This window comes from Ischnura elegans, chromosome 4, assembly GCF_921293095.1.
Source record: "Ischnura elegans chromosome 4, ioIscEleg1.1, whole genome shotgun sequence".
NCBI lineage: Eukaryota > Metazoa > Arthropoda > Insecta > Odonata > Coenagrionidae > Ischnura > Ischnura elegans.
Genome location: NC_060249.1, coordinates 17304192 through 17448370, shown reverse-complemented (window position 1 = coordinate 17448370; position 144179 = coordinate 17304192). Strand labels below are relative to the sequence as shown.

The window sequence follows — 144179 nt, the reverse complement described above, 5'->3', positions numbered from 1 at the left end:
ATCTGTAAATGTTAAAACAAATGCATAAGTTCTAAACAAGTCATACGTCACAAAAAGAGACAATTCGAGCGAGAAGGATGCGCCATCTTTAACTTAAAATCCAAAAATCATCTGTGAATTGCGATCTATTATTCATCGAAGTCTCATAAATATTCATAAAAATTAACCTCAGTATCTACGTTCTTATATATTCCCCACAATGAATGGTACATAAAACTTCCTTAGGATGGAGTATTGGTGATTAAAAATCTGTTTTAACAGTTTAATATGTTTAAAAAATACACTCCTGTGACGAAGATTCTCGTTCCTTTCGAAATGGAAAGCGTGTGAGTGGCAAGGGGAGAAGTGTCTTAATGGGAATCTGCCGAGAGCCGGATGCACACATTCCTGCACTTTCCGGTGGCAGTTTTCTCGCGTTGAAATGGTGGAAACAAGAGGAACTACACAGCCCCAATCAGATACGTAGAAGTTTGATGCATGTTGGCACCCGGACACATTCAGGGGGGCAGCTAGGAATTAAGGCTGACGGGGGGGTTTTGGTGCAACTAATACCGAGGTGTGTGTAGGTATGGTATACCCACCATGATAAGCAGTAGGTGCGAGATTAATAAATTGCGAAATTTTAAGATAAATGGTTCAAAATAGTGAGTTTTACGGCTTTCTGAGGGATATTTTATTAATACTTAGACTATTCTATTAGTAACATCAATCCAATTACGTAAAATGGATTAAATTTAAAAATTTATATGAGCTCTGGGGGGGGTCTGGTTTATCCCCCAAAACCCCCCCCCCTCGCTGCGCCACTCGACACATTGCAATTGGTTTCCAAAAATGTCCGCATCGCGGCGATGTGCGCAGAGCGATGCAATTATTCCCCAATATTTGATTTGAAGTATTAGCAGGAATAGCATTGACAAGTTATCGATTGGATAGCTTTTTATTACATGATGAATAAAATTTTCTGTTTACAGCTTTAATTATAGGTTATTTTTCCGTGAAATTCGGATCGCTCTACCGTCTGTGACGCGAGTGGTGACTTTTGTAAAACCACTTAAATGCGCGGTGGGTGACGGCTTGTGCAGCGGCCGTTTTCAAAATTCAATACTGTAACATTGATGATTAGGATATTCACGCCGGTGCTATACCCACTTCATTATCTCCAGAAAGCAGAACATGTATCACAGTTTCTGAAACCAGAGCATAATCAAACAAAAATAAATATCAAATACAATGATTCTGATGTGAAATTTAGGCATGGCAACCCTCGCGGGATTTTTATCCTCTATTTTAAACGGAAGGATCATTCATAAAGATATTATTCGCAGTTGTCATAGCTATGAATGTTTACTTTTGTCTCTTTGATTGCCCGTCCCCACTATCCTAAAATATTTATCACGTTCAGTATTTGTCCTTCCTGTATTCAAGCGTTGCTTTTTGGTGCTATGACATCGTTGAATAGGGTAGACTATCGTACAGTGGCATTTTATTTATTCGTAAGATATTATAGAAGTTTTAAATACATCTTATAAGTCTTAAGTCGGAGATCTCTTGGAGTCTTTATTTCTGACAAAACAAACACATACTTACATTTTGATTAAAGGTAATTCTGTGTAGAATGACAATGGGTTCCTAAGAGATTTTACCATAAATACCTCCATTTATTGCCAATTCCAATTTATGCCTGTTAGTCTGCCGTTCAATATTTGATTGACTACTGGATATATTTAATTCTTTGATATCTATTATATATCTAATATTAGCACTACGAGAGTTACTCCCTAATTTATAAGTGTGTTGAATTCTTTGTATCGACGAATTTAGGAGAATTCATAAACAGGTTATGGTGCTTTAACAATATTGTAAACACTAGAAAGGTCCAGGAATGTAGAAAAGTTCATAATTTAATGAAATGGCCATTATTTATGACTAAAAATATTGGTTTTTCACTTTTTGACCTTTTTTAAACCTTTAATTTTGTTTTCAAAATTAGTTTGACGTTATCCTTAATGTTTTATGAACTCTTCATCGCTTGTGCTGATACGGTATAAAAAAATACATCCAAAATATTTCGCGTGCGTTGACATTTTCCATGCCCATTTTTCTCTTAATCACATTTACAGATCTGTGTGTTTTTCCATCCCTTTCTTTTAATATCCAATCACCATTTTATGTTTTTTATTTAATTACTGTAGTTATGTTTAAAAGCTGAAATCGCATTTTTTGCCTTTAAAAACATTTTTCATTGATGTTCTTCGTATCTCATGCTTTCCATGTACCTGTAAGTTTCACATGAGAGATCTTGCATTCATCTTCATAAAATCCATAGGTTACCGCGGCAGCATATTTTCTCACGAGTCTATGGTGTGAAAGAGAAAGGCTTCGAAAGAGGGAAGAGAGACATTTTCCGCAATAAATGAGATCACAATTGGGTTAATCGGAAGAGAGACTTCCAAGCGAAAGCGCTCGAGGCAATAGAAGCCGCCACTGTTGCAAACACGCCCAACTCACGCGTCAAATGGTCCATGGCAACGGTGAATACTAGGAGTTACCTCGGCCGTTCGTTCATTTGACTGAAGGATATTTTTACGTGCGTATTCAAATGAACGAATTTTTTTAATATCACGCATGAAATGTTTTAGTGAAAATATATTTTAACACTAGAACCGCGGACGGGACTTTTTTGTCCCATTTCCCTTTGCAAATGTTTGCCATTCATGTACTAGTGGTTTGATCCCTTTGAAATTTACTGACTTTAACTCATTTTTTATGCTCTTTTGAATGGTAATATTGAAAATAATGTACGATGTTTGGTTCGTGAGAAAAACGACGATTTACCTAGAACCGCGGGATGGGACTTTTTTGTGCCATATGGGGAAAACATACAATTTCAGCTTTTTGTACACTTATTTTGTATTTAGCATAATAACAGTTTATTACGAAGGGGATCGATGCACAGATACCGTTATTCTGCCAGTTAGAAGCGCAGAAGGGAATAATAATCTGTGCACTGCGCCGGCCGCCTACTCACGCAGCGCCGGCCGCGTCACCTCTGCCCGGCGCGGCGCTGCGCCCCTCTTGACAAACAACACTTTTGCTGTCAAAATAAGTTTACTGTATTCCTAGTTGTACTTAATAAAACGTTTTAAACATTACCTAAGCACGTGTTTTGTTCACACAAACCACAAAAAACCGTCAATTATACCTAAACATGGCAGGATCAACATATTTTGTCAATGGGACAAAAAAGTCCCATGCCGCGGTTTTGGTGGAGTTGGTAAGTTCAGCGGTTCTAGTGTTAAGACGTTTTTGCTCTTTCTATGCTAAAATCGTCACCAGTAAATACGAGGTGTATTCAAGTCCTAAGGCCTCTGATTTTTTTCTGACTGGGTACTCACCTGAAAACTATGGAACTGGTGTTACTTCGCGACGTAATCTCCCTGAAGAAGTGCAAATTTCTAACAATGTCGACATCATGATTGCATGGCCGCGGCGAAACCTTATTTGGAAGTCTGTTTTGAGTACTGGAAATTCGCCTGGATTTTTTTGGTTTTTTGTTAATTGATATTTTGCCTTCATTAAACTATCACCCACGTGGACGCCCTTTCGGAACATCCATGACTTTATCACCACATGTCTCCTTGATGACTGCTAATTTTCGGGTTCTCCAGCCGCGTCTGTCCTTTATGGCTGACAACAGTTTCGAAAGCCATCCTGCTTTCGTCTTCCGGTCGAAGGTGAGAAGTTTTCATTTTTTGCCGTCTTATTAGCACTGGTCGATCTCCTCCTGTGCGCTGATTGGTCAGCACTCTCTTCCAAACGTTGCCAGTTGGGTAGCCGTTGTCCCTGTTAATATTTTGTGTTTTGTGAATTTCAATTGCTTCCCTGATTTGCCTTGGGTAGTAGCAACACTCTTTTGCCACTATCTTCGCTTTTTCGAAATCAATTTTATGGCCCGCCTCACTCCAAACATGCTCTGCAATGGCTGACAAGTGCAGTTGTTTTTTATTAGTGGCTCTCACATGCTCCTTCATCCTTGTCGCCATTCCTCGGCATGTTTCACCAACATATGATTTTCCGCAGGAGCATGGCACTGTGTACACGCCTTCGCAAAGTGCCTGCGGGTTACGATCTTTTGGTCCAGGTACAATGTTTTGTATCTTGGTGACGCAATTGAACCTTGTGACCAAGCCATGCTTCCTTAGTATCCTAGCAATGCATTCTGACACTCCTGCTATGAATGGAATTGTAAGCCGTGCCGCAGGTTTGGTCAATTCCCCCTCCTCTGTGGCCTGGCGATCTTCAAATGGTGGTGAGTGCATATTCTTGACCTTAGCGGCCCTTGCGAAACTGTTGTCAACCATAAACGACAGACGCTGCTGGAGAACCCGAAAATTAGCAGTCATCGTGAACAACGCCGCGGAAACCTACGCACGAATTTCACATGTCTCCTTTACCTTTCGATCGATTTCAAATGGTTTCGCACCATAGAAATGCAGACAACGACGCGCTAAAGCGATGCAGAAAATGCATTGCACGCAGCTAGTGTAAGGAAAACGTCGTAATATCAAGTATTTAGAACATTTCTCATTCTGGATGCTGCCGACATCTGTCCTACAGTTCAGCCATCTCGGACACGTATTAACAAAGAGCGCGCGCTCATTTTAAAACAATACACATACATGTTTCTATTTGTTTCCAGTCTGGATAAAAGCAATTAGAGGCATTAGAAATTGAATGCACCTCGTAAATTCCATCCGAAGTTTAATTGCGGAAGGAAAATTTATCAGTTAATTCAAATTTTGTGGTAATTCATTTGTAATTCATTGGGAAAATTCAGTACCCTCGTTGTCAAATATTCGATGGGTTGTTATCGCGTCTTACAAATAAATAATGTAATTATTCGTTCCATGTCCTTCGTTCTTTTCTGCTGGTCTTTGCAAAAATATGTGTTAGAATTCAGCCTTTTTTACAGCTGAACAATTGAATGCAACATGATGACCCTATCACAAAATTATACGATGCATACACTTAATGCGAAAGCAGGGCCGGATCCAGGATTTCTTTCTGGGGGGTGGGGGGCACAAACAAGGCCGTATCCAGGATTTTGTTGTGGGGGGCACAAGGATGCCTCGTAATACAAAACAAACGCAATGATAATGGAACCGTATTAGAAATCTTGCATATTTTTTAAGGGTCTGGGGGGGGGGGGGGGGGGGGGAGCACGTGTCCCCGTTCCCCCCCCCTAGATCCGCCTATGTGCGAAAGTATGTATAGAAATGTATCCACACAATGGGAAAACACCTGGTTGAATTTTGGGTGGAATGAGTGATTTTATATTCTTTATTTTTATCAAAGGGTGCCAATGAATGCTTTTTTCTTTTCGTCGGGGAAATTCAAAATTTTCCAAGAAAACAAAAGTTTTCAGTCTTCCTATGATATCAATGATCACCTCGAAAGGCGATGTTTAGATGAGTAGATCACTAGATTCTCTCTATGCGTCAAATTTTTTCATGCATGGATCACCTTCATTTTACACTTTGAAAGTTAATGAGATATCTAAATCAGATTTTGTTTCATTTTCGGTTTAATTTAATGCAGCGACGACATAAAAAGATAGTATCCCTAGTCGCAGATATGAAATCTTCAAAAGACCTTCTTCCTAAGTTCATCATTCAAAGGGGTTTCCTGTAGAAATACTGTCAGACATTAATAAGGAAAGAAAAAATAAAGTTACTTGAATTCGGCTTATCCAGCGTTTCTTCTGTATATTGTTCAATTTGTTTATTAGGTTGAGTAACTCCGTTTTAACTGATTTTATCATGCTAATTTTAAGCCTGATACTGAAAGCGTAAGATTGAAATTTTGTTAACGTTTATTGAGTCACAAGGGGACTCCTTAGTTTACTGTTAGTTTTTCATCAGATATACAAACTGTCTAGTTTCAGATAAATGGCCTTCAGTAATTAAAGAGCAGAGACTTTAGTTAAAAAAAACTTCAGATTCTTTTAGCCACCAAGGGTTTGCTTTAGTAACTAAAGTAGTCCTCCTTTAGGTTTTCAAAAACTATTCTGAATTTTCAGCTTCAGATAGAGGACCTTATGCTTATAAAGGTTCAAGGCCTGTTTATACCGTTAATCAACCTGTACGAGTTAATATCTAAATGCATGAACATGTGAATGCACACGAAAATACACCGTATAACCGCCCAACTTGAACGAATGCACGTACAGAAACTGTTCTAATTTGGTTCATGCATTCGCACATGTTCCCTTCCGGTCTACAAAAATCATTCATGAAAAAAGAAATTAACTTAAACGCCTTAATGTCTAGTAAACAGTCCTTCACTCGCAAGTAGATAATGTCAATATATATTGCCTCCAATTAGTTCTACTAATAATCGTGATTAAAAGTAGTAATCGGTACATATTACTTGATACTGAAATGTACCAGTATCAATAATAATAGGTACCGGTAAGTAATCATTGAGTCAACCAAGATGAGATTCAAAGATTGCCGAGGAGACCTCGTTCCGTTTGACGGGTGCAGAAGATGGCGATGGTTCAACCGTGCCTGGAAGTCGGGGCGCGGTGGCGCCTTACGATTATTGCGGCGGAATCCAAAAGCAAAAAACGCGCGAGGGAGCAACAATATATCACGTGGAGCATTGTTGTTGGCGAGACGGAAAGAGGCAACAACGGAACTTCTTTGAAACCAGAATAGGGATCTCGGCGCACCTCGAAAGCGTGACCGTGATCCATGTTACTCTGTTTTTTTATTTCTTTTTCTCCACAGCCCATTCTTTCAGAGAGTGGCTCGGAGAGTGAAAGGAAAGCGCACGGCTAGATGAGCGTGTGCCTGAGATCGCACGAGTCTTCGGCTTGCTGAATGTTGCGTGCGGTTTGGGAATCTAGTTGCAGCAATTAGAAGTAGTTCCGCAATTCTTACCGCACCTCTTGTGAGCATCTTCCTCATAAGCGAGTGGAATGGGAATGAAAATAATGTACCCTCAGTCCACTGGCTCATTGAGCAAGCACCCACTGTTTAGGAGAGTAGTTTATTAATCCATAATGTACCCACAGTCATTACACTGAACTTCCTTCAATTTCCATTTCATTCTCGTCAGAATTTGCATTTATTCAGCTTTTTATTTTAAATATATCTATTTAATCTATTTGCGAGTTGAAATACGGAATGAAATGCTCGAAAAAAAGTACGTGTGAAATATTCCTCTCAGTAAGGTGATAAAATTATAGTCTTAGAAGAAAAACGATCGAATTCCATAAATATATAGCGGGCGGTGAAATATAAAAGTGTTGGACAATGTGTATAGGAGTAATATCATTTCATATTTCCTTCCATTTGGTATTTTGTGGAAAAATTCTCGTCAGTCGACGATGAAGAGACGAGCGGACGACTTCAGTTGTTGTAGGCGTGCGTTTATACTAAATTCCGCATTGGGGCTTTCAGGGGCTTTTGGAAGAAAAAGAGAATTTTGGAAAAATCGAATCGGAGGTTTACCCATAAACTCCTTTGTGACCACGTAGCAGTATAAAGTCTTCTATTGTTGAATAAATCGGTATCATATGAACCTTAGTATCTGACAAGGGAAGTTCCTCAAATTTCTCCACCAGATTTCGTTCAATTTTGTCTAGGTGGTAGGAAATGGATACCCATGAGGTGTAGTATTTGTTTCAGCCGCCAACGCACAATGCTTTTCGAGATATTGGTGACAAAAAGTACAAGGAAAACGCTATAATTTATGCAACCCACAGCACAACAATACGCCGTCAGTGTTTTTCGTCCTAGCAACGGAGTATAATGGCCTGTTGTTGTTCTGCAGGCTGCATAAATTTTGCTGTTTTCCTGGTACTTTCCGTCGCTAATATCTTGAAAAATATTGAGCTTTGGCGCTTGAAACAAAATCTTCACCTCATGGGTTTACATTTCCTGCCACCAAGCAAAATCTGAAACGACATCTGGTGGTGAGGCTTGAAGGACTTACCTTGTGAGCTTATAGAATCTAATCGGCGCAATCCTAAAAATTAGCTATGAATAATGTAGATTGTATGGACTTAAGGATCTAAAATAACTTCCTACCGATTCAAGCATTGACCTTTCCATTTTATTTTGTCAAGTAACTCAGAAGTAAAGCAGCAACAATGAGCATGTTATTTATTTAAACAGTTGAAGCATTAAATTTCAATCTCAAGAATTAAAAAATTAGAATAAATCGTTTTTCTCTCTTCCAACTTTCCTCCTTTCTTTTTTACAACTATTGCATTTTCTCAATTTTCGAACAGCGAGAAGAGAGCGCTCCGAAGTTTGCATTAGTAAACTACGAGTAAGCAATAATGGGTAAAACTCGCACGAAGTTTTTACTGTAGGTTTGTACTTCTGTGGATTTCACAAATCTCTGGCTTCAACAAATAATAAAACTTTAACCGATCTTTGGCTTCAAGAACCTTATCCTTCTGACAAGCATAAAGCTTCCAAACTCCCCCCACATTCTCTTCCCTTGATTTAACTTTCCTGAATCATTGTGACTAAACAGTAAAACATATTTTCCTGAAATGTAAAAGCATAAAACGCTCTGCAGACAGCCTAAAGGCTGGAAATGGCGACTGAGCAACGACGATATTTTGACGTCGCGCGCTTTTCGGTGGAAGCTTTGAACATTTAACAATGGCTGAAATCGAAAAAGGCTGGCCAAAAATTAAATGGAATGTCCACATGCCAGAAACTTCCTAAAATGCAAAATTGAAGCTTATTTTTTGAAGCCAGCCCGTCACTGATATATTAGTCGTGCTTTATTGGGTATTTGCAAAATTGCCGCAATGACTAGCGTTTTTCTTCGGTTACTGGAGGCGTATTCAGGTAGAAGACTGGCTGACCAGACAGGGTGAACTTAAGGTACCCCCTGTAACGGAGGGAATAAATTCGTTATGGACATCGACAAACACAATAGCACCGAAAAATCAGGAAGAATTTTCAGTAGCTGCTATAGAAGCCTTTGCACCAATTCTAAACGCTGTTCTGGTTTAATGAGGAGAATTATTATCAGCTAGATTACGGAACTATTCCTGTTTAGATCTACTCTATCAGTTCAAGTTCAGTATATGGTGAAAAACCATAATCCCGGACCGTATTGCTTGATTCTAGTGAGATTCCTATGATGACGAATTACCTATGATTTCCTTTTCCTATGATGAGATATTCTTTTCCCATCTCGTGGCCCACGATATGCAGGGCTCATTAGAGCTGCAAGATGTGAAACTGTGCCTTTTGCAACGCCACTGCATCGTAGAAAGTGCATATTCACATAGTGAAACGGGTATGCGGTGTAATTCCCTGGACATATAACCGGCCAAAGTCTATTATGCATTACACCAGCAGTTGCTATTTATAAGAGAAAATATCGCCATTCATATCGTGGGGACGATCAGTTATGAATTAAAAATAGAAAATATTAATTACGCAACAATGCTACTCTGCGGACGGCTTCCTAGTTGTGTTGGAGCTCAGTTGAAGCTCTTACTCTGAAGTTGAAAGTAGCTGAAATCGATAACTATTTATAACGAAAAGACCAGTAATACTGGTCGCTTTATGTGAGATCCAGTGACCGGTGAAGATGCTTATCAGGTTTCACATAAAACTTAGTGAAAGGCACGACGTGCTTTGATGTTGTAAATCTTTTTTAAGTTTTGTCCTGAACCTGTTGAAGTCGACTTAAAATGATGAACCATAATGAAATGATGACGACTTCGAAATGAGCACTTGAAGATATCTTGAATAGATTTTTAAATGAACCCTGAAAAGGTACTTTAATTCATTAAAGAAAAATATATTTAATTAACTTGACCTTTATTTATTTTATAATTGAGCTATGCTTGAATAACAATTGTTCACGGAAATTTTGCAATTGCTTAAAATAGATCCTCTAAACTAAAACCTCTATAAAATGCTAAAACCTCATTGTGGCGACGCTTCGCAAAAATCTCAACTCGTTAAGATTGTCAAATTGAGACCTTTTTCATAATAAACAAAATCAATCTTGCAATAACAATATAATATGAAATCACAGGAGTATGCCCTCTGATTCATTAAGTTAAACAGGAATAATTGGATGCAAATACACGAAGTAATTTTTTATCGAAAAAATTTATTTACGCTTGAATGATAAGGAATGCTATTTAATCGATGAGTTTAAACGTCACACGCATAACACGGGGAAGTATTTATTTAGCCTGTTATTGAAATTCACATCGGGCAGAAGAAAATATTGGAAATATTTGCATTTTGATTACATTACAGACGATTGATTTGTTTGACGAATGGGCATGGGAAATTATTTCATTTTAAACTTAATTTATTTATTTATCACGCGTATCATCCATTTTTTGTTAATGTTTTATGCAAATGAAATCACATAGGTAATGAAAGTTAAATGCACACAGGTAGCACCTGCAAATAGACATAACTGAGACTTGGTTTCCATGTTATAAGTGTCGTGCGCTATCACCCGTTAATTTCATCACCACTGGTGCTATGGCTACTACACCACGAAGCTACTTAAGAAAAAAAAATCTTTTAAACTCTTGCATCCTTCTCCAGACATTTGAGCGAGTGAGTCTATTACGAGATATTAATGTCATCGAGGACGCGTTGAATTAACTGCGGTTTGAACCATTTAAGACAGGGGTACCGTTTCGCAATAATTTCTGCTAGGACCAGTTATGTCTTCTCATCTCAATGAAACCAACATACGCTGCAATTTCCTGGTTCGCTTTCAAGGAAAATTACGTCCTTCTCCGATTAATTCATCTCGTGTTCTGGGAAGGAAGAAAAAAATAAGGAAAAAATTTCGGGTTTCCCACCGAGTGGTAATTTTATTGCACATCGACGTTAAGTGGGCTGAGGCCACTATCGTCTTCAGGGTAGCATGTATTGCATAGTTTTTTCTCCATATTTATACTCTCATTAATTCGTTTGGATTTGTCGTATTTTGCTGTTTTCAATGTTTTTTCACATTGTTCTTGATTGGCCTTTTTCCCTATCAATGGATTTTTCTTTTAGCTAATTACTATTCTTCTTTTACGAGTGGCTTCCAATAATTATAAGTGAGGTAGAGAATCTTTGTGTGTTCGAAATTCATCCTACGACCGCGATTCGGCCAATGTTCTGCAACCCACTGATTTCTGGGGATATAGTAATTGGATATGACGCTTGTTTGATGCCTGAATCTCAGTTCACCAAGAGTTTGAGGCCTGATTCCTCAATAACCTGAATGTTATTAGAGCGCGGAAAAAGCGCGCGGAGAATTCTTGGGATCTTTTGGTTTCTTAGCAATAGCAATATACCATTTCACGAGAAATGAATTTATCGGCGATTACCTAAACTGAGTACCTTGACCATAAAGGCAATAGACTTGCTTTTACCAATGCATGCTGAAAGATATGGCAAAAGATTGAGGGTCACCTGGTTGTACAAAGCATTCGTGGTTAATAGCACTTCCGAATTTGCTTTACATCGAAGAACATGGCAATTTTTGCCACCTTTGCCATACGCCTCACCGTATAGACTTGCTTTTACCAATAGATACATACTGAAAATTTTCTGATATTTTTTCCGGGTAAATTTTGTTTTCTGCTAGGTACCCATAACGGCAAACGCATTCGTAATACCACAGAGTAACATGTAATGCATGCAAGTACTCTTTGGTAATAAATACCAAAGTTTTGTCATTGTAACATAAGAAAAATATTAAATAAATAACATGGTTTGATAAGTATTTTGCCTATTATACCTATGATTTTTGTGTTGCAATGCGCATAATGAATTATGCTGTTAGTATACAGAATATTGTTTTATATGACCCTTAGAAATATCAACGAGGGGTGATAGGGATCAGAATAGATCGCACAATTTGAGCTTTAATTAACGACGGTAATCAATATCATCCTTGAACTTATGTATCACAAAAGCGGAAAGTGATACGTAAATTCTGCAAAACGATGTCTGACGACTATTTTTTTAGCTCTCCAGTCCAGGTGGTAGCGAAAAAAATAAAACAAGGCAATGAATTTGAGAAATACTTCACGATACGTGCAAAATTTCACTGATAAAATAACTTTCAGTGTAGAGCTCAAAAAAAGGCTCATAGCAAGGTTCTTGGCATTATTGACTTGCGGTTCAACATACAAATTCCCATGGACTTCGTCCATAATCGTGTATCGTGCGTCATTTTTTTCAATACCAATGTGTAGAAACAAATTCTTTTTCGTTACTCAGCATATGTTGCTAGCATTAAAACGTGTTCTCATTTCAAATGTTTCGTAATTTTAGATCATAAGGTTTCGTTAAAAAATGTGATAAACAATATAAACATTCATATTAAAAGAAAACTCTCTCCGAAGTTACCTTCTGCCTCAGCCGAACCAGCGCTGCCCATTGGTTGTCGGTTTTAATTTCAAGATACTCAAAATCGTTGATAGCACCAAAGTTGAATTAGTAGGGACAAGGGCGTACGCAGGATTATAACTAGGAGGGGGCAAGCCATGATCTAGGGGGGGGGGGGGGCAAACCAAGTTGTGACATTAGTTTATGAGATTATTTCCTTGAAAAATAGTTTTATTTTATTTACATATCTTGTACTAATTCATACAATTTCTCGTGGGTTTAAAGAAAATTTGTTGAATGCTTTCGTTTCAATTCAGTACTGATTTTGCTTATAGACTTTTGCGATTTTTGCTTCTAGGGGGGGCAGCTGCCCTCCCCCCTGCTCCTCTCTGGATACGCCCATGAGTAGGGATTATCTCAATACTCTACATCCGTCAAACTGTTCGGAAATTAAGTGTACTGGTGGGTTAATGCCTTATTTTCGGTGTCTCTAAACTACTGCGCCGTTCACGTGGCAGGCTTGAAAACACTGCTCAGATTTATGAATGGTCTGAAATCTTGTAACTACGAAGTATCCATGCTGTTTTGTTACTAACGCTGAAGATTTGGTAGAGATTGACTCGCTCTGACTTCGCGTTCATCTTTACTTCTTTTTACCTCACTTCGACATAAGAAAAGACTTCCCTCCACCCACCAGGATGGCAACCTGACGATTTTGACGACACGGAATTCATTGAACAGTTTTAGATCTTAAGAGGTCACGCTTCACTTCCTACGCAAGTTCCCGGAAAGTTTTTTTTTCTTGCTATCCCAAATCATCAGTTTCGTCGTGGGAGTGAACACTGGTTCATCGGCTTCTCTAAAGCCTTAAGAGGATTCTAACCTCCCACTAGACCGGTCTTTTTTGGTGACGTATAACAGGATTTTCTTGAGAATTTGAAATTATGTCACAAATCCTTTCCTAATGCTTCTTTGCAATATATAAAAAATAATACCGCATGCACTAATTGACAGACCTCGAAAAATATACAGGTATACATCAATATTTCGACAAAAATATACCTGCCGCCTTCACCGACAAATTTTGCTAATCCATCCCTTGGTCATTGCACCGAAATATTTCTTGAGAATTTCCTCAATGGGCCTATTCGATAATTTTCATTCAAGAACATTGAAGAAGGACATTATCAAGTACATCTATGGTTCGAAACATGTCGTACGAACGAAATAAATCAGTGGAAATCAACGAAGTCTCCTTTTCATTTTCGAGTATTAACTTCCACTTAGTGGAGCCTCATATCATTGAACGAATTTTCATTCATTTTCAATCGTGAAAGAGCTTAAAAGATAGGGAGGCCATAGTTATTTTTTGCATTAATTCGATCCGAAGAGACGGCAAAAAGTCTACACCCTTGTTCACAACGACTTAACTTGTTTTAACCCTGAGTAACCATAGAGCGCCTGTTGGCACACAACTTTGGCGTAACTCATCTTTAGGTAGTCATTGGTTGAGAAAACATCGCATATTAATCGGTAGTAAGAAATGTAAGTTATGTCAATCGGGAGACATGAAAACTCTCGTAAGACCTCTAAAATCGTTTCATGAACTATGCGCAGTTTTTACTTTGATTGGAGGAATATAAATTAATCGTTATAATCCATGATGCGAGGTCAGGTAGCGCCAAGCTAAGCTGTTGCAAACGGGGCTTTAGCCCTTACGTAGATAAGTTGATGATGTAATGAAATCCTGCCCACCTGGTCGCCGCTTCTTCGCTACTCCTTTGCCTCGTGCATGGACATCGTGTGTTTCATTGTTGTTAACACTTTTTTGAGCGATCATTGCGTTCAATAAAAGGTTCTCCTGAATAATTAAATGATCCATTACTCTAATGACGTCACCAACTCATGAATATCGGGCTGCAAATTTCGCGTTATTCTTATGTTAAACTTATGATATTATATTCTGTCCTTCGGTTTCCACGCAGTGATGAATACTTTTTCTTTTTTTTCGGTTACAATGTTTGAAGGTATTTTTTTGCGAAAATCAATAAAAGGTCAAGGAGTGGGGAATGTGAGGTAACAACGTTGTCATTAGTAATGGGCGGATTATGTTAAACGGCCGATACAATGTATTTTTATTTCAAAATGTCCATCCTGATCCTCCTATAATGGAATTTCACAAACTATCGCCAGGCTGATACAAGGAGCAATCGAGATGAAACAGCTTGAACTGAGAGGATATCTTCTCCAGCAATCATGGAAAAAAACATTCAGAGAGGCAACCAATCACCGCACAGCTAAACAAGGAAAGTGCTAAGGAAGTTCATGGTGTTTCAGGAGGAGTCTGCAATACTTCAGCAAGTGATAGGGGAGGAAAATTAGGCGTTGTTTTGTCCATACATATGGGGTTGCAGCTCCTTAGTTACTGAGCTATGGCAAAGCAAGTATTTTTATGCACTGTGCAGTAATCATGAAAACGATTTATCTTGGGTATATAGGCTTTTAGACATTTTATTTAATGCTATGAATTTTTGAGAACATTAAATAATTGAAGTTGGACGTAAATTTGGGATTGTAGTGTCTGAAACGAATAATCTTTGATCTAAAATAAATGAAAGCTTTGAGCGAGTATTAGCAATATGATTGTCCCATCTCACCCATTTTGTGATAAGTTGTTTCAGGCAATTATAATAGCAAATTTTCGTCCAACCTTAATCATTCAATCTCCTTAAAAATCCAGAGTATTAAACAAAATGTTGTAAAGTCAGGATACCCAAGAAAAATCGTTTTCATGTTAACTGAAGAGAGAATGAGAGAATCCATTAAAATGTTTGCGTTGCCATACCTCAGTAACTAAGGAGCTGCGATCCCACGGATCAAATATGCTTAAAATTACCTTCCTACCACCTTCTGAAGTATTACAGATTCCCACTGAATCACCCGGTAAAAGGCAGAAAAAAAATCGCAGTGCAGTGAAGAAGGTTTACGGCGAAACTGTGGTCAACAGCAATACTGGACATGATGTGACCGAAAAAAATGGAAAATTATGATAGTAATACTGAATAGGGAAGACTTTCTTTCGTGGTAACTAGTACTTCCCTTAGATATATCGAAATCTATTAATAAAATGCCCTTAAGGGTGCGAATAATCGCATCAAGTCAAATGGGACGGTCTGTGAGTGGATTCAGGTTTAAGGGAGACTGTGGGAAGATCCGCTATCTATGGAGACGCGACGTCTTCGTACAGTGGCCAAGGAAACGGTAACGGATGAACCCGTGAAAAGATCAGCGAACCAGGAAGAGGGATGAAAATCCTTCTTCAGCGATATTGTGGGGGAATTGCAGGAGAGAAAGACATTTCTCCCGTATCTGCAAAAATATACACTTGTTATCTCTAATCTCTTTTCATTATACCGACCGGACAGAGCTGCTATCAACGCATCTCGCCCGCAGAGAATTGTGGGATGGAACTGAGTGCAAGGGCTTGTTTTACAATTCACAGCAGGGGTTGCATTGCATTGTTTCCGCCAAGGGCTGCGAACTCTGTACGAACGAACATTCGTCCAATGATCGCATTAATTAGATTTTTGAGACGTATTGGTCAGGAATTACCGCTGCACTTCGTCCGGTCTCCGACCCCATTGAATGGGGTCTTTCACTCTGAAATTGCCTTTCATTTAAATATTTCAGCCGCTGGAAGGGCAGGATAATTTACGACGAAAAAACATATCTTCCTGATTGAACCGCTCTCATCTAAGAGGTTCCTCGGGATTTCCCGATGGATTATGCTCATAAAGTCCATTCAAATCCTGATATCCATTTAACCTTTTCTTGATTACTTACGAAGTATATACTTTATAAGCTGTCAGCATTACCTACTTGTAAAGTCTAATTAAATTTAATTATAAATGAAAATGATGGTAGCGACCGATAGTTTGTGGAACTCCATTACAGGAGGACCAGGATGAACATTTTGATTTAAAAATTTATTTTATCGGCCGTTAAAAAAAATTTCCTACTCATTACCATTGAACACATTTTTCCATAATATTCCCTACTCCTTGACCTTCCACGGATTTTTGAAAGCAAATCCTTCCAACCACGTTCGTTTAACCTTCCTCTTTCATCCCCTTAACAGCCTTAAAATAATACTGTTTACACTAGCTTATAGACCTCGAAAAATATACCGGATTTACGGATATATGCCGTACATCAGTACATTTCACATGTACCAAGATTAGCATCGGGCTATTTTTCGAATGCTATACTGTTCTAATCTCAGGTGAAGCTTTCGGACACCCAAAACAGGAATACTCGAAGTACTAGGTGGCCCAGGGAGGGGAACTGGCCCTTCTATCCTGAGTGTGTGAAATTCAGACGTCTGACGCCTACTCTGGGGTGTGTAAAACCTTCACCTATTCCAACCATCTTGGGTTAAATCAGTGTGTGAGTGAGAATGTCACAACAAGAATATATTCTAAATTATATCCTATGCCTGGATTTTTTTGTTTACAATTACCAGAATGAGACCCTTAGGGGCTTCGATGACTGCGGGATAAAGTCATCGCCTGCCAAACTGAAGTTCGTGGGTTCGAGTCCCTTCTGAGTAGGTTGCTCCTATCCAGGGCATGGGTATACGTGATCGTCCTACGTTTTTATTCGTCAGATTTTTCCCCGCCTAAAAGGCCTTAAATATGCTGTTTTCGGCGCGGTAAAGATAAAGAATAATATAATATTAAAAATACTGAGATATCACAAAAATTTACCTCCTATTCAATCAGCTTATACTTATTACCTACTTATGGGATGGAACCCATCTCTCTCGACCGGTAGTATGCCGTAATTTTTGATGATATATTACTCCTTTAAAACGAACTCTATCATCTTAAAGTTTACAGAGCATTTAGAGTGGATTTTTGTTAGCATTCACTTGCTTCTCAAAGTTGCAAAATGTTTAACTTTTTCATGCATGCAAGTGTTGACGGTCTTTACCGAATATGCCCTGAAAATTTCAAGGTGATAGTCGAACAAAAAGTATTAGGTTAGCAATCCGTCACCAAGAGAGCGAGCGTGGAAGGTTGATCGGGAGGGATGCGTTCTCCTAACCCGGTAACGTCAGAGTAAAAAAATTCTTCAAATAAGTGACTTCCGAACATTTTAACATTCTTTAGATTTATGAGTCTTAAGGTCCAAATTTTGTCCTAATACACCTTTAGTTTTAGCAATACGGCTGGTTATCCAATGGTAACCCCAGGCGCTTGAGGGGTATACTCGGAAGTCTTATGTTTTTATGTTTTGGTTTAAAAAATTTCACTCTTCAAATACCGATTTTTTGCGCGAACTATAAAGTTGAATAGATATTTTTCTTTGAATAACCATTCACGCATTCATTATAGCTGTAAAATAAACAAACATTTGATACCTTTAATGAAATATCTGACACCACGATTATCTCCTAAGAGAGACTTAGTTATTTAAATTATCTTATTATCTAAATTAGATATATTATCTCAAGAAAAAGGTCCAAAGTATAAATTGTACTCGGTATATGAGATAGTTAAAATATGGATGAGTATTATCTAAGTATTGAGTATTAACTGAGATGAGTATTATGATACCTGCGCTACCTCGGAAGGCCATTCCCTGCCACCTCGTGATTATGCACAATGTGCACCTGACCTTCATCAACGCCTTAGAATTCATTTGATGAACTCTTCTTTGCACAGTCTCTCCGTTTTCCAGTCAATATCTCATGGCAGTAGTCTCCAAAATCTTTAGCCCGGGGGTACCATTGACTGTCAAACAGTACGTATAGCAAGTAAATTTGTACACAGTCACGCGCTCGGGTGCAAATTTAAATCTTGATATATGCCATGGTAAAATTATTTGATGGAAACAATTCACCAGATGCTACACATGGAGCATATTTCTCTTTGGAAGCGAGGCTTGGACGTTGACAGCAGCAGAGAAGGCAAGAGTGGAAGCTTCAGAAATGTGGTACTACCGTGGAATGATGAAGATAAAATGGATTGAACGTGTAAGTATCGATATAGCGCTAGTAAGAGTGGGGGAATAGAGAAGGCTTAAAAAATGTTAGGGAGGAGACGGGGCAACTTAGTTGGCCACATTATGAGGAATGATGGCATGATGAAAAGATCGTAGAAGGACAGGTTTAAGGGAAAAAGGGCAAGGAACGGCACCGAATGAGTTACACGAGACAGCTGTCCCGTGATAGAGTTCGGTTCACAGGAGTAATATATCACCAAAAATTACGGCACACTGCCGGTCGAGAGAGATGGGTGCCATCTCATTAAGTAGGTTATAGAGGATGAAAGAGAATAAACACGTCGCTATGAAAAGCTAGCAGATTGGAGAGAGGAATGCAGAGCTACGTCAAACCAATATTAGGATTGTTGACTAATAATGATGATGAAAATCATTACATTAGCCAAGATTAGAAGTAAGATCTCCAAAATGCCGGTCAGATATGCTAGCAGTTAACCGCGAAACCATATTATTCCCGCTACCTCCAGCCAGTAATGCGGAATAGTGACTCGTAAGTAAGAGTTTCCTTGCGACTGGCGTAGTAAAAATGACTTTCATGTCTTGTGCAACAATGAAGACGTCAACATCTCTTTCGATAAATCCAGTCCGAAATTCACCTTGGAAGAAGATGCCTCGGTAATGTAACTTGTAGCATACCTGAAAGGCAATCGGGAGATCTGGGTTCGAATCGCTGCTTAGCCAAAATTTTCACCATGGTATATTTCATCCTAAGTGTAAAACAGTATTTTAGGGTCCAACTACACACTCGAGGTCCAAATAAAGAAGAATCAATGCAATGATGTTATTATATTATGTGAGTAAAATAATAAAGTCAAAAACATGCAACAAAACATTTAAAAAATTTGCTTCTTATGACGGCATATCATTCAATTGTTTCTGAGCAACGCTCTATTAGGCGTATTCGGTAAAAACGTTACGTCAACATACGCGGTGGCTGGTATTGGCAGAATACACGTTTGTTTCTGCAGAAAAAAGGTCTCCTTGGGAAGGGTCTTGTGGGTCGCTTATGGCTCGCGGACCGTAGTTAATAGACTCCTGCCTTCGGCAAAAAATTCCACGTTCGTTGAAGTCTCTAGCTGATAAAGATATTTTTACTAAAGGCATATTTATTAGTCTGAAGATAAATACCCGTTTATGGTAATATTTTAATGGATCATAAGGTAGTAATGCTAGTAAATTAGGAACTTAGGATGCCTTGAAAACTCCGATAGTTAACACATTACAGTATTTATGCCTAAATAATTAGCGTTGTGTGTTTTTTTAGCGTACATACGCGTTTATTTAGGTTCTGATAAGCGGTTACTAGCTGAAATGTGTGAAAAATAAGCTTGATGCACGATTTTTGTATTTTCTTCTAATAGCTAGCTAACATTAGCTATATATCTAACCCTTAGCGGCAAAAGAACTGGAGTAAACGCCTCCGAAGAAATAGTTCAGGAAAATATCACTTACGAAACTTGTTTCAAGTAATTCTTGTATCAAGGCCTACGGAAGAGTCTACGATCCTCTTTTAATTCTATGCTCATCAATCAATTATAGACAAAATTGAATCAAAATGTATGTAGCTGTTGATAATATTATTTGGTCGTTATTGATTGTTCAACTGAAGGCTGGACGGCGATATTTGGTGGAACTTGGTGACAGGAAGCATAATAAAGATACACTGTTGTATGTTGCACAGAAGTTTTAATAACCGACCCAGGTTTCGACAATACACTATGTCATTATCAAGGTATCACCTTGAAAATGACATAGTGACAACAAGGTATCACGAGGTCGGTTATTAAAACTTCTGTGCAACATACAACAGTGTACCATGTTTCCTGTTATTGATTGTGTCTTAATGGCGATTCAAACATTGAGCAATCAACCAAAAAAATAATTCTGGAGCATTTCTTGAAAAGAACCCCTTGGCACTCTTTCTTACAACTTTTAACTCTTCCATCACTTTCATTATCAGCTTCTCTTATTATTTTCATCCACATTCCGTACCAAGAGAGAAATCGAGCGAACGAAGGAAGCTTGCGATCCATTCGTGAGACAAGTATCTTCCAAAAGCACGCTAGGGATATCCGTCGGTTTCCCAAAACCGGACGACTGGCCCCGAGATCAACATTTTATATCTTCCTGCGTTTACTGTCGTCACTCCAATTTCACCGCACCCTAGATGCAGGAAAATCGAGGAAGTATGCTTACTGTAGTGCGTCCCGTTTTGCCCCTTTACTCGAAGTGAATATTAGTAACTTGGCCAATGTCGCTGCCCTTTATCGATTTTACATATTTGATTCCAAATATATAGATATTTGGTGTCAGAATTTGTATCTAAAATGTTGCTGGAAAGCAAAAAAATTCCTACCTTTTTCTTGGATTAAGAATATTTTTGGAAGTGAAAATAAATCAGTCAACTTGAAATTCGGAAATTATGCCCCAAAATATACGGAAAAAGAACATAAATTCCATTTTAACATTTCAAAAACCATCTTTTGTAAAAATTATAATTTATCTGAGATACTGATGGGTCATTATCTTCGATTTATTTGGTTATTGTGCATATTATGAAGCTCTATTTATTGATTTATGTGTTTTCCGTTTGTGTAATACATGAGAGATATAGGACGGCCGCTAGGACTTGATCCAAATTAATTCAAAGAGAATTTTCTTGCTGTGATTATTTTAAATCTCAGGCCAAGATGTAAAACGCATTGTAGGGAATAATCAGTTATTTATTTCCAGCCGCACCATCTTACTGAGTATTAACATATTTTATTGCTTAAGCTCCTATAAATTTTATATATATATATAGTATAAAATGAGCAGTAGAATTTTGCGGAACATTGGCAATCATGTCACAACACACTTTAAACTGATGCATGTTACATTTCAATGACTTAATCTTCCTCAGATAAGAGACCATAAATTTAAACACAATCACTCATTTGGTGATTCAACCCTACATCTACATTTACAGACTACATACGCAAGCCGCCTAAAAAGGCGTGTGACAGGGGGTTTTAGGACACCAACCGTTTACACATAAAAAGGAAATGCATGTTGGTTTGTTATATCATAATTAATATATTTTAAATATCAGTTTTGTTTCGTAATCGTTCAAAATATAACCATTGAAGGTAAAATAAATTTTCTGTCACGTTATTTCAATCATTTTCGCTGTGTATGTGAGAGAAAATGGATTTTTTTCAGTCATTGTCCATGATTTCATGAAGATGATTCCGCATTTCACGTTTTTCGTCATAAAGCGATTTTCAGATAGTTGTACCATAATTAATTAACTGTAATTTATTCATAGCAGCTAAAAGAATAAAAACGTAACTTTAATCGAATCAATATACTCGACAATTATCAGTGGTGAAAATATCATTTGATGGTGTCATTGACATATACAGCCTGAAATCTTGCATTCTATTAACCTAATATGCCTGCGTTGAAATTTAATTTTTCTTTTTGTCGAGGAAGTCACATTTAGCAGAGTTAGTTTTTAAAGGACATTAACTCAACTGTGGAATTTAATATTTGTTTTGGTCGGCTTACATCTCGCTATTCAAATTCAGAGGTAAGGGAACGCATACTTACAACTAAAACGGTCTTATTTGGTAACGAATTACTCGATGCAAATTGTTTATATTTTAGAAATAGGTAATATTTGATAAAGGTTTACTCTACGTATTTTGAAAATTTCAAGAGGATAGCATGGTTTGATATAATTCTTTCCCGGCGATTACTTTTCGTGAATTACTATCGGAATATCCTCCAGTTTAAATTATTGTGTGCCACAAAAGTTTCACGGGACGATTCCTACGTCATCATCAGAGTAAATCAAAAAGTTTCAGTGAATTAATTAGCTTGTGTTAATGAATTAATTCGAGTTATTTCTCCGAAACTAATTCATTCACGCTGATTTCAATGGACCGTTAATGTCCGTTGAAACGTAGGTGATATGCAGCGGTTTAAACAAGTGGAAATCCCGAGAAGATTTTTCGATAGAGGTGAGCAAAGTTTTTAAAGTAGTAGTACGCCACTGCAAAAAAGACAAAATAAAGCAAAATAAAAAAAATGCCAAAAAATAAAAAAAGGTCGAGCAGTAGGGATGCATCTTATTTAGTCTTTGTTTTGAACCACGTCGTCAAGATGGAAAGTCCTTCAAATTAGGGAGTAGCTGCTCCGGTAACTCGCTTGCTTTCAACACAATAATTAGAAAATATGATGACCTCAGATGGTTCCGCCGGATTCTATCTTCCTCAGTGATCAGTGACGAAATTTTGGAGTGGAAACGGATTCTTTTTCACGGGCCTTGAGCCTGAAACTGATGAAACGACAAGAGAATTGAAGTGACGAACCGGTTAATGTCTCCATCGCCTATCATTCAGGTCGGTTATTCACCGAGCTGAAATAATCCGAAGATTGCGAATGTGTATATGAGACAGCGCTTGTTTTCTGCTCTGTGAAATTTTAATGCATCACAGAGTGAATGCCTCAAAATCGGTTCTAATGATGATTCTCATTTTCACTCGAAATATCACATAGATCATGAATGGGATTGCGTAAATATATTACGCGAAAAAACATAAATACCTACACTAGCATAAAATAAGACAGGTAATATATATTGTCCATAAATAAATTAATTATCGGAGTATTAATTTTTTCTCCAGGGGCTCCCAGAATGGTTTCGCTCTTAAGGCTTTGGTTTATGATGATGTTGACTTTAAAATGGACGTCCTTAGTAATGGACCACCTAATGTCTATATTGCCCATCTTCCAGTCCGGTTATTCTTCGCCTCACAAAATTTCGAAGATTGCGTATAGCTTTTGTGGTAGTTTAATGAAACTCGCTACCTGTGATATCTTTTGTCTAGCATTAATCACATTCCTATTGCAGAGTGGATGCTTACATAACTGTTGTCCTGATAGCTTTTAATTTCTCTCGAAATATCATATGAATCAAGCTCAACTTCACTCAAAGAAATCACAAGACGTAGTATAGGCATGTACGATGAAAAAGTGAACAAATATAAAATATTTTGTCCATAAATAGTTTAAAAACCTTTAAATTAATATATAACTTGCTTTATGCTAAGGTAGACCAGTATTATTTCCAATCAGCTAACCCTCTTTCCAGCGATTTCATTGCTTTTGAAATCTTCGATGGTAAGAGTTCAAGCTAATAGTTCGAAAAGTTCAGTGGTGTTATTTTTTTTTTTTAATATTCTCAAGCCCCAAATGTGCAAAAATGAAGTTTACGAAATGTCGGCTGATATTTTTAACATTCTGACCCATCTCTAAAAATAAAGAAATATATTAAGCGTCGTTAGGCATTCAAGATCTGGGGATGGAGAATAGAGAAGCCGAAGCGGATGGAAAAGAAGAGTATAACGACGAAGTGCTTGATATGGTGGGTGAGGTGGGAAAGCTTCTAGGTGAGACACGGAGGAGACAGAAGGTTTGTCTTGTGTGAGTACTGAGTGGAGAGGGGATGCTGAAAGCAATTGCAGAGGGAAGAATGTATGGTAATCGGGGGAGGGTAAGGGACAGAATAGGGTTCATCATTATTATTATTAAAATACAGTTACAAGTCGACCATTTGGCCGGGTTTTGAACATAGATACAATTAAGTAAAAATTCACTAAAAACTGATAAAATAAAAACGTTAATCCAAACGTAGTGAAACATACAAAATGAAAAGACCCTTAAAATACAACCTTATTTAACTTTCTCATGAAGAACTTAAGATTTCGTGGGAAGGGTTCTTTATAGATGGAATAAAATGGAGTGTGCCTTTTTGCGAATTGAAGAGGAAAAACAAAGTTGGGAGGGCAGACGGGTAATCTGCTATATGCTCCATGTGCACCTATCTTAACCAGTCGAATTCTTCAATAACTATGTTGCCAATAAAATAGCGATAAAACGAAATAATAATAATAATACATTTTTGGTCCCTGCGCTAACCATGGTAACTAGAGGAGGCGACCGACGACTATTGTCATTGGTGCCTTAGGAAAGGGTCGGGTAAGGAGGGTGGAAAGTAACCTGTCGTCGGTATTAATCTACACCTAACTAAAGGCGCCAAGGGGTCCACGGCTTAACACTCCATCTGACGGACGGAATTGAATACACTTGAGGTGCCCTCCATAATACACTCAAGTGTAACTGGGTAGCCTCTGAAAAAGCTCTGCCACCGCCTGGATTTAAACCCGGACCGACCGAGTGGTAAGCCAGCACTTTAGCCACCGCACTATCCCAACCCTCTATCCGTCCCCAGGATAACCACCGAAATGAAGAACGATTTCCCTCTAGATGCTCTATTTTTTGATCGTATTAATTTCCATATGGGCATCTCTGAGTTATCGCAGCCTTACCGGGATAGTGAGCGAGACAAATGCGTAACATCAAATTACGTTTAACCATCGAATGGCATTTTAAATATTTAAAATAAAATACACTTTAATTTTGATTATTTCTCGAGGCCATGATATATTCATGACATAGGAGAAATAATTTTTTTGTTCAATTATCCGCCACCAAGTCATTGTAAAAAATAAACAAGGGAATTTGACAGGAGTCTCTTTGTGTGTATCGTTTACCGATTAAAGAAAATTCAGCGTAGGTAGTATATAATGTAATAATAATATTCTGTTTAAATAAAGACCGAACTATAGAATGTCTGTTACCAGAAAAAAACTGAAAAATTTTAGTGGCATTTTTCCTCTTCCTTTCATTCAGTCCAGTAATATAATTATATTTCTTGAAGATTTGGGTTATAAAACCCAATGGATAAGTGTTCAAATTAATCACGAAATGTATGAGTAATGAGTTCCTGCTGCAGCATATGAAGTTCTACATTAATAATTAATTGTGCATGCTGTGGTGGCTTAGGGCAACGTACTGAGGGAATGTATAGGTAAAACATGGTAGTAAAAAACTGGTAGGGAAAGAAACAATCTCAGCTGGATGAGCGAATTTTCGACGGAGAAAAAACCAGACCCTTGACTGAGACTCCAACCCCATTCCCCACATTGGGAAGAGGATTTTTAAAGCGTTTATCGGAATTTTTATAAATTATTCTGTGTCAAATATTCGTATTAAAACAAAGCTTTTAATTCAAATTTTAATCGTTAAATTTGGACCCAGATCAATGGAATCCGCAGGGTGAAATTTCCGATCCTGGTTCAGGAAAATTATTCATACTTGTATGAGGAATTGTCACACATTGTGTTGGTACATTGGTGGGTAACTCATTAAAGGTACACTGCTGATTATTTTCTCAAAGAATCATATCCTGGGTGCTTTTTTCTGATTATTTTTTTTAAACATAAAAACGTTTTAGAAAAGTAGACGTTTTAAATACATATCAACCTTCTAAATTCGAAGATGATACTCAAAAGATCGTACGACACACAGTTATAGCGAAATTTATTTACGCCGCAAATAGAGATATCACGAATGTTGGTAAAAAGTACCTTAATGGCAGACGAATCACGTTGATGCAGAAGATAAGTTAAAACCATAAGAAATGGAAATAAGCGCTCTGCAAGAAGTAATAATGCAAGAAGATGCATTTAGGTAAGGGGGAATCAACTTTCATTAGCATCTTTAACCTCATACTTTCTTAGTTATAGTGTCAAGGTCCATGGTAATCCCCTCTTGGGATATTTCTGTATGCTCATGGTGAAGCAACTAGAAGTAGTCCCCCATCATACGAATATTCCAAATTTTCTGATATCCCTGGCACTACAGAAGAACACTCTTTTGTAGGGTTACCAACTGATACAAATGGCAGCACATACATGCAAAAATATCTAAGCATCAATGCAATGTTATCCATAGAAAAGTGCATATTAGTACAAAAATATCAAAACCAGTGCACAATGACAACAATATAGAAATCATTATAGTAAAACATTTTATGAATTGCCTATTGCTTATTTGAAGCGTAAAAATCTCCTTTGGATTCCATAGATATGGGTTCTAATGACAGTAGCAGAGTGAGCTGCCGAAAAGTTGGAGATGGAGCCATACACCCGGTTGAAAACCCGCGAAGAATTCGCTTTTTGAGCTTACCTTGAGGGAGCTCGCCAGGTCGATGGTGTACGCTGCTGAGCCCTTGCAGGGCCCTCCTCGGGCCTTCTTTATCCGCCCCTTCACTCGCTAGATCCTCAGAGGGCGACACTCTTGAGGCTCAACCCTTCAACACCACCGCCACTGCACGAACCAAGTTCCCGGCCAAGTCGGCACTGATCCCCGGGGGAGAAGGTTCGCCAGATCGGGCCCGCTTATACCTTCCGGCGAGGAAGGGCTGCCGGCGCACTCGTACACAAAGGGGACGCGGAGGCTCTCTCTCAGAGGCGAGCAGTGACTGCGGATAGCGACTGGGCTGAATCCCCTCCCACTCACTCCCCCACCACTCCCGAACAATGGGTGGGAAAAGGCACTTCATCAGATCAGCTGGCAGGGGGGCGTGGGAGGGGGGTTAGAGGGGAAGGCCGAGGCAGGAATGGGGGAGGGTTAGAATTTAGGGGAAGGGGGCAGATGTAAGTATTAATAAAAAAAAAGCATTTTCAGCTTCTGCCCATGTAAGATTATATTAGCCCATGTTAGATTAAGTTTTCCTGGATATCAGACAATTACTTATACCACTTATTTTTTATCAGAGCGCGACCCGGGTTTCAATGAATTATCATCATCTTCTGGCGCAAATTATGATTTGTTTATCTTATTATTGTAACATAGTTACTTGAAGAATTTAAAACGGACGCCAGAATAGGGGAAAAGGATGGGTAGAGATATTCATTTATAAGAGTACTGTCTTGACTTTCAATAATTTTTGAAATTTCTAACTGCTCCCTAGAGTCCAGTTCACGGTGGTCATTGCAAAGTTTTAAATATTCATTTTAAATCGCTCCTATGGCAGTTGCATATTAAGTGTTTAGCAAAATTATTTTTTTCATCTTTGTTATATTTGTAAGCACTTAAATGTTCTTTCTTCCTGATTTCAAAACTTCTTCCTGTCTGTCCCACGTATTGCAATCTTATTGCACTGTATTGCAATCGCTGCATTTCAATGAATATGCTCCACATCTTTCCAATTGGTCTATATGATCCTTACATTTAACGATTAGTCTCCTTAAAATAAACAAATAAGTCTCCTTAATAATAAGATAAACAAATCATAATTTGCGCCAGAAGATGATGATAATTCATTGAAACCCGGGTCGCGCTCTTATATAAAAAATAAGTGGTATAAGTAATTGTCTGATATCCAGGAAAACTTATAATGGAATACCACAAGATTAATCAAGAGTTAGTGAAGTTTGTTCATGTTAGATTATGCAATATATACCATGTTTTATGTTTAGGTAGACCAGTATTATTTCCAATAAGCCAACCCTCTTTCGAGCGATTTCGTTGCTTTTAAGACCTCCGATGGTAAAAGTTCAAGTTAAGAGTTCGAAAAGTTGAGTGGTTTTTTTAGTTTCAAGTTCAAGTTTGAGTAATTATTTTTAATATTCTCAAGCCCAAAATATGCAAAAATAAAGTTAAGATAAAAATTAGATGAGATAGAAATTTTCTGAAGACATATCGTTTACGCAAGAGTTCTGGTGAAGCCACTGTTATCTTCCCGAAACAATGCGTATAAAATTTCAGAGGACAAATTTTACCTAAAGAAAAATATAATGCGAAACATTCTCATTGGACTTTCTTACTCCAGTATAACTACGTTGAAGGTACAGGATTTAAGCATGAGTATTTCGAGAAATGTTACTAACATTGTTTTGTCATACAGTTGATAAAAATGGTTGGTCTTTCGATCATAAGTTTATGACGCCACTGACACTCTCCGAGCGGCTCATCGCTTCTTCGCAAAAGGGTAGTTTCCTTCATCACGAAACGAAATGCATTGATTGCGATTCGTTACCCACCATTAGTGTAATCATAATATACAAATTATTTGGTTTTAGAAATCCCAATTTAGACGAATGGCAACGGTCAATTTTATCCTCATTTGAAAAAGGCCAGATTGGCGCCCATGCGATGCCACTCTACGTGACGTCACAGGGGCCTAGTTTCTACACGAGATGATAGGAGTTTTACATCGTCTGAGGATAACAATGCATGCATGAGGCACAGAGCTCAGGGAAACACATCTTAATAATCACCTATTAAAACTGCCTATGCTCGGAAAGTTTCCTTCGTTTGATAAGGTATTAATAATCCTTATTTAAGCCAAGCGCTACCAGCTAGCATGGTACTCAGCTAGCATCCTGCGTCGTATCAGCGCTCAGAGCCTCGCCCCAAGGTCACATCACTTGCGGCAGTGGGAAGCAGAACGACGTCACGCGGAGTTTTACCCGGCATTCATACTTACCCGTCGCGTTTTCGCGCGCTTGAAAATTTTCACTTTTCATTAAATCGCGAAAAATAGATATCGTCATATAAAAATCGAAAAATGTGAAATACGTACTCCAGGAGTAATAATCTTTCGATTTAGGCAATAGAAAAATAATAGGAAACCACCCCATTCCAAGACCTCGAGCATTCGTCTCACGTGGTTCGTCGTAATTAATACTCAAATGAGCGAGCAAATACCGCCAAGGGCTTGAAAATTACCCTGTCTTATTTTGAGGAAATAAAAAAATTCTTGATCATTTGCATGTATAGTAAGTGCTACATCTCGAGCTGACTTTTTTTCATATAGATATGTTTTTTTATAATCAATAACACTGTGCATAAAATTGTAATATTTAACAAAATTTTATGAATAAGAAAAATTTTAAAACTTTATTTCCATAATTGCCTTGGGTCCCTCTGAACGACTTAAACGACCTGAACTTTAATGAGACGGTAAAACACGAAAAATAGGCGTCAAAATCGGCATTTTTGTCATTTTGAACTTATGAGAGAAATAATTTGAATGAGGAAGACCTGTTTTTCTCTTTTTAACGGCGCTTTCCATCCATCTAATGAAGTATCTTTTCAAATTGCGATTTCAGGTTTGTGCGAACGATTCCATTTGGGGATGGATGGGCAGTGGACCATTATTTACTATTTGCTTGGCACAGTGCCCGTGCCAAGTGACACAGTGTCTGTGTGACTCGCTATTGACAGCATTGCGGCTCCTCCCGAGCGGTTGATAGGGACGCTGTCGAAAGGAAAATGCCGGAAAACAGAAGTGTAGAATATCGAGTCGTGTGGGGGCGTGAAGGGCATGCGAATATTCGTCCCATCCTCATAAATACTTAAAAGTCTTTAACCCGTTATTCCCCAGACTGTATTCGGGGCTTTTAACTTAGGTTGTTTAGAATTTTCTTATTTATTTTGGCCTAATTAAGATGAATTTTTGGAAAAAAAATATTTTCATCATATTATATGATTTTCATAATGCTGCGTATATGTGCAACGCCGGGAAAACTCCGGTAAATAAATACAAAAAAAGTAATTTTTGAAACTTGGGTCACATTTTTATTTTTTATCTTGATTTGCACACTCGACATCTTCGGCGGGAGTTATCAGTATTCCTTTGGAGGAGATGCCCCATTCTGCCTTGACGGGGTATGGAATGGTATGATGGGGTATGCTATTTTTCCCGGGGTGTCTCGTATGTGCGCATCGATTTTTATGCCAAATGCCATCAGTCATAAAAATGCAATTACATAAATGAAAATGTTGGTGAAAATGAAAAAATTAGAACAAGAGATACTTAAAAGAATTCAGTAAATCGAAGAAAAAAATATTCTGAAGTAGAAACTTTTTCTGAGTATTAGGATTCAATAATGTTGCGTTAACGCAACGCTGGGGATTAATGGGTTAAGTCCAGTAAACGAACGTCTGAAAAGGCCGAATAGCCGAATAATACACATCATTTCTTCATCAGCTATAAATCCTAAGAATGGTTTGACACAGCCCTGTGTTCAAGTCTCTTCTCTGCTAGTCTTTAAATGAGTACATAATTTTTCTATTTTCCATCCTACATTACCTGCTCTATTTTTCTCATCCGAGGTCCTCCTCTATCGTTCTTCCCTTCAACCCGTCCTTCCCCTGTTTTTTTTAACAAAAATAACACAGACCAACAATGAAAAAACTTTTTTACTGAAAATACCTTATTCTTATGTTATTAAAGTTGCTGAATCCAAATATGATGGTTTTAAAGTTGTATCACCCAACATTTATTCACATTTTACAGTTAAATTTATGAAATCAAGCAATATTTTTAGAATTTAACAGCTTTTTATAGTTATGATAAAATTGAAAAAGTAGGTCTAATGAACGAAGATAATGGGGGATTACTGTTGGTACTTCACCGAGAAGTCCAGCAAGCGATTCATCGCAGAAAAAGCTACAAAAGAAGCTTCAAGGAAAAGAGGGAAAGAAAATGTAGACCAATTCCAGTTGACAAGTGAACCTTGTATTATCACGCCGTAGTAAATACAAACAATTTTATGATGTAACACAGTGTTACATTGATTTCCCTATGCACCGTATTGGAGTATCAGGCTAAATATTAAAATACATATTGCTTGGAAACTATGGGTGATACAAAAAAACTAAGGCCAGGTTTGGATTCGGCACATACAAATCTATAAAGATCAGCTATTAAAATAAAAAGTTTTGGAACGAATTTTTTTGTTGGCCTGTGTAATCGTTTGGGCGTCCCAGGTGTCAAAAAAATGCCACTTTACGTGTTATTAATCAACCTGTTCTCTCATTCACTCAGTAATACGACCTGAAGGTTGATTTGGATAACTGAGGGTAAGGCTCACCCCAAAAGTAGCCATCTGCGTGAGAATTTTGCACATTAAGAGTAGGGAGCCAGTCCATTTCCCCGGGCTCCACCGCAATTAGAGGATTTTATTTTGGGTTGTCCGAATGCTTCACCCGGGATTGGAAATCGGGACCTTCCGATTCGCAACCGATTGTTATAATCACCACTATATCACGCTACCCCTTAAAAAATAATATCTAGTCGCAAATTTTTGCACATTGGTGGGGCCCAGGCTCGTGAGAAACTCATTGAAATCCCTGATCCGTGAGGGGTGTGCGGATGCAGATGCGATGTTAGAACGGGGTTCGAAGGTCATTTATTATGATTTTTTCGAATAGCTGGGAAAGCTTGAAGAAAGAAGTACTACAGAAAAGGAATTTAGCATTTTTCCTGCAGGATTAATCGTTTTTATGTCACATAGGACGTTAAATTCGTATTTAAAAAGCGTCTTTAATCGGTATAAAACAGTATAAGAATACTAAATATACAGATAGATAACTGCTAAATGCATTAGGGTACGTTAGGTGAATATATTCCATCAAAATCAAAAAACGCTTGTACTTGAGGACCTCAGATTTCGTTGAAAATGTCTGCATGGGTCTCGATTTCCCTCGAAATGAATATCTCGAAACTTTTGCGAAAAAAAATTCATGCGAATTTTAATTTTTTCGCATTTTTTCCTATTTTATATGCCTTTAATCACATAATACCCTCCATTTCTCCACCAAATGATAGACATGTCATTTATGCCTTATTTTAAATAAAAAACTTTGCTTAAGACATTAGTTGGGAATAAATTTATAAAGCGCCCTAATATTGTTGGATATAAATGTTTAAAAATTATTGATGGACTTTTCTCAAATACTTCCGTCTCAGAATGTACGAAAACTTATATAGTTTAACGCAGGTATATTCACATTTGATAGTTTATAATTGAATCTATAGGCTTTGTTACTATAGTCCAAAGCAGTTATCACATCCGTAGGCTTCTATTATTAGCCCACCGTATGCTTTTCTATGGACCGGAACGCCACGCAGGATAAAGATTTCAATGATTAAATATATTTTAAAAATCCATTTATGAGTCATGAATTATTGTAATGGTAAAGAGAATATGCCAAGGTTTTAAAATAAAAGTTTTGCCAAATTTTGAGATGAGGTATTGAGAAATTTTAATCAACAGTTAGTAAATATTTCAGTATAACAATGGTAGGAAAGGAAGTTTAATAAATTTATTTTATAAATTAGATGTGTTACGCAACTTCTTAGATTTAACCTAAGCCATAAATCGTTGCTCTAAGACATTTTATAGGAGAAATAAAAGGCATTACGTTTGGGAAATCTGTGGGAAAAAATGCGAAAAAATTAAAATGTTTATGAAACAAGCAAATTTGTCTTTCACAAAACGGTCCCGGAGTAAATGGTTTGCATTAATGGTTTGCAGAAATTCATCAAAATCTGAGACTAAAGAATTTACGTCAGTTGATTTGAGGTGGAATGACCCATAAGCAATTTATGTATACTAGGTGATTGTTCCTTTATTAATATATACTTATTTAAATAGTTTTTTCCATTATTCTCGTGTATAGCTATAAGATGCTCCAAGAAATGACATACAAATACGAATTCTAATAACAATCGCACTACAGTATGGGACATTTGTTGACCACTACAGGGCCTGGCACAGTGCCCTGGATGCGTGGCCCGCTATTGACAGCATTTTGGCTCCACCCGACCGATTGAAAGGGACTCCATCGAAAGGGAAATATCGGAAAACAAAAGTGTAGAATATCGAGTAGTGTGACGTGCAGGGCGTACACGGAAGGCGAGTGTTCGGCACACGCCCATCGCAGGCCAAATGGGGCAGTTGGACGGACGACGAACTCGGTCATTATCGGCTGAAGTTTCCGAAGCAGACCCCACGGAAGGGCCTTTCGCTAAGGTCGCAATTCATTTAAATAATTCGGCAGGTGGAAGGGAAAGATAAGTTAAGACGAAAAAATATTTACCCCTTAAAGGCAGACCCTGGTAAATTTAAATGTAGAAAAATGCGAAATTTTCCATCCACTTCTCCTGAGTTGATGACGTCCCTTTAGTTGATTTAATTATTTAATGCAGTCCAAAAGCAGCAAAGACCAATCACAAAGGATTCATAATGGTACTGAAAACATTTTGTTAATAGTAAATTAACTTATGTTAGACAACAATGAACAAAATATGAATAACACTACATTCCATCGAAATCTTATACGTCTGAGTAAGCGGTTTAGAGCTACAGTAAATAAATTTGAATGAAGAATGCGTCGGAGAATTAAACGCCTAGAACATAATACTTAGATTCGGTTATAGATATAGAAAAGTGTTTTATAGAGGCTTGAGTGTTATAAAATAAATTTGTATAAAAATTCATGGGACAGTAAGTCACATCAATTATGACGAATTCGGAAGATAATATGCAAAGAGAATTGGTTTATTTTGCCCAATTTGCATGAGTTAGTGACGTCATCACATTTTTGGCTCATCTAAACGTTTACATGTTATGAATTTTATATATGAGCATCGATTAAGAAGCCAATGTTCCTTATCAAGCGAAATATCTTCAATAAAAACCTTTTCAATATTGCAAGTAATAAGACAGTGCGTGCAAATTAATATTTTTAACTGATAGTAGATGGAGCTACTGCATTTAACATGACTTTTAGTCATGGGGTACCCCTATTTCGTAGCCATAGACGAAGGATTTTTGCCGTGTAAGTGATTTAAATTGACGTTAACGCAGAGTAACATGTTAGTATCTGGTAAAATCCAGCACAATGATACAGAAGTAGAAGCTTATGAAATTAACTACGAAATTTTATCACATATCTTTGTACATAACAAGTTTTAAGTGTTAGCTCGACCAAATAACGATGATTATAGTCTTTTTTGATACGATCACATTGCATTATGATATTGAGGTACGTACTAAGCTCATAGTACAAGAAATATGTCGTTGATTCCACAGTTTTAACAAAGGGTGTTTAATAGTGATGGGCAAAGTCGATCATTTTAGTGATTCAATCATTTTGACTCGAGTCACATAAGTGATTCAATCAATTGATTCAATCACTATGATCGAAAAGACTCAAATGAATCAAGATCGAAAAGACTCAAAGGAATCAAGATCGAAAAGACTCAAAGGAGTCATGATTGAAAAGACTCAAAAGGAATCATGATCGAAAAGACTCAAAAGGAATCAAGATCGAAAAGACTCAATCAATGGATGTAATAAATCACTTTGAATAATCGAATAAATACTGCCTCATCTGCGAAGGGCATTGGTAACGCTGATTGCTATCCATATTATCATTTCATATACTATTTTTATTGTGAATTCCTAGATGAGTAAATTAGATTTCAAAAATGAAGGAAGTAGTGTCATGAAAATATTTGGGAAGGCAAAACTGCCAGTTTCTTAACACTAATAAAATAATTTCTAACTACATATCTCAAAATATAACACAAAATACACCACACACTATGCATGAATCTGATCTGCAGGATAATTTTATGAACGGCACAATAAAATGTAACCAACTTTAACTTCTACTTCTTAACGTTCTCCTACAGGAGTCATCTTAATATTTTCCTTTTACGTGTATTGGTGTTATTCATACTGATAACTGCTGGAAAACATTTAAGAAAAAGATTACACAAGTATTCAGTTCTTGATAACATAGTATTTAATTTTCTCACAACTATTTCTGCCCTGAGGAAAAGAGATCAAGCATCTATCGTTCCAAATTTTGAAACAAACCGGAAACCGAGATGATTGATATGAAACCGGAAGTCGGAGTGATTGATGATCGACTTGTTTAACGAAATGAATCATGAGTCATTTGATTCACCTAGTGATTCAATCTTTTTGATCGAATCGTTCATGATCGACCCATCACTAGTGTTTAAAGAATGACCTCGACTTGGGTAATGATTAGGGATTAACTAAATGCTATTCGCCAGTACCTAACTTACTCAGATGAGCGTAGCGATTACTTTCCATTTTTGAGATGATGATACATTTCAGTATCGTGTTCCAAGTAACGACTACTTTGTAATCAACGATGTTATAAAACTCAAAATATTTTCATTATAATTGATTTTATAACACTGAAAAGCTGCTCTAACAACAAGTGTAAAAGACTTACGGTTTTATCATTCTGGACCTGTTTTATTATCCAAATTTGATTTGAACGACATTTAATATCGTTCATGTGTGTGAGTGTGAGTGAATTATAAATCTCAGATTTAACAATTAACCCTCAGAATAAACGCTCATTTCCGATACATCGATCCATTTTATCCGATTTTATAGTCTAAAACTACTTTACCATCTTAATAATCTTCCGATCTTGACATTTTCAAGATGATTTTCTGTTCAGAAATGTTTCATCCTAATCGATTTCTGAACATTCTGGAACACTTTTTCATATCTTGAGTTATCAACTTTTAATCGTTAGCTCTACGAAGCAGGGGCGGTCTGGGGTGAATGGGGGCCCTCGGCCGGAGCTCATGACGGGGGCCCCCTCACAAAGGGGGTTTTGGGGCTCCCCCCTCCCCCGGGAAATTTTTACGAAATTGACTGCCCGGAAACGGATTTTGATGCTATTCTGGCACTTAAAAGCCAGATAATAGTTAATAAAAATATAACAATTTCTTAAGAAAAAAATATGATGAAATAGAGAACTTCACAGCTTATAAAATTTAATAATACATTATGTTTCTATTATCTATTATTTAGCGTATTTTTTACTTGAAACCGAAATGAAATTAATAAAAACTCTAAAATAACCTTTTCGAATAACCTTTTCAAAAAAGCATAAAGTTTTCTTTTATCTTCTGAAATCTTTATCTTATCTTTTTAAAAAATTCTCATTACACAGCGTGTGTTGTAAATAAAGCAACCAATGAAAATGTAGAATTTTATCACATCAAAAAAACTTTGGTTCAAGTACTCTTGAGTCTTTAAATTACACCTTTCATATACGCTTCACGGTAGACGCGAGCGTTATGGGGGCCCTCTAAGCTCGGGGCCCTTGGCGATCGCCGACATGGCCAGACCGCCCCTGCCACAGAGTAATTATTTGTAAGGCCTACTTTCATTCAACCGCGTTGCATTAGTTTTTTTCAAGAAACAGCTCATTTTATCCTTTGAAGATGTCCCTAGCTTCTCAATTGTTCGTATTTTTTCAATAACCTTCCATTTTTTTCATTTTTAACGTGTTGAATCATCTCCAAACTGTGTGATCCGAATGGATTTTTAACGCTATGGACTAATTTCCTTTCCCTTGGGCTATATAACCTTGCCGCAGTGGAAAGGCTTGCGCGCTCCTATGACCCCTAGAGCTGCACTAGCAAGATTCTCAATTACCCCCGATAGGGGCACCCAAGCCAGATAGGTCGAAAGGAAGGAGCCAGACGAATGGTGAAGCCACGTCAAAAACACTGTTGGAATGGAAGCGAGAAACCCTAACAACTATCTCTTCCCTGAAAACGTGGAGTACAATCAAATGAGCCTCGGAAACTCGTCGAACGGGACCCGTCCGCAAAGGTAGGTTGTCGTTCAACCGCCTTATGCGGACGTGTTTTCCATTCAACCAATATCCTCATTAATGAGGTGTTTCAAGAACCCTAGAAAAGTTTGGAATGATTGCCTGACACCAAGAACACTTTTTCCAGCAGGTAACCTTCCTATTCTATCATTTCCGTGGCAACACGCCATACACTTAGAAAAGTGGATGGAATACACAATTTAGCGGAAAAATATTACGGATAGTATAACATCTAAAAAATAAATTAATATGAATCTCGAAGACTCGGAAGAGAAATCTCAGTGTTATAATATTTATCCGGATGAAAAATAATTGGGAAAAGAAAGACTTCGAAAATGACACAACCGTAATCTTGTACGCCCGAGTAAGCGGTTCAGAGTTTTAGAAAATACATTTGGTTGAAGATCTTCGATTCGAATCGATTGGAACTGAAGATTCGAATATGTCGGACAATGAAATGCCTAGAACATGACACTTTCATCTGAAAGGTGATAGATACAGTAGTGTGTTTTAGAGGGGCTGGAGTATAATAAAATAAATTTGGGACAGTGAGTCATATCAAAAATGACGAAATCGGAATAGAATATGCTAAGTCCATTAATTACGTGAGGTGATTTTGGACCCCCTATCCCTTCTTAGTGAGATACCGTGACATTTGGCTCGATCGTCCATAATCTCAGGTGAGATTGTTCAAAATACGTATTTTCAGTGTAAATACAAATGCCAGTGGCGCGCCATGGAGTAGCGAAGGGGGAAGGTCCGGACCCTCACCCGAAATAAAAAAGCGCACTTACTTTGCATCACAAAAGAAAACCAAATATTGAAAAATCATGAATTTACAAAAGATTTGACAAATGAAGTTTTTTCGATTGTGAAAGGTGTTAAAATTAGTTGAAAACCATCTACTTTGAACCCTGTTATTCAAAAATTTTCTCCCCTGGTTTTGACCTCCCCTCCCCCGAACAAAATTCCTGGCTACGCCACTGATCTATGCTTGATTGGGTGGGACTTATTAGAGAAACGATTTTTTGAATTATTTTTAGTTAAGATTAGTTAAGACTAGTATTTAAGGTTACTGAGGTCACAATTTTACACCGCTTCTTGCTGAAAAAAATTTCAAGATACTTGCCAGGACGTTCTCTTCCCCGCGTGATATTGGGTGAGGATCGGCTTGACCCCCACCACTAAACATAAACGCATCACGCAATAGGGTGGTTTCCTATTATTTTTTTATTGCCTAAATCGAAAGATTATTACTCCTGGAGTACGTATTTCACGCTTTTAGATTTTTAAATGACGATATCTATTTTTCGCGATTAAATGAAAAGTGAAAATTTTCTAGCGCGCGAAAACGCGACGGCTAAGTATGAATGCCGGGAAATCTCTCCGTGTGACGTTTTTCTGTTTCCCACTGCCGCCATGTGAGGTGACCTTGAGGCGAGGCTTAGCGCTGATACGACGCAGGCTGCTAGCGGGTAGCTGAGTACCATGCTGGCTGGTAGCGCTTGGCTTAAATAAGGATTATTAATACCTTATCAAATGAAGAAAACTTTCCGACCTTAGCCAGTTTTAATAGGTGATTATTAAGATGTGTTTCCCTGAGCTCTGTGCCTCATGCATGCATTGGTAACCTCAGACTATGTAAAACTCCTATCTTCTCGTATAGAAACTAGGTCCCTGTGACGTCACGTGGAGTGGCATCGCATGGGCGCCAATCTGGCCCTTTTCAAATAAGGATAAAAATGGACCATTGCCTTTCGTCTAAACCGGTATTTCTAAAACCAAATAATTTGTATATTATGAATACACTTAAGGTGGGTAACGAATCGCAATCAATGCCTTTCATTTTCTTTGATGAAGGAAACTACCCTATTATTGAATACCCCCTTAGAGAATTGGTTTAAAGTTTTAAAAAATCAATTTAGAGAATAAATTCATGTGATGATGAAATAACTCCAAAGTGACAAAAGCAGATTCTTACGAACTTGAAAAAATTGCCCAGAGTTTTAGAGAATGAAATGTATATTTGGGGTTATAAAACAAGTCGAAATGGCAGGTCGGATGAAACACGCTTTCAGAATATAAAAAATTCTATTTTGGAGTAGACTAGAAGGGTAATACATAAAGGAGGAACCGGTCTGTCCCGTTGAAGCTTTATTTTTGTTGCCAGTGAGAGCACATTGTAATCCGTTTCCAAAAATGTCCACAGTGCGGAGACAGGTGCAGAGCGATCCATTACTTCTCAACATTTACCCATATGAGGTTATTCCACCTCCAATCAACAAACGTGCGTTCCTTAGGGTCTCAGATTTCGATGAAAATTTTCTTCATGCACCTCTTTCTTTTTTCTCTGAGACCGTTTGGAGAAAATATGTAATTTTTTCTGTGACTCAATGGTATTTCAATTTTTTCTCATTTAATTTTGAGAGAATTAAAAAAAATGGGGCACATATGTCCCTTGGACGTTAAATGGTTAGTAAGATGCTGAGCATATAAAACATAATTGATAGGCATTTATATTAGTGTTATGTTTAAATGTTTAAAAAATTGTTGGTAAAATTTTCTCAAATACTTAATCTCAGAATTGACCCAAAATTTATCTTGTAATTTAGGCACACCTTTATTTTTACTTAAAAATTCAGTTACAATTTATAAATGGTCTTTTAGAGACTTTTTAATACCTAATCTACATATTTCTACTGCATGGTGTTTCAACATCTCTATAGGAATTATATACTCTTGGCTAAAAATTCACATCTGCGGATAACTGCTCCAGATCATTGTAATATGACCTCCAGCTTCAAATAAAAACAATTGATGCCATTAATATTTTCTATCAATATACTTGCTTGTAATGGAGCTAATGTGAGAGCCGTACTGAAGATTTAGATCAGGCATGCACCTAGTATGACTTAATGGCTTCTTATTGCTAGTATGAATTACTTCTGGAGTACTGTGTGCTATTAGGGAACTTTGGTACAAAAGTTTATCTTGATTTGTTCTTACTTAATACTATGTATTGATACTACTGATTCCCAAAGTAAGGAACTGGAGGTAATTTCTGATGTATTGCTGTACTCATTTATGAAATTAGGTAAGTATATTTAGGTGAGTTCTTACTTTGGTAAAAATGCAGTGAGTATCAGCAAAAAAAATGTGATGCATGGGAATAATGTGTGCTTAGACAGAAACATGGCATTTTCGAAGATCAGGATATTTTAGAGAGATGTGAGTAACATCAGTGATGGATCCAAGGGGGGCCTCGGTGGGCGGTCTGGGGGGTAACCTCCCTGCAGTGGTGGGGGTTCAAACAAACTTACCATTTAATTTTATGTAAGTTGGATACCCAAGGAATAAAAATAAGGTTACCATAGGTGGGAAAGTACTATGCTAAGTTGTATTTTTGAAGCGTAAGGTTATAGAACTTTGGGATTTTTCATGGGAAGTGAGCGTTAATATCTTCTCAAGTATTGTGTGCTCAGCAATGATTTTTTTTCTAAACCACACTTCAGTGAGTGCCAACTGGTGCAAATTTATACATCTTTGACGAGAAATAATGATGTATAATGGCAATAAGTTTCCGTTATTCTGAGTAGGACATTTTGGAAAAGATTTGGATTTCTACTGAATGAAAGTGTGTATAACTTCTCAAGTATGGTAATTTTGTAGAATTATAATTTGGATAATATTTTATGTAATCTCAAGGCAGCACACTTAAGTATCTGTAGTGAAAGTATTGAAAAAAAGAAAGTACCGGTAGTGAATGTAAGATACATACTAAGTACCAAGTATCTTCTGTACGCATTTCGGAATAGTTTTGTTACATAAAATAATTTACTGGTACTACTTTGTAAGTTAGAAGCATTAGAGTAAAATAAATGTTGGCAGATAGGAAGCCCAAAAGTGCATAATTTTGAATGTGATTGAAATATTAATAGCAAAAATGATACACTTCTGAAACGAGACCAAATAAAATACCAATTTGTGCGAAAAGTATTGGATGGAGGAATGAGCCGAAAATACAAAATTTGAACAAATAAGATTCCAAATTTGTGGATGTGAACAATGTGATCAAAAATGCATGTGTGGGAATGTGGAAAATTCCAAATCAAAAGACTTGCAACATTTGTGGATGTAAAACTTAGAAAACTGGTGCAGAGAGGTGGTATAGCAGGATGGCAGTGGTGTAACTACGGGGGGGCATGAGGCGATAGATCCCCCCCCAAAGAGAAAGAAAAAAAATAATTTAGAACTATCGTCTATTTAAGATATATAATAACTTCATTCACGTAAGGTAAAAATTTTAAGTGCAAAAACGTATTTCCAGGCATGTCATTTTTCAAAAATTTTCCTGGTTGCCACAGGGGTCCCCCCCCAGGCCTTCTTATCTTATTCTTAAATCATGAGAAATATAAGAAAAGAATTTAAATTAAAATCATGCCAAATAGGAGAAGATTTGGAAAAATTTTAACTCATTAGCAAAGTAAAAACATTTATTTCTTTACTAGACAGATAAAACAATATGAGAAGACAGAATATAAAAATAAAAATATTTTACAAAATTATTTCATTGTCACCTTCCATTTTAACATCACTTTCCCTACTTTGAAATGATATCACTTGTCTACTATTATTTTGTCTCAGCCTAGCCTGCCGAAACCATTCTCCAATGCTCCTAGCCAACAGGATGGTGTTAATTTCAGGGCCATTCACTTGTTTTGCTCTCACTACATCTGAAATAATAAATATAATAGGCTCACTCAATTAATTTACTATTATATACAAAGCACACCCAATTCATTAATACTAATCCCCAACAAAATGTAAATTCATACTACTAACCATGAATCAAACTTATCAGCTGTGGAAAATTCAACTCAAAAGACACTTTATTCAACGATTTGCCCTTCCTGCAGAGCATCATACCAACTCTATTGGTCATAATTGTTGCAAGACAACTATATACAGTGCGGTTCAATGAATGAAAAACAGCTTTCATCCTAAGTCCTTTGAACACCAATGAAGCTGAATGGTCCTTCAGTTTTTTCATCTGAAATAAGAAGAAAAAAATTACTTCGGAAGAAGCTCATACGAGTATTGAAAACATAAAGTACTGGTAGTGAATGGATGATATACTACGTACCATGAATCTTTTATATTTTGGAGAGGTAGAAATTTCTTCTTGCAAAAAAAATAAGTCTTCTAAGGAATCTACAGGAAGGACGAGCAATTCTTCACAGTCACTAAAATCCTCAGGAGGTTCTGAAGAAAACTTCCTTCCGTCAATTTTATCAGAAAGTGACATCATGCCTTCTTCTAATAAACTTATCTTATCCAAAATTGATGCCATCTGCTTAGTAACTTTCCGTTCAAAGTTCTTAATTAAATCTGTAATAAAAAGAAGATTAAGGTACCTATTAAGAAGTACATATATATAGGGTGACCAGACATCCAAATTAATCCGTACATGTCCTCCTTTTAAGATTTTCGTCTGGTATCCAAGCAGATTTTTTAAGTATTAGAAAACATCCTCCTTTCTGGACATTATGATTATACATATCGATGACTAAGTTATATCAACACGTATCTCAATATTTAGCCAGTCTGAGTTAAAATGTACTGCTAATACTGTTAATAAAAAATAAAATTCAAGCAAAAACTCTTTGCTTGCAAATGTAAGCTTCTTTTCCAGTTTTATGTATTTTTGGTTTTTATTTCAATTAAAATTATATATTAGGTGCACAACTAAGTTCTCGCTGTTTTTTGAATGAAAATACAACTTAATTGTGAGAAAATGGTAATAAATGAATCGTTCCAAGTATTGTCCATCGCTAGCTACAATTTTTGCCTATCATTGTGGCAGAATTTGAATACCGTAAGCACTATAATAGGGGTGTTAACCTCAAACGAAATTACCCATTTAAGTAGATGCTAACGGTGAGTTTTGGCTAACAATTCACATTGGTGAAAATTTTTCTGCAATAGGTGCATTACATTTTCTTTGGTGCTCCGTTGAAATTTGTGCGTCTTTGAAACGGCCAGTTTCGGCAGGAAGCCAGGCTCGAATGGCTGTGACGTCACACACAGCTACTTCGCTGACTGCACGCTTTCGGTGAACGCCGTTATCCGTGCCGTGCTTGAATTTGTGGATGCCGTGGTGAGAAATGCCTTCGGATTGTGGCTTTGTGAGGGCTAATTCTACTACCCCACCTAAAATGAGTGCTCTGATGCTCATTTTTTATCATGAATAAGAAGAGGTCAAGACAAGAAAAAAATCTAAATACGCAGTAATGACATTTTTAGCGCTCCGGAAATTCAAGGAGTCAAGCAGGCAAGTTAGGAGTCAATGCATATTAATTATGATAGCACTGTTAAATATGTTAATCGTACTTATGAGTATATTTTCCATCAAATATTTAATTTTGTTACGATTTACACAGCCCAGGCTTCCATTTTTATTCGAATTATCCCCTAGTAAACGCTGAAATGGTTCTCGAGGGGTACATTTCATATTATATCACAAATCCCTGTCACGCAATGTTCGTTTTTTAGTTTTAAAGGCTTTTGATAATTTATAGCCTATAAAAACTTAGGTGACATAAGGAAAATATTATCATAAAATAATCACTTTTGTTCGTCGCAGATTTGTCTGAATCATGATATGGAATGGCGAATTATTGTCAGTATTTATTCTTGTGAATGTTACTGTAAGGCCCCTTGCACACGCACCGATTTTCGACGGCCGGTAAAATACAGGCCGATATTTTACCGGTGAAGCACTACTGCACACACGCCGGATTTTCACAGGTCAAAAGATAAGTTGTTTGCTTGTTGAGCTGGCGCAGGGGATCCGCAGTGGCATTGGCCGGTAGCTAACAGACTTGTTACCATTGCCGGTGCGCGGTCGGTCAGTGTGCAAGCTCCCATGCCCTTCCATTGTTCACTATTGAAATGTTGCCGGCCGTCCAAAATCGGGGTGCGCTATGGGTCTATTATTATGGGCCTAATAAGGGTTGAAAACTATCTCAGCGCTGCCAGAAAAGAATACGGCGATTCAGCAGTTTGCTATATCTAACTTAAAAGAGAATAATATATACACTATGAAAGGAAGAGTTTGTCCTGAGCACAAAATCAGATGAAACCACAGGAAAAATAATTTTTGTCACTTATTCTTCCGCCATACCCAGGGGAAACAAAATTTACAAATTCATTTGGTTCACAAGGTACAAAATACTTGATGGCATTACATTTTTTATACTCACTCCATGTCAAATCTTGATATATTGGATCAGAGGGCTTTTGAATTTGAATTTCAAAACATTCAATTATATACTGTACATTGCTGTAATTGGCTTGAAAAGACAAAGGTAGATCAAGTTTGTTATGCTTCGGAAAGAATATTAAATTTTTTAAGCAATGTGAAATAAGAGGTAAAGTTGCGTGGATAGTAGAAAAACTCTTGTCTTACTGATTTGTAATTGGTCTCCTAATCTCTCCAAGCTGTCATTTAATTGAATTTTGATGATGGTGATGAAAATGTCTCTAGTGGCAATCTTAAATATTCCAGAGGGCAAATCAATGACGTACATTGGATCATTAGGTATTCCTAAGTACCTCTAGGGGTAGCTTCATTATTAAGTCAGTTATATTACTGTTTTCACCAACTCCAAAACTCTCGGCTGAGAATGTGCTCGAGAATATTTCATCAATAAACATTATGTTTGGTTACTGTGTGTCAATCTTTGGTGTATTAAAAATCTAAGACTATGTTAGCATCAATTAACTTCGGTGATCATTGAATAGTATCATAAACATTGTTCTTAATCTTTCGTAAATTATTTCCATTCAAATAACTTAAATTAAAATTGTTTTCGTCCGTTCGACTTATTTGGGAAGACCGCAAGTAAAACAATATCACGTTAACTGACGTATTGATGCTGTCATCTAGTATAAATTTAACACTAACATTAAAAGAATCTTCACAGCAATAATAAGATGTCTTGCCGTTGATATTTTTGGTCATCTCGCATTGCTGCAGTTAACCATTTCCTTCGCACACGAGAATTAAGAGGCACAGTAATAAAACGTTTTCCCGGATTTCTTATTGTGGTAGAATTACAAAGCGGTAGAAAGCAATATATATATACGCCTTCTTCCTAATTTCCTCCATTTTCACCCTCGTTGTTTCTTCTCTGACGCAGGATCACAGGTTTTTCGACCGGGTTGACAGCTTCCGCGAGAAGTTCGCTGTGTGTGACGTCAGCATGCCTTCGGCAACCTTCGTGCGCTTTCGGAGCGTTTGAGCCGGCCCTCGGATTCCACACTTTTCGCCTAGCCTTTTTAGGATTAAATTTTTGATTAGAAAAGCGCTGAAACTGTCGCCGGTATCCCCTCGGTGTGTACTTTCATTTAAGACAGTAAAAAAAAATTGGTGAACAACTCTATTGTTCATCTTTTGCGGCCATCCACGAATCACGCCATTTTTTGATGTCTTCATATTAGCACAACTGCTAATCAGCCAGACTAAGTGCCATCGAATGGAACAAATACTAATCGCACTACACAATGTCTAGGGAATGTAGTGGGTGGGTAGGGACTTCTCATTTGAGCGTTTTGAGATAGGTTTCGTTGGACTTGGCAGCATGAGGTCGAGCATTCTCATGCTGTAAAATCACTTTTTCAAATCATAAGGAACTCAGATTTTTTGCTTTGGCATAAAATGGCTTGGTGGGTAACTCCTGATGCACAAGCAAGCTCTCCTTGAGTTTAACATGGATCTTCATCGAGTCAGTGGCGCAGCGAGGGGGGGTTCTGGAGGATAAAACTCCCCCCCCCAGAGCTCAGAGAAATTTTTAAGTAAAATCTATTTTACTTAATTGGATTAATATTGCTTATAGGATAGTGTGAGTATTAACAAAATATCCCTCAGAAGGACGTAAAACTCAACATTTTGAACCATTTATCTTAATTTTTTTTCTGGCAGAGGGCCCCTGAACCTACCGCTTATCCTGGAAGGTATACTACAACCCACGCACCCCAGTATTGGTTGCGCCTGAAACCCCCCCTAGGCTTAATTCCTAGCTGTGCCCCTGCATCGAGTAATACCTCTAATTCAGCGTCTTTGACAGTTTTTGGTCTTCCTTCACACCAACAGCCATTACCAATGAAATGACTGTCTTTGAAGCGACAGAACCAACCACAGCATGTTGTTTTACTTTGAGCAGCATGTTCGCAAACTTTTTGGAGCTCTAGATGCACTTCAGTCACTGTTTTATTCAAGTAAAAGAAGAAAATAAACACTTCCCGTAAATGATGGTTGCTTGGCACACTCAAGACATATTCCCGCAACACGAGGGTAGTTTCCTTCATTAAAGAAAACGAAAGGCATCGATTGCGATTCGTTAGCCACCATTAGTGTATTCATAATATACAAATTATTTGGTTTTAGAAATACCGGTTTAGACGAATAGCAATGGTCAATTTTACTCTCATTTGAAAAAGGCCAGATTGGCGCCCATGCGATGCCACTCCACGTAATGTCACAGGGACCTAGTTTCTATACGAGTAGATAAGAGTTTTACGTCGTCTGAGATTACTAATGCATGCATGAGGAGCAGAGCTCAGGGAAACATTCCTTAATAATCACCTATTAAAACTGGCCAAGGTCGGAAAATTTTCTTCGTTTGATAAGGTATTAATAATCAATATTTAAGCCAAGCGTTACAAGCTAGCAGTGTACTCTGCTACCTGCTAGCATCCTGCTTCGTATCAGCGCTCAAAGCCTCACCCCAAAGTCATCTCACTTGCGGCAGTGGGAACCAGAATGACGTCACACGGAGATTTCCCAGCATTCATACTTAGCCGTCGCGTTTTCGCGCGCTTGAAAATTTTCACTTTTCATTTAATCGCGAAAAATAGATATCGTCATTTAAAAATCTAAAAGCGTGAAATACGTACAGAAGGAGAAATAATCTTTCGATTTAGGCAATAAAAAATATTAGGAAATCACCCTATTAGGGTATGACACCATAACAAACTATTGCCGTATAGCGGTTTGTTTGCCAATTCTCTAAGCTTGGTTCATGACATTTCCAGTATGTCAAAATCCACAAGCAATCACTGCTATCATCATACATTAACACGTTGCGTACCGGGGTATTAAAATTCCTAGGAATGCCGATTCTGGAAATATGTGCCTATTAGGGCGTAATGCCTTTGGTTTAATCATGGTTAAAAAGCTTATGTTTAGAATATAACTTTACCCAATCAAACGCTATGATGAATCAATTCATTATGAATAACGAAAAACAACTGAAAACATACCAACGAATACGTATTGTGCACTTTAAAATTGTTTAGGTTGACGCGCCTAAATGACGAGAATATTCGTCATCCGTCCGGAACGTTAGGGAAAAAAATGACGAGAATTCTCGCCATCCGTACGCAACGTGTTAATAATAGCGGGAACTTAGTTGTGCACCTAATACAAATAAAATAATAAATCTTTTCTTTGCTCTCCTGAAAAGTTGCTGTTTTTGAGATACATTGTTAGAACTTAGCCATCGGTATTATATAAAAATTCTGTTGATAGTCATTTAGAACTTCTCTATATTTCATGTCAGTGGACTGATGAGAGAAAAATTAAATGTTGCCTCCGAAAAGGGACTCATAATGGTCAATTACAATTTAAAAAATACTCAAGTATGGAAATCTATACTTAGTTTTCTCTTAAAAATGCCAATATTGCTTAAAAAATCAGATCTACAGAAAAAAATATTAAATCATAATGCTAATAAATTTTTATTTTTCTTAATTATGAAATTGTAGTTATTTTTCAATTGTCCTACTTTTTCCCTTTTCACAGGGTGCTGTCCTCTTTTTCCTCTCTTAGCATCTGGTCACCCTAAGTACATAGTATACACAAAGACAACATTTTTTTATCCTCAAAGCATCACCTCCTGGTTCCTTACCCTTTACATCAGCATCATCGGATTTTTTTGTAACATCCTCAGTATTTGGAAGTGTAGTTGTGCTAGCTGTGACCTCATCCAGATTTTCCTTACAGGTTGATGAATCTAAAATCAAAGCAAAAGTTAACAGATTTTAGCCATTGAAAAAGCAACAATAACCAGAAGTGGCTTTATAGGATGTTAAACATAGAAAATTGGTAGTTCAGTAGAAGTCAGGTATCATCAACATGGCATTGAGCAAATTGCATCATTACAAGTGCTTGGCAGTGGTCCATCAAAAGGCCTGTGATTAAAACGGAAACAAATAAGGGTATAGAAAGGTCAAGAAGTCCCTGCTACAGTGTACTCTCCATAATACAATGTACATCTCTTCAGAGCAGAGGATACCTACACCGTGGATTAATACAGAATGAATTGATGATGGACAACCCAAAATTTTACTCCAAGATATTAGAAGTGGCAAACAAAATTAATGTCCACTAGGGATGGTCGGATCGGATACCTCGGATCCAAATATCCGCGGATATTGCCCTTCATCGGAAACATTGGATCCAAACTCGCGGAAGACATCGGATCTGGATCCAAAATTTTAAATAATAGCTTCAGAGAATGCAATGCCCGAAGGCCAAATTAAGTATTAAGGGTGGAAAGAGTTCCAATTCTCTCTTCGAATGCACTGTCGCATGCGATTCTTGTCCTACTCATGAACCGTTTTGTTTGAAAGCTCTCACAGAGGTTACGTGGCAGAATTTCAGACGTGGAAAATGAAAAAGGCAAAATATGACTGGCACATAGTGCAACTCTTCCCAAGAGATTGAACAATCATCGGGGGAATCTCAGCGTCAGGAATTTGAAAATGCATTTGGATCCGAAAATATCCAATCCGAAAGATCCGGCTCCGAAAATCAAGGATCCGAACCGAATCCGGATCCGAAAAAAATCCTGAATCCGTCCATCCCTATGTCCACGTGATGAGTTGATGTTGTGGGCATCACGGTCTGGTTAAAGAAAAGAAAAGGAATTTCTCCATTGGCCGTATAAATCTCCCTGCTCGTCCACCTTGCAAGTCGAAAAAATTTACTGCGTTGGTGTGCGGGAAGGGGGAGAAAAAGTGCACTTTCAGCCTCGTGTTGTTAGTGCATTTGGTTCTTCCTTCAGCACGCTGAAGAGGGCTACTTTGTAGCCGAAATACGTATACGTGTGTTTTCCTCGTCCCCTTGCCGAAACCCCCCTGACGACTCTCTTTTGGAGCAAAACCCTTTTTTTTTCTCCCGGAACATTGAAGCCATCCACAGGTGAGTGAATGTGTGAGTGATTGCTTATTGAGTGCAAGTGTTTCTACGGATCACTGGCTGTCTTTAACACGCCCATCCTGTGAAGATTCCCGGTTTTTTGTGGAGCAAGAATCCTTAGCGGAGGTCCCTACAGCCCCAACAAAGGATCTTGTTGTGTATGTTTGTGTGAGTGATTGTGTGAGTGTGTGTGTTTTGGGCTTTCCGGTTGAGAGGCTGGTGTTCGGTCCCTGCAGGGAATTTCTCCCCCTTCCTGCACACCAACGCAGTAAATTTTTTCGACTTGCAAGGTGGACGAGCAGGGAGTATTATATGGCCAATTGAAATATTCCTTTTCTTTTCTTTAATCTTTCGAGGCCGTAGAAGCTCAATCCCCATTTTTTCCATATCACGGTCTGGATTTAAATACTGTATAAGCGTGTGTAAGGGGCGCACACATGTAAGAGGCGCACCCCTATTTTGAGCATCGAAGCTATGAAGAAAAAAATTTTGCGGCATTTTTTTATACTATTGCGCGCTGTTGCAGACGTACACCTGGAATTTCGACAGTTATCGAACTTTCCCCTTTCAATACTGATTGAAATAGTAAATTTTGATAACTGCGGTGGTAATAGCGGCATAAGAGGGAGTAGAAAGAGTTCTGATCCTCTCTTCGCATACGCCGTTGCTCTACGATGCTTGTCCTATTCACGAACAATTTTGTTAAAAGGCTCTCGCAGGAGTATTGCAATACAATTGCGGCCGTGGAAAATTTTAAGGCAAAACACGACAGGCACATAGCACGAACCTTCCCAAGAGCTTGGACAACAATCGAGGTAATCTCAGTGCCGTAGAATAATAACCACGTCGTAGATTTAATGGAATTCGGCCCTCCATCAGCCAATGCCTCTGCCGCTTTTTTTCCTTTCCGAGACCCCACAGGAAAATAGGAAAACATCAAGTTACAGGGGCACAAAGGAAACGTGTTTCATCCCTACCCCGTCTCACCAACTGACCTTGATCGATCTCCCAGTTTATGGAGGCCAAATGCTAGGTGAGTCATCCACTGAGCCCGAAGATATCTCGATAGCTTTCAATAATTGTATGACACGCATTAGGTTCAAAAAAAGAAAGAGATCTAACGCGACGCATATCTGACAGAATTTAAGTTTTTTAAGCTCTAATTGTTTGACACAAAGATTTATAGTTACAAAAAGGCTACTAATATTCAAAATAGTCCTAACAGCACAATTTCGGAAGAAACAAGCGTAGCATAAGCGCATTCAAACAAGACGAGACTGACTGGAAACTTCAGGCAACGCAAACTGCGTATATGATATTGCTGCGCCTTCGCCCCTTCGCTTTGAAGGCAACGGCGTCACATGCAAGATCGGACGTGTTCGTCCATTGCTCCTTCACTCATAGCCTCGTTGCTTGAAATACGGAGGGGAGGGAGCGCGCTCCTTCCCTCGACCTCTCCTTCAGCGCTCTTCACTTATAAACATTTCCGATTTCTTCTGTCCACCGTTTAGTCCAACAATGAACACATTGGTTCGAATTTTTTAAAGCGCAGGTTTTAACACCAATATAATTTTCAGTTGCAATAATCCTCATATTAGCGTCTGAAGATGATTTTTGGAAAATCAGGTCCTCAGCGTAATGGAAATTACTCGGCAAGACAGATATTGACTATTAACCAGGTATGTCCTTCAAAACTACGCGTTTCTCTACGTTTGATCAGCGATTACCATATGCACTATAAATGCCGCAGGATGCCCACTTGCGGCAGTAAATTTAGCGCGCCCTCCGGAGCGCAATAACCCGCGCGATCTTCCATGTTCACCTCTGGGGTACCGACGTGACGATGCGATGCTTACAAGAAAAGCAAACAGGAGCATTTTAAAAATACGTCACTAAGGGAGAACCTAACCTAACCTACCACTTGTTTTTGACCCAGGGTTTCAGATGACTGACTCACGCTGAAAACCAAGGCCACTCAGTTCCCCTTGGACTTGCGACCGGTGAAGGGGAGGGGGGGAAGATAAGAAGTTTGTGTAAGAGGCGCACCCCCATTTTTGGCTGCAATTTCTGGGAAAAAAGGTGCGCCTCTTGCACGCGCTTATACGGTACTACAATGCTATGGAACAGGCTTTGAGCTGGTGGTGGGTGACTTAAAATAGTGCTAGAAAATGTGAGTTTATGGCAAGATCTTCACCCAGCTCCAGCACAGCATAAAACAGCACTCCTAGACAAGCCCTTGCTACCACTGAGGTATGGTACCAAACTGTCCACCACGATCTGCCTCCAATCAATCACAGCCTAGGTCTTCTACTTGCATGGAGCCACACCGGCTTTAATGCTGTGGATCTCTCGTAAAGATCATAACTAGTGCATTCGGGCTGTGCTGTTCATGTATAAATCATTCAAAATTAACAAATGCAATGGCATGAACCAAATGAATGGAATCTAATTTTGTATACCATAATATTCAGATAAATTGAAAGCATTTGAAAATCTGAAAGAGATTCATTAAAGATGTCTTTGAAATGAAAAATGATAATCACTGTTAATAACTACCCGTCATAATATTTGAAATGCAGTAAGTTGACAGATTCACATGGATTCAAGATTCCCACGGATTCGAAATTCACTCCGATACGAGATTCACATGGCTTCGAAAATCACTTAGATTCAAGATTCACAAGGTTCTGATATTCACTCAGTTCATCCTGTCCACCATGCATGATTTATTCATTGCCAAGAATCAAATCCCGTGAACCAAATCCAAAAAATGAACTGAAAACCCCACCTCTACTGTGCAGCTAGCTGGGTGCACTACAATCTGTCAAATTTTTTTTTTTTTAACTGCCCTCGCAGCTTACTAGGGACTTGCTGACCTTTTAAACAATGCTTATATTGGGCTGAATCTGTGACGTCATCCAAGTTTGAGCACAAATTTGGGAATAAAGATTAACACCCAAGGAGCCAACTCTGGCATGGAAATACATCTGCTCTTTCGCATTGGTATATGCTTGCAATTAAAATTTTTTTGAGTTTTTTTTAATATGTTAAATTAATCAAATGCATAATAATCAATCCCATCATTATTATAAATTACCTATATGATATTTTTTTTTAAATTTACTTAGTGAACACCATTTACTCTGAATAAATGGAAAAATAATAGTGAACATGCAATGACTCAACCCTAAAAATAACCACTCCCACTTTAAAAGTATGTGAAGGTAACTTACCCATCATGTCAACATCATCACATTGCTCAGGTTCAGGTATGTTACCTTCATATCTACTTGAACTAGACTCATTATCTTCAAAGTCAGGCATAGCTTCTGAAAGGAAAAGATAAGAGATTTTAGTTGCCGAAAAATGTAACAAAATATATGTACTCCCTATGATTATAACAGTAGCTTACCCTCCAAGTTATAATCATTGTATTCTTCAAGAACAGATGTATTACTTTGGGATGTCGTAGCCTGGGAATCATTCACTTCCTCTTCTGAGAAAACTTCAATTTTATCTATGAAGTAAGAATGGAGAAATAAGACAGTGAGATACTTTTAATTTATATAACAAGCTAATAATATAACCACATAATCAGGTAGTACATCATATCCTAGGTTATTTTATACTTTAAAGCATAATGTTTAGAGTTTGTATATTTTAAATGATTAGATGGATAATATTTAATACTCTTAGAAGTCAACATGATTTAAGTAATAATCTAAAAAATCTACAAAGCCTTCAGCATATGCATACATTAAGCAGAAACAACACCATACATCATGCAACCATGATTGCTGAAAACTAGCAGAAATCATTACAGCAAAAAGTCAAGATAGGAGAGTTTGGAGTTTTGTATCTCATAAATAATCAATCAGTTGTAATGAAATAAACTGGAAAGGAAAGTTATTTCTACATTACTTTTTTTATCAACAGCAAATCATACTTAAATAAATAATTTTTAAATGATGTTTCATGCAAAAAAGGTGTGTAGTTTTTTATTGAAGGAAAACCACATGATTGTTATCATATATAGCTGAAAAAAAATTGTACATACAAGGATTAGTTGCTTAGATTATTTACTCTGATAAATTACAACAGAAAATTAGCACAACTCAGATTAGGATACTAATTTTTACGTCCCATTCATTTCCTGGCAGTATTTGACCCGCCATGTTATTTTCATCACTCTTTCCAACAACAGGCATCTTCCATAGCAAACTCTAGGGGCTTCCCCTGAGGTCATCCAATTTTCAGAGATAATTTTATTGAACAATAAAAATGGAACTTACTAGAATCTGGGCATAGATGTTAATATCATTTTGAGATGTTAACATCACAAGTATGTGCACTTAGTACCTTACCCATCATGCTTTCATCACATTTTCCAACTGCGGCATTGCTTTTTAGCAAACTCCTTGAGCTTCCCTGGATGCCACTTACTGTTCGAACAGATATAATTTTTCCCAATGTACCTAAAATATGGGTTAAGAAAATTTAGCTAAAGTAGTCAATTCCTGGTCATTTTTCAAAATCAAAGTATTTTCCCCAATTTTCTTACCATTTGTGCTATTTTTCTCAGATTTTTCAGTAACGCCAACATTCCTTAGCAAACTTCTTGGGCTTCCCTGGATGTCACTTCCTCGTCTGATGGAGATTAATTTGCCTTAGAAATAAAAGAAAGTCGGGAAATTAAATGGCAATACACAATGATAAACGTTTTCGCATACTATACATTCAAACATAGCAAAATAAACTAACAAACTTATGAATTTTTTAGGTTAATTATGTCATCACATTGTATGGAAATTAGATACCATGTTGTGAACAATGAAATTGAGCTTTTTAGGAACTAATACATACACATTTTGGACTTTAAATGTGTACAAGTTCCTAAGAAGACAGAATAATAAGGTAATGCACAATGATAGGGTAGAGCAAAATTTCAATGGAATAAATTCAATTTTTCACAGGTTCATGTCAAAAGCATGAACTCACCATAGGTAGTCAATTTATTTTACATCACCTATCTAGGAAGTTCCAACGAGTGAGCTAGTCAGATCACTCTGGCACTCAAAGATTTTTTTTTAGCTTTAGTTAGCTAAGTTAATAAAACTCTGTTCAAGATTTGTTAATTTATGGATTAAAATAACTTGAATTTTACCAGTGAAATTCCTTGCATTTTACCTATGAAATTCCCTGAATTTTCACTCTCTCATTGTGATGGTTAGATAACATTTTTAGAATGAGAGGGTGAATGACATCTTAAATTATAAAAATATGTTTATAATCTTTTTTACACACACTTCTTCACTATGTTCACAGAGAAAAACAATGATTTGTACACTACATATTAGCCAAATGAAGGTAAAAATATAGAGACAAATTTAGACTTACACATCAAATGAAGTCTTTCCAAAGACCACGTAAAATAGTGACTTAATTTACTTCGCTAACTTACTTGCAGTGAGTGAAGGGAACATGAAGGGAACTTCAACATTAAAGAATTTACCACACCTTTCAGCATGAATGATTCAAACATTCACCACCCTGCGACAAAAAAATACCAGCCCACTGGGTAAGATAAGAAAGACCTTCATGATATTTTCATCAAAATTAGGCTTAGTAAGACCCAACTGCAGCATACTTTTGATCCTATGAGCTTAAAGCCACCTGAATGCATGCTCATTATTTTTAAAAATTAATATTCTCTAAAATGATTTAGAAATTTGAGCAAATTGAGCCACAGAAAACAATCATTATTGTTATCCTTTTTGCTGGTTCCTTACCATTCCAAATCAGGTCATCACAGTTTTTGGCAATGATTGGGCTACTCTGCAAACTGCTTGAGCTTGTCGGCACTTTAAGAGCTGCGCCGACATTACCTGGATCTAAAATTGAAAAATAAGTAAGAAGGGTTAACCCTTCGCCAGTGACAGGCAATTCTTGTTACACTACCAGTGACGTGCGGTCTGAGAGACTGCAATAAATCAAAAATTCATTAAAAGTTGCAACATCATTTTTATTGCTTAGTTTAATGTTTATTGAACTCACATTTGACATTAATGATCAGAAAATTTCCCTGACGGCGCCATTTGTGACAAATATTCTGCAAATGTCTTTATCATTAGATTTGAAAATCGTGGAATTAGCCAAAAGACCAAGACAGATTTTAATTCTATAAAATCAACGTTTTGTAGCTCCGGCCTGCTATCATTTTTATACTTCTTTCTTGTCGCTTGAAGCTTCGCATTTGTCCACTACAAAATCAATTACAACATTCGCTCATCAAAAATCTGAGACCAATAATCAAGACGATCAATATTCTGATCTAGTGATATAATGCAATCCTTCAAACCAAGTTTCTGAGTAAAGACGTTATGGAAGGCTGCACGTATTTTCCTCTTTGGCTCATTTGATGACCACTGCGAGCGATTTCTCCAGTAAAAAAATTTTCCTTCCCTTGGACAATTTTTACTACATCACTTCTGTCATAATCTATGCTGCCTCTTTCAGTATCAGTTGTATTTGTTGGCATGAATCAACAGATTTTTGCACTACTTCAGAAACTACCCACTCGAGGACTTTTCTGGTTGCCTTAACAAAATTTCCAATATAAATAGTCAAAATAAAAAAAAAAAATACGCTTCGAACAAGACGTAATGGCACTTGCATTCCCACATTTTACTTTCAGTGTTTCCCAGGCTCTTTTTATTTCTTATTGCGGTAAAACTCGATGGCTAGTTGTTCTATCCCCAAATACTTAGAAGGAGACCGAATTTCAAAAGATAGGCAGAAATGAATCTTACATTCCAGGCGTGGGTGCGCAAAATTTCATGGTTCAATTGGTTCGAAATTACAACATGCATTACATATATGCATACTACCTGCTTGCACGACATTTTCCACTGTTTCATTCTAATTATTGATAACATCTATAAAAATCTTAACATTTAAAGAAATAAATGGGTGATATTTCCAGAACAACGGATTTCATTTGTTTTGCGTTCGCCTTCAGCAAAGACTTGAATAATTATTTATTCTTACATGAAGTACATATGAAAAATTTAGTTCCTAATCATCCATGTTGTGTGATTACAAATATTTCCTAACAAATTATTAATTATTCTTATAGTTGAAAAAATCACCACAAATTGTTTTTAACAACTTTTTGAATCATTTCCAACAGCATTACGTTTATGGATTTTTTTCAATTTAGTGACGTGCGGTCTCTCAGACCGCTAATCGAATTCAGCTGCAAATTTACAGAAATTAATAATAGGAATGTTCAATCTAAAGAGTCAGATGTCCTTATCATACAAAAATATGAAGCTATCGAGGATTATAGATAATTTGAAATAGTAATTTTGAAAATATTCATAATTTTAGAAATGCTGCGGTCTCTCAGACCGCACGTCACCGCTTAAGGGTTAATCTGCACACAATCAATAACTACAGAATTTATTTGGCATGCATTTCCTCATTATAGCTTACCCTTTACACTAAAATCATCACTTATCCTGGAAACGGGTACATTTACCATATCCTGCAAACTATTGGGGCTCAAAACTTTCTGTACTGACACTATTTTAATGCCGCCTGAAATTAAAAAGATAATTAGGAGAGGAAAGTTATACATACATACAGTCACAGGATCGTTCAATTCAAAATCATTTTTTTACAGCAGCTTACCATTCACATTGGCATTTGTACTAAGTTTGGGCACAGGCATTTTACTTTGTATACCACTCATGTTTGCCTTCAGCTCGTCCAACTTGTGGACTGGGATTACTTTGACTGAATGAAAACATAAAAATTCATTTAAATCTGCCATCAAATGTAACTAAAACCAGCATAAATTTTTACCTTAAGTAATTTCTCATAGAAACTTACCCTTCCTATTGGCATCATTAAACATTTTGGGAAGAAGCATTGTGCCATGCAAACCACTCGAGCTGGCACGAGGCTCATCCAATTTGTGGACTGGGATTACTTTTATTAGATCTAAAAAAATAAACAATGAGCTGCATATAAAAGTATTAATAAAACCTTACTCTTTCAATACATTTTTTCATCAAATTTACCCTTCGCATTGCCAGACGGTTTGGGAATCAGCATACTACTTGACCAAGCACCTGAGCTTGCTTGGTTCTCAGTCTCTTTAACAAGTATTTTTCCTGTCTGCTGCATTACTCTAACAGTTTTCCCTCGGTCAACCAGTATCTTCACAGCTGGTGCCGACAATGAACCTCCATTAGTGATATTTTTAGGACTCGATTGACTATTAAGACTCACACTGTTTCCCTCCTTCATGGATGCTGAAAATAATACGAATACAGTCAAACTTGGATCTATATAGTACCTTTTTACTTCAAACACCTCTTGATATACAAATTATAGCAAAATCTCAGCCATTCAAATGCATTATAACTGGAAAAACCATTCAACAAAAGTACTTCTTTTATTTTTAATAATGCATAAATTCTGAAAAGGTAACCCCCAGGTGAATCATCACCTAACGTAGTAAAATGGCAATCTTATTTAGCAAGAATTTTGACCTACACAAAAGACCTAAAATAATTCATTTTCTCAGAGCTCACACAAGAGTTTGGTAAGCAGGAATAAGTAGAAATGTCTGTTTTCCCTTAATTTAATTAAATACAGAACTTTGAACCCACATTAAGTGCTCCTTGGCATAGCTGTTAGTTGAGTGCTAATCTATTGTAAAGTTAATTTTTAAATCCTCATCAACTATTACACTTGCATTCAAATGCCTTCTTCTTTGGTTGACTATGTATTGTGTAGTTCCATGGCCAGATACAAAATGACTCATTTGTTTCACGAACTTATTCAAATATTCATTATCAAATGCCACACCATATACCACCATTTAATGTGAGTCTCACAACATGGAAATTCCAAAATTTTGGTCCCTAACTTTTGATCAACTGAGTTTTTACAATATCATATTTTACAGAAATATTTTCAACAATTGCACTTGAAAAGGCTGGAGAGGCAGATAATGAAGGTAACAAGGGAAAGTAAATTTGAGTAGCTTTACAAGGGTACACAGTACCCATAGTAACTATCTAGAAAAAATTGAAAAGATCGTAATTTTTAAAGCGGTTCTTTAATAAAAAATTTATTGTACAAGATTATCTTCAAGTAATGTTAAAATTATAAATGAATTCTTAAAAGCCTCATGTATCAACCCTCAGATCTATTAATACTACGAGACATTGCATACCACCAAGCACCACTGAAAGCAACTTTTCATAATCGAAAAAATTTTCTTCACTTCATTTGTCAAAGAAATCTGTGGTACATTCATGATTTTTCAATATTTCCTTTTGTGAAAGAAGAAAGAAGTAATTTTGTTTTTATACTTCGGGAAGGGGTGTTCCCGACCCCCAGAGTACCCCACTTGCTAAGCCACTGACTGAAAGTAATGTAACCCTCCCAAGCAATGAAATTAATCCACTCTGAACATTCATGGGTGAAAATCTAACACTATACAAAAATTATTAAAGCAGATGACTAAGTATCAAGCTGATGCATACATACCAGTTGTTGAAAGAGGGTCCTTTACTTCTACAGCATCCTCATCTTCTGAGGAAACTGGCTCATTTGGATATCTGATATCCTTTGCCTTCCTTTTCCGCTTCCCTATAGTGCCTGTCTTTGCAAAAACTTCCAAGTCTATTTCACTTTGATCAGCTGCTTTACACTCAAATTCTAATGCCTCAATGACAGAGTCTGAGGAAAAAATAGACTAAACATCATTTCACATCTCACCAAAAGAGAAGATTAAAGAGTAGAAAAAATGTGTTTCAAAATTTCAATTTTAGAAGAATTTACCATTTGAGAAGATGGAAAACATTCTTCAAATAAACACCAAAATTATTTTTTCAAAAATATCAACTCAAAGTGTGTCTCACCTCCGCCAGTTCTTGATAATCAAAACTTAAATTTTCAAGGCCATATTTAGTAAATTTCTTCCTATTGCAAATTCTAATTACAAGGTAGTACTCAAAGGGACTTCAATCCCAATTAGGCAGTTTTTATTGGTATTTTACTTTATAACTTTTCACACAGCTAAATTAATTTTTCTTGAAAATAATTGGGCTATAGGGTTTTGTGGTGAAAACAAATGATTCCCATTGCAAATGAAGCCAAAAGAAACGTACATGATTAAGAGAACACTACACTCCCAAATCGCTTGAGAATATGTAAAATGGCAAAATAATGACATGAGTTTGGTACAACGAAGGGAAATATAAGTCCAACAAAAACAAAAAATCTTCAACATTCAATCAAATATGTACTTGAAATAAATAAATGCTGAAGTTTCTGCCCATTACTCATGAGTTTGTGACATCATTAGACTGAAAGCATTTTTCTTTTTTACTCTTTCATTGAGAACCTTTCACTGAGGAAAGGAATAACTCACAAGAGTAAAAAAAACAACAAGCACACAAGGCCAAGGAACAACCAAGGAGCTGAAATACTCTAAGCTAAGATGATTTTCTTTGTACCAGAAATAGGCAAAGCCTTCACTATAATACAGTGAGGACAAATAGAACTAAATTAGGTCCAAGAGAAATGGGACTCCGAACAAATAATAAACTCCCGCACCATTTAAAAAATCAATGTGAGTCATTGGCATCCTATAAAAGGAAGTTGAAGGCATTCCTACTGGAAAAGAACTATCACTCTGTTCTGGAATACCTGACAGACTCCACATTCTAGTGCTTCATTTTCATGTTTTGAAAATATATTATATGTGAAAATACATACTTGTCTATAATATTTCAACTACAGTAGAATCCTGATTGAAGGTTTTTCAGGGGGGACAAAATTTAAAACACTAAATGCGGAAAAACACTAAATGAGGAACTGCCATTTTTTTCAGGTTTTAGGGTCTGTAATGATTGGAATGGCTTTTTATGAATAAAAAATATTATTTTAAGTAACTAAAAGGTGCTGAATGCAGCAAAAAATCCTTTAATGAAATGTTCTCTGCCCTATGAAGGTTGGATAATACTTTTCAGGAATCAGCTGAAAAAATTGGTTGTAAAAATGAGTAATGAGAGGATGACAATTGTTTTAATGAAATATTTTAAGAAAATTCTAATAAACATCAACTTAAAAGCATTCCCACACAGATTATTATTATGGACATTAGTGATTCCATTTTTATGCATATTTCAGTGGTCTCGATGAAATTAAGAATTTTTTCTGTAAAAGTGACATGTAGGTGACTATAGCATTTCTAATATAATAAGAAAAGGTGTAAGTAGGAATTCTAAAAATCATGAGGAATGAGTGAAATAAAGGGACAGCAGAAGATCGCTAATCCCGAATTCTCAACTACCGAATATCTAGTAAAAGGGAGGTTTTCTGGAATTTTGCCTACTTAACGTTTTCTGTTGCCTCGGCGAAACAAGGGATTTATGAGCCTTTAAAAAGCCTCCTATGCGCACATTTTGGATTTTGAGGTCATCCAAAGAAGTAGAATCTTATTTTAGTATGCATACAAGTCGATGGTGATTCAACTCGATGATAACACCAGATTCGTTGTCATATATCCGCGGCCTTATGCAGGTCGAATGGAGCCGGGAGAAGTTGCTTACGCGGCGCGCTGATCACCTTGACTCCGACTCGCCTTGTTTCTCGGCAGCTTTTAATAAAATTTGGTTGGACCTTGAATAACGATTAGCTAAACTCTGTTAAGTGAAAAGGTTTAATCTTCAACAGAACTGGATTTCATCCGAAAAATTGTCAGTGCCTCTGGAGTTTGGCAATTTCGTCAGGGTTATGACGTCGAAGTCAACCACCAAGGGACACCTGCCGGATTTTCGTATTTTTCCGCGCTCATCTATTCTACCGTGAGTATGCGGTGATTTTTTTCCAGCATGAGCGATTAATTTAGAGTCATGGACCGTGATAGTTCGTCAAAACTCCGATTGTCATTCTCTTTTGACATTAATTAGCACCAGATAAATATTTTTGAATCGACATCGATATCAACCAGGCGCATGTCGATGAATTGGCTCCGGGATATCTAAATTACGATGTAAAATAATGTTTTTCCGTAGGGAAAGAATGCTCTCACTCACGGTCATGACAGGGGAAACACTTCCTCTGTTCTTTCGCTGTTCCTCCGTGGAAACTGACCTTGGAATGGATTATAGAAAGAATCTTCTAGTGAACTGCGCAATTGATATTGGGCCTCTTTTGAACAGAGAAAGTAGCCGACTGAAAAAATTTTGGGATAATAATCGACTGCCCATAGGGAGTAGAGTTGAAAGGGGCATAAGCCATCAATTGAAAACATAACGAGAAAACCATTATTGTAGCGGCCCTCGGAGGATAACTCGTGTCATCAGTCGTCACGTATCATCGAAGTCAAGTTCAAGAAGTGAAGGATAAGGTAGTTCGAGGTTATTAAGGGATGACTTTGCTCCATTAGATTGGATCTGATACAAAAAGTGCCTGGTGTTTGGATCAGAAGGGGAGCGAAACGTTACGAGAAGACAAATCACCCAACTTGCGAGTTGAAGGTCGCAGCGCTGCGCTCGCGGAAGACAGCAGTTGAAGAAGCGTTCCCCGGTAGATTCTATCGACTCTTGGTAAACTTTTATGAGACTGTTCTTGTTGATGAGCATAAATTCGAAGATTTGGATGAACCGTCATGAAAAAAACGTTAAATCGGGCAAAAAAATCTTGAGCGGGACAAATTTTTACGACCATAAATGCGGAAAAACGCAAAATGCGGAAACACTAAATACGGATAATTTTTACATTGTCCTAATAGGGAATGAATCGGGACCCAAAAAAATAAACGCTAAATGCGGAAAAACGTTAAATGCGAAGACCTTAAATCCGGATCCGACTGTATATGTTTCTTGTGTATTGAATGAATCTCCTTCTTCCTTTTTTTTTTATGTGTCTTATATCTCCTAGTAGATCTTTGGACAAAATAAATTATTATTATTATTTGTATGATATCTTCTCATAAGTACTATAATATAGTAGCTACTTTATAGCACAAGTAATCTGAATCTGGAAAGAATCATTTGAATCTCCCACACTGAACTCCCAGCAGTTTGTTATGAATTGCATGGCTTTCTTTTTTACTTGTACACTAAGCCTGTGGATGGAGCCTTCCTAAGGCAGAGAGAAAAAGGATGGCCTAAAGGCTGAAGTCTGGTGATTTTTCATGGCAAGAAGGTGACATAGAGAAAATGGAAAATAAAGGTCGTTGGTAGCTTTATCTTTCAAAAGCTATCACAATCTATTTGATCTAGCAATGTAATCAATCGTTTGGCAAATAAAGATATTATTATTATTACTATCTAAATACAAAGAAAATTTATGAATGAGGAGCAATGAGCCATTCTTATCTGAGTGACCATTCAATACAGAATTTTTAAGGGGACTCTTTATTTAATTCTCTCCCTTTCACTCCAGGGAAATCAAAGCTTTTTCAACTGCCTTGAAGTCTCTTCTCCCCACAAATCCCATGGCTTCTCAATAATCACTTTCACTCACTGTAAATAGGTATGTGGCATGGGTGTTCAGACATCAGCCCTTTACAAAGACAATATGAAAAAGAAAAGGAGATGCCTGTTAGATTACTCTGATAACTGAGTGTCACCTAGAATTTACTTAATTCCTTTGCTGTTTGGAAGAAAAAAGAATTCCTAAACCAATTTGTTCAGCAAAAATGACCCCTATTTCACAATTCCTATCAGACTTAGAAGGAATAGATTCGAATATGATGTTCTCTGCTTGGCTGTGTAAGATATCCACTCTTAATGGCAAAAGTAATCAAAGACTGGCAAGAAGTTTTTGAGTCTCCTGCAAATACCAGACTAAGCTCTTATAATTTTTTTATGTATTGCATGGATTCATTCTGTACTAGTACATTAAGTTTGTGAATTGCACCTTTCTGAACCGGAGAGAAAAAGTATAGGTAATGTGAAATTAAGGCATGTAGTGCCAATTATGGGCTAAACCAATGCTGTCTAGCCAGGAAAACAACAAAATACCCACCTTGCCACTTTAACTTAGTTACATGCATTAACCATGATTTTTGCTTCTCATCAGGACTTTTTCCCTTGTTTCCAGGAACACTATCTCACAAACAAATCATGACTACTTTCATGTACAAAGATATCCATATCAATATGGCACAACTTCTAGTGATGTAAAATTGAATAATTTTATTTTTAATGACCTTCTATGCGTAACATGACACCATGTGTGATAAGAGATGCTTTCACTCACCAAAAACTCCTTTAATTTCAAGCAAACTCGTTTTACTTCCATGAGAAGTAAAGAAAAATATTGACTGGCAACTGGCAGAGTCATAGATATGCATTTAATTCCTTTGCAAATACTATCTCCATAAAGAAATATTTTTTTTAATTGGAATATATCACTAAAATAGACAATGTAAATTAAATCTTTGCTCATCACGATCAGAAGCTTTGCACCCTACTTTACCAATGATGCTCAAATTAATGACACCAGCTTATTACAAATACTTACCAAAACTTGGAGTGACATACTTCAGATACAGCAGGTCCCAGTCATCATTGGGATCTTCACCCTTGTAAATCAGTCTCTTTACTTCTGACTCACTTACTTTACCAGGGGGATACAATGCATAATTTTTATTTCCCACTTTAGTAACCCATGATGAAGGGATGGTGGTGAAGGCACGGCTATCCCCATCCCGGAGAGCATGAAATTTTACAACAACCCAAGGCATGCTAAAAGAAAAAGAAGGTATGTAGTATCTAAACTACAAGTCATTTGAACTACAAGGGAATTAATAAAATATCAAACAATAATTAAAACCTTTACAAATTTCTGATACCCACTCAATCTGCACAACCGCTTACACAGTGCTGTAGTTGAAAAAAAAAATTTAGGCCGTAGGGAAGAGCGGGGAGAATGTTTTCGCATGGGGCACGTTTTCAAATTGGCTTTACCCCCTAAACTACCCGCTATAGCACATCACCAATCACACTCGAATGATGCGCTTAGGCAACAACGGCTGTTTTGTGAGTTTCCAGGACAGGGACGCACGCGTTGTGGAGGAGTGTCACCTTTTGTTGATTTTTGTTCAGGTGAGTAACTTTTTATGCCCTACTTTAAACTAAAAACAGACCTATACCATTTCAGTTGTCTTGTTTTAATAATATATTTCGATTGAGCATTATCTGCTATGTTTAACAATGTAGGTATTGTGCAAATAAATAATTATATTCACCATTTTATGTTGGTTTAAAGTAAAATAGTGGCGACAGGGCAGGTTTTCAAATACGATGCGGGGCAAGTTTTTGCCATCGAAAACGTGCCCCGTCCTTTTTCCCAAAATTGAATAATAAATATATTTGCTGATGTGTTAGATTATTTTAAAGACAATTGAGTGATTTTTCTGCCATTTCCCCCACATTGCACTGCCCCTGGCACTGTCTCCAACCTATGTTATGGCAGGTTTCAAAGTAATGGGTATATGCCCTTTGAAATATTTGGTGTTTACTGACACCGACTTCATGCTATGTTATTTCACAGATAGGCTTGACCCAACTGGGACCAATGTTGAAAATTGTTCCACTGATTGTGAGTCTAATTTGGATCAGTTGGCTGAAAACATCCCTAAAACTACAGCTGCTTCAGAGGATGTCAGGCCGTTTGAAAAAGCTCGACCCAGAAAGGAAACCAGAAAAGGGGGAAAAAAAAAGAAATTCGGCTATTTTGACGGACACCCCTGTTAAGAAGCTGCTAAAAATTGAACAGGAACAAGCTAAACAGAAAAGACAAAAGCTATAGCAAGGAAAGAAGAAACAGAAAAAGGTTAACAAAGAGATCATGAAGAACGATGGAAGAATGGCAAAGTCAGTAAATAAAAATCTATTCAAAGCCATTCCAGTGATGAAGATGAGACCAACTGTACGTGCATTTACTGCTCGGAAAAATTTAGGAATTCCAAATCTAGCGAGCAGTAGGTCGAATGCACTCGCTGCAAAAGATGGGTATATGATTCTTGCATTAAAGGGTAATCATTATTTTTTTGCCTTAACTGTGACAGCGACAATGATTCTGAGTTTTGTTAAACTTTCTTAATGTACACATTACAATACATTTGTATTAAATATACAGTTATTTCCTGTCATATGTGTTCTTATTTTCCACGTAGCTATATAGCTTATATATATCATATATTTTAGTATATGCGAAAACTTGCCCCAGAATAACTTAATGACATGCGAAAACATGCCCCTAACCCATTATGTATTATCGTTGCTTCTACCGGGTCTGAAAGATCTGTTTATAATGAATCAAGTATGGTCTGACCATATGAAAATGGTCATATCATGACATGGTAACATATTTTAATTAAAGCATCAATGTACACAAGCCATATTTAGAATTTTACCGTGGTCAGCCTGCCTAGCATCCAGTATTTCGTCTAAATGAAACTGTCATTAGATTGATGTATACATTTACAGAAACAATTCCTTGGGTTCCTTCTTCAATCGGGTTCCCAGCAAATGCATACTGATACAATGCAATAGATCAACTCGGCATCCTACGAGTGTCTTCAGGTTGACGGACATGTACAACCTCATAAATGATAGCTTTCTTTACTTCGAAAATGACTTCTTATAGCACTGCCAGACACGCTTGGTGCACTGTTTTGATATCTTAATAAAGTACACGAAAGAAATATTCCGATTCCTAATGCCATTTAAAGATAATCAAAGGACATAAATAATGAATACACTCACCTTCACCTATTTGGAGCCCAGTGTGTATACAAAACTTGAAGAGTATGATGAGAACTTATGCTACACAAAAGATGGAAATTGGCACTTCATTAACCCTATGTCCGGTTCTCGGCAACAAACGGAAAGGGAAAAATTATTTTCGAAACCTACACAATGACTTACATGAAATAACAATACGACTTTTGTATACAACAGAATGCAAGTCCAAAAGAGCTAAGATACACACTTTCTACCCACTGATCGGATTGGACATATGAAACATACACAAGCCAATCAGTGCCAGTCTAATAAATTTCGATATGAAGTTCCTTCGAGGAAAGCATTTCCGTTATCCATTCTGCATTGAACGTGATTTTTGTTCCTTTCAATAATAAACACGTTAAGGCTAGTTAATACCATGAACAATTAAGACTGTAATAGTTTTAAAATCGATAGCCATGGTCATAGATCCCGAACATTTTCATCGAGGTTTGAAAACAAAACATATGCGATATATTTATTGCGTTTCACAGGCACCACAACGTTGTAAATAGAACCATAATATAGAGAAACTTTTTATATAAAATAGAAAAAATCTCATGCGGAAAGGGAAAAGATTTCTGCATATTTTGGTGAAAAATTAGAGAAATTCTGGGGAAATCAAAGAGAAAGGGTTCCTAAACACGACAGAAATCATTTCCCTAACACAGAGTCCTCTGGATTGTTGATAATACACTACAAGACCCTATGAGGTAGTAGTGTAGAGAACTGCCATCCAGAGGACTCTGCCCTAACAACGAGAAGAGCGCCACGTAGTGGCCATACACCGAACTAATAGCGATTTTGAAGTACACTACCGACATCTGACGGCCAAAATCGGTTCTAACTATTCAATTCCCAATGCTCGCTTTTTGAATGTTATTACATTTAATGCACGATGTATATTCCACTCGGCCATTAAATCTAAGGAATGAATACGATCCATCATTCATACCACTGCCGAATGCGGGGAAATAAACAGAATTATCCAAGCTAAAAACTTAGAACCAAGGAATCTTGCGACTTGAGTTGTAAAGATAAAACGACCAGAAAATGAGCAACTATAATACATCCGCGCATGAATCAACATGCCTACAAATTGCTTTTGTCTCTATTGCCGACCTTGGTGGCGGTGGGTTGAAGTCCTCGCCTGCCAAATAGTAGGTCGCGGGTCCGAGTCCCGCCTGAATAAGTTACCCCTATTCAGGGCATGGTTGTTTGTGTACGATAAATTGATAACATGTTAACAACCCCGATGTAAAAGGCCGCATAGAGCTGTTTTCGGTGATATGGAAATATTGCTAGCCCTGACAGGATGAGTATTCCTTACATTTTTACGCAAAATAAATTCAGAAGTCTATAACAAATTATCTTCATTTAGGCACTGCATCTACACCGTCATTTAGGAATTAATTTTTTGACAGATGCCCGCGCCCTTGCAAGGCGAAAGCATTCGCCCACACTCCTCACAGTAAGGAGCTCTATTCGGGGCATAGAGTTCTCTCTGTTTTTAGCAACTCTGCAAAAAAGTATGATTCCATATGCTGCAGCTTCCGCCACCCCCTCCCCCCTCCGCCCCCCCAGAAGCAAAAATCGCAAGTGTTTTTAAGGAAAATAGTATGTTTTCAAGCATATACTTTTAAAAACCAATAAAGAGCTGTTACAGTTTCCTTAAAATGTTGATTTCATTCACCTTTTCCATGCTTAAATCTTACCCACAAGTTGAACAACCATGGCTTGCCCCACCCCTAGTTTTGATTCTGGGTATTGTCATAAAAATAAAATCACCCATGATGGGCAAAGTAAGGGTAGTATCCTACATGGCGGATAGTTACCCTTGCTAAACCCACACACTACACTACTTGGAGGGTAAGGGAAGGGGAGAACAATTCCTCCTCTACCTTTCCTGATGAAAACTCCTTCACTTACCATCCGTCAGGAGCCAATGAGGTCAGAAAGGAGTCAGTGCCGCTAAAAAGTGTTGCTGTAAAAAGTTATCGTAATACGGTGGTTTCGTATGATTTTTTATTGCCTGAATAGAAAAATTATTACTCCTGAAGTACGCATTTCACGCTTTTAGATTTTTAAACAACGACATCTATTTTTTCGCGAATAAATGAAAAGTGAAAATTTTCAAGCATGCAAAAACGCGACGGCTAAGTATGAATGTTGGGAAAGGCCCGTGTGGTGTTTTGGACTTATTGGACAATTGGATTCATTATTGGACATATTATTTATTCTCACTATCCTAACTAAATACCTCAACATGCACACCTGAAAAACGCCATAATATGGATATTCTCCTGTTCCAAATCTATACTATAGGTGGAAAAAAATACATGTTATCCTAATCTTTTTGTGTAACAATATCATACTATCATTACCAAAAATCGAGTAACAATATTAACAAATTACCTATTTACATACAATTGAATGAATTAAAACATTGTTAATAATAATATAATGTAATGTAATTGCACCTTGATGGATGCTTTCTGAATATGTTCACTTTATTTAGGTTAATTGTCAACTGACGTAAAATCTTGTCAATACATTCCATTTTACTGGATTTGTAGTACCAGCACTTTAATTTTCACAAAAATATCAAGTAAAATGTTTTATTTTGTAACATTATTCACAAAGAAATTATAATATTTTATTTTTAGACATTTATAATAGTAACATAGCCAAATAATTTCTTAATAACATAGGAAGTAGATTTATTGCCTTTACTTGCACAAAGTAGTAGGGATAAATTATATGCACACCATTAATAGCACTTAACATCACATCGAGAGACAAAATAGCCAAAACAATAATACAAATAGACCTTAGCAACGGGTAAAATTTATTCTGACCAAGGTGTAACTTATATTTTCATATTTCAATGCATAAGGACCTGCCTAGTCTGAGTCATTTCTAATCGACTAAGACGCAATTTAAAATCCCTACTCTCCTACCCAAGGTCTAAACTATAGCTGGAAAAAATACATGCATTAGTTACAAAAATAAAAAAAAATACTCTGTGCCATAATATCAAAAAATATCACAGAAACAGTAATGCAAATAGTACTAACAAGATAAGCTATATGAAATAAAGGTCACAACAACATATCATATTTTATATTCAATGGTTTCACATATTCAAATTCAATTCACTAATGCACCAACTGTTTTAGCCAGGGATAAATCATATTCACACCTCATCAAAGAAACTTTACAATTTGCAACTCATGCGGAGAAACTACAAACTTTGGAAGAAAAAATATTCCATCACATCCCAAATAAGGGTGAAATTTTGTAAGCATTTGGTGCAAATGAATGACTTATCCCTGTTACACCCCCTCCCCACGATGAGGGAACAGTTTGGATTTGAGGGGGGCATGCACTACACTACTTTCTACACTACGACCAAAATTAATAAGAATAAAAAAAACTACACAAAATATGCACATAAATAGCAATTCATTCAAATCAAGCACTATTACTACTAATATCATTCATTCATTCATAAACCACATTCCATTCACTCATTCATAAAATCACATTCATCCATTCATAAACCACATTCCATTCACTCATTTATTGAGTCACATTCATCCATTCATACAGCCCTGCCTACCTAAATACTGCTATATACGCCTGAATTAATTTAACGCCTAAATACGGAATCGTGGCCACGATATACGAAGACCTGCCTAATCTGAGTTATTTCTACTCGACGGTAGGATGCAATATAAAATCCCTACTCTCCTGCCACAAATCCTAACTATAGCTGGAAAAAATACATGCATTAATAAAAAATATGCAAACACCCTGTACAATAATTGCAACAAAAAATGAAAAAAAAACAACTATCTTCAGGCTTGGTGTCTTCTTTATTCCTATCTTCATTCTTCCTTTCTTCACGATAAAATCCTCAAGTCTCTAGTTGTTGAAGCAGTACCTAACCTTTAGGTGTCCATTTCATGGACCCCCACAGTCGTCTCCAAAAGCAATCGCTGTCGTTGTCCACAAGCTTGACCTGCAGTAATATAAAATAACAAAATTCTCATAATCCAACGAAGGGGACATCTAAAAAGTTAACTCTCAGCTCAGAAATATCATTTCGAGGAGACGTTAAGAAAATATTAAATTTTTATGTGTCTAGAAATTTTTAAAATTAAAAAATTGCAAGAGTGGGTACATAATTCCAAATTATTCAATGCCGATCTATCGGCGATATATCAATTTATTTTCATTATTCTTTAAACATTTGAAAGATGTGATTGGGAAATATTGGAAAATTTTCTGGGAAACATTACAGTGAGCTGAGTGTGTTATTTATATAACTTTTTTTTACGACTTACTCGGGCTTCATAGATATTACTAAAAATTGATAGCAAACATATACCCTTCTGCATTTAATATATTTACTATTATATGAATTGAAAAACAACAATGAAATTATAAAAACCAATACGTTGAAATTATTTAAGAAGACAAAAACAGAAGTTACAAATATGGCATCCATATTAAGGACACCACACCTATCCAGGAGGATGTATTTTAATAATTTCTTATAGGATGTAACTTAATAATTAAGCCTTCTGATACAAAAAAACAATATAAGTTAATTCTCAAGATCATGCAAAGAGCCAGAGGTCAAAGTATCACTTCAGAGACAAAACAGCCGAAAAAAATGAAAAATATATACAGATTTTTCCGACACCATTGGCTTAATAAATATTTAATAGCAAGGAAAAACGAGTCACCGGAAATTAAGTACCCAAAGTTAAACAAAAAAGAGTATCAAACATTGTAACATTATTGCTGTGACTTTTTTTTTAATATGCCACTTATACTCAATTAATTCACGAAAAAATTCGGAAAGGTAGAAAATATTACCGGAATCTCATTTTCCCTTCAGGCAGGGTGTCCGAGGAAGTAATTACTTGAGCGCGCATGACCGTTACTGAGTTACCAAAAGCAAGGCCAATATGGAAACCTCGACCTCCACATTACGATGAGAAAATTAAATAGTAAAGTAATACTTACGATATATTCACGAAAATCCCAATAACTGTCCTTCATTCGAATTATTATATATAATGGAAATGAAGTTTCAAATTGAAATATATGAAAGCAAATGCTATCGTCGTCGTCAACCAATCAATGCCTTGAGATTCAGCGTGGGATTTAAGTTTTATGAGTGTTACAAAAAAAAGCGAGAGATCTTAATTTTGGGTGTGGTTTTACATAAATATTTTTGCGTTCGAAAAGTGAAAATATTTATTTATTTCCTCACGCAATCGTTACTTCTATCATTGAGGTTCCTGAATGTAAAAATTATAGTGTACCTTTGTGATCACTAAATAATGGTTCTGAACTGAACTCAAAACTTGGAGGAGTAATGAATGAATTCTTACCGTCTGCCTGCAGCAACGAGCTGTATTCTTTCGATCTCTTTGCACGTGCTTTCGTTGAGGCCTCGAGTACAACACACACAACACGATCCGACGAACTCTGCAATTGAAAAGAAACGACCACTCATAAAGAGACAAAGCCACGTCCCAGAAATTCGGCTTCATGGCCGATTTAATAAATACATATTCTAATGGCCCATGGACGTTACAGAGTGAATAGGCTCACCTTTTAATTAGATTTAAAAAACTTCGAGGGAAAATTAAATTCCTCGTATTGCAGAGGAAATTAAAATAATATTAAATTAATTAATAATACTTGTAATAATAAAATAATTCTAATTAAATGGGGCTATCTTTGTTTAAATAGGAAAAATTAAGAATTGATTTTGAAGTGGGTAACCCTTCACAGGACAAAAAATAGTTTAATAATTCTTATTCAAAATGAGAAATCATGAAGGAAAATAAAATTTGTAATGAATAAACAGAAAATTAGAAACTAATTTACAAATAAAAGTTATTCGGACTGCTTTATAATGTGAAAATATTTTGCGGAGACTGTTAAGGGAGGTGATATTTTGACTCGAAAACATTTGTAAAGAAAATACGTTGATGTGTGATTATGAGTCATCCAGAAAAATGTTGGTAAAAAATATTTTGCTCATTCCAATATTTTTTTCACAACTTTTTAATTCAATTAAAAGTTGATAGGTCAATGAAATATCACTTCTAGTTACTAAGTACCAAGTACAATTTTCAAACTAAGTAGCCAATTACTAAATTGAGGAGGACATTAAGTTTATTTAATAATTTTGATGGCATAATGGGCAAATTAGAAATTCAGTATAAGCATGAGCAAAATTAAGTTCCGTTAATGACTGCAAAATTGAACATTCTCAAGCAATTCGTTAATTTAAAAATTTATATGGGAAAAACGAACCAAATTTGAATGAATATTATGAGATCATACCCCTCCTTATCTGCTGCGACTCATGTACAGCCGCAAGAAGCCGGCTCGGTAAGGTGCACCATCCCATCTTCTTCCAAGTGTCTTCTTTCTCCTTATCATCGTGACCAGCGATGACTCGCGCCGCTGGCGTCTAAGGAGAGAGCGGGTTAGTGCACACACAAATAAATAACCCTTCCGAGGATTTGCACCACTCCAAAGCAGCACACAAGAACGTGACAATGGCATCAATAGGAAATCATAAATTTCCTACCTAGCCACAGCCAGATTCCTGCATGACGCAATGGAACATGTAATGCAAAACCACGGCACAAAAAACTACAACTAACGCGCGAAAAAAACGCCTAGCCTTACGCAAATTTATATTCATTGGCCAGAAGGGCCCAAAACTAAGATGTCTTCTTCTGGTCCCGCGATGCCATCCTATTCTGTCTTCTCTTCTTCCGATGAATCTTCATTCTTCTCTTCACATCCAGTGATGGCTTGGGGACCTAGGGAGAGAGCGGGTTAGTGCATACACAAATAAATAACCCTTCCGAGGATCCGCACCACTCCAAAGCAGCACACAAAGAACGTGACAATGGCATCGATAGGAAATCATAAATTTCCCACCTAGCCACAGCCACATTCCTGCATGGCGCAATGGAATATGTAATGAAAAACCACGGCACAAAAAAACTACAACTAACGCGCCAAAAAAAAAACGCCTAGCCTTACGAAAATTTATATTCGTTGGCCAGAAGGGCCCAAAGCTAAGATGTCGTCTTCTTCTGGTCCCGCGATGCCATCCTATTCTGTCTTCTCTTCTTCCGATGAATCTTCAATCTTCTCTTCACATCCAGCGATGGCTTGCGGACCTAGGGAGAGAGCGGGTTAGTGCATACACAAATAAATAACCCTTCCGAGGATTTGCACCACTCCAAAGCAGCACACAAGAACGTGAAAATGGCATCAATAGGAAATCATAAATTTCCTACCTAGCCACTGCCACAATCCTGCATGACGCAATGGAATCCGTAATGCAAAACCACGGCACAAATAAACTAAAACTAACGCACGGAAAAAACGCCTAGCCTTACGCAAATTTTTATTCATTGACCAGAAGGGCCCAAAACTAAGCCGCAAATATCGCACACGTCTTCTTACGATGCTCCTCTTCTTTCTTCTGTGAATAATTGCGTCTTCAATCTCCTCTTCTCCGTGCAGTCTTCACTCTTCCTTCCCTGAAGTCCAGCGATGGCTTCAATCTGTGAAGAGTTAAGATTAGTACATGCACAAACAAATAAATAAATAACACTAACATGCAAGCCCTAGCGCGACGCAACGGAAAAATACTCGCAGCACACGCAAATATAAATAATCACACGCAGAAATATATCACACGAAATCACATGATAGATAAAAAACACACGCAATCCCATTCTTGCCGTTCTTCGAGCTCAATTTGATGTCTTCAATCTTCATGGCTGGAAGGGAAAGAGTTACAGACATGTTACAATTAAGTACAAAAAAAAACACTTGGTTCAGGTGACCAATTACCAATGTCCACTCATTCCCGGTACACTCACACGCATTATCTTCACTCTTCATTCTTCGAGGCCCCCAGCGATGTCTTCAATCTTCGGGGCCTCAGCTACATATTCTTTCTTCATTCTTCACTCCTGCAATAAATGCTGTTAGTACAAAACCTACCCAAATACCTTAAAAAAACTACACACACAAAAATACCCAGATGGATTTCCTGCCTAAGAATGCATTCTTTGTCTCTTAGGACCGGTCTTATTCGTAGTAAATACCTTTAACACATTCAGTGCGGATGACATATATATATGTCATGAGGGCTTTTCCACTCAGGCGGATGACATAAATGTATGTCTTCGGGAGTACGTTTTTCCGCTGGTCACTAGGGTGCTCCGAGCGCGCCTAGCGTTACTTTTTCACCCTCCCGCAGTTCGGGATTGACCTTACACCATTGCGGAAGTGTCCGTTTCTAGTTCTACGTGTTCCTTCATTTTTAGTGTTTTTTTGTTTACTTTACTGCTATTTTTGGAACAATTTGGCAGGTTGAGATTTTTCTTTTCATTTAATTCGTCTCTTTTTCATCATTCTTATCGTAAATATCATAATCATGTCTTATATATGGATTATTTTTTTAAATTTGTTTTTTTACCTTCATTTTTAATTTATTCATATTTTATGTGCTATCACAAAAATTATGATTAGACTAACTTTTTTATTAAAGATATTTATCCCCGTTTCATACTCACTACATTATAAAAAAATGATCTTAGTGCGGTGCTTCAGTTAATGATGTTATATTTTAATTTCTTTTGCTAGGAACATTTTTTATTAATGCAAATTACGTTTATCCTGGGTGATTTTTTTTTGGGTCTTTTTTCTACTTTTACGGCATATTTTCTCATTCGTTTCCCTAGGTCAATAACCAATCCTCTATTCATTTCGATTTTATTTCATTTTCTGAGTTATTCATACGTGTTGGGTTAGTTGCAGATTTTCTTCCTTTTCATAAAAAAATAACATATTAATGGCGTATGCAACACTGCATTACATTATCTACAGTATTGGTCTGTATTTTTTTACTCGTTTATTTGTTTCCTTAGCTTTGTAAACGAAATTGCGGAAAAATAGACTCAGAGGTATTTTAAGCATTACGGCATTTAACCATTATTTATTCCCTTGAAATAGTATTTTTATCTTATTTTTTAATTTATTCATATCATATGTGCAACCACAAAAATTATTATCAGACTTACAATAACATGTAACGACTCAGAGTTTTTGTTAATAACATGTATTCCCGTCTCAAAACTTACTATTTTATTCCAAAATGTTTCCTTGCGGTCCATAAGGTCGTATTTTATACTTTATTGATAATTTTAAAATAATTATTGCAAATTACGTTTTTTACATAATTTGGGTTTTTTTCCTAATTTTACGGCATATTTTCTCAGTCATTGCTCCGCTTCAATTACTTGTCCTCTGATCATTATGGTGTTTTCATTTTGTAGGTCATTAATACATTCTAGTGTTAGGTACAGATAGTCTTAATTTTCATAAAAACTAAGGTATTAATCATGCAACACTCCATTACACAAATTGTACTATTTTGCTGGATAATTTTTAAGGCTCAAGGTTGGAGTCCCTCCCTACCAGCGGCACTCCCAGAGATTATTTCAACTTGCAAATGATATTTTCTTTGAAATAATCCTCTCATAGAGAAAAATGCAGAAAGCATTTTCCTCCGAAATCCTTCACCAAGGGCCTTCACTAAGGGCATAATGGATTGGAAGCTGTTAGACAGGGAGAACTGGAAACTTGGCTGGGCCTTCCTCTCCACATGGGCGCAATTAGGGTTAACACGATTTCTAACGATTGGAGGTCAGAATTAGTTTGAGTACCGATATTCGGGAGAAAATGTGCTGTGATAGGTTTTTAGGAATGATGCAGGCTCTTCATTTCTCCGCTAACCGTGAAGGCATCCGTAGGACAGTGACTGCAATTTGCCCAGAATGTGAAGGTCAACCAGGGCACTATCTAAGGCCTTGCTTTCAAATATATCATAAACATTTGTGAGAATTTTTATCGAAATGTTTCAATTTTGCATTAACTCTGAGGTAACATAGATTTTAAAAAATGTTTATCCCATAAATTTATATTTTTCTTGCCGTTCATTGTGTGTTCTACTTCTGTGGCTTGAAAAAAAATTAAATCTACGGCCGTTGAAACAAAAAAAATACACGTAAAGACTAATTCCAAGATATTTCCGTCATTAACCTAAGGAATCAATGGTAGAAGAAGTATTATAAACGAAAATATGAAAAGTTCACTCCTTCATACAAGGAAAATTGCATGTGTGTAATGCGGGTTGCGTGAATTGTCAATTACTGGTGACGGGTGGCATACATGTATGTCATTAGGGTTTTTTACAAATTGCTTGAAATAGAAACAAAAAAAATTGCAAATTCTGTTGTATTACTTCCAAGACCACCGTTATGAAGGAAAATCACTCATCCGTCACTGGAGGTTTCGGTGAAAATATCATCCGCATTGAATGTGTTAAAGTGCACTTCCTGGTGCCATTATTTCAGCGCTGTTTCGAAACCTTTTTGAACCTGCTCCTTCGAGCCGTTACCTTTCGTGTACTTATGTTACCGAGAGCTCGTACTTTGATATACCAGGAGTCTCTCATTACTCCAGTTGTGTGATTCAGTTCGGCCCTAATGTACCATTCCACGTTCAAGATAACCTGATGTAAACCTGATGAAAAGATACGCCAATGTACAGCATCCGAGGATAACTGCATTCTTCTCAGCCTTCAACTCAAGTCGATGAATGGTGTTCTTATTATTCAATATTCACTCTGAAATTGAAATAGAAAAAATTTGGATTAAATTCAAGTCAAATCTCTCCGAATAACATAAAAGGAATGAGCGTTGGATGTCCCGCGAGGCCACTGTCTTCAATCTTCTTCATTCTTCCTGCTCCATCCTTCATTCTTTTCCTCGCATCCAGGGATGGCTTTCACCTAGGGAAAGAGCAAAAATGAAATGAAATTTTGGCTTAGATTATTAAATATGGGTCATTCCACCTTAATTCAACAAACGTTTGTCCCTTAGGGAATCAGAGTTTGATATCTGTATGGGTCTACATAAATCTCAAACTAAATACCCTGAGATCTTTTTTGAAAAAATGTGGTTTTAATGCGCTTTGTGATATTTTCGGATAAAAAATGCGTTAAATAATATAAATCCCACATTTTTAAATCATACAAATCGCCGTAGAGCCATTATTTATTGGTTGTTTCACAGCTAAGATCTTGCGTTAGACAGTCAGAGTAAAACATTCATAATATGCATTTACTAATTATTGTTATAACATTTTTTGAAAATATTTAAACATTTACTTTTTCTCCCGTACGGTTGTCCGACTCCTCTTAATACCAGTCTATGGACGTGATGACTGCTCCATATCATAGTAGTATGTCCTACAGCTTCAACTATAAACTATCAACCATGAATTCATCAAAATCTAAGACCCTACGGGACAAGCGTTTTGAAATTGAGGTGGAATGACCCATATGTACCCTTATACCCGTTTTTAATTAAAAATCGTGGAAATGGACGCTAAAACAAAGGCCATTTATTTAAAAAGATTGACACCCAAAAAATTCTCTAGCAATTCACATAATATGCCTTTTAGACAACAGGCTATTTTTTAGGGAGCTTGCTAGAGTGACATTAAATGGAGTAGGTATATTAAAATCTCTCGTAAACAAATAAAATTATTGTAATTTCATTTGCAGTTCTTTATATCCAGTTGATTTTAGCAGTGAAAGATTTGTATAAATATGTAAACCGAGTCACAAACATATAACTTTAATTATTAGCAAAGCAACAGCCAGAGAATTTGCAGAATAAGCAGTACCAAAGGAAATACATACAAAACAAGCATTTTGGGGTATAACACATCTTAATAACTATTTTGTTTAAAAAAGAATAGGTAGACAACAGAATTTAAATGAATAACTCAAAATATTGAAGTTATTGACCACACGATGTTAGCATGTTACAAGTTTAGAAAGCTTCTTTAATTGTATTGCATTGTAAATATTGGAATAGGGTGGATTCCTATTATTTTTTTACTGCCTAAATCAAAAGATTGTTACTCCTGGAGTACGCATTTCACGCTCTTAGATTTTCGAATGACGATATCTATTTTTCGCGATTAAACGAAAAGTGAAAAATTTCAAGCGCGCGAGAACGCGATGGCTAAGTAGGAATGCTGGGAAAAAAGTCCGTGTGACGTATTTCTGGTTCCCGCTGCTGCCGTGTGAGATGACCTTGGGGCGAGGCTTGAGCGCTGATACGACGCAGGCTGCTAGCAGGTAGCTGAGTACACTGCTAGCTGGTAGCGCTTGGCTTAAATAAGGATTATTAATATCTTATCAAACGAAGAAAACTTTCCGACCTTAGCCAGTTTCAATAGGTGATTATGAAGACATGTTCCCCCGAGCTCTGTGCCTCATGCATGCATTGGTAATCTCAGACGACGTATAACTCCTATCTACTCGTATAGAAACTAGGTCCCTGTGACGTCACGTGGAGTGGCATCGCATGGGCACCAATCTGGCCTTTTTCAAATGAGGATAAAAATTGACCATTACCATTCGTCTACACCGGTATTTCTAAAACCAAATAATTTGTATATTATGATTACACTAATGGTGGGTAAGGAATCGTAATCAATGCATTTCTTTTTCTTTGATGAAGGAAACTACCCTATTCAAAGTTGCTTCGTTCAACCGAGATCACGATTTACATTTCCATCTAGAACGCTTATTTTGGATAAATTAGTGCGGAAGCTTATTTTTAATAAATAACAGGGGGAGTTATTTTTTCCGGGAGGAAAACTTGATAAAGCCGCTGGGAACATAATTTAAGTCTTTGCCTTCGTAAAATTTTCTTCTATCTTCACAAGCATCGCATAAATTGTTACCGGAAACAAAGGGGGCAGTCAGGTGAACCTTATTTCTATATTCCACGGGTTAGCTGAATGATAAAATGAATAATCAATAATTTAAAACCAAACCCATAACCAGGCGTTATTATGGCGACAGAAATTAATGCGTATTTTCAGTGTAAATACATTAATCCATGCTTCACTCATTGGATTTATTAAAAACAAATTTTTAAATAATTTTTTATGAAAAAAATTACGTGATACTTGCCAGGACCTCCTCTACCCTCACGTGAGATTGGGTGAGAATCGGCTTGACCCCCTTGCCCCTCCTAAACGTCTCATCTAATTAACCCTTGCGCTACTAACAAAGTAAATATTCGCCGTGACGTTTTTAGACCCGGGAGACGAAAGCCGCAAATTTTCGTCGTAGTTTTTCCTAAGTAGGCGAAAGAATCCCCGTTTCCTTCCTCTCACTCTTTTATGACGGTCGCGGGCAAGGCTCTTGGGTCGCGGGTACGCGAAGTCTCATCGGGGGACAACCATCCAACAAAGCGGGGGACTTTAGGCCGTACCCTCGAAATCCGGTAACAGGTACCCCTCGTCTTCTATTACTGCTTTTTCTGGTAAGGGATCGCGGTCACACAATTGTTCACTAAGTCATTTTTTTAAATAAATATTTGTTCCTCTCTCAAAAAAATATAAACTAATATTTGAATTCTTTGTCTTTTGAGCAGCGTTTACTATATTTAAATGAAATTCTACCATAAATCATCTATATTATTTCTACTGTATAGATACCTTTTTCTCAACTCATACGCAACCAAACTCTACCAATGAGGTGCCAAAATGCACAGAATTTATCAGAGAACATGCGACGGCATATCTTACTTCCTAAATATTGCTATTGTTTCCTAAAATTGGTTTTTAAATAATAAAAAAAAAACAAAAGAAAACAAAAAAACGGTAAATATTCCTGACGTTAACGGCGCACAAACTGATACATTTGTTCATTTGCAACAATATCTCGCATTCTTTAAATAAATTTTATCAAAATGCGGCTGATTCCACATTCAAGTCTCCTGTTGATACGTAAGTACGAGTTATCATGTGCGTTTAACAGAGGATAGTGTAATTATTACCATTGTCGTGTTTAAAGAGGTCCTCTAACCTCAATTTGCACATGAACATTCCAATTAAATTTGTACATAAGACCCTGCCTTTTTTCTGCATTTTAAAATTAGAAACGCGCCTATTTCTCCGTGGACATGCATTGAAAAGAACGGAGGAAGCCCGCTGGGAGCGGGCGCAGCACGCTCGTATTAACTTATCTCAATTCTGGCATAAACATCAACATGGAAATTGTTGATGTATTAAATCTGTTAATTATGACGGTATAACTCCGTTCAAAAGTTGACAATGCACAGAAAAAAACCGAGGAATTGAATTCGAAGTCTGCAATATACATGCAAGCAACAATTATTCATGTGGCTAATTCACAAAAACAAATCATGAGGTGACCGGGGACCAATGCTGTCGTTAGGGTTATAAAACCCGAAAGGAAGAAGCCCAACATAAGCCCTTGGAGTCCGACATAATGTTTAGTCCTCGCCAGAAAAAGTCGAATAAGGTTGCTGCTGAGAGTGTGCGATTATCCGCGAGACCCTTCTTAACCAATGTCCTACAAAAATGCTCCGTACTGAGGGGACGCAAGAGTTCCCTGGGCTCAGTGGAGTAGTCATGCTGAGGAAACGACACAGCCGTATCGAAAGGGTTAATGGATACCCCCTAAGATGTAATATTCGTAAGAAAAGGGTGGTTTCCTATTGTTTTTTTATTGCCTAAATCGAAAGATTATTACTCCTGGAGTACGTATTTCACGCTTTTACATTTTTAAATGACGATATCTATTTTTCGCGATTAAATGAAAAGTGAAAATTTTCAAGCACGCGACGGCTAAGTATGAATGCTGGGAAAACTCCGTGTGACGTCGTTCTGGTTCCCGCTGCCGCAAGTGAAGTGACCTTGGGGCGAGGCTTTGAGCGCTGATACGACGCAGGCTGCTAGCAGGTAGCGGAGTACCCTGCTAGCTGGTAGAGCTTGGGTTAAATAAGGATTATTAATATCTTATCAAACGAAGAAAACTTTCCGACCTCAGCCAGTTTCAATAGGTGATTATTAAGGCATTTTTCCCTGAGCTCTGTGACTCATGCATGCATTGGTAATCTCAGACGATGTAAAACTCTTATCTACTCGCATAGAAACTAGGTCCCTGTGACGTCACGTGGAGTGGCATCGCATGGGCGCCAATCTGGCCTTTATCAAATGCAGTGGCGCAGCGAGGGGGGGTTTTGGGGGATAAACCCCCCCCCCCCCAGGGCTCAGAGAATTTTTAAAGTTGAGTCAATTTTACTTAATTGGACTAATATTACTTATAGAATTATGTAAGGATTATAAAAATATCCCTCAGAAGGCCGTAAAACTTACCATTTTGAACCATTTATCTTAATTTTTTCTGGGGGAGGGCTCCTGCACCTCCCGATTTCCCTGGTGGGTATTCCGCACCCCCTAACTCCCCAGTTTTAGTTGTGCCCAAAATCCCCCCTAGCCTCATTTCCTAGCTGCGCCCCTGGTCAAATGAGGATAAAATTGACCGTTGCCATTCGTCTAAACCGGTATTTCTAAAACCAAATAATTTGTATATTATGAATACATTAATGGTGGGTAACGAATCGCAATCAATGCCTTTCGTTTTCTCTGATGAAGGAAACTACCCTATTGGCTAGTACGATACAGAGTAAATATGTAGTTGACAGACGAAAGGGGTATTTTTTGCTTGAATTTTGAAAAGATAAGGATATAAAATACTTTCAGGAAATAAGGAAGGTGGAGTAGTAAACCAACGAAGCAATATTTTACATTAACGTCCGAAAAATATGGCTCTGTTGTGCCTACAACTCAAGGGGAAAGTGACCTTGAAGGGTCTATCAATTTATAATGAAAGGAAATTTGAGAATAATATGAAATCATTCGGTTCCCCTTTTTTCTTCTGTATAAAGGCGTTAGTATTGATTAGGGAGGCGTAAAACAATAAATGTGAATTTCATAATTTTTTGGCAGATGGAGTTTCCAAAGTATAAAACGCTAGAAATTGAATAAGTATAGAATTTTTCAAACCTATCAACTTCAGCTGTGAAGTATATTTTTAAAAATAATTTTAAAGCACGGTATTAACCTGTGACTCATATCATAAATGATGAGACTCCTTCACTGAATCGAATCACGTCTTTCCGTATGCGAGGGACTATTTCTATACTTAATCACCTTCTTTGCTCATTTATTCTTCATGTGACATTTGTTCCGATGCCCTTTGAAGGATAATTAAAATTAGCACCAATGAGAGTGAATCATGTATCCAGGGATGTCGACTTACAAAAAATATTGGGGGGCCCAAACCGGGGATTTTATAATTAGTGAGTTTTACGTTTTTCAAGAATTTTAGAAGAGTCATATGATCAACATTAGAACTGTAAGTCGTCTTCGCCGACTGCATTTTCTGCTGTTGACAATGGTGTAACAGGACATATTAAAAAAATGTTTTGTGGAAGTAATAAAGGGTCTGTTGTTGTTAATATGGTATTAACTTAAAGGCAACGGATAAAGTGAAGTACCTGGGAGTTATGATAACTTACAATCAATTTTGGGGAACACACATGAGGAATATTTCTGGCCCAAAAGAAGTTAAAATTCGTCAAGCGTATTGTGGGAAGATTTTCGGATTGAGCAGTGAAAGAAAGCTGCTATTTTATACTCACCAAAGAACAGGAGCAGGCAGACTTCACCCGTGAACTGAATGAAGTAGAAAGAAATGCTGAGCGATCCGTCAAAAATTGATACGAAAGAAAGAAAGCGTTACACAGGTGTTAAACGAACTACGCCGAGAGACGTTAGGCGGTGCGCTACTCTTAGATTGCTTAAGGAATTGAAAATGTAATCTTCCAGTGAGACACGCAGTACATAATATTAGAGCCCACAATATTTCCAGGTCCAAAAGAAGCGATAAATTTAGAGAGGTCATTAGCAGAACGGATAGATCTATGAATTCGTTTTTCCCCACGAAAGGTAAAGGACTTTAATAAATGCCATCCATCATGTCCAGCACTTCGCTGTTCCTCCTCCTCTCCGTCCACTTTACCTCCATTCTTCGCCACACCCACGTCTCGAGTGCCTCCAGTCTTTTCTAATCCTCCTTCCGAAGTGCCCATGTAAGGGAAATAGTTTTTCCCCCGAACCATAAAGGACTTTGATCCTCTATATTATTTCTACTGTAAAGATACCTTTTTCTCAACTTTTACGCCACCAAACTCTACAAATGAGGTACCAAAATGCACAGAATTTATCAGAGAACATGCGACGGCATATCTTACTTCCTAAATATTGCTATTGTTTCCTAAAATTGGTTAAAAAAAATAATCTATAAAAAAATAATCGATTCCGGCAAGATTGTCCTCATCCCAAGAATGCAGCTAACGCCGTCGGATCCCACAATGCCTTTTAATTTGACTCGCAGACAATTGCCCATTAAGGTTTCCTATGCGATGATTATTAACAAGGCTCAGGGTCAGACTTTGAAAAGAGCTGGCTTACTCCTGCCTGACCCTGTATTCTTTCATGGCCAACTTTATGTAGCATTCTCTAGGTTAAGATCTTTTCAAAATATTTTTGTAAATATTAAGGAAAACGCTAAACAAGTATTAACAGAGGATAGTGTAATTACTTCCAATGTTGTGTTTAAAGAGGTCCTCTGACCTCAATTTGTACATGGACATTCCAATTAAATTTGTACATGAGACCCTGCCTTTTTTTTCCACATTTTCAAATTAGAAACGTGCCTATCCCTCTGTGGACCTGCATTGAAAAGAGCGGGGGAAGCCCGCTGGGAGCGGGCGTATCACGCTCCTAAATACTTAATGTCGTAATTTTGTTTGAGCGTTTGCTTTTTTTTATACGGATGGTGTCTAAACACCCCCTGCCACACGCCTTTTTAAGCGGATTGCAGGGTGGCATATAGATGCAGGGACGCCGACTTACAAAAAATGTTGGGGGGGCCCGAACCGGGGATCTTGCCCCGGGAAATTTTATAAGTAGTTAGTTTTAAGTTTTTTAAAGCATTTTAGAAGAGTCATATGATAAAAATTAGAACCCTGATAACTCGAATCTCGATATCTGGACATTCCGGGGAAAATTGACGAGCCTGAAACATTTTTTCCTCACACCCGTAACGAATTTTTGAGGGGGCCCGAGCCCCCTCAAGCCCCATGGAGTCGTCGCCACTGTATAGATGTAAACTAAAGGGCAGTGAGTGCATCGACGTCCGATGCTGACAGTGGCTACATTCAGTTCGTGCTCCGCTCCCGTCGGGTATGGATGTGTTCTCACTCGGCGTGGTTGACTCAACGCTATGCATCGCCGGTTGTGAGCCATTTAGTTTCCGGCTACATGTGTGAAAGTAGTTGCCTTCATTGAGTGGAAACCTTATTAGTTTAAAGAAAAGTGTGCTACATCGAGCTTACAGGAGTTATATCCGCCAGGCCTACTACATCTTTCAGGCACGAGTTCGTGCACAAAGTGTGACACATCTACACGGAATACAACTTGCATAAAGTGTGATACCTGCCGTAAAACCGTCCATGGATTTTATCTACAAGAGTCGCTGACATCGAAAGGAATGAAGCAAGTGGACAATCCTGAAGAAAATCGAAAATAACAAAAGACATCCCGGATGCACAGAAGTAAACCGGAAGGTAAATCCCTTCAGTAAATATTTTATTTATTCGTAGAGGTTATAAAATAACTAAAGATCACGGATAAAAAAAACTTGGGGATACTATTCATAAGCCATACGATAAATTGGAAGACAGGTTTAAGTTAATTGAATCGCAGGGTAAAATATTAGAGAAATGTTTAGATCAAATTCCCAACTTGCAAAGTGAAAATGTGGTGCTTTCTGACGCTCTTTACTCATCCGATGGCCTTGAGAAACGCACGTTAGGCAATAATGTGGAAATCCCCAGCCAGCGTGACGAAAATATGAGAGTAGTAGTAAGTAAAGTTTTTGCTGCATTAGATGTAGAAATAAATAACCTAGGGCAACGAAAATGATTTCAACTACGAATGTATCTGGTTATTTATGAAGTATTGTCGATTCTATGAGTTAGGATTTTACTCCATGTAGATTTGGCAGTAATTAGCAGCTAGGGCATTAAGATACAACCACTGCCACTTCCCTTGCTTATTTCATCTCAGTCATTGAATCTATTTAGAGAGAAATGCAATGAATGTGTTAAAGTAGGTAGAGCGATTATTTTAATAAATTTAGTCGTTGAAAATAATTAAGTATTAACTCATTCTTGAGTCGACTATAATTACTGTTTTGATGTTAGGAATGACTCTTTGATAAAATGAAAAAGAGAATAATTACTTCAAATTACTTGAACCCTCTCACATTTCACCGCAATAACTTCGCATGTAATGAACCTACTAAGCTATGGAGTCATATCTTCGTAACTCAGAAACGGTGAGCCCACATTTGAATATGAAGAGAGGATGTACCTTGACGCAAAGTAAACTTTTTTCCGGGGAGATATCGCGGAACAAAATATCGGATTAATGCAAAGATATCGTATTGCCCACTAATTTTTTTCTACGTCTCACAACAAGTGTTCGATTGCTATACAGTCCAGTGGCGCAGCGAGGGGGGGGGTTTTGGGGGATAAACCCCCCCCCCCCCCCCAGAGCTCGGAGATGTTTTTAAGCTTAATCCATTTTACTTCATTGGATTGATATTACTAATAGAACAGTGTAAGGATGAATAAAACATCCCTCAGAAAGCCGTAAAATTCACCATTTTGAACCATTTATTTTTAAAATTCCGCAATTCTCGCACCTACGATTATCCTGGTGGGTATTCCATACCCCCACACACCCCTGTGTTAGTTGCACCTAAACCCCCCCAGCCTTAATTCCTAGCTGCGCCCCTGATGCAGTCATCATGAGGTACGAACGAATTACTATTTCAGACAGATTTACATATCTTCAAAAGAAGCAGTGGCGGATACATATTGGGGGCGCAGGGGACGCTCCCCCCCACTAGCGGAGCTGTCCTCATTGCCTAACATTTCAGAACCTTAATTGTAACTTTTTTATATCATAAGATAGCATTGTCTTATAAATACGTACAAACATTTTCAATAAAAGTATCTTAACCTTTGTATTAACGTGATTATTTTTCATTACGATAAAAGTATAAGTAGCTCAAAATATCTTTTGTGACCTCCCCCTTGATTTTTTTCTGTATCCGTTACTGAAAAAAAGTAGTCGGGGTGAAGGATCACAAGGAAGTAGGTAGAGGGGTTGTAGGAGGAGGCACAGGCACAAATTCAAGAAGATTACCCAAGTACATCATACAGAAAACGAAAATTCCTGACTTGCGTCATGTCACAAGGTAAAAAAAGGTTTTGGGACGGCAGTGGGGTTACATAGCAGTTATCCCCATCTAAGATAGGAAAGTGAAGAAAAAAACTCATTTTCGTTCAGTAAGTTAAATTTCTTCCTTTTCTTTTTCACCTTTTCCCACTTTTAGGCCGCATTTAATATTTGCCCTTTTTATTGGAACCGAATAATTTTAACATCGAAAATTGGATGTACGTTTTTCTGCCATTAGGACGATTGGCAAAGTTGGGTCACGGTTCTCCAAGCGCCTTTTGCGCTCGGACACACGAGTAAAGAAGTTCCTCCCAGTGTGGCCGATATACACCCCCTCACGTGAGTCACATCATAGTTAGTACTTGCCGCTGAGCCCGAAACTAGCCATGCGGCATCCGCGTCCGACCTCGTCGGCGATGCAAAGGCAAAGGAAGCAGCTTGTATTGATTGCAAAGCCTGTAAAATGTCACCGACACGGCCCCAACAATAAAATGGGACTCGTGGGTGTCTGCATATTATTGAAAACGATAATGCCCACCTGTTTACATTGATGAGACCCTCTGTGCTGGTAAGCGTAAAGTATTTAACGCTACTAAAATGACGCTGAAAGATAAGCACTGCAAGTAGTATCTTTGCATTCGTGGTGGTAAAATTTACTTGAGAAAAGTAGAAAAGGAGCCAGCAATAGGGTAGTTTCCTTCATCAAAGGAAACGAAAGACATTGATTGCGATTCGTTACCCAATATCAGTGCATTCATAATATATAAATTATTTGGTTTTATAAATCCCAGTTTAAACCAATGTTAATGGTCAATTTTAGCCTCATTTGAAAAAGACCAGTTGAAAGGATGTTCATTTGATATCTCTTTCAAAACTTAAGTTATGAGAGCATTTAATGAAAGAACGAAATTTGAGTTGCGGTTGGCTCAGCGAAATAATTTCAAGTTATAATTTCATGCAAGGGAAGGAAAATAAATCAAAAATTAATCAAAATCATATTTTATAACAAATCAAAATTTCGAGTCATTATTATTAGTCAATGTTCACCTGTAATTGTTTGAAACATGCTAAAAATAAGTGGGAGCTATTTTGCGTCGTAGCATAAATGTGGAAAAAGTGTGCTTGGTATTGTGTGACGTGACCTAGATCAATGAATCTATATTAGTATCAAGAATTTCTGATCCTTACAAACATCTTTATAGATTGCCTCCTATTCCCTTCAGCAGCAGAGATAAGAGGTCTTAAGGATTTTCACGCCTCATTTGAGGGAAGGGAACCCTACTCATGTATATGATAACAAGGAAGAAAGTTTTAGCCATGATGAGAAATACGAGAACAGGCCGTGTCGTAGTGTGCAAGTCAGTCGAAGTAAGCTAAAATCATACATTGGGAAAATAAAAATAAACGGCTCAAAAGAAAGTTATTTGACTTCAATGCCTACCGACTGAGAAATTGAAAAAAAAAATTCGCGAAGTGTGAGGAGAGCCTTAAATGCATAACAGTGAACCAAGCACTAGTCACACAAGCCGTTAAGTATTTCGCTGCAGTCCTTAGAAGGAAAAATGTCACATTAGGGTCGATTACTCAGACAAGAAACCACAATTCATTATAAGAATTCAGTAAGTAGATGGAAACGGGAAGATAAGTTACGAGGAAAAATGACATTCCTCATTCAGCCGTTCTATGTTTAAAATGAAAAGACACAAGAAGGTACCGCCCATATATCATGAGTTGGGTGACGCCATTACATCTCTGATAAATCAGAACCGATAAGAGAGAGAAAGCATTTCTAACTAGAGAACAGTCTAGTTGCTCTCATATAATGATAGCCTAGCCTTCCTAGACTAATAATTGCTGTATTTGCTTTGTAAGCAGTTATGTTTTGACTGTACGCATCTTTCTATATCTCTACTATTTCCATCCATGTAACAAAAGTGTTATCGTCGGCACAAATAAATAAAATAAGCAACAATCAACTTCGCTTGTTACACGAGCGATGCTTGGGAGTTACTCGCTCCGCATTAACTCGTGACGGTGTCAAATTTTCTGCCTAAGTGTCGACACCTTTGATTTTTCGCCGAGAATTGCTCGATAAGTGGACGAAGGATTGTAAACGGAAAAAATTTGTCAGTTTTATTATCAACATCGACGATAAAAGATAGTCCATTGCGTCAAATACAAGTATGAGCTCAAATAAAGACCTGTCGCTCGAGCTGAGAAGTAAGTTGAAGTAAAAATTTTGCATAGGAGGCAAAGGGGGAAAGCAGACTAGGTAAATCGTAGTACGCAAGTGATTAAAGGAAGCTATATTGATCATTACACATGGTTATCGATATACCTATTCATCTGAAGCTAACCGAAACTATGTAAATCCTCGCCATGGTTTAACACGACGACATTAAACTGCTATCACTGTGAGGCCGAAATATGCGTTTCATTCGCTGATGATTGAAGCGGAATTCTGAAAAGGTTTCTTGAATGTCCTCATGATAAACGACTATACCTAACGCCATCTTATTGCATAAACATTTTGTGTATATTTTGGAATTTTTTTCTTGGGAGCCTCTCTCACGGAGCAACAAAGCATGCAGAGAAAACTACGGCGAAAAAAGTTTACAATGCCCGTGAATCACCAAACGAATGGTCACTACTAGGTCATAAAATAGTTCGAATTTCCTAGTACACTGGGATAATGTGAAGTAAAAACAAAAGTTAAATGAAGCAAAGGCTTAAGGAGCGAATGAACCACCATAAGTATATACGATATAAAATTAAAATGAACGAAAATTTGACTGACTACCCTATCTTAATCAGCACACCTCTCCCATGTGATCTTGTAAGGATTTCCAGCAAAATCTTATTTCACTTCACGCAATCGACAGCGACAACGGATTTGGATTGCTGTAAAGAAAGAAAAATAGCAAATTAAATATTGCCTCGATTTAGGGCACGATTAAAACGATTACCATCCTTTTTAAACCTCTAGTTATACCATAAATATTCTCACTAGAAAGAGGATTAACATATGCGAGAATCAATGAGCGAGCTAAATTGATGTATAAGCCAAATAAAAATAAACTGCTCTAAAGAAAGTTATTAGAATTCCATCCCCACCGACTGAGAATTTTTAAAATTTTCGCCTTGACTGCCTAATAGTGAACCAAGAACTACTAGTAGTCACCCACGCTGCTATGTATTTCGCTACAGTTTTTAAGAGGCAAAATGTCACAGTAGGCAGGGGCGCATCAAGGAATTAAGTCTGGGGGGGTCTAGGTGCAACTAATACCGGGGTGTGTGGGGGTATGGAATACCCACCAGGATAAGCGGTAGTTGCGAGATTAATAAATTGCGGAATTTTAAGATGAATAGTTCAAAATAGTGGGTTTTACGGATTTCTGAGGGATATTTTATTAACCCTTACACTATTCTATTAGTAATATCAATCCAATTAAAAAAATGGATTAACCTTAAAAAATTCTCTGAGCTCTGGGGGGGGGGGGGGTTATCCCCCAATAGCCCCCCCTCGCTGCGCCACTGACAGTAGGGTACATTTCTCAGACAAGAAACCGCAATTCATTATGAGAATTCGGTAGTTGGAAGTGGGAAGAAAAGTTACGAGGATAAATAATCCTTCTAATTCAGCCATTTTCTGTTAAAAATGAAAAACACGCGAAAGCACCGCCCACATTTCACGAGTTGATGACGCCATTACAGCTCCGGTGAATTTAACCGTTCAGTTGGAACCAATCATACAGAGAAAGAATTTCTAACTTCTTGTTGTCTAATTTCTAAATCTAATTTCCAACTCCCTCAGAATTATGACCCAACCTTAGTTTCGAAGAAGCGTTTCGTATTATATATCAATGTACTCATTTCCTAGACCAATCCGTGGAATAGGTGGCTTCAAAGTGGAATATACCAATGAAGATTGACAAAAGATATGATGTTATCGATTCTGATTCTTATTGCTACATAGTTATGGATAGATATGGTTACATAGATGTACGAATACTTTGATTAACAATTTTTTACGCAACCATTATAATACACCGGTGAAAACTTGGATAGACAACGCCAGTACCTACCAGATTATGACGGTATAGAGCAACGTACTGTCCCTAGAATCGCCGATTCAAAAGCTTACATTGAAACCCCGGTCAAAAAATGTTTGAAGCACGGCTTACGGCCTTGGTTCACGCTTGCCGAGAAATAGTGAATTTAAAATTTGAGAGGCGAGAGAAATTCATCACACATAAAAATGGATATTTCATACGTGTGTACGTTTTTTTCCAACAATTTTATACGTTGCAAGTATTTTGTAAATACCAAAACTTGACCAAACGAGAACGGTTTACGTAAACTAACGTTGGAAATTCCCCCCAGAAAAATATATTCGCGATCATCACATCGATAATGATTACATTACGTGGCCTCAAACATCGAATATAGTATGAAAATTACTTGATAAGCTTGAAGACTATACGGGGTCACTGGTTCTCAGCACTTAGTTGAACACGATTTTCCGCAGAATAAACTTACTTTACGGGTTCCATAGTCACTCGCTACAACAATTATTTTCACATTCCTTAAGTCGAAATCACACACAATCAAACACTGAAGAACAATGTCGAATATGAAAAGTGAGAGTAGCTTTGTGGGAACAATCCCGTACTCACCTCTTTACTCAATGCAAGTTGCCGCCAGACTGATTAAAGTTTTGCAGGAGACGCATTGTGGGCCTCTTCGAGTGTCACGTGACAACTGGCCGCCACAATAAATAGTTCCGATAAATTAGAAAAAAAAGTACAAAGCAGGCAAAAGCATTAAAATAATAACTAATAAAATATTTAAATCTATCTATTTTAATATTTGATGTTGGTTATTAATTTTAAAATACGATTAGGTGTGATAAGAAAGTTGATTAATTGCGCGGAAGAACGAACTTAAATTTTAAGTCGACGGGGAATAACTTTAGCGGAAAACAGTATCCTTACGCGAGGGCTGCGAGACAATTTTTCCCACCGTTTTCGCGCATAGACCTTCTAGAACAATCATCCCCTTGTGGGAGGGGGAAAATGTGCTTCAAAGGTCATTCAAAGACGTCACCCGCAAGATTATCAGCATTTCACGCAAGTATTGCATTATTCCATTGCCCCTTGTAACAGTCTATTCCGCGTCGTAAAATTGGGCAGTAGTCATGGCTATTTGACGTCGCGCCTGCCCTAATTCGACGGTCTCAGTAACTGCCTTACCCCACCTCTGTGACGAACCTTGGTGTCATTTCAAGCAACTCATTTCTTGATTAGACAGCTGATAAACAAGCCAACCCTCTTTCGTCAGGATTACCTTCTACCCCGGCAGTAACGGAGTTGGTGTAAGAAGACAGCGCGAAGGAGGATACGAAAGAAACATAAAAACTCTTCGGATGGGCATTTACGTGAGTAAGAATTTTTTTTACTAGTGGCATAACAATTGATGGGATTTACTTACATTGAAAAGGCCATGCGGGTTATTGAATGATGACGTTCGTGATTTTTACTGGTTGTATCAGTAGGGTGGGAAGAACCGAAAAAAAAGTAATAGGCATTTGTAAAATCTCGCTATTTGAGATGTGATTTTTACATCAAAATAGCAGTGCAATTAAAGAACGCAAAAATCAGTCGCTAACTGCTCTCGATAACAGTGTCAAAGCTATTATTATTATTTAAACGAGTTTATTTGCTGCACCTTTAAGAGGGTGGTTGGGTTGTGCGTTAAGATTAAATCGGATTGCTGTTTTTTGTTGCTTATTAGTTCCATCTATTTATGGTTCACTAGGTCGTTAGTTCTACATAGTGCATTAAGTACTTAATGGTAAAGATATCACAACACCCGTACCTGTGGCGCAGCGAGGGGGGGTTTTGGGGGATAAAATCCCCCCCAGAGCTCAGAGAAATTTTTAAGTTTAATCCAATTTACTTAATTAGATTAATATTACTTATAGAATAATGTACGGATTATAAAATATCCCTCAGAAGGCCGTAAAACTCACCATTTTGAACCATTAATCTTAAAAATTTTCTGGGGGAGGGCCCCGCACCTCCAGCTTCCCCTGGCGGGTATTCCATACCCGCTAACTCCCCTGTATTAGTTTGCCTAAAACCCCCTCTAACCTTAATTCCTAGCTGCGCCCCTGACCCGCACATGCGAGAATGTATTTAGTAATGGATTTTCAATGAAATAATGGTAATAGCTTGAGGTCATTGTCGTGTTAGCGGTAGGGAAGTCAGGGGGGTCTCAAATCCTCTTCCTTTCAAAATGATAGAGTGAATGATCATATGCGAAATCCCTCATAATGTACCCCTCCTCCACGGACATTTTCTGTATATGGCAGGAGTAGTCGTACATCGTTGTTCAGTGGGTTCATTAATTTCCATGCCGCCTTGGTGGTGTGCCATACTTATTACGTCTGTAGCCTGATATCCGTTGACGAGTGACTTTGTGGTTTTCATAAATTATTTTTAAACATTGTTCGTTAATCTGTTCAAACGAAAACTTTCATTGGTAAGCCACCTAAAATATTGCATTATTTTCAATTTTCCTAGAAATTACGTGGGTGGTTCCATCCCCACTACGTTACGACTGCGGCCCTGATTTTAAAAACCATAAATATGGTAAAGTAAGCAGTGGCGCAGCGAGGGGGGGGAGGTTTGGGGGATAAAACCCCCTCCCCCCAGAGCGCAGAGAAATTTTTAAGTTAAATCTATTTTACTTAATTGGATTAATATTGCGTATAGAATAGTGTGAGGGTTTACAAAATATCCCACAGAAGGGCGTAAAAATCACCATTTTGCACCATTTATCTTAATTTTTTCTGGTGGAAGGCCTCCGCAACTCCCGCTTACCCTGGCGGGTATGCAATACCCCCATGCCCCCCAGTATTAGTTGCGCCTGAAATTCCCCTTGCCTTAATTCCTGGCTACGCCCCTGAAAGTAAGGGGCGCAACGAGGAGGGGTTTTGGGTGATAAACCCTAAACCCCACAGAGCTCAGAGAATTTTTTTAGTTTAATCCATTTTACTTAATAGATTAGTATTACTTACGGAGTAGTGTTATGATTAATCAAATATCCCTCAGAAAGCCGTAAAACTCGCCATTTTCAACCATTAATCTTTAAATTTTTCTGGAGGAGGACCCCCGCAACTCCCAATTACCCTGGCGGGTATGCCATACCCCCCTCGCCTCTTCTGTCGGCGTCAAAATGATGTGCCCTGTACTTTGCTAATTTATATCTGGACTTCAGTAAATGCCATAGTAATGAACAATACGTTATTTTAAAGGAGCCTTTATTTTCAATTCAAATTTATTTTTTGTTTTATGAAAAACTCAAAAATGTAGACACGCCAGTGCAATAAATGACTCCGCGCACCGGAAAATTAGCCGTTTTGTCAACTTCATAAACTTTGTAACTCAACCTAAAGAAAACTAGTACTACGTCTACACCATTCATCTTTCACAATAAGTTACAAACATAAATGTAAATTAATGAAATGGCTTTTTCGTATTTTTAAAACGCATATTTTGTCGTTAAATAACGAAAATGTTTAAACATTATCTAGTCCTATAGTTTACCCCGAAAGAAAAAGTAAAATTAATAGAAACACTTCTTAATTTATTTGCAATTTTTCTATGATCCGAAAATACATTATTTTTGTGCAGTATAGATTATATTCCAGATGTCATATTTTCATTTAAATATCAGTGGAATGACTGGGCCCAAAAATCACTAGCCAGCTACTTTTCTTAGCTGGGTTGAAATCATCAAAATAAATATTACACATACATTTATGATTCAATTTGCTGTTCCAGTGAGTGGTTGAGTTGTACGTTGAGGTTCAATTGCATTACTATTTTTGTGTCACTAATTACTTTCCACCAATTTGCGGCTCACATCACATTTCTCCATTGTTCATGAATCACTTTAGGGTAAAGCTTACACCACCTGCATATACAAGCATATGTTTTCTTAGTGATTTTTCAATGAAGTTTGAGTCCATAGTCGAAGTAGTGGTGGGAAAGTCAGAGGGGTTAAACCCCCACCCTACCGAAATGCTGGAGAAAATGGCCATATGTATGCGAAATCCCTCATAACGAAACCCACCTCCCTCCCCAGGAATTTGTTTTGGCTACAGCTATGGCAGTTTAAGATCCTTATTTTAGCGAGTTCATTTATATCCGCGGAGAATGGTGGAGTACAATACCTCTCAGTGATATTACCTCTGAGGCCTTATATGCGCAGTGGAGTGGCTTTATTTATTCATCAATTATTTTTAAACATACTTTATTAAGCTGATTTACCTCAGTAATACCTCCAATTTACATATTTGTCACATATATCCCCTTTAATTTCAACTATTAAGGTGTTAGACCTATTTGCTATTCTGTTACCAGCTTCGTTCCACGCGTTGATATCACCAAACCCACTTCCCATTCCCCTTTTCTTGGATTCGATGTATCACGGCCTCTTCTTCCTCCCCCATTTCAAGGGCAAATTCCTCGAAGTTCGGCACAGCTGAGTGAATACCGAGACTCTCGAGCCGCCAAAACCCTGAGTTTCAATCTTAAAATTTTAGGCGTTCATATATGTATTCATATATATTTATGCATGAGAATTTTCTCGTAAAAAATGTGGCTATGGCGAAATGATATTGATTTGCATACCATAATTTTACACAGCTTTTAATCTGATCAGTAATTTTTGCCGTTTTATGCTCAAAAACTTAATTTCCAAACAAAATATTGGCAAAACAATTAGTGAAGCATTTCCTTTACCTAATTTAGTGAAGAGAATTTACACTTGTTACATGAAGGATGACCTTTTTTTCACTATTTCTCTGTTTTAGCTGCATTTAAAATTTTCTCTGTTCCATGAAGAGGCACAATAAAGTTTCATGAGTAGCCCACAAAGAGTGTTCAGTCGAATCTTGCCATAGTCTTTGCAAAAATATCTATCCAGTAAGGCGCTGAATGTATACTCAGTGACGTATCTATTGGGAGGGGCAGGGAGGGCTAATGGGGTTTTATCCTCCCCATTGGATCAAAACATAGGTACACAAGATAAAATCGAAATTTTTGGAGGTTACCACTTTGCAGTAAAATACTTGGTTATATTCTATGGTAAATTTACCACCATTAACAAATTGAATTACAAATTAGTTTTATAATTAGGGTATATTTTTGTTTTTTTTTTTGTCAAAGAATTGGACAAAAACAGCTGTTTTTGAGCTTTGAAAATCCCAAATTTCCGAAATCCCCAAACCCCCCCAATTGGCCTCGGAGTGGATCAGTGAGGGAGGGTAAAAAGGGGGTTTTGGGGAATAAGACTCTTTGAGCTCAGAGAAATTTTTAAGTTAAATCCATTTTACTTAATTTACTTTAATCCACTTTACATGTGAGTTTTACAGCTTTCTGAGGGATTTTTATAAATCCTTACACTATTCTATAAGTAACATTAATGCAATTAAGTAAAATGGATTTATCCTAAAATTTTTCTGGGGAGGACCCCCCCACTTACCCTGGCGAGTATGCCATACCCCCAGACACCCCTGTATTAGTTGCGCCTGAAACCCCTCCTAGCCTTAATTCCTAGCTGCATCCCTGAGGAGGGATTCCCCAGACTCTCCCCCTCCCCCTATGGTCCAAACCCAGATATGCCACTATGTGTATTCTAAAAGATTTGTATCAGGTAAAGCATATGTTTCTTCTCTCCCTTTTGAGTCATTCACTTTTGTGATTGGTGCTTATCTGAAATGTCCATTGAAGATTAACTGGCAGAGCAGACTACTTTGAAAGAAAATAAAAGAAAAAATTCAGATTGCACAAGAGGAAATTGATTCAAAAGTCAGTGGATAATGACTAACATTTATAAAGAAAATGCTCTAGTCCATGAGTTCTACCAAAGCCAATCCTCTATATTATTTCTACTGCATAGATAGCTATTTCTCAACTTATACGCAACCAAACTCTACAAATGAGGTACCAAAATGCACAAAATTTATCAGAGAACATGCGACGGCATATATTACTTCCTAAATATTGGTATTGTTTCCTAAAATTGGTTTTTAAAAATAAAAAATAATCATAAAAAAATAATAATCGATTCCGGCATGGTTGCCCTCATCCCAAGAGTACAGTTAATGCCGTCAGATCCCACCATGCCTTTTAATTTGACTCTCAGATAATTTCCCATTAAGGTTTCCTATGCGATGACTATTAACAAGGCTCAGGGTCAGAATTTGCAAAGAGCTGGCTTATTCCTGCCTGACCCTGTATTCTCTCATGGCCAACTTTATGTAGCATTCTCTAGGGTAAGATCTTTTCAAAATATTTTTGTAAATATTAAGGAAAACACTAAACAAGTATTAACAGGGGATAGTGTAATTACTTCCAATGTTGTGTTTAAAGAGGTTCTCTGACCTCAATTTGTACATGAACATTCCAATTAAATTTGTACATGAGACCCTGCCTTTTTTTTCTACATTTTAAAATTAGAAACGCGCCTATCCCTCTGTGGACCTGCTTTGAAAAAAGCGGGGGAAGCCCGCTGGGAGCGGGTGCATCACGCTCGTCTAACCAAATTTTAATTAAATTTTCAAAAAAACAGAAAAAAAATCCTGAAATAAATTTAATCCTTTCCTATTTTCTCAATCATGGGGTTGATCTCCACCAAGTTACTGTGCACCTTGTTACTGTATTTATCTGAATATAGTCCCCCCTTTTTTTACCAAAAATTCCCAGTGGAAGAAGTAAAAGCTATATTATGTAAGGAACTATATTCCTTTGCATTTTTCTAATTTTTCCCAAAACTGAAACCTCAAAATTAGGGGGGGGGGGGGCTATATTTGGAGGAATACAGTAAATTTCTGTGAGCGAAGAGAAAAAAAGTGAGCTGACAGGGTATGCAGCATTAAACAACATAATTTTAACATATCGATTGATACTTCACTTATTGATTCTGCTCAGGGCAGGTTCTAGATATTTGTTGGGTGTAAGTGCAAGAATATAATCTCACACCATCCAAAACAACCTGAGAGGTTGTAGGCATTCTCTCTGGATACATTTTAAAATAAATACAAATAGTGGTGTACATAATAAATATGAGTAGTGGGGCTACGGGTATCCACTTTACGATAGATCCTTTCCTTTAACAATAATTTTGTGGAGTAATTCAGCCCTTAACCTTAAATCTCATTGATTGATTAGTACTAAACATTAGGGATGGTCGGATCGGATACCTCGGATCCAAATATCCATGGATATTGGCCTTCATCGGATACATCGGATCCAAAGTCACGGAAGACATCGGATCTGGATCCAAAATTTTAAATAATAGCTTCAGTGAATGCAAAACCCCATAAGGGTGGAAAGAGTTCCGATTCTATCTTCAAATTGCAGTCACATGCGATTCCTGTCCTACTCATGAACTGTTTTATTTGAAAGCTCTCGCAGAGGTTACGTGGGAGAATTTCTGCTGTGGTAAATAAAAAAGGCGAAATACGACTGGCATATAGAGTGACTCTTTCCAAGAGATTGAACAATCATCGGGGGAATCTCAGCGTCAGGAATTTGAAAATGCATTTGGATCTGAAAATATCCGATCCGAAAGATCCGGCTCAGAAAATCAAGGATCCGAACCGAATCCGAGAAAAATCCTGGATCCGTCCATCCCTACTAAACATTGGACTGAGCACTTATGCAACCCCTTTTGCTTGTTGCCCTATGCGGCTTACTGCTTAGTCTGGCCCTGATTCTGCTGTCCATCTGCTTGCCTACCTCCCGTATGTTTAAATTCCCCACTTTATCTCTCCATCATATTTAGTTAATCTAATTTCATATTATGGAAATAGAGATGATAGCATTAATGTTTTACCATGATTTGTAGCTAGGCACTGTTGATGGCTAATTTTCACCAACATCGTAAGTACCAGAGAATCCAAGAAAAAGGGAACACAGAGATGCTTTGCTATTACTAATTAATTTGCTCAATCAATTTCAATGAAATAGAAGATCAATCGTGTGTTCTTTTTTCAAGTATAATGTGGAAACGCAAAACAAAGTCAAGAGTGGTAATTGGTGAGAAGTTATTTTTGCTAGCCATTTCAGTGAAAATGATTAGGTAAGTAATTCTCTAATGATTAAAGTCACCTTGGAACATTTTTGCCTCATTTTAGAGCCAAAACTAGGTGCCATTGACAATGGCACCCTAATAGTGCCTTTTGAGAAAAAAAGTGGTCATTGGAAGACGATGAAAGTGAGTCTTGGGACAGAATCAGATCTGTATAATTAAGAAAAACCTAGAGAAATTTCTTAAGAAACAATTTTTGTATTAATTTTTCAAACAAAACTATAATTCACAAGAGTGAAACCTGTTTCCAATATGAAATCTCACAAAGTCCTAGGAAACCGCTGGATACAATATGATTGAACCCTTTTAGTGCTCTCCATTTGAGGTACCAGCGAGCAATGTGGAGGATAATTAAAAAAAATGTTGCACCTCAAATAAAATTATTATGAATTTGTGATGTTTGTCATGCAATGGTGATATTTTCAATTTTCTATAGAATAAATTAAGTAGTTAAAAATGGTACGGGGTAACTTTGGCCCAACTTTTCATGATTTATTGTAAACAAACAAATTTATCTAATTTTAAAATTATTATCGATGTATGTAGAGTGATTAAAATTATTGACAGATCATGTAGGTACCTTCAATTTAAGGCTGTTCCTGAAACTCTAAAAATTTAAACAACCAGGATTTTTAAAAAAATTTTGTCTCAAGTTATCTTGAATAGGGTAGTTTCTTTCATCAAAGGAAACGAAAGGCAGTGATTGCGATTCGTTACCCATCATTAGTGTATTCATAATGTACAAATTATTTGGTTTTAGACATCCAAGGTTAGACAAATGTTAATGGTCAATTATATCCTCATAAAAGGCCAGATTAGGGGCGATGCCACTCCGCGTGACATCACAGGGACCTAGATGCAATACGAGTAGTCAGGAGTTTTACTTTGTCTGAGATTACCAATGCATGCATGAGGCACAGAGTTCAGGGAAACATCTCTTAATAATCACCTATTAAAATTGCCAATGGTCTGTAAGTTTCCTTCGTTTGATAGGGCTTTTAATAGGGATTTAATAATCCTTATTTAGGTAAGCCAAGTGCTACCTGCTAGCAGCCTGCATCACAGCAGCGCACATATCCTCGCCCCAAGGTCACCTCACACGGTGGCAGTGGGAACCAGAATGGTGTCACATGGGCTTTTCCCAGCATTAATACTAAGCCGTCGTGTTTTCGCGCACTTGAAAATTTTCACTTTTCATTTAATTGCAAAAAATAGATATCTTCATTTAAACATCTAAAAGCGTGAAATGCATACTCCAGAAGTAGGTAATGTTCTTTCGATTTCAGCAATAAAAAAATAATAGGAAACTACCCTATTTGAGTAACTTTGGCCCAATCCAATAAAAGCATTCAAATTAAGTTCTAAACCATTAGTTGGAGCAAAGATACCACGCACAAAATATCTTATAGTACACAGTTTTCAAGTGCCCCTTGATTTTAACCTGTAAGTAATTTTATTCAAGTAAAAATGAAAAACAATCTGCTGGGAAAATCATATTATATTGAAATTGCATTAATGTATCACTGTAAATATAACCATTTAATGTTCAAAATTCCTTCTATTCTATGGAACTAAACCCAAACTAATTCAGAAGTGAAGCCAATTCTGCCACTTGTTGACTGATGCAAGATTTATGCCAATAACTCAATGCAAATGGAAAAATAGAGAATTATGAATTTTTTTGCATCGATTGGCCAAAGTTACTCTAGCTGACTGTATGATTCTTCTAAAGAAAAAAGATGAAGGATTAAAAATTATGCAATGGTCCTGTCTTCTGAAAGATAGATGTACACATAGGTAATATTTTCAGTTAGAACAGACTTTATAAGAGCCAATACATGAGCTTGAACAGAGGGTTAAGTCAGTAGTTCAGTTGATGTATCAACAGGCTGGGTAATAAAGTTACCCACAGAATGTTTTAATGCTTCAAATGATTTATTTAGAGTTGATGACATTTTCACCTCTGCATAAAAAGATTTTTCTTGATATTCTTACTTTCATCTATCAATGTTTGGTTCTTAAGTAAATTCCTGGGGGTGCAGTGGTACACTCATTTAAGTAAGATCCAGAGCGTCATCTAATTCCACTGCTTGGCCACTGTGTGACTTACTGGCTTGAGCAGTGAAAATTGGTTTGTCATCTAAATCTATGAAATATAGTGCAAGCCTCAAGAGTTGGTAGTAAGCCACTGCAGCCCAATGCATGTAAACATCTCATCTACAGCTCTATAGGGTGGTGTGGGCCTTGGCTTCCTCTATTATATTCCTCCATACAATTATTCTAGCTTTCTCCTTCTATCATCTAATTCCCACTGCCTTCAAATTATCCTCCACATCCAGTAGCCATCTTTTCCATTGTCAACCTCTTCTTCTGACCCCTTTCATCATGAATACTACAAAAGAGGATCCTCGAGTTGACCTCTATAATTGTTGTCGCCCACTCCGTATTTAAATGGGTTTACGAAAGTCACCGCTTGCACCGCTGACGAACAAATTGATCCGAGCTTCACGGGGAAACAAGGTATAATTAGCGGTTTTAACTGAAATTTATTTATACGGTGATGCTATCTATAAAATGCATTACTTTTCAGTGCTATTCCTACATGCTACAAACATTTTACAGCAAATAAGGGAAAAAAGTGGATCACATTGCACTCAACACAGCGCCGCGGACATTTTGGAAAGCCGATTAAAATGCGACCAAAGTGGCAACAGAAATCTGGCACATCTACATAACTACATGTGTATATCCTAATCTTCTAGCACTTCATTTATCTCCATGTTCATTCTAATTCTCCATCTCACCCTTCTCAAAATTGATCCTAGATTCTCCTAATGATGTCTTTCAAAATTTGTTTCTTTATCCTGACTTGAATATGCACATGTCTCAGCTTCAAAGTAACAACTGGTCCAACAACAGTTTTCTGAATCTTCAGCTGTGATAGTAGAGTTCATTTGAGGAGATAGTAGAGTTGAGTGTTACATTTGTCTGCCCTATTTTTACTTTTCAATATTAATACACAGCAAACAATTCAGTCATTCTTATTTCGCTCACTATTCTGGGATATAGGCTTTAATAGTGCCATGCTCTCTTTTTAGACTGATAAGATGATCAAATTTCTGGTGATGCATCAATAATCTACAAAGTACTCGATGATATAAAAGTTTTTTCTTGTCTTGAATAGGTAACCATACAAATAGCGTTTTTATGATTTAACACATTCACTACTGCTGACACCAATTGGCATCGCCTCGGTGTTGATCACAGAGCTGCATGATGCCAATTGTCGTAAACCATATAAGCAAAAATAAACTTCACTCCACATCAAACTACAATAAATTGGTGCCGCAGTGAATGTGTTAAGCTACGGTTTCCTGGTGCCAAATACTAGTTTGATGTTAAGCATGATCAATATTCTCTTCTGGAATAATGATTTAGAATTAAGGGTACGATTTTATTACATATTTTTCTTAAATTCCAGAGTTATTCATATAAAAAGTACTTATTCTACTTCTTTCTACGCTGAAATTGTTACAAGTTAGTGATTATCTAAAGAAAAACAAAGTAAAGTATGTATGAGGGAATAACACTTGAAGGAGTCCCCCAACATTTTGTGGAAGGTATGGGAGCCCCTAGCTTGACTTCCTTTCTCCTTGAGGCCTTGGCTATTAAGAAAATAAATGATGACAATCAGAACCTAGGCCAACGCCAACTAAGGGACAATTCAGGAAAGGTAGGAGATGTCTGCAGTGGGTTTTTTTTTATAGTACTCCCACAAACCTAACATAGCATGGGTGCTCCCCTCCCCAAAACATTATTGCCATTGACCCCTTGATATTATGATCCCACAAAAATGTTGACTATGCCACTTATGACACATCCCATCTTTTTAGGTTAGCTCTGCCCAACATTTAAAATGTTCAATGCAGAGCTGAAGCTCCTTTCCTAGATATGAACACGCTGTGGGGCGACTTCATTCTGCACCTTGTTGGGTCATGCCTAGGCTCATCTTTGAGCCATTTACCAAAGGCAGTGCCACACTGAAGGGCCTTCAGCTGCAGGGGGTTATAGGATAAGTGGAGGATCATGGTGCAGCCACTGTTCAGGCCCAGTGCAGCAAGGGACTACGTATGAGGCCCTCCCAGGACAATGCCTCATGGATATGGCACAGATTAACATTCTCTGAGGCTCACTCTCCGGAAAGCCTCTCGCCACATGCAGCAGAAAAGTTAAGGTCTTCACGGCACACTACAGGGAGAAGGAAAAAGAACATTCACGGCAGCCTACCAAGGGGAGTACCAGGTATGTTTACAGCAGCAAAAGGGTTAACAGCTGCATGGCTATTCCAATTGCTGTATGGCCCTGCTATGAGTCAATGGCAATTCCTGAGTAGACATTGCATTACTCAATAGTGGAGACAAAATTTGGTGAGAGTGGTTTTTTTTCACTGCCACATAAACAATTAAGGAATTTCATCAAGCCCAAAGGAAAAATCTGAGACAATATGAAACTTAAAGGCTCTTAATGTTCTATAAATAGGAACCTGGTATAAACTGACTAATTAATACAATAGACTCTCGTTAACATGAGCAACGTTATTATGAAGTTCTCGTTATTACGAAGCAAATAGTTGGTCCCGACGAAATGGCCTATCCAATCTATGGTAAAAGAAACGTTATTACGTAATTACGAATCTTAGTCCCTGTCCCGGCAGTTACAAAATGAACTTTAATATGAAGTTCCACAAATAAACAACGGCATTTAGGTGGATATACACTATGCTAAGTTTTAATAAATGCACCACGTTTAAGTTCTCCTCTTGTAATGTGCCCTAGAGCATCAATTATGGTTCTTTCTCCAGTCTACACACAACATCATATAATAAGCTTCATTCCCGTGGAATAATAGTTACCCACTAATAACCCCTCATAAATTGGACGTACAGTTAGTACTCTTCCTCCGCAGATTCGATTTACGTACTTTCAGAGATATGAGCATTCAAAAATTTCAAATTTCGAAAATGGCGCCTTTAGATTAGGCCAATGCGAAGCAGTGTGGCATAGAAAAACTTGCACTTTGGGCATAATCTGAACAAAGTATCATTGAATCCGGTGTGAAGTTAGAAACTGTTCTGCGTTCCGTCTGTTCTTCCTTACCTCGGAGAACGATGTTTTCGGCTCCAGCTTCGTCGTACGCCCAGCTAAATCAGTTCTTCACAACTGTGAGTTAGCGCATCCAGCGATTTGATCGTTGGATTATTCTTCCTCATAGAATAATTCTCTAAAATCGCTGGCACAGTAATGGCTGATGCCTGGTTTCGCTATTTAGTTGGGCCATTTTCGCTTCTATAGCGTTAAGGTGTTTTTCCCCGTCCCATCCCTTCCAACCCTTTCGCTACCCCAGAGGCGTCGTCGGGATCCTATCGCGGCGGCGCCTCTTTCCTTTTTCCTTCCTCTCCTCCCCCTCCCTGGGTGATCGGGTGTATAAGTCACTGGCTTGGTTCCCGGCCCCGGTGCGTTGTACCCTCGCACAGCTCCCCTGAGCCCTCATTACTTCTTGTGAGTTAGCGTACAATTATGATGCAGAGTTGAGTTCTGCAGGATAACCGTACTCCTTGATGGCTCGCATAACTCCAGCTGGCGAGAGTTGTCCGATGACAGTGCAAAAGAAGGAGCGGAGAACCCTTCGCCAGCACCGTTTGCTGCCAATATCTGGCCCCAAAATGCACCTCACACCCTCTCCTAGTCATACATCGCTGTCACATGCACATGAACCACCAAAACAATCCCTTTCTGCGAATCGCCAAAACAAAGGAATCTTCCTTTGGATCCTTCACGCTCGTCGTCCCTTCCAGCTCCTTTCTTCACAGAACCCTTTTGTTTACAAGTGATGTGGGCATTTTGCTCTCTTACCCTGGTAACCTTGCACCCTACCCCGGACTAGACCCTTTCTTCCTGTCATCGGACAACTCTCGGCGGCCGGACTGCAGGTTTATCAACTTACGACCAAGGTCTCGGAACGCATCTAGTTCGTATATCGAGGACTTACTGTATTCGGGAAGATATCAACCCTCGATTGCGTCATGCTGCATTCTTCTATTGAGAAACTGAAACGAATTTTCTTGTTTTTATATATTTGGGAGTAATGTAATTGCATTTATTATGCACTTTTTTTTTCGACAATTCCTAAAAGAAACATTCATATGAACTCCGTTATTACAAACTTCCAGTTTTTTGGTCCCGTGAACTTTGTAATAACAAAATGATAAGAGTATACTGGACTTGGAGTAAGTGGGTAAACTTTTCTCGGGATTCCCAATGGGTTAAAAACTCCCATAAAATAAATACAATGACATTCAGCAGCCCTGAGGATGAGCCCCCAAGCTGGAGCTCGAAAAATGGCAGAAACAGAGTTTTAACCCTGTGGGAATCCTCAGAAAAGTTTACCCAGATAATTTACTGCATAATTAATAAAGCATCAGACCTTATTTCACTTGGAATATGTTTTCACTGAAGATAAGAATTGAAAGAACAAAGAGGAAGTAGTGAATATAAATGAAAATTTTTACTTAATAAAAATGCATACTTTCACGTACAATTATTTACAAAAAAAGATTAAGAATCACTGTCACCATCCTCTGCCATAGTCACATCTCTTCCTGCAATTTCAAAGAATGTAGTCACACTTTTTCCCCTAAACAGCCTTTGTTTTGATATCCTAAACCAATCTCCAATGCTCCTCTTTACATCTTTCATGGCAATATTTTCGCGATTAACATTTTTAGCTTTTATGACATCTGAAAAGGAAGAATTAAAAAAGGTCACTACTCACTTACTCTAGAGAATAAAAGCAAGCATCAAATTGAGATAGTTTCCTTCAGAAATACACAATTTTATGACTAACCAAAAATCAAATTTATCAGCCGCGGGAAATGTGCCTCAAAAGAGACCTTATTTGGAGCCCTGCCCTTAACACAGAGCAGTAGGGCAACGTTATTGGACATCATTTTTACAAGGATGCTGTTAACGGCTCGGTTTAGAGAGAAAACTCCCTTGTGCATTAACCCTGATGAATGGTCATGAAGAGTTTTGAACTGGAATGAAAAAAATAAAAATGTTAATTATCAAACCCACAAGGTAGACACAGTAGAAGTAATTAAAGGACATGACATACTACGTATCTCTGAAATTTAGAAGATGAAGCTATTCCGTTATGCAAAGCATGTAAGTCCTCCAATGAATCTACAGGAATGTCAACAACGTTTTCACATTCACTAAAGTCTTCTCCTGGTTCTGGAATTGGTTTCGCACTCTTCACTGCTGCTGACAGCACTGTAATGCTATTTTCTATGAAAATCACTTTATTCATGAGTGCCTCCATCTGACTAGTCACTTTTTGATCAAGCTTTGTTATCAAATCTAGAATGAAATGAAAAAAAAAACATTAATTATCAGAAGGAAGATACACTAAAAATGAGCAAAGGATTCTTCAAGTATTAGGAGAACACCATTTGGTGAGGGTAACATAAGAGGATAAAAGAGTATGAATTGAGTTTTCTTACTTTCAAAGGGTGTCCTAATAGCAATTTATTCATAAATACTTTTCACTACATAAATGAAATTTACTAATAAATACTGCTAAAGTACTCGAGAGCACTCTTTTTTATGGGAATAATGTAACATTTTTATAGAAACACACAAAAATAATTTGAATTTTTTTTTTTTTTAATATTTAGCAAATATATAATTAATTGAAAACTCTTTGAGTAGGCAAGTCAGTGAGTGGAGGGGTTTGACAATTGCATATTTTTGCTTATAAGGGAGAAGAGAGGGTCAACAAATGAGATCAAGAAACCACAGGCTTGTGTGCATAGAGCACTGCTAATGCATTTACTCACAGCAGCTTACGTACCCTTCAAGTCAACATCATCTCTGTTTTTGGAAATGGATGTATTAGTTTGCAGCTCACGAGGGCTTGTAGGGGGTTCATTCACCCTATGGACAGGAATCAATTGCCTTCGCTTGAAGGCACTGTTCTGCATCAATTTCACTGCATTTCCAGAGTATGGAAGCAGCTTCACAACTGATCCAGCCTCTTTTCCACCCACAAGTTCATAAGACATGTTCGTAACTCTACTTCGGTCTTCAAAAGCTTCTGTAACTGTTTCCGTTTCAGGTGCTGAGGAAAAAAAGAAATAAGATGGATAAGAATAAAATCAACAAGAAATGCTACTTGATACCACATTCCATTTAGCATTAGTGGGTCTCAGAAATGATCAATAATAATATCTGACCCAATTTATCTATAGTAACCTTTTGATCCACCTTGACATTACTTGTACAAAGTGAAATTTTAAACAGGTCATTGCTAGACTGCATGACCAAATATGTACTCCTTTGGAATGTACTAAATTTTAATTATGTGAGCATAATATTTATTTAGCAAAAGTATCACTGACATTTTTTTATTATCACTGATATGTTTTTCTTGCCCAAATCCAACATAGATTTTTAAGATGACATTTTAGGTGTTAATTTCCCCCATTAGTTTTCATTTTTTTAATTTTAATTTTTCATTTTCCAACCATTTACACAAATAATTTGATCTTTGATTCCTACAATCTTACTCTGTAGGGGAGAGTAGGCCACTTTCAGATAGTGAGCATACATATTTAGCTTTGTAGTCGTGTGATAGGTGCTATTATATTTCGGGAATTGCATACAACTTATTATTAACCATGCTTCCACTTTGCATATGGCTGCCATCACTCTATTGCACACTGATGTACTTTCATTGCTTTTATAGTGCGCAAGTTAAAATACTGCTGTTTTTCACCATCAATTAGCATTCAGGTAAGATGGATATTTTGGTTTTTCAGAGTAAAGCATTAATAGTGTTTCAAATGTGACATTTCAATAGGTACATTTAAATTAAAGCTATCAGTCTTGAAACAAGTTGTATGATCACAATCAAAGGTTGCACATTGGGCCGCAATGAGACAGATGTCAGTTGTATCAATGTGGCCCATGGAATTGTACTTTATTTAAAATTTAAAAGTTAAAGATAAAATATAAAAAATAAAACAAAAAACATTGCTAAATATAACTGATAACTTCAGGCTTTAATTTTTGAAACCTCTCCATTTTGGAAGTAAAGAAATAAAACTTAGTAAGGTTCACTATTATTTAATTATGGGCACTACCCGGGTTTCGTAACTTGGTTGCATTGTCAGGTGACTGATCATACATGCATCTTATATTTATACACACATATGACAGTGACGACATCTATTGGAAAGGGAAAGGACTGGTAGAGAGGGCAGGGGTGGGGGTTAACCAATAGAATGGGGGGGGGGGGGGGGCAGCCTTGATCTGGGACGAGGGTTTTTCCTGTGAGGATAGGTATCTGACCAGCAAGGGGAGGGTGGGGTTAAACTGGGTGAGGAGACAAGAGTTAAGGAAGGTAGCGGTGTTGGGGAAGAAAAAGAGGATTAGCGGGGTGCATCCAAATCACAGTAGTCTATGTTACTCTCGCAGGAAAAATCCTTGTCCCAAATCAAGGCTGCCCCTTCCCCCCCATTCCGTGCTTTCTGATAGATGTCCTCACCGTCATATGTGTGTATAAAAATAAGATGCATGTAAGATCGGTCACCTGACAATGTAACCAAGTTACGAAACTCGGGTCGTGCCCATAATTAAATAAAAATGAACTTTACAAAGTTTTATTTCTTTATTTCCAACATTGCTAAACTTGAAAAAATTCTTGGTGTTGATAAGATCTATTGAAGTTGTGAGTAGCTAATCTTTTCCTACCTGAAAATTTGCACAACTTGATTAGCTTCTTCACACATTGAATGCAGGCCCAATTTTCATTGAAGTCGTCAAAATCAGCCGTTTAAATAAGAAAGAATGATAGAGGGAGGTTTCCGCACCATAACTTCCGTTCAAATGCTGCTTTTTACAAACAGCGCACACAGTTCGATGGAGGGAAGCTTGCTGAAGGCCATACACACGATCTTAAGGTTTGGGTGAAGGTTTTGGCATTCCTTTTATAAGTTTGCTGTTAACTTTAAATTGATAATTTTAAACTTAACCTTTTCCCTACGCAGGCCATGTTTTCACAGCTTGAATTTTTCGACGCTAAAGGACAAAGGCCGTGTTTTCACGGCTTTGTGGTCAAGCATGCCAAGTGGGTCCCAAGCGCCATTAGGGTCCCTAGGAGTGAGAGGTTCGACCCTTTCTTATTGTCCGTGTGGGGATTATCTCGGCCCATTCCGGCACTTAATGTCCCACTCAAGGAAGGTGCTCATGGTCACTTATTTGTATATTAGTTAGAATAACTAAAAATGTACATGTTGCATTTATTGAAAATCAATGCCAGGAATTACATTCTGGATGTTCTGCTGATTGGTTACAAATTTTAAACAGATCTCTAGCGTTCATATTAACGGAGTTCATCATCACCTAGAACAAATTTTGGAGACGCTACAGTTAGATGTTTAATTGTTTTTTTAAACCTTACTCACAAATTTATAGGAGCGATTTTGTTGTGATTTACATCTAAAGATATACGTTACTCTGTTAGCCACATTCTAAGTGTATATTTGCGGTGAAATTTGGTGAAATATCCTTTGGAACTCCTATGAAAAAAAGCCCGCGTTATGTAATAAAATATGATTCTCTTCTCTTTCTTATTTCGTGCATAATATGAATTTATATTTATCTAAGTGAAATTACTTTATAAATATAATATAGCCATTTCAAATGGCAAATTTGTAAGATTCAAGTAGTTTTATGAGAATTTTTCTGGAAAATATTCTTGAAAATTCGAAAGGTTTCATTCTCATGTTTTTAGAATGCTCATGGAGAGCAGACGCAAATGAGAAGAGTGTGGATTTGGGCATCATAGATCTAAAATATGTTAATATCAAACTCGCAAATAACTAGAAGTACATTGAGAGATTTCACTCCCTTGAAAGTACATGCCTACTTGTCGGTCTATGATATAATGCCATTTTGCTGAAAACCCTAAAAATAACCATAGAACTTCGTTTAACAGTTCTAGAGGCATTGCAAAATGAAAGGTGTACATTTATGAACTGACATTTGCTACAACAGTAACAATTAAAAAAAATAAAATCGCACTAGTAACAATAAACTGACTGCAAAAGTATGCCGTGATGGGCTGCCTTTGGGAAAAGGGTGGAGGATTACATTTGCCCAGGGGCCGCTAGGCTAGGTCATTAAGTGGAGAAAGCGACTACCAGGACAATTCCTTGCTGAGAAACAACTCTGCACAGGGCGAAAAAGAAATGCTCAAAGCCTTCGTAGAGGCAAAACCAACTTTCCGTGAAGGAGCCCGGTGCGAAAGTGTTAAGTATTACAACCTTATCTCTAGTATTTTAAATATAAAAGAGGTTTATTTGTAACATGAACTTCCTATATAAGTAAAATTTACAATAAATAGCTGTTAAAATGTATTACTCGAATGTTAATTACCATGTCTCATTGTGGCCTGACGTCAGGCCACAACGAGACGGATGCAAAGATTTTTGCAAAATAACTTTAGAGCCATTCAAATTAACATAACATCATTGTTAGCAGAGAAGAAAGTGTAGAAAATAGTGAAGTTGTCAGCTGACAAGATAGTAATGAATTATATCAACTGGAAAAAATATGAAAAATGATAAAGTGATTTTTGTCTCATCATGGGCCACTCTCCCTTAAATACATACGTTTTTGTCTTATCTAGGGCCTTATTAATGTTGCACAAGTAAAATTATGTACACAGTGTTGTGATTGAAATATTGCATACTGTCAGACTATGAGTGTAAGGGCACACCATGTTTTCTAATGCAGGTGCCACTATTTTATTCACTTACAACATAGCAGTGGAATAACAATAATGCATTTTATTTGCCAGACAACAACTATTATACATGCATTGTTGATGGCTAGCCAAGAATACATGTAATAACCCAAGATAGTTAAGGCATAGGCAGGTCAGAAAAATACATGTAAATACAAAATAAATTACGAAGTTAAATAATCAATGGAATAGAAGCATTTGGACGATAAAAAGTTTTTTATGTATACTTTATATAATATTATGTATACTGTTAGGAAGGTCTTCAATTTGCACTTTTGTGCTTCCATGAAGTACCCATGAGAAAAAAATGTCACTTAAATTCAAGTGATTGGCAATGCATAAGTCTTTCAGTAGTACCTGTTTTGAGTAGTTAAGGAGGTGAATGAGTAAAGGGGAGGGGAGGAATTGGGGGGACAACCATAATACCAGGTTCACTGAAAGGTATTCTACCAATTAAGGTAGAGTTACATGGATAATTTTACAAAACACCTAGCCCTGTTCCACCTAGTTTGAGTTATTCAAACTTATCATAGTGTTCAATGTCACCAAAACATAATGAACAATCTGACAGTAATTCTTTAATTTCAGTTGAAAAGATATTCAAGATATTCCATCTATTACACTAATGTTTCTGAATAGTCTGATGCATGGAATGAAATGATTAAACAATAGAAACTAATGGAAACTATAGAAAATTCAACTGTAGAAATGAGGAAAATATAAAATAAAAGTTTCGAGAAATTATGAGGTATTGCATTATAATTAAATAAACAGTTCAAAAAATGTAAAATATTTGGTTTTCCTTTTAACTATATACAATTCATCAACTGAAAATGCTTATTTTTTGCTGAGAAGGGAGAGAGGTTGAAAAATAGCAGAAAAATGAGTGCATAAAATATTTAAAAATATAATTGTCTATGCATTTGATCACAGCAGCTTACCTACCATTCAAATTAACATCATCACCATTTTTGGAAATGGGAGTACTTGTTTGCAGCTCGATAGAGCCTGCCTGGGGCTCATTCACCCTATGGACAGGAATCAATTGTCTTGGTTTGAAGGCACCGTTCTGTATCAATTTCACTGCTTTTACAGAGCATGGGAGCAGCTTTACAACCGAACCGGTCTCTTTACCTCCCACCAGCTCATAAGAAACATTTGCAACTCTACTTTGGTCTTCAACAGGTTCTGCTAATCTTTCTGATTCGGATGCTGAAAAAATCATGAAACATGAGGAACATGATGCCTGTGATAAATTAATACCAAATGAAATACCAAATGCTCCATGATACCAGTGGCTAGGGGAGGGTTTTGGGGATAACCCCCTCCCCCCCCCCCCCAGAGCTCAGAGAAAATTTTAAGTGAAATCCATTTTACTTAATTGTATTAATATTACTTATGGAACAATATAAGGATTTATAAAATATCACTCAGAAAGCCGCAAAACTCACTATTTATCATAAAATTTTTCTAGAGAGCGGCCCCCGGACCTCCCAATTACCCTTACAGGTATGCCATACCCCGAGACACCCCAGTATTAGTTGCACCTAAAACCCTGAATATACTAACCTTAATGCCTAACTGCACTTCTGTGTGATAAAGCATGCCTTGTAGCGTATAGTACTATGAAGGAACTTGAGATTACATGATTAGGGTAGGCCAAAAAAGGACTTTTTTTAAGAATCAAATTCACCCCATTCGGAATGATGATGGTCTTGTACCAAGGAAGAGTTGCCACCAGAAAAAGGTGATGGTCTCATCTCAATTCAGGTATTCCTTTAAATTTTTATTCTCACCCGTTTTAAAAGGAAATCATCTTCAAGGCTTAACCCTCTCTGTTCACCCCTTTACCCACCAGTAAGATCACATTAATCACGCAATAATATCTAATGAATTTACCTATCGTCGGTGTATAGTATCTGGCGACGAAGCGCGACAGTGCGATATGGTATATACTGTTTGGCATTAGATGCTATCAATGTGCGAAGTGGATACAATGAAGTCTTTGCCATCAGGGTACATATGTTTTTGTCCCAATAGCTCTAGATTAGATATTTTCTCCAAATTTTTTCTCCAGATTTTAGCCGCCCTCGGTGGCGATGGGGTAAAGTCCTCTCCTGCCAATCTGTAGGTCGTGGGTTCGAATCCCGCCTGGGTAGATGATCCCTACCCAGGGCATGGATGTTTGTGTCGTTATTTGTTAATGTTGAAAACCCGTTGTAAAGGCCACAATGTGCTATTTACGGGGAAATTGGAAATAAATAAATGGATCCATTTGGTGTAGCAAAATACCTATTGGTTTTTCCAAAAAAATATAATAGAATAAATGCGACTAGAGCGAGGCTCTGACTAGCGTTTGATTTCATATACTCACCAAATGTGAGCATATCAATCAATCACCATTGCAGTTCCAGCATATTCTATCACACACTAAATTGCATACATGACTCAGTACAATGATAATTTCATGCCTTGAAGCGTTATACAGAACATGGAATTTTGGGCTCATATTTGCTCATCAAAAAATTTCAATATTAATGATTTTTTTAGACTTCCTTATAGGAATAAAACATAATGGGATTATCTTACACTTCATTTCCTAATATAAGGTCATTGAAACATTTATAAAAGCACAACATATGAAAAAATATTTCATTCGCCACAAACACGACTTCTAATAGATAACACTGCAGTGATGCCATGGGCAGTCGGACATAATGGGTGGCATGCGGGTTGCCTGCTCTTGAGGTTTATTGATTAATATCTTGCAAAACCATTCTTTACATAAACTTTAAATTTTATTAATATAATGCTAGAAGTAATTCTAATCATTGGCTATTACCGAAATGGGCGTAGCTACAGCTACTTCATCTTCATTGGTGTATGAATCCAAACTCTGCCTGAATTGTTGCAAAGTTTTAAATTTTATGGCTTAGGAGGCAGCAGTTACTATTATATAATTTTGAGGAAATATTGGATTTGAGGCCCTGTTATGAGTATGAAACTTACCTCCACAGCCCAAATTTAATCCCAAATAAAAAAAACCTATTTCAGACCACTGTAATATACTGGAACATAAGAAGTCACAAAAACAAGGCATGGTAAAGCCAACATACATACCGGGCGTTGAAAGTGGATCAGTAAGTATTTCTTTGACATCCTCATCTTCAGAAGAAAGTGGTTCACTTGGGTATCTGATATCCTTAGCTTTCCTTTTTCTTTTTCCAATTCCACCCATTGCTGCTAAATCAGCGTCACTTAAATCAGCAGCTTTACACTCAAAGTCCAAGGCATCAGTTACAGAATCTGAGGAATATTATTTACTGTTTTTTCAAGGTTGCTGCAACATATGACGGCTGAAACTACCAATTACCAATGACTGAAATGCTTACCAAAACATTGTGAGACATATTTCAGATGCAGCAAGTCCCAGTCTCCATTGGGCTCAGCACCCTTGTAGACCAGTCTCTTCAATTCTGATCCACTGACATTCACAGGGGGATATAGTACGTATTTTTTACCACCCACTTCTGTAATCCACGAGGAAGGGAAGGTTGTAAGGGAAAGTCCATCACCATCCCTACTTGAGTGAAATTTAGCAACAACCCAGGGCATGCTGAAACAGAGACGATGGTAACAAAAAAAATAATTCTTAAAAACAATTCATAAATCTACCACTACAATTTCATATTTAACCTTTTCCTGCCGGTGCAACAATGTGAAAAGGTTTTCTGTGGTAACGTAAGAGTAGCATAAGAATATGTATTTGAAACCTCTGTATGGAGCTCTTTTTTTTGGGGTCGAGTTACACTGGTATTTCCTTCCCTCAAATTTGATACACAACTCGACCACCATCCCATCCCATCAGCACCAATCCCTTACCCTGGCTCTCTGACCCTATCTTAGCTCGAATCCATGGTCAACTTATTGCGTTACCAGTGTTTTTTTTTTCCGGCCAAATATGGCATCTGATTTTCAATAATTTACTCTTCTAAAAGATTACTAACATTTTTACAGCATTTTAGAATTTTAAACAGATTTTTAGCATGAATAGCAATAAAGTATGTGAACACAAGGTACGAAGACTATAAGTACTCCAGTCCATTATTTTTTAAATTAAGGTTTCGTTTAAAAAAATGCTTACACACATAAAAAAACAAAGAATTCGTTTCAAAGTATGTTTAAATTTTTTGGTATGCAACAAAAAATGTATATCATTACAAAAACCAATGACAATATATCCACTTTGAAATGGATTCCTGTGGTGAGTATGATCATAAATGAAAGGGAGGGTCTCGGGCAGGGTCTTTATTTTATGCCGATGGATCAGTGGCGGATTATACAGCAAATATAACACACTAAAATGGCACAATAGAGCAAAGTAAAAGCAATGTTAGATAAATAAGTTAGAAAAATAAAAAACACTGATCTTATAGAATACACATGCTAAAATATATCACATACAATTATATTTTAAAGACTAAAGGGCACATTTTATCGCACCTTGCTGGATTGGTCTGGGGCTAAGTAGCCAATCCAACATATATATGACGACATGTAAAGGGGTCTATATGCATAGCACAAAAAAATGTAAGTGTTCAACTACATTAATAATGGCACTTTAAACTTAAAGAGTGTACCACTGAGCCATATAGCATATGCTAAGAGTTAATAATGTTTTTTCACATCCGTTCTTGTGAGGCACATTGCACCTGAACTCAGCAATTCCAATATAGAATCTGATGATAAGTTAAATAGTCTCTTAATTTACCTTACATGAAAGAAATAAGATGAAAGGAAAAATTAGAACAAGACTGAAGGTTGTGTTGAAACACAAAGAAAGGAACGATCAAAATTATTATGCGCACATATCGCAGTTAATGAGGACATTACACCGTTTATATGCACATTTTATACCATTGCGGTGGAATTAAATATTCTCATAATATGTGCATATTACTCACTTTTTGCTAAGAGAGGGGAAAAAGAGATATTAAAAATTTAAAAACAAAAGAATTATCAGGTATTTGTAATATCTTTAATTTATACATACCTTAATGTACCATAGATCCACAACTCTTATATGGACAGTGACAATTTGAGTTTTAAATCTGTGTAACTAACTAACGCGGCTGTATACAACTTACTTGTTATTGGGTTAGTATGCCCAATAGTTATTGAATTTCACCAGCAGGCTTCTGGAAATATTACATACTTTCATTGATAAAGTTATGTAAGCATTACGTCAATGGCGTATTCATACTGTAAATGCAGTGTACAGTGGTTATTAGTAAGAATAAACTGACCTTCTGTGATATTAAAAGCGAGGAAGAGGATCAAAACCAGTAGCAAAATGTTGCCCGTAGAACCATACTGTCCTAGTACAAGAGAATGATGAGATGGCTGTAAGGTTCGCTTTAGTCCGTCTACAAACACTTCTGCTTGCTTATAGAATTTACGCAGTTTCCATGCAAGTAGAGGGTGAAGTTAGGTTTTCATTGATGATAGCAAATGCTTACGGAAACCCGTTAAGAAGCTCCAATCATAATGAGACTCCATTGCCATTATTAACAAATATCCCACCGTTCATTCCCAGCGGGGTTTAGCTTATCTTCAATTAATTAAAATTTCAGGCAAATATTGTTAAATTTATATAATATAATAATACCTGTATTATTCCCAGAAAATCTGAAGCGCTGCTTATCGTAAACACTACGTAAATGAATTATGTCCGAGAGCACTCAAAACAAAGTCAAAAACACATTCAGCGCATGCGCAGGCTGTGCCATGGAGAAGCTTTCGGGTAAATGAAGGGATCACGGCGCACGCTATTTCCATTTGGCAGTAGTTCAGAGCAAAGTTAGTAGAGGCGCTCAAATCGCGCGCGGAGATTTGAAAACCTATATAATCATTTCTTTTCCTATTACTATGCATCAAATCATAAAATATCATTAAATACACGTTCCAGGAAAACTATTGTAATTAAAATTAGCGATTGAAAATGAAGAGGAAAAACAAACAAAAGAAAAATCATTAAAGGAATCAAATCTTTAGTATAATTATTGGCTAATAACATGATACAACTACAGTAAGCATTAGAATTGCCCAGCAGTGTACAATCGAATATCAAATATTAAAACTTAGATTTTTGGAAACAATGGATGCTATTATAACTTGCCCTCACAACGACAACACAAGTACAACAACAGGGTAACAAAGCAATGGACTTCACAACATACCCGCAAGTAGAGGGTCTCAGAAAGGTAAAATAAAAAAATCATGAGGCAGATGGGTCTTATTCCTTGCTTTGGCGAAAGAGAAGAATTTCGATACCCGGGTCGACCCGATCAGACGATGGGAAAATGTCTCGTTTGGCGGTTGAATGTTTGATGTAGCTTATCATGTGGAAATATCGGTCACACAGAAAATGTTATGAAATTGAATGTGTGCAGAAAGTTATATTTTTGGAGGTGTAACCGATACAAAGGTATTTCCTAATAAAATAACAACAATTCCGACAAAAAATAACAACGAAAATGTAAGGGGCAAAATTACCTTAAAGTAATTCAATGCAAAAACAAGTTCAAAAGTTTTACTTTCTAACTATTAGCTGCGGTTGTATTGCATCATAGCAGCTGCTACGGCACAATACATCCGTATGGGACGGGTGTGTATCTCTATTTTGTACGTATATGTATTCTATAAGTATATTCAATGTTAGGGATGTCTATTGTTGCACTTACATTCGATAATTGTACAATACATTTCTTTCGTAATACTTACGGTAAAAGGCTTAAGCCCGTTAGATAGATTGTATTATTACTGTTGTTTTGGGCAAGATGCTGTGCATAGCGCACAATCCCAAATTTCACCTCTCATAATGACAGCTCAAAAGCGTAATTTTCGTTACTTGAAGTGCTTTCGGACCCCAGAAGACGAGGGTTGTGTCAAATGGATATCCCTAAAGAATGAAAGAACATCACCGTGCGTATGAGAGACACTTTTTTGAAGACGGCATCCAAAGGACCGTCGACCATGATGACGGGAAAGGGAATATTTTGGGGGTGGTAAGTTACATTTTTATTCCCTCGCATAATAATTACTGTATGAGGTATCTATACATGTAACCGTTGTTTATTTAATTTATTTGATATGAAGCCAAGTAGAGGCATGAATCGATTTCCACGTTTAAGAATGTACCAGGGGTGATATAGGTATATCATAAGATTCACCCATGCTTGTCTGTTATTATTTCAGACTAACATCACTCACTCAATAATTCAATCCGAAAGTTTGTTTGCATAGGCGATAATAGAGCTTACCTCGCACTATGCCGCAGGTGAGTGGATTTCACACATTCAGGGCAGAGGGGCCGAGGCTAACTTACCAAGTACTTACACCAATCAGCTGAGCCTACTCTTATTTCACAGTCAACAAAAACCGACATATTCTTCAGAATTAAGCAATTATATTATATTAAAATCGTTGCATGATACGTTATTTCCATAGACCTATGTGCATTGCTCTAGGACGCGATTTCGTTGCATGCCAAAAGCCCCGCTGCGACGGAATATTCCCCCATCCTAGTATTACAAATATCCGGTAGGTGGCTGCAAAAGTATATTGGATTGAGAGCCCTCTGGGCAACATGCCTGTAACTACTAGTTGAGGGAGTTGCGTTGAGAGCGCCATGCACGATTCGATTGCGGAGCCCGGATGGCCCGGGTTCAAATCCCGGCGGTGGCATAGACTCTTCAGAGGTTGTGCGATCCCTGCTGGAATGATTTGTTCTTCCATTCCGTCCGTCCGTTGGGACGTTAACCCGCGATCCCCTTGGCGTCTTCCGTTAGGAGCAGGATAATGCCGACGCCGGGATTTTCTTTCCTCCACCCTTGCCTCCCTACCCTTAAGACCGTTTTACACGGTACACGGAATTGCGAAATCTGACGTACGTGCGAAGGCGCAATCAAAATTGCGTCGTGTAAAGCGGTGAATTGCTAGAACACATGCGAGAATGCGTGGATGCAAGACGGCAAAATAGCCCCTGTTCTAATTTCGTTCATGCAATCGCGTAATTCCACGCCATTTTAGAAATAAATGCAGCTCTAACCTGCGCAATTCAGTGCCCCATGTAAAACGGCCTTTACATCATGGCGCAAGTGACCTTAGCTCCGTGAATTTCATGCTTGCCGCATTTGAAGAAAATGAGCATTGCATTAGTTTATTCCAAACATTTTCATTAATATTCTCTTCCTTTATTTACTGTTAAGTACAATTAGGAGAAAAGACAGACCAGTTGGGATTTAGTCATTTAAACCCTCTGCCTAAACGGGTATTGCAAGAAAAACTCAGTTCGTTTTAAGATAGAGCTGTACAAAGAAAACAATTGAAATATGATGCATTCGCGCACTTCTAAAATGCAATCAAGGGTAAGAGCTATGGCGGCTCTTGTGCTGACATTTTATTGGCCCTGATTTTTACTAGACGAAAGAATAGGCTAAAACTGGATTCACATCAGTGACGTCATGGAGAAACTAGCAGTGTCGGAACGCATTAACTTTTTTTAGAAGGGAAATATTACTTTGTTTGTTTTTTTAATTACAAGTTATCATTCACATTTTATTTCATTTTGTGTTTTGATAACGAATGTAAATATAAGAAATTTTGAGGCAACAAAATTGATAAAAGAGTTATTTGACTATAACGTTTTTTTAAATCAGTTTCGAAACGGCGTTCCGGAACCATACCACCTCTGATTCACATGGAGGCCTAACAGGGATGCCGACTTACAAAAAATATTTGGGGTCCCAAACCAGGGATCTTGCCCCGGGAAATTTTATAATTAGCGAGTTTTAAGATTTTTAAGCATTTTAGAAGAGTGCTACGATCAACATTAGAACCCTGATAAGTCGAATCTCGATATCTGGGCACTCCGGGGAAAATTGACAAGTCTGACACATTTTTTCCTCACACCCATAACGAATTTTTGAGGGGTCTCGGGCCTCCTCAGGCCCCATGGAGTTGGCGTCACTGAGGTGGAATGGACGGAAAGCGGAAAAGTACCTAGCCGATCACAGTACAACCCTTACCCACACTCCACCACACCTCTGTTATCCTCTGTCTTCAGTGGCGTAGCCAGAAATTTCGTTCGGGGGCCAAATCCAAACCAGGGGGGGGCCATGTCCAAAACCAGGGGGGAAAATTTTTGAAAAAACCGGGCACTGAGTAATGGGTTTCAAACTAATTTTAATACTTTTCATAATCGAAAAAACTTCATTTGTTGAAGAAACATTTTGTAAATTCCTGATATTTCAGTATTTTGTTTTCTTTTATGAAGGACAATAATTGTGTTTTTTTTTATTTCGGGGGGGTCCGGACTCTACGTGAAACAGACAGAGACACTACGTGAAAGCATTGAAGAGTGGAGGAATAAAAAAAAATTGTGCGACAACACTCCACGCCAAGCGCGAATGATAGCAACGACTCTGTGCCCCAACTCTTAAGGCCGTTTTACATGGTACACGGAATTGCGCAATCTGACGTACGTGCGAAGGCGCAATCAAAATTGCGTCGTGTAAAGCGGTGAATTGCTAGAACACATGCGAGAATGCATGGATGCGAGACGGCAAAATAGCCCCTGTTCTAATTTCGTTAATGCATTCGCGCAATTCCACGCCATTTTAGACATTAATGCAGCTCTAACCTGCGCAATTCCGTGCCCCGTGTAAAACGGCCTTTATGGGCCCAATTAGTTCCAAGTTGTGCCACGAGATAACTCTGAACAAGTAAATAATCATTTCCGATTTTTCTTTCTGAAATCCATTGGACTAGTTACAGTATGGCTATTTTTTACAGATTAAAAAAGGTAGTTTAACTGGTACGCTTATAACGAGTTAGGATTTTAGGGGGTACGCCGTACCGGCCCGTACTGGACCAACGACAGCACTGTATTTAGTTGCAATCCTTCTGTCATGTTGAATTTGCCTCCCAACCCTCATGAACACGTATAAATGCGACTCTTACTCCCAATTACTTTTGAGTTGTACCCTTGATAACGATTCAGTAAGTGTCGAAACCGGTTTGGTTAAATGAAAGTCAACGTTACATAATACACCTTAGTATTTTCAGGCAAAATTTCTGCCACGAAATAAATGAAATAATTCTCTGCTTAATCTAAAACATGAAATGGTAATCATTTGCCTCGAAATTTTACGAAATACGTACAGGAAAGGGGAAGTGATTCGTCCCATTAGCGAAAAACTCCAACACTGAGGAAAATCGACCAGATTGTGGTCACATCCATTTCGTCAAAGAGAAAAAATAAAACTAACAATCATAACATTTAAGCAGATTTTTAGTTTCTTATTTGATAGATGTGGTGCTCGAATTTCAAATCGTTAAAAGGAATAATTTGGGAAAAGGCAATGAAGATTTTCTAGGGCAGATCAGACAGTTTAGTACAATAGGAGCGGTGAAGTCTCTCGGGGAAATAAGGGCCTGCAGCCTGTTCTATTGGAGACCTAACGCTATTAAACACTGCCTTTCCTCAATTTCTCAACTTCTCCCTTGAAGCAGGGAAAACCACTATTTTCTTTTTCTTTTTGCAGACAACCGCGCAATCACTGGGAATTCCACTATTCCTTCTCTTCCGGCACGGACTACCTTACTTTATTACCCCCTTTTATTCTCCTCATTGAGTGACTCGGTTCAGTGGTTTGGCGGAGTACGAGCGGGTTTGACTGGAATGGTTGGGGTAGGGAAGACATATCCGACTTCTTTGCCGATAAATCTATATTGGATAGAGAGATTTCCGGCTTCTGCGAACGTATTAAGCATTTGTATTGGCGAGAGCTGACACTAATTAGTTTCACTTCTTCAATAGCAAGTGATTGGTTTACATGTTTAATAATATTCGTTATAAGGAGGTGAGTAATTAGAATTTTTCACGACATCATATCTATTTTTCAGGTTTTTTTCTCAAACTCTATAATTCTCATAAAGAAATCATGTCTTTTTTCTGGCTTGGTTGTAAAAATAAAAAAACTCAGACAGATACCTATGTACCTACATTTTATATTCAACCCTGAATAATTTCAGGCCAAATTTTCATTCCAAAATTCGGAAAGGTCTAGTCAATTTCAAATGTCGGTCCCCACGGCCAGGGCGAGCAACTTGGTTTACCGCTGAGGTCGAACTTCGGATACTGCCTATTACCCTCTGTGTATTGAAGAGGCCAGTTGGACTTAATCATCCCATTATCCAGTCAAGTCTCACCGAGGCATTCTTCGCTATCCCTAAGATCCTCACCATTACCCCCGCCTCCCCAGCTAAGAAAACAAAGCATGAGTTCCCAGTTGCGCGATTCTCACACTGATAAGGGGTTTGGCATGCTGTCAAAAATACCGAGACGTATCTGCGTTGCAACAGGGATTTCAAGAAGAAACGAAAATTTATTTACCACTGAAAAAGGATTTAAAAAGTTGTCTGTACGTATCATCAACAAATGCCGGCGCTACGTATTGCTCTAATTAATAAATTCGCATTATAGACTCTTTAACGACACATTGATGTACGATTTCATTATTATTTAAGTAGTTGCGTAATTTATCTAGCCACCGCTTTCTATGTGTCTCATCACAAGGGAGATTAAAACTACTTTTTCCCTCCTAGTTATTATCTTTACTTTGGCATGATATTTAATCTAGTCGTAACTAACGTGGATTCGCAATAAATTGATAAAATAGAACCAAATATATAGCAGCTATCAGCACACTTTTTATTCGTATTTTCGTTTTCTTCGAAAGTTTTAATATTTGAAATAAATATAAATTTACCATTAATATATTTTCGATAGTTAAAGAAAATCTATCTGAACCATAATTTAGCGATTTTTCCCTTATTCTTACAATTTTAAGTTACGTTTCAAAGCAACTTTGGTCATTTCATTTGGAGCTCCAACAATGTATTTCTTTTTTGTTTGATTTTTTCCTGCGATAATCAGTAACAGGTAGTTGGAACCTGGTGATATCATTGAAGTTAAAGTCTAAATTACTGTGGGTAAGAAGTGGAAACTTATACGCTGAGGAAAGAGGACACGAGGAGAATGCATGTATTTCATATGTAAGAATATAGAAGGGAGAGAATGGAAGAGATGAGATGGACGGAGAGGAAAAAGAACGCTGAAATGCTATACATGACGGGTGAGGAGGAGAGATTGGAGGTAAATATGGATAGAATGAAAGAGCATAATGTGAATAAATCTTAGTATGAATTGAATTGGGAGGTTTAATTTTGAATGGCGGCAGACGGGGTGATTCGTACAATACTGCATGTAAACCAAATTATAAAGTATTCACTTCCTGTTTCACTTCAGAAGGGTAAGTAAATTATGCTTTTCCGTGACCATCATAAACGGCGAATCCAAAAACTTAATGCTTCGTAGATGTTGCTAGAATGATTTTTATTGAAATAACAGTGAAAAAAAACTAACGTGCCAGTGTAAACCATAAAAAAGGATACCCCATTCCTAAGACGCCAAAAATCTGTCGCTGACCTTCTTTCAGTGGTAAAGAATATTTATCTGGAACTTAATTCAATCCGATCCAATTGATCATATGAAAAATTTAATCTAACAATTATATCTTCCCATAAAATGATTACATTACTGATAATAAGTTTTTGCCTGGTAACAAATCAAAATTCTTCTTCCTCGGCAGTACATATTTTTTTCTGTTTCCAGGATGATAGTATGTTTTAATTATCAAATCGTAAGCTCAACTTATAAGCCGAAAAAAACTTTAAATGAGGGAGTAGCTGGAGTACAAAGATAAGAGTTGACAAGTGTCCCCTTGGCATTCTCTGAAAGTTTTAAGATGTTGGCGTAATTTGAAAATGAAATACGTAAAGAAAGCAGGTCGAGCGAGAGTAAAATATCCATATTTAAGATACTCCTGAATATTAACAAGGGTTTTCTCTAGATGCATTGAAATATATTAAGAAAAATATTCATCAGGGCCTACTTTATAAGCACTGATAATTTCAAAATGATGGAATCAGTTTTGAGCGATTAATCCGACACAAATAAGCAACCGATCAAGCGAAAGTTATCAGTCCTCTTAGAGTCTAAACTACCTATTAGTCTGTGAATGAATCCGATCGAGCGGGAGGGATGCATCCTCTTAACATCGCAGACCAGACATTGTGTGTTGCCATGGCCGCCATCACTAGGATGGGGTTAAAGAAAGAGCATTGGGTAGAAAACTGATGCCAACCACACACACCTCAGCGCCACTCTGCTCTCAGAAGTGGCGGAATCAGGGAGCAAAAGGGTAGAAAATGTGGCCGACGTGCCAGGGACATAAGGGGGCCATCGCCGGCCGCCCGCCACAATCCTTCTTTCGCACCCTTTTTCCTTCCGAACCCTCGTTTCAGCATAGTTCACCCTCGGACCCTAAATATCACCACTGTCTCAGCAAATACCTACTTTTGACTTCTTACCGGCATCTTTTGTAAAATAGGGTAGTTTCATTTATCAAAGAAAACGAAAGGCATTGGTAGCGATTCGTTACCCACCATTAGTGTATTCATAATATACAAGTTATTTGGTTTTAGAAATACCGGTTTAGACGAATGGCAATGGTCAATTTATCCTCATTTGAAAAAGGCCAGATTGGCGCCCATGCGAAACCACTCCACGTGACGTCTTAAGTAACCTAGTTTCTACACGAGTAGATAGGAGTTTTACATCGTCTGAGGTTACCAATTAATGCATGAGGCACAGAGCTCAGGGAAACATGTCTTAATAATCACCTATTAAAACTGGCTACGGTCGGAAAGTTTTCTTCGTTTGATAAGGTATTAATAATCCTTATTTAAGCCAAGCGCTACCATCTAGCATGGTACTCTGCTACCTGCTAGCATCATGCGCCGTATCAGCGCTCAGAGCCTCGCCCATAGGTCACCTCACTTGCGGCAGCGGGAACAAGAACGACGTCACACAGAGATTTCCCGGCATTCATACTTTATACCCGTCGTGTTTTCGCGCGCTTGAAAATTTTCACTTCGCATTTAATCGCGAAAAATAGATATCGTAATTTAAAAATCTAAAAGCGTGAAATACGTACTCCAGGAGTAATAATCCTTCGATTTAGGCAATTAAAAAATAATAGGAAACCACCATATTCACTTTTTCATTTTTCTCCGCATCAAATACCCTTAAAAATCTCTTTATTTGTTCAAAGAGCAAAAGTTCTGAGAGGGAAAAATCACTCACCTAGAGCCCTCTTAAGTGGTGCAGCGATCTTGAAGAAAATAAACTCCTGTTTGCAATGGCATTGAAATTTGGACAATACTTGATTTCCTTGTTGAACGATACTGCCAAAAATGTTTTTCTTGAATTCGAGACAATACTAACATCCTAGCAATGGAAGTCTTTCCATTATATCATGTATATCACGGCGTCTATTTACAATGATGATATCTGGTGATATTCCGGGTATTCTTCCGCGTTTATCCATTTTGTAGGACAATATTTCGCCAAAATTCCAGTTGGCTTCCTCAGGTCCACTGAAGTTGGAAGACTCTTCAGTGGACCCGAGGAAGCCAACTGGAACGTTGGCGAAATATTTTCCTATAAAATGGATAAACGCGGAAGAATACCCGGAAAAATCACCAGATATCATCATAATCTCCGTGGAAGCCTACTTGGAAATATTTACAATAATACCCCTCTCTATTGCGGTTATGACCACAGCTATCGGTCGCCTCCTCAAAATACAGTAACATAGTACTCATTTATCACTCTGAAAGGCAAATATTCTAAACTTAAAGTGAGGTGGGAGTCCCTTAATAATTTAGCCGAGCCATCTTGGAAGCTCCGATAATATTTATTTGATTACAAAAAGAAAGTTGAGAAATATACGCTTTTACTTTTGAACTGAAGTTATTGTGTGGATTAGTAAAATGTTTCCCATAAACTCTAACTCGATTAAACCAGTGTGGTAGAAGGATTTGAGAAAACATGAGACAAAAAGTGAAGGAGATAAAATATTCAGAAAATGGAAAATTTGAAGTAAGGCCCTTAATAATTAATGCAAGTAGGAATAAACAAATATTTCGACATGATATACGGTTCTAAGGTTGAAATGGTTGGACAAGGCTCTTGAGGTGAAGTAGGAATGAAGGCTAGAAGGATTTCGGGGCAAAAATGGATTTGGAAAGGGGTTCACGAGTCTGTGCGAAGACGAGGGTCCATCCAATGAGGAAGGATTGCCAGGCGAGTGTGTTGGGACTGAGTGAAGGATGCTGAAGTGGCGTATTTACTGTCAGGGTGGCCGGAACTCGGAGAGTGGGAAAATTCTTGCACTCTACCATTCGCCTGCAGGTGAGGGGTCAGCGGACTGAAAATGATGAAGTCAGAAGGAGCGAAGGAAAATTAAATATGGCAACACGCATATAACTAATAGAATACCAAAAAGTATCCTTAACGCGTAAAGAAGGCAACAAAATGCAAAATCGAAGTCAGTTGACTGCATGGGAAATTTGGAATAGTACTGGTTACATCTATTAAAGTAACATATTGCAAGTGAGACAATGAATAAGCAATTGCTTATGGCTAAAAATAGCCGTATTGCGTATTTTTAATTTTTTTACCAATGTGAAAGTTGCTGTATGAAACAGGCAATTCATAGATGCGTGGGACTATATTTGAAACTGATACTTGGAGATAATAACGAGCCGGATGTGGGTGAAAATTAGACAATTGAACCTGAGAACTGTGGAATTAGACCAATCTGTGTTTATTATGGTCAAATATTTTAGTATAGCTCGAAATAAATCTGATGAATTGATCAGGAAAATTACAAGAGATAGACATATTTCGCTCCGGCTATGGAAAAACTAAGGAGTATTACACGAGAAAGTGCAGAGGTCCATTGTCATTAAGATGCAGTTGCAAACTATTGAAAGGCGGACTTTGGTTCTAATATGCTAAATGTCTGGAAATAGAGATAAAATATTTCGAAGAGAGGGCTAAAAATACCGCCGGAAGTAATTATATACGAGTGGGTTGGAAGTCAAGGGGTACAAGTGATTTTTTTCTCAACAGAGTTAGGTAAAGTTAATTGTTAGAATAAATACACAAAAACCAGGTAGCCAAGGGAAACAAATGAGTCTCTGTTCTGTGCTGACATCGTGTGGAAAGGCAAATGCACTTCTAAGTATCTAATTGATCTCGTTTGCTTTCTATTGCTAATTTCTGTTTCTTACTCTGTATAGAAAAGAGAAATAATTTGTACCCCTTAGCTTCCAGCTCACTCATATATATATTTCATAAGCTCATGACACAAAACACATAATTACTCAATTTTTTAGTCGTGTATAATTCAAGAAAATATACTTCATTTATTAGTCTCAGATTTACAATAAAGACGAAGGCATGATCATAATCGAGAAAAGTCATGTGCAAGGCATCATCATCTCATGGTAAATAAACTAATTTCGACGAAAAAATTGTTGCTGCCGATTCGTTTAAATGTATTTAATGCTCAGAATATTTCGAGTAAGGTATTAATTGAGAATTATCATACATCTATTTTCTTTGCTTTATTCTAATCTGCTTCATGATGAAAACGAAATAAGCAATTAAGAAAGCTTGGCGATAAAAATCAACCGCGAGAGTGAGTAAATATTTGAACGCTCCGCTTTCGCTGAATTTTCGGGAAAATCATTTGCGGCGAAGCATCCACAAAACCCATTTCCTTGTTGGATGTTTAATTTATGAGAACCTTAAGAGACGGGAATGGCATCGAGAATCTAGAGCGGGCTTGTACTCCAAACCCTCCGAATGCCCCATCCCTCAATATCCCACTTAAATCCCTCGCCCCATTTTGCACCTAGATGGTGGGAGCTCCGCAAACAAATGCCTGTCTCGTTTACCGAAACCTCCTCGCTTTCCTCGCCGCATTTATTTCGAGGTGGAGGAAGAGAGGTTTGCTTCCAGGACCTTGAGACGCGGTTGGGGGCAGCACTGTAGGTTGGGTTGATACTGACGAGGCTCTCCGGGGAGTTTGTGCTGTCTGCCTTAGATAATGTGGAGGAAGACCCCAAGGGCCTGTTAAGAGGATTCCCTTAGGGAGTAAGGTGGAACACTCCTCCATAAAAATCACCCATGCACAGAGAAAAATTTTATTGCATGGGTGTTTGCACTAAGTGTGATTTGAGGCTAGGGGATTATTCAGGGTGGAGAAAAATGTGTCTCTAAATTTTATCCGTGGGTAGCTGATCCCAGTAGAAACTAGGATTACCTATGACTAGGTATCCCTAGCGAAAATTTCGCACGTTGATTCCCGTTGATTTTAATTATTGTATGCCATCAACGAGATATTTTTATTTTTTCGTGATACACGTTATATTTTAAGTTCCTTACACGCAATCCTTCTTTTAGAGAACGTTTGACATTCTTCATGCGTCTCAGATTTCGTTTTTAGTATTTTTGCCTGCTTATATCGCGTTTATTTGGTCTAGTTATGGTTTTAAAGGGTGTAAAAAAACTTTTTAATGAATTTTAGAATAAAAAAATGAGTGGAGTCGAAATGCCTCGAGCGAGTAATTGACATTGGAAAAATTAAAACTTTTAAGTGAAATTAGTAAATAGTAAAATTTGAAATGGAAATTATATTTTGATTCAGCGTTTAAAATGATACCTTTTTAACACTGTGGGTGCAGTATTGACGGAGCATTTACGAAATGACAGAAAAATATCTTTCTGTAACAATAAATGAGGTGTTTAAATAAAATATGTCAATGTAAGTTATAGCAAATCAAATGATGTACCACGTTAGAGCCGACATATCTATATAGCCGAAGAAGAAAAAAAATCGTCATCTCTAGAAAACGTTTAGCGAATCGGGGGTTTCCATCGCCTGGCGCTAGTAGCCGAGCCCCGTCCACGTGAACAGAAAAGCAACGTAAAGGGCATAGCTGAATAAGGGGGGAAAATTGAGATCATATTCATAATCTACATTCTCACAAAATCAGGCATTTTCGGAGCCATTTTCGGAGCCATTTTCGGGACCAGTGTCCACAAAAATCAGTCCCTGTGGTGGGTATTACTATCGGTATGAGCGTTTCCGTTCATGATAGGACGAAATGTTTGTAAAATGGTCTGTAAATTGTGTTATAGAGGGGCAGAACATAGAGAAAACAGGAAAAATTGGCCAAAATCGCATATTCTTCTTTTTTTTCGTGATGTTCCACCACTTTAAATTTTTTTTTGGATACACTAGCCGAAAGGTACACACTCAAAAACGCTCCCGGATAACATTTTTCCATCGTGGCCCTCTCAAAAATATTTTATGAAAACATTGGTTAGAAATGTTCAAATTGACGCCGTTTCTCCTTTTCCCGCTGAATATTATTGAAAACAATAGGATATTTTTTCCCATAAATAAGTTTTCAAATTACAAAAACCGCATTAAAATATAAGTTTTCTTTACCGAGATATTGCAAAAAGGGTGAAAATCGAATTTTCGAGCTAGCCGGCCCTAGTGGGCCTCTAGCGGGCTGGAAGTATGGGGAGGTTAGTCCTATTTGATCCCAAATTGCATGCCCTAAGTACGGAAAAAATCCATGATGGGGGACTTTTCACCCTATTATTTAGCTAGATGCCCTTTCCGGGCAGTAAGCGGTTTTTTATTCATATATACACATCGTTTCAAGAAATCCTTGGAATGAATTTTTGAACGTGCAATTTTTTAAACATAATTTTTTCTTCCATTTAATATCATAAATCTCGTAAAATTAACGTCCGCTATTTTGTAAACTTAAACTATCTTCAAAATTTCTGAAACTAAGTGAAAATAGAGTAAAATTATCATGTCAAAACATGATACCATATTCATCCCATTGAAATATTCCAAGCGTCCGAAGGTACTTTATCTTTAATATTTCCAAGAAAACTGAAATACGCAGTTCCCTAGGATGTTTTGCTATGTTTGCATGCCTGTAACTTGATAACGGCAAATTTATATGGCAATTGACCATTCGTCGTTTGCTGATTGATGTCGTCGTTTATGGACTGATGCGAATGGATATGACTGTTGCAGTTGGTGCCGAAGGGCGTAAATGTTGAAGGAATTATTTCCGCGTTCTTTTGAGGAACAAACTATCTATCGCCAATGATTCATTCCCTGAACCTGGTGAGGAAAAATTCCTTATCATAATTAGTCGGGAAAGACTTCGATCTTATTTCGGCAAGAATGTTGTTTGTACCATGAAATACCATTTCCAGCCTCTAAAGGCCTTAGAATTATTCCGGTAACAATTTTGAGTTTGGACACATTAGTAATAGAAAACTGTATGCTCTGTGCTGCGCTAAGTGTTTTTAAATATTCGTAGTTAACGGTTTCCCTTGCATTTTAGAATATATGTATAGCTAACGATGGCAGGTCTCGAGTGTTTACAAATTTTGGGTATTTAGTAATTCATAGATGCTCAAATTACACTATTGCGTTAAGATATAAGTAGTACGTATCGACATTTTACCTATTTTTTTCAAAGTAATCACATCGTTAATTAAAGAATTCTATGGCGGATACCGGCCTTACAAGATTTTCAAAACAAAAAAATAAAAAACCATGTTATCTGATCCTAAAGGATAATTGAACTCATTTCCATAGGTGGTAAAAACAAAAGGCTTGCAGAGTGCCATTAAGTAGGTGGAATTGCAATACTTACGCATTATTTTACATTTTATTTAATCGTTTTGGATGGATGTAATAAATTTAGCTTGACCCAATTTAATACAATTTTTGTCCTCATTAAATACTGCAACTTTGCCCTAATTTTTAATGCACCACTATAATACATAGTAATATATATTATAATACTTTTTGATAGCAAGTTTGGCTTGGAATTTTTAAAAATATATGTATAATTTTTAAATTAAAACGATGCACCATTGAAAATATTGTATTTTTCACAAAAAATGTTATTCGTGCAATAAGACGTGCGCACCTCCTTTGATTATTTCATTTTATGTTATGCCATGTTGTTCATTCTTTGATAAGTCTGACTATGACGAGTAGGGTTAGAACAAGTAATTGGGATAGAGCTAATATTCCATCAAAAAAATCCTCATTCCTATACTTACAGCCAGGGTTAAGGGAGCAACTTTTCCGCTGCGTCATCAAGAGATTAAAACGCCAGCTGCACCGTGAGAGTTGATATAAAGGACAGTCGATTTTTAACCGCGGAGGAGCTGGATGAAAAAGAAAATAAGATTGAAAAAAAGAAATGAAGCGCTGACGAGGTTCTGATTTGGTCGTAAACTCTGCGAAGTAAAACATTTCCGCTTAAATGAGCAACTACAAAGGGATTCCCTTCTTCTCATCGGGACAGGTTGGGGTGATGAAATAAATGATGGGCGAGTAAAACGTGGTCGAATTGAAAAGATCCGGGCCAGCAAAAGAACTGAGAATATCGTGGGCAATCTAGTATTTGGGGAGTGTAATGCAGCAGTCAGCAATTTTGAAAGGAAAAAAATACAGTTATCTAATTGGAAAATTTTTAAAGAAGGAAAATAGAAATGGAATTTATCAGAACTGGACTGGGGGAAAATTAAAATGGAGTGAAGGCTTAATTTTCCATTCCGACGCTATCAGTGCAATGCCATGAATATCGGTGTACCGTTTAAGGCAAGTGCGTGAGAATGAAATCTCAAGAACTTTCCACCGCGAATACCAAATCCAAAATATAAAATCCAAAATTCATTTCAAACTATCGTTTAGGTGGTTTAAAGACACCTAAGGTTCAGAGTTTAAGTAGTTAAAAAGTAAGGATTCAAAATCAAGGATTAGAAATAGAAGAAAAACTTAATGTTATAGCCTTCGCAGATGGCATAACTTAATTAGCAGAAAATGAAAATAGCTTAAAGAGTTTTGCCTAACTTCTAGAAAGAGAAGCAAAAAAGGCAGGACTGGATGTAAATTAGCAGAAAAGAAAATACCTAATTGTTGGCTGACTCGTGTGTGAACGTTCTTTGCCTCTAGTCCACTTATATTTCGTCGATTGTCTTCTCTAGGTCACGATGCTCCGTGATGTGTCACGAAGCCACGGACTGTAAATTTCACGCATTCATTATAGGAGGGCTAGTTCCTTCCTCATTACCTCGAATTAGGAGGATATCCTTTCAGGGTACCCGGAGACTTAATTCGGGATTTGAACTCCGGAATTTTCTATAATCAACAAAGAGATCTAGCCACGCTCCATTATGCGATATCTAGTACAATTAAACCACCGAACTATCTTCATAAAAACCTCTTTCAACGACTAAAACAACACAGCCCTTCACAATCCTCTTTTGTAAACACTCGGGTAAAATCTTGCCAAAAAATTAAACGTAAAAATTTTGTTTAATTCAAAATAATATTTTGTACATCACTTATGTAACATTATAACATTAATGGTTTTAAACGGATTGGAGACCATGTAGAGGCCAATGATTTTCCCCCTCACATTTCTTTTCGTTTCATTACAGTTTTTAACTTTCTGAAGGCATACTTCGTGGGCTTTTCAGATAGTAGCAAAACTATGAGCTTAGTACATTGTCACACGGCACCTCGTGGTTCACTTATCCTCGGTCGGTTTCAGTGACTCATGGCTATTATAAAGAGGTTGTAACAACCATCGAACGGTATCAGTCTTTTTACATTAAACCACGCACACCAGAGGAGGGGGATGAGTTATAGAGGAAGGTAAGTAAGGTAAATAATGAATATAGCAATTTAAATCTTTTGAAACTTCCAAGTAGGAAGATGGAGAACTTCTACCAAAAAAGTGGTGAGTCTTTGGGAACTACTTTATAAAAAAGTTTTTCTTGCAAATCTAGTGAAATGCCCATTTATCATATCTTATAACATATTCCAACTTGGCAAAAATTAGGCCGTGTCATGTCATGTGGAAAGATTCTATGTTTATTTTTTCCCAAAATTTTTAAAAGCATATTTACTTGGTTATAGGATTTCTGACTAACATTAAAACAAAGGGTCCGTGATATCCTGCTGTACTTTGCCTCCTTGGCACACTGGTTATACATTCCTTGACCACATCCTCTCCAATTTTTTTATAAAACGTAAGAGCCATTTTCGTGGAAACATGATCTGTGCGCACGTGACGAGGATGGTACAGTCAGATGGCCCTGCGCGCAGTGGCGGCGGATCCGGGATATGGACAAGGGGTGTGGGGGGTATGTGGGGGTTAACCTCCCAGCAGTAGCGGTGAACAAAATTGGGGGTTTATTGTGGTCACCCCACGGAAGAATGCAAATTCCTTCATCGAGGGGTTGACAAGGTGTCCAAATTTCTCTTTGTTGATGTCGCAGCACTTGCTGGGATCTTTTTTAGTAGCGTTACGAAACAAATGTGTGAGCATTTAAAAGAAAGTTTGTAGACTGAAAACTGGTCTCTGTCGAAAGAGGTCTGAGTCTTTTTTTGTGACTGGGGAAAAATTTGTTCTAAGACTAAAAAAAAAGAATGTATGACAGGAGAGAGTGCTAAAAGTGTGTGTGCTTGTTAAATGTGGGAAGGTTATTTCACACTATCGACCCCTTAGCCTCCACATAGATCCACCACTGCCTGCGCACACGTCAGTTTTGAGCGTGGACGAGTCTATGTTGAAGAAGTAATGTCACACGGAAAAACTGCCATTTGGGCTCGGTACTGGACTTCATTCAATGTGAATGCTTCACTCAGTATGGAGAACTTCGTCTCCTCACCGAAGTTCCTCCACCACAGCTACTTTCGCTACCCCTCGCTGGAGTTCTGCGCATTCAGGGGCCACCAAATTTGGACTGAAGTGTATATAAAAGCCAATGAGGACACTAGGGGCGCATTGGCCTCTTTCCCCCCGAATCACGGTTGGGCGGCGGAGGTGTGGGGGTTTGGGGAGGGGGTGGGGGGGGCTGGTACTCTCGAAAAAGTTGTTGTATGCCTGGTGTATTTGTTGGACTTTATTTACAGTGCGGTCAAAAATTGGTCGCTCACTTTCTAAAAACAATGAAAAATTATTGTCGCCTTCTTCCCTATTGAAGTGACTCCACTCTTCTTTTGAACGCTGTGCAGAATGAAATATATTTATTTGGAGAAGATGAAACACGCGGGAGAGTGGTTAGCATTTCCTCCGTAAGCGCGAATGTTTGCCCCTTTCTCCATGATTCGGGGGGTTGTTTCACCCCTTGAGAATACTATTCTTAGTAAATTAACAAATGATTGAAATGAGGAAAGTTGGATCATTCGAAAGGAGATAAAGCTCTTCAGAGAGGAAATTTTGAAGGTTAAGGATGAGATGGGAACGAATAAGGCACCGCGAGGTCTCCCAGGAACTGCAAAGACGTTCAAGTCACTTACATGATATGGTGGAGCGGTTCTTCCTCCTTTGAAAACCATCGGAGTGTGTTCCCTTTCAGTCTTCGTTTCCATGTTCTTTGCGTTTAGGGAAAATATGATTGAGAAAGAAGTTCACATGAGGCCATGCAAGGGAATCCATTCAAGGAGCCAGTTTTATTTTTAACGAGATGAATTTATCCAATTATATTTGACCCATGTACCATGTCGAGTTGTACCCGCCCGGATATCGAAATGTGGGAATAGTATACCCTCGGAATATTTTACTCGACAGAATTCCATTCTGTCATAATATATAAACGAGTGTAGTAGTTGCTTCTCCTTGGAATAATAATGAGGTGCTAGTGAAGGCTGCTCGGGTGTTCCATCGGGTAATTTCCTCTCCGGCTGCCGACGTTTCGGGGTACGAGTCATACTCCATCCTCAGGGCTGAATGTAGTTCATTCATTCACATTCTCTCACACTCACATTCAGCCCTGAGGGTGGAGTACGACTCGTACCCCGAAACGTCGGTAGCCATAGAGGAAATTACCCGATGGAACACCCGATGGAGCAGATTTCACTGCCAGTGTACGCCAAGAAAGCATCAGATCCTTTTTCTTTAAGGCGGTGGTTTCTTCTTGTCTTCCACATCGCAGTACTACACCCGTTAAAGTAAATGCTACCACGATTGCAGTGAAATGTGTGTCGCTTTATCGACCACTATGGTCTCCACCTGAACACGTGTGAAGAAGAGCTGCTGCCTTCTCCCCCGGGTGAGGAGAGGCGGAATAGTATGCGACCTCCAGTCACCAGCAACCGATATCTTGATAGGTTACGATATCATTGAAATGGTCTACCCATAAATACTGCATAAATACCTATAAATGGTAATATAACCTCTATGGGTCTACCGTACCCAAGAAAAGACCAAAACCTCCTCAGATCGCCGTCGCATTTTGTCCACGACTGCGTATCAGAAGAGTGAACTTGATAAACTAGATTGTTTCTGGCTTTACTTTGTGAAAATCCATTCTGAACAAACGCCTATGGGAGAGTGACCACAGGAGCGATTTTGTTCCGGAAATTCTCCACCTAGAGAAAAAGGGAAGAAGGATGGACAGCTTGGAGGAGATTAGGAAGCACATCAAGTATGGAATTTTAGCAAATGAGAATATTTTTTTCAACTATTGGAAATTCCCCTGAAGCTGAGTAACGCTCCAACCCCAACGTAACCCTCCCCTACCAACGCGTAATAGCAACCAGATAAACAACAACAAAATAACTGTTTAAATAACGATTTCTGTACCTGAAGATGTCGCCTCTGAGACGAAACCGGCCGTCTTGAATAAGTCGTGTGTAAAAGTACCATACTTTTTATTGTTTAGAGTGAACTTGCTTATCTCGCAGCTAACCCCTATATCTCGAAGGCGACCCTTCATCCCCTACCCGGTAGACCCAATGTGTGGCTGAGGCACGAATATGATATCCCTTGACTAAAGCTTTCATAAGGGAATAGATATGGAAATAATGGAAGAGAGAGACTGCAAATAAAATATAGGGAACAGATGAATAAGGATGTGAAATGGAATAAATGCGTTGGTGTGAAAATACAACCTGATAGGAGATTTGAGTGAAGAGCTGAGTCAGACCTGTAATACCTGCGATAATTTAGCTATAAGATAACTTGACTCCAACTGGTATAATAGGCTCTGCATTTATAGTTAATAACTTACTGTAATTTTCAATACAAGCTACTTGCATGCATTTCTTGGCATGTTATAACTCATGCATGAATCAGTTACTACTCTTATTTTTCGTTTTCTATTGCTAGCTAAAAGTTTTATTTGCATGGTAGCTTTTTCGTGTCCTTATCACTCTCCTAGTTCCTGGTCTGACCGCATCTCGCCGTCATTTGCGATTGGCCTGTGTTCAGCAAGCGAGCGCGCGTCTGATTAAGGCTAGGATTAGGAATAGTGCTGAATGGCTAGCGTGGAATCACCCCGTGCCACACACCCTGGTGGTGGCTTGTATGTACATGTAGATGTAGCCAATCTAAGGATTGTTGAACAGTGAGGGTGATTTAGTTATACACACAAAAAATGAAAATTGTCCTTTACAAAATCATTTTCCGTAGCCGGTTCCGAACCCAGATATCCCAAATTCCAGTCAGGCCACCCCTAGTCATTCCAGTTACACCACTAAGAAATCTTCCTCAAAGGAAAATTTCATAGGAAATTGAGAAATACGGGCCACATGATTTTTTCAGGGCAATTTTCGCCCTTGGTGTAAATAGCTATGCACCAGTCCGCTTTACTGGGTCACTTTTTTCCCTTTTTTAGTCACTTTTTTAAATGCAGTGCTCCGGAAATTTAGTTGAAAAATATAACCAGACGAAGGTGGAAATACTTTCTTATGTGTATACGGTGTAAAATATATACAGCCTTTGAAGTTTAACTTTCGGTATGCCATTCTCTCATTTTCGAGTAGGAGGACTGAATTCCTGGGATTGAAATTTCGTAAAGAGTTAAGCATTCTAGGCACAGTAGTGATGGGTATCACAAGTGCTGTAGAAGAGTTTTCGTTGATAAGTTTTGGAGCAATATTTTTTTGGACGTATTTTTCATTCATTTCAGTGATCTATAATGAGTCTCAAATTACTTACGTTTGTGATGTGTCATTCAATATATTTTTACAGAGGTGACCTTCTTCCTTAATGGAAAAAAATACGTTTACTGAGTTTAAATTCTTCGAATAAAATTTTAGTGGGAATCCATAAGCCATCGCTTTAAACTTTCTTCAAATTGAATTCAGCGTCATTTACTTTTTCAATGGCTCACGTAATAACTCTTATACATGCTTTCTTCTACTTAAAATTACTCTGATTTGCACTTATTTATATAATATACATCGTCTGCGTACTCCTAAGAATAATTTTTTTATGCTGGAACATAATATTTGCAAGTTACACCATGAATTTTCATGATCCTTATGCCATTTAATATAATATGCAAGCAGTTGTTTGCGATGATGTTTCATATATTTATTATAAGTACATTTTTTTCGGATTTTGTTTTATTTTTCTCTTTGGGGAATGTCTCCGGAATTTATTAAAACAATCTTAAACTAATGGATCGCATTCTCGTTCCCTTTCAAGATGAATGCATGCCATACGTAGGAAATATCCAGAATCTAAGTTTTTCATTTTCCACGATAATAGCCTTCGGACGCCCTCCAACTGTCACGCTTAACATGAAAGTGATGAAATTACACGTTTTGGCCAAGTTCGAGATGAACCCTATCCAATTTACCTTCTGGTTGGGTCACTGAGTGAGTGATCTAAATTAATAGCTATTAGTACCATTGTTTTATTTGGCAGAAAATGGATTCGGATTGATATAAATACGCATTTCATTATTAAAATATTTTGAAGGGATGGCAATAAAATGATTTCTTAAGGAATTAGTGCGTGAAATTAATAACCTAAGCGCCATTGACTCCCTCTCATACTTTCTCCGCCGTAACTGACATACTTCCATTCCCCTTTTGGCTTTGCGACACTCGGGATAATACCTTTGAGTGTTATTTTTTTCCGAGTTCCCCTTGAACCAATTCACGTAATCCGTGTCAGGCTCTCGACGTCCGTGCCTCGTCGCGATGAATGAATCTCGCTTCCCTCTTTACCCCGTCTCCATCAACATCAGCCATACAGTCCTACCCCACTCCCTCTCTCACTTACATCCACGGGTAGCCTCTTCCACTTTCATCTCTAGCATTTCCGCTTCCGGAGTCCTCATAACATTTCACCATGCTCTTAACTCCTTCAGGACCCTCCAATTTACCTCTTCCTCACCCTGTGCACCGTTATGAAATTATTTTTTTTAAATTTTGTGTCACTATCACACCAAAATTTGGGTAGTAAACATTTTTAGAGGCTTATCACTATAAATTATACAAAATCCCGAGTCAATCTCAGAAAAAATTATGTTCATATTTATTAGATATCCGATATGTTTTTACCTGTGGACACAACTGTGAATAGGCAAGAATAGGAAAGGAGTAACACAGAGAAGCGCACTATACCCAGTAATTTTGCAGATACAATTAATTGCCATACCTTCTACTAAATAGACTAGGTGGAGTATTTTAAAATCCCTCTTTCTTTGGATTAAATAACTCAGTACACAGCTTCTTTTATAGATTCTTTCTTATTTTTCCTCAGCACAATCCCTTTGGGCGCTCAGAGAGGTCTCTTTGAGGTGGTTCACCTTACATTACCATATTCAAAACAGCTGTGGAGTTATGCCCCGTGCACCATCTAATATACCTCGGGTCTTCGCGTCTGTGGGAAAAGTGATTCCTCAAGGGCCTCATCTCGGGCTTAATCCTAAGTGGGATACCATGTTGCCTCTTTTAAAGTTCAATTCCATCAATCTCGCGAAATGCTTATCCTCGGAACGCCTGGACTTGTAAAACCTACCGTCTTTGCTCGTTGAGATACCCCCATGGGTACCCCCTAGATTCCATAATTTATCACCGAATATCGACCTACGTCCATTATCAAGTCCAGAATACGTACAATCCTTCTTTTCCACAAAAAATCTGCACTCCAGGAGTGCCGACAGAAGTGAAAAGTTGGAATAACGTGAGTATTTTTGAATGTAAGGAATAATTTCAAATGGAGTGTTTTATTAAATAAGCTACTCAAATTGAACGTATTAAAATAAATTTAGTTATATTGTTACAACCCTCAATATTCTTGTATCAAGTACTCTTTCCTGAACGAGTATGGACTGGTGACGATAACGGTGATGCGAGTCTAATGGTTTGTACCCCTCCGCAAGTACTGCGTATATAGCGAGTATACTGTGTATATAGCAAGTATACTGTGTGTATACAGAATATACACAATTATAAATGTATGTAGTAGCAGTGACGGTGACGCAAGTCCAATGTCTTTTACCCATTTACAAAAGTGCTCAACGCCACATAAAAAAGTTTTCACTTCATAAATTCCAACTTCGCAGGGTCTTCTCTCTTCTACTTCCTTTAGATCGGTTTATAGAAAAAGAAATTATCATTAAATTTGAATTCTGCACCAAACAAAAAATAATTTCCACAGCTTTGAGGCGTCTATAGAAAAAAATTAACGCGCACTCGACGTCATCTATCATTCTTCATCAGAAGTAAAAATTTAACTCCCTCAAGTGAGACATAGAAATTGAGTGATTGTTACTCAGCCGTACGAATTTCTTTTCCGGAGTATACCTCCCATATTATATTCATATTATTTTTCATTCCGATACATCTTTTTCAATGCTAAACGGTTTTAGAGACAAAAAACCACATGAAAGAAATGACTACGACATGGCGCTTTCCAAAAACGCTACTATTTTAATTATAAAAGGAATTGAAAATTAAAGAGAAATTTCGCAGACTAGTTGATGACGACTCGGAAATTTTTTCCAAGCTGTTCACTGCTTCTTTGCTGTTCTACAGCATAGTGCTTGGGCCTCAGTTGTTTCGATTCTTTACCTCTAAAAACAGTTCTCTTGCCGGCTTCTGTAGCGGCGGGATATAGTCCATACCTGCCGGAGTACAGTTCCTGAAAGTCACTGTACAAGTCCCGCCAGGGTAAATTAACCCTAACTAGGGCATGAATGTTTGTGGTCGTGTGTATATGTTTTATAAAGGCCATAGAGTGGTGTTTTTGGGATGATGTATATACATATGAAATAAAAATGAAAAGAGTTGATGAGTCCATACTTAATAAAGTCTGCAAAGCATGACAAAGTAACAAAAAAATTGAATATTTTTATTTACAAATTCTGAGAAAATGACTGAATTTCGTTTCCAGTTTTATTTCCCTTCCATCTAAATAATTCCTTTAATGAATAGCGATTTCGAGTGAAGCGAGTATAAGTGAACAACCCCATTTCTTGACTTTCCAAAATCTTGCAAGTTTTTTACCTAAAATAATCTATATTTTATGCGACATTAAATCGATCATATGATATGGAATCAATGATTAAAGCGTTCATGAAATGAAATAAAAAGACTGCTTATTTACATTTTTACAATTTTTAATGGCACACACAAACTTTATAAATCTTCTCAGGTCATGGGCAAGTGAAAGGCCATAAAACCGTAGGACCAAGAATATTTCTTAGTTCAGAGTCAAGTAACATCAAATATGTATTCCTATTTCATGTTAGAATTACTGAATAGAGTACATCGGTTGAAAACATTATTTATAAAAACAATGCAATGGTTTATAAAAATATAAAAATAGTATAATTTTAGGGCATCATACAGTATTTGCAGCAGACAATATAATGCCAGGGTGTCCAGCATAATCGTCAGCAGGTAGTTTATTTTTAGATAGCCAGTGATATGAGGAATTTTTTTGCCTTGAATTTCTCAGAGCTTTTCCAATCGAAGAACATTCCATTTCTCTACTTGGCTTCCCAGGTCGTAGGATATTCCTAACCTGTCCAGGAGCTCAGACCGAAAGGAGCACTGATTCACGAGAATATTTCTTTTAGACTTCGTTTACACCTATAATGAAAAAATGTGTTCTTTTTTAATGTTTAAGAATGAACTTCAATGTCTTTGAATTTATTTTTGACTTAATCACTGCTGTAATTGGGTGATTAATCACGGTAATGGCCAAGAAAAATTGATTTCTCTTTAAATACAGCTGCAGCAGAACATTTGGACTTATCTTCATGGCATGTTGAAGATGGTGTAAAAGTGAAATATGTGTGTGTAAAAGCTATAATTATTATCATAAGTCATTCTAAAAAATACACTCAACCAATCTACTCTAGTCAGTGATCACAACATATAAATGGAGAGGTGTCTAGTATCATTAGAAATTTGGAACGAGTCTGTGAAAATTTAACACCCTTGTGGCATAATTCACTCCAATTGCCCCTTTTCTAGCAAAAAAATCTTTCACTGCAACGAAAAGATAAGCTTTTAGTCTAGCCAAATTGATGATACTAATTCTCGAAATACCACGAATAAATGGCGAGAATAAGAAATTATTTATTTAATATTTTAACTGCGTGTATTAGATCTAAGTACCCTAACCACCCCAAAAAGATGCTCTGTAACTCCCATCACTTTTCACAATTTTTTACTTATGATTACCCTCCTATACGATATTATGTTGTAGTTCACCCTAAATAATTCCTTAGCATCTTTGAGTTTCACAGCACGCGAAAATTCCCATTCATTTATGCATACAAAAGACTGAAGAGATTTTCTGGCTGATTTTTTAAATTTCAGCCCAGTGTCAGTCAGGGGTTGAAAATATTCTTTTTGTTCAGAAAATAAGTGAGTAGTTTACAATTGGATAAACTCTTTTTCTTTCTGCTCTTACTGTCAAAAAATAATACTTTCCTTCAAAAGATTGAATCATTCGTTAATAAATTCGCCTGATTGAAAAAACAAGATGCAATTTATTGAGTTTTGATAAACGCAAAGAAAGTTTTATGTTAGTTATAGGGTGAAAAGTTTAATCCTAAGACATTAACATGATGTGTACATGTATTTTCCTGTTAGTATTGTTGAAAATTACTGAAATATATAACTGTCCTTGAGATCCATTTTAATTGTATTTATTGCTATTCTCGTAAAAATCTTTTTACCTCTTTTTCCACTATTTCCACAAATTTTTTCACTAGCATTTTGCCCTTGGGGGGTAAGAGTAAGATTCCACCGACCTTCGTTCCATGCTTAGCTTGTTCTCTTTTCCGCTATCCTTGGAATGTGGTGGTTAAATTTAACTTCCAAACAGGTGACACCCCTCGGTGTTGTAAAGCCACTTCAGGAAACTAAGGCGACCATAAATTCTTGCACATTTAGGGGAGCGAACAACAGCAAAAGTTGGCTTTAGAAGCTGATTTATATACAACTATTTTTGCGCATCATGACCTCAAAAAGAGACAAAAATTGAGCCACATAATATGTTATTACATCCATATCAATTTTTTAAATAGAAACATTATCTCAGACAGAATTTTTACTCTAAATTAACTCCTTAAATGGTTACGTACATTAGTTAACGTAAGCAAAATATTTTCACAGCTCTGAGTTTTATCCAAAATTAGCTATTTCAAAGTATAATGCTTTTCCAAGCCTCTAACCACGAAATGAACTAGTTGCGAACTACAATAGGGTGTTAAATTTTATTCATTACGATTGTGATAATACTACCTGAGAGGCATGTGGCCCAGGCTGCAGGTACTTTAAGAAGGAGTTGGACAGTTGTGATTTAAGCATGGAAAATACAGGGAGGTTAATAAATGAATACTATTACGCGGAATATTTTAATGGCCCAAAAGTTAAAAACGATAAATCGGTATTTTGAGAAGGAAAATCTTCTGCTGACGAAAAAGTACAATCGATAACGAATCATCATGGAGGAACATCTCCACGGAATGTATAATAAAGCAAATTAGTATTTTCCTCTCACTCTTATATTTTATAGATATTGACTGGTTTCAACGCATCCCTTGCCATATTTAAGAAATTACCTTCGTTATATAATTTATTACCTAAGTTATATAATTTATATACCTAAGTTATATAAAGAAGAATGAAGAAGATCAAATGGATCGACCGAGTAAGTAACGAGGAAGTCCTAAGAAGGGTAGGAGAGAAGTCTCATGAAAACCTTAATAAGAAGACGGAACAACCTTATAGGCCACATCTTGAGAGATGATGGTCTGATGAAGACAATCGTCGAGGAACAAGTGGAAGGCAAGAACGTAAAAGGAACACCTCGAAAAAAATGTATGGAACAAGTAAAGAAGGATGTAAAAGCGAAGAAATACGTAGGTGTAAAAGGATTAGCTGATAGGAGAACTGCGTGGACAGCTGCGTCAAACCAATCCTAGGATTGTTGACCAGTGATGGTGATATAATTTAAGCTTAAATGTATGTCTACACTTGGAGTATAATTAATGGTATAAAAGTGTGGAAAATATAAGATTGGTGAAGTATTCATTGCAAGCAATGAAAGCTGTCTGAAAAGGAATTCCAAGATTCCTAGCAATGACAGTCTAAGTTGGGACATCCAATTCTTGAGGAAATATAGTACGCAATTCGATTAAAATTACTCATTTTCGTTGTATTTGCGTGATATAATCTCTTGCTTTGGTATTTTCTCACTTTCAGGAAAAGCATGTTTACTGTTGGAATACTGGAGGGATGGAGTTCATTCAGGAATTAAATGAGAGGATAGTAGCACAAAGTTCATACATAATCTTTTGATTCATGGGTTTTAGAAATTTTCAACCTGATACGAGGGTTGTTCGATAAGTCCGTGACTTTTAGCATTTCTCACTCAGTACCTATAAATGCAGCAATACTCCCGTTAGCTTCTATCTATTAGTAAACAGCTGTGAAAATTTCAGCTAGTTAAGTCGTTTAGTCTGCGTTTGAAAGTCATTTAAAGCAGACAAACTTGTGATTTTTAACGATAGTGCAAAAAAGTGAATTTCGTGCACAACTAAACATTATTTTTTTGCGTATAAAAACTGTCACCGAAAAACCAATAAAAGGCTTGATTAACACTATGGAAACGCTGCGCCATCAATTTCAATGATTAGGAAGTTGTTTCCTGAATTCCGTTGTGGTCGTATCAGTTCGAGTAACATCGAACGATTAGGACGCTCGAAAGAGGTCGTGAGACATTAGAAATCATCGATAAAATCCATGGAGTGATATTAGAAATTGGAATAATGATTGTTCTTGAGATGACTGATGCTGTAGGCATCTCAAATGAGCGCTTATGTCAAATGTTACATAAATATTGACCACATCGAGTATAAGCACAACCGTTTGAACACATCAAAGAAGTGTTTGGCGATGTTCAGATGCAATCCGAACGAGTTTTCTCGCCGTTTCGTAACCGTGGAAGAAATATAAGCCATCGCAAGACCAAAGTACAATCAAGAGCATTGGTTTCTAAGGGTGAACGTACACCTTAGAAGGCTAGGGTGGGTCTGTCGGCCAACAAGGTCATGACCACAGTTCTTGGGATACACGTAGTGCCATTTACATATATAATTTTGAAAAAGTTAAAACGATCACCTGCTAATATTATTCAGAGCTTTCGGACAGATTCGGCGTTGATTTGAAGGAAAAACGGCCAAATTTGAAGGAGGAAAAAGAACTGCGCCGTCAAGACAATGCACACGTGTTTAGTCATCATGGCAAAAATCCATTAATTAGGCTACCAACTGCTAACCCACCCTAGCATATTCTCCAGATTTAAGCCTCTGTGACTACTTTCTTTTTCCAAATATGAAGCATTGGCTAGCCGGTAAGATATTTCGATCGAACCAAGAGGTTTTTACTGAGATTAACGCCTATTTTGAGGGCCTTGGTAAATACTTTAATTTAGAAGAAATAAAAAAAATGGAAAAAACGTTGAACCAAGTGTATCTGGCTAAAAGTAGTCTATGTACAGAAATAAAACACTTCTTTGCCGAGAAAAGTATATTTGATTCAAAAAGTC

The 144179-nt window shown here is 37.4% G+C and overlaps 2 protein-coding genes and 1 long non-coding RNA gene across 13 annotated transcripts; 1 reads left to right on the top strand and 2 right to left on the bottom strand.

Annotated features, from left to right (window-relative positions):
• Positions 1-41299: 41299 nt before the first annotated feature.
• On the bottom strand, positions 41300-66410 carry LOC124157097. Of its 4 annotated transcripts, none has more exons than XM_046531586.1 (17): positions 66054-66396; positions 65892-65951; positions 63643-63866; positions 58651-58842; positions 57171-57404; positions 56980-57090; positions 56779-56883; positions 56581-56685; positions 54876-54977; positions 53648-53752; positions 53451-53561; positions 52499-52603; positions 52320-52415; positions 47795-47899; positions 41968-42212; positions 41667-41874; positions 41300-41557 (listed from the first exon to the last, which is right to left on the bottom strand). In XM_046531586.1, exons 3-17 carry the CDS (start codon positions 63863-63865, stop codon positions 41379-41381), a joined length of 2226 nt encoding a protein of 741 aa, XP_046387542.1. In that variant the 5' UTR covers position 63866; positions 65892-65951; positions 66054-66396; the 3' UTR covers positions 41300-41378. The 4 variants fall into 4 exon arrangements, with proteins under 4 accessions (XP_046387542.1, XP_046387541.1, XP_046387544.1 ...); XM_046531585.1 differs by having other exon boundaries at positions 65892-65998; positions 66118-66396; XM_046531588.1 differs by having other exon boundaries at positions 52320-52412; positions 65892-66410.
• A 17805-nt stretch (positions 66411-84215) lies between these two features.
• On the top strand, positions 84216-106846 carry LOC124157096. Its single transcript, XR_006864536.1, has 3 exons — positions 84216-84559; positions 102296-102704; positions 106578-106846. It is a non-coding gene; the product is annotated as an uncharacterized LOC124157096 (long non-coding RNA).
• LOC124157094 lies at positions 104948-116060 on the bottom strand. 8 transcript variants are annotated; one of them, XM_046531576.1, is made up of 10 exons: positions 115939-116060; positions 115577-115715; positions 115324-115468; positions 113663-113886; positions 113391-113576; positions 111216-111482; positions 106314-106580; positions 105576-105820; positions 105306-105495; positions 104948-105198 (listed from the first exon to the last, which is right to left on the bottom strand). In XM_046531576.1, the coding sequence occupies exons 4-10, from the start codon at positions 113883-113885 to the stop codon at positions 105017-105019; spliced, it is 1560 nt and encodes a 519-aa protein (XP_046387532.1). In that variant the 5' UTR covers position 113886; positions 115324-115468; positions 115577-115715; positions 115939-116060; the 3' UTR covers positions 104948-105016. The 8 variants fall into 8 exon arrangements, with proteins under 8 accessions (XP_046387532.1, XP_046387534.1, XP_046387533.1 ...); XM_046531578.1 differs by having other exon boundaries at positions 115418-115468; XM_046531577.1 differs by having other exon boundaries at positions 115577-115708.
• Positions 116061-144179: the final 28119 nt, after the last annotated feature.

What these genes read in the sequence shown, in the direction of transcription:
- LOC124157097 (XM_046531584.1), bottom strand. Translation starts at nt 63,865, where the DNA reads ATGCCTTGGGTTGTTGTAAAATTTCATGCTCTCCGGGATGGGGATAGC. An exon ending in TGATGATTTTAGTGTAAAGG is followed by an intron (nt 54,978 to 56,580) that starts GTAAGCTATAAT and finishes TTTCAATTTTAG; the next exon opens with ATCCAGGTAATGTCGGCGCA. An exon ending in TGAGAAAAATAGCACAAATG is followed by an intron (nt 53,562 to 53,647) that starts GTAAGAAAATTG and finishes CCCATATTTTAG; the next exon opens with GTACATTGGGAAAAATTATA.
- LOC124157094 (XM_046531576.1), bottom strand. Translation starts at nt 113,885, where the DNA reads ATGCCCTGGGTTGTTGCTAAATTTCACTCAAGTAGGGATGGTGATGGA. An exon ending in ATATGTCTCACAATGTTTTG is followed by an intron (nt 113,577 to 113,662) that starts GTAAGCATTTCA and finishes AATATTCCTCAG; the next exon opens with ATTCTGTAACTGATGCCTTG. An exon ending in CTAAATTTCAGAGATACGTA is followed by an intron (nt 105,496 to 105,575) that starts GTATGTCATGTC and finishes TTTTCATTCCAG; the next exon opens with TTCAAAACTCTTCATGACCA.